Raw genomic sequence first — 137212 nt, forward strand, 5'->3', positions numbered from 1 at the left:
ATTTGTTCATCAGTCCTGAGGTAGGGATGATAGCATGGAATTGAATGATCTCTTTATTGCAGCAGCAACACCACTATTTGAGGGGTTCACATTTTGTGTTCTATGTGCCTCCCTTGAGTTACTAAACTTGCAGACCATGTATGGATGGAGTAATGCAAGTTTGGTGATATGGTGCGGGATTTATTTGTCCCCCTACTCCAAAATGCACGTTTCCATATTGCTCCATTTGGATCCTTCATGCCTCTATGTGTTGTAGACTAGGGTCCGCATTCACTGCCTTCATAGCTTTCTTCCACTCATGCTTATGAGCGGTGTGGGGCTGGCCCCTTGGTGGTTGACCTCCTTCTCTTCTGGCAATCTCGGCTACTGCCTACCTCTTAATCAAAGATATTTTATTGGCAAGTATAACAACAATCTTTGACATTCCCATTTCTTTGTGAACTCAACATTGGGGGGATTGGGATACCTAGAGTGTACAACATTGATGGTCTCATCAGCCAACCTTTTTGGATGCTCTTTGTATGGAATAAAGCAATCTTTGTAGTTGTTAGCAACTATAGAGTGCATGAAGGCCATGATGTCCTTTTGCCATGCATCCATCAAGATGCCTCCTCTCTAAGTGATGTCATAGAAGATCATACCATCACCCTCTGGCATGTCTACATCATCTGAATCCTCCTTGCCCCCACCATTACCCCCCCAAAGCATTGTGCCATGCATCCGCCAAAGCTCACCCTACTACTACGCCTAGTACCCTATCATGATGAGCTAGTATGCTAGGCACTCATCTCTTGAGAAGGGAATCCCGACCGCACAGGAGTATGCTGGCAGCTCTATGAGGTAGAAGGGCCTCCTGACCGTAGGGGAGAAGGGACTCCAGACCACCACAGTGGAGAAGTGAGTGCTGATGATCATGGAAAAGGGACTCCAGTCTATAAGGGAGAAGCCTGACTCCTAATGATCGAGGAGAAGGCTAGCGTCTCTATTGCCTACTGGGTTGTCTCTACTCCACAGGAGTAATCTCAGTTGGTGTGGGTATGGGGTGTTTTGGAGTGTATACTACCGACTCTTGGGGGGTGTTTTGAGTACTCGTCATGTATGTGTATAACTCTTGAGGAGTCATAGGGTGCCCAAAATGTTGTATAACTCCTGTAATATGGCATCCTAAAGATCAGGCGAGGCTCCTGAAGAGCTTCCTAGCCACATCATGAACTATAGAAAAGAAGAGAAGAATATTTCCATCATGCATGCCCTCTTTTCATCATGCATGCAATCCCGTGATTTCCATCATGCATGCCCTCTTTCTTTATCCACTCCTCATGCTGCAGTCTAATTCCCCTCATGCAATCACTTATTTCCATCATTCATGCAATCCCTTATTTCCTCACGAATGCTTAAGCCATTGAAAATTCGACTTAGACATGCATGCAACAGAAAGGAGAAAGGAAAGAGGAGGATGGGAGAATGGAAGGAGAAGGGGGAATGGATTAAGGAGAAGGGAGATGGGAAGGGGAAAGGGAAGGGGAAGGGGATTTCCATCATGCATGCCCTCCTTCTTTATCCTACCCTCATGCTGCAGTCCAATTTCCCTCATGCAATCACTTACTTCCATCATTCATGCAATCCCTTATTTCCTCACGAATGCTTATGGAATTGAAAATTCGACTTAAACATGCATGCAAGGGAAAGGAGAAAGGAAAGAGAAAGGAGAGTGGTAGAATGGAAGGAGGAGGGAGAACGAAAGTAGAAGGGGGAAGGGGAAGGGGAAGGGGAAGGGGAAAGGGAAGGGGAAGGGGATTTCCATCATGCATGCCCTCTTTCTTTATCCCACCCTCATGCTACAATCCAATTTCCCTCATGCAATCACTTATTTCCATCATTCATGCAATCCCTTATTTCCTCGTGAATGCTTATGGCATTGAAAATTTGACTTAAACATGCATGCAAGGGAAAGGAGAAAGGAAAGAGAAGGGAGGATGGGAGAATGGAAGGAGGAGGGAGAACGGAAGGAGAAGGGGGAAGGGGAAGGGGAAGGGGAAAGGAGAAGGGGAAGGGGAAAGGGAAGGGGAAGGGGAAGAGGAAAGGGGAAGGGGAAACAAATGGAGCGTCTGTCGGAGCGTGTCTATAGATGTGACAAATAGCGCGTCTATAGGCACAGCTACCCTATTTTCCACAAAGTTTGACGTGCTATTAGACGCGCCTATAGATGCACTCCGACAGATGCTTTTCAATAAAAATGTGAAAAGGACATACGACCAACCCCAAAAAGAACAACCGTACCAAAAACATATTTTCCTTGCATACGACAAAATATAAATCCAAAGAGAACAACTTCCAAAGAAGACCAACCACCAAGAGACTTACCTCAAATAGAGGTATGGAAGCTTCTTGTCTTTCTTCAAAGCTTCCTCTCCTTCTTCTTTGGTGGCTTCCCTGTTCACCCTCTTCTCTTGTATACTTGCGGATGAGTGTGGATGCCTGGAGATGAGTGTGGGTGCCTGGAGATGAGTGTGGGTGCCTGGATCTGTGTGTGTATGCTTGGAGACCTGTTATTGAAAGGAAAGCAAGCTGGTGCTAAAAGTAGGAAATGAGCTAAAAGTAGGTTTAAAAACCAGTCCGTGTGTCTATAAGCACATCTATAAACACGTCTACATTTTGTTTTAGATGCACCTATAGACGCGTTCCATTGTATAGACACACTTATAGATGTGATATAGAGTTTTCTCATTAAATACTCAAGAAAGAACACATTTTTTGGGTTGTTTATCTATAGGATGTCTTCATCTTCAACAAGTAGCTCCAGTAAGGAATCCCTCCATATCCACCATCGAGGAGCAAAAAATCAAATGTATGTGTGATCGATGTCAAGGAAACATGTATCGTGCACGTAGAATTACACTCAATCACATCTCAAAGTATGGAGAATGGGATGCGACCATATCCCGAGTAAGTGTTAAAGTATTGAGGTTGATTGAGATACCTATGGATGTTCATGTGTTTGATATATAATCCTATTTTACTTTGATACAGGATGCAGTGCTAGACCTGCATATGTTGCCCTATGCTCATTGTGAGGGGGTGAAGCATTGACGATATGAGGTGGGATCTTCAGGAGGGACCATTATGGATGCATGGAGTGATAGTGATAGTGGACCTCCACCATTACTTCATGAGGCTGTGGAGGAGGAGAAGTTTGATGATACGGTGCAGCAGTAGGGATGATAGCATGGAGTTGGACGATCTTTTTACTGCAGTATTGACACCACTATTTGAGGGGTGCACATTCTCTGTTCTACGTGCCTCCCTTGAGTTATTAAACTTGAAGACTGGAGCAATGCAAGTTTGAATGCATTACTCAAGTAAGCTTTAAAGTCTATTTTGCAAACATGGTGGATTATGCTAGTGGGTCAATTATTGGAATACTTTTTCTCATTTATGGTCTTCATGTGCAGGCTATTATGTAAAATGCTTCCAAGGGAGAATAAATTACTGACCTCAAAGAGTTATGGCAAGGCAACATGTGACCTCTCTTGGAGGATTGGATTACAAGCGCATCCATGCATGCGTCAATGATTGCGTTTTGTTTCGTGGACCACATAAGGAGGCAAGAGAGTGTCCTACTTGTGGAGAGGCAAGATATAGAGTAGATCTCAAAAGTTTGGATGTGCCTCATAAGGTAGTTTCCCATAATCCCTCACATCCAACATATGTTCAAGTGCAAATTCATTGCAAAGCTCATGTCATGGCATTCCTCCCATCGATCAAATGATGGCAAGTGGAGAACTCTCACAAACACTCCTACATGGAAGCATATTGAAGACACATGGCCAAGCTTCAAGGAAGAACCTAGGAGCTTGAGACTTAGATTGGGTATGGATGGTGTGAACCCATTTGGTCTCAAAAGCACCTCTTACAGTGTATGGCTAGTGATATTGGTGAATTATAATCTTCCACCATATATGGTGATTAAGAAAGGACATGTTATGTTATCCCTTCTAATTCCAGGGAAACATAAAGTCAAAAATTCTAATGTTTATCTGGAACCTTTGATTGATGAGCTAGAGGTACTTTGGAGAGGTATCGAGGTGCATGAAAACCTCTCTTGTCACGAGACTTTAACTGCAAAGTAGTCTTGATGTGGATGATGCATGACTTCCTAGGCTATGGTGAGTGTTCAAGTAAGCACTGAACCTTTAATTATGAGTAGGCAATCAATGTGGCACCCTGAACCCACCTTGCTTACGCAATTGCATCTATTGTTTAGGTCTCACTACATCGAGTTACCATGCATGTCCTGTTTAAGATAGCATGAAGGATGCTCAAGACGATGTTGATGATGCAACAATAATTCTTGATGCTATTGAGGAAATGCACACTTTCAACAATAATTCTCATGAAGGTAATCTCCACTAGAAGCATTTAGAGATGACAAGAGTCTTTCTTTTGTTAGAATTTTCATAAATAGGGTCAAAAAAATATTCTTCTGAAATTTTTCATTATCAAGTATGTTGCAGGAGCAAAGTTTAAGATAGTTGAAGCAACTTTAAATGACTACATCGATAAAAATGCTGTAAGAGTGGCATGTGGATATGATGGAAAATGGTTGTTTTTGTGCCCTTGAGGTTCAGATCTACAAACAATTTTATCAGAACATATCAAAGGAAAAGCTCACATCACTTCTTCTAGCAAGAAATCAATGGAGCCATGTCTAGTATTATCAAGGGTTGTTGGCTGACCTAGGAAGCATTTTGACAAAGATCCACGACAAACATCATTGGGAAGGTTCCTTGCACAAACAAAAAATTTTAAAGTGTTGCAACCTAAATGTGGTGAGACAGAATCTCTTTCTAATTCCTTGACTGAGTCATTCTTATCTTCATCATCAAATATAAATTTGTTATGTTGGGGATTATGGCAAGCTAATGTTCATGTCAATGGTTAAGAAATTATTATTAAGTGATTTTTTATGGATCTTTTAGGGCATGAATGGTTTTGTGAACCATATACAAAGGCCACTTTACATGATGGGAATATGGAATACAAGATAGATGGATGCTTCAGGCACATAAATTGTCTTTGTATATCAATCATTGGAGATCCATTTCAAGGTTTCTCATGTGAACACTGTAAGAAAATTTCAGGTTGTTCTGATTTTCTATGAGATTATATAGGGAGAATCTTGCCGTTTAGAAGAGAGGAACTAGGAAAAGAGGCAAAGGAAGGCGGGTAGACTACCTAACAATTGAAGAGCTAAAAAATGCCACTTTTGAGTGTAGGAAAAGTTTGAATGAAGAAAAAAGAAGGCTGTGGTGGGCAACATAAAAAATTATAATGCTATCAGTCAGAGTCAACTTTCAAAGAATCAAGTTTTGAATGTATAAATAGGAAAGATGTTCAACGCTTTTGTAACAACATAATTGAAGCTCATAGACAAGGAAAGTTTGGTGGAAAATCAGCCTTGTGGGAGTTTTTTCAAGAAGTGGCACAAAACATGTTATGGTCAAAGTAAGGACACAGGTTTAGTGACTCTACAAAAACCATATATGAAGTTATTAAGCTATGGGGTGGTCCATGTCTACATGACTTCTTGAGTATAAACCTTGGAGGTCCATCTTTGTCTACCACCAAAAGGCAAGGAAGAAAAGCAATTGAATTTATTTGTGGTGAGCACGAATACATATTTGATGCTATTGGGAAGATCTATATGGATGCAAAAAAAAGATATGGAGTCATTTCTATAGTTCCAATTATCATAGTGGAAGATGAGACAACCATTAAGCGTTGAATAAGGTAATTTTAGCTCTCTATGCATTCTACTTTTATCTATATCATCAAGATATTTATAATTGCTATGTTTGGAAATCTCTCAAAAAGATGAGAAAGTTATTGAACTCTATAATCGTGTTGTGTAGATGGAATGCAAAATATGACACTCTTATTGGGTTTTGTGGAAAGAAAGGAGAATATCATCAATGCTCATCAAATGACTCCATTTTTGTTGGTGAAGGCTCACAAGGATACTCGAATATTATAGATGCCTTTCAAAATCATATCATAGGTCATTATGCTAGACTTTTGATTGTTAATCCTCTTCATGATCTTCTTCCACAATTGGCTTTGATTGTGCATTGCACATGCAATCGTTTTGATAGTGATTTTGTAAGGAACCAATGGAATCTTTTGGAGACCATGTGGAATGCAAACCTGAAAGATAAAGTTGGACCCATAATTGGACATGCTTTAGATGGAGATAGTAGAAGACGAAAGTTGATGCTTGAAGACTATTTGGAGAAAAGCAAACAACCTTTTGCTATCAATTGGTGTGGATGGAATTTGAGAGCAAAAATTGTAGGAAGAAATGTGTATGGCCTTCATGATCAAGACTTTGTACACTGTGGAAAGAAGCTTACAAGCCCACTTGATAGTCCTACTTGACAACTAGCAATTGGATGTGTTTGGATCACACTAAATCATGTATCTATTATTTACAATTCTTTTTTAATTGAGGAGCACAAGCTACAAGATGGAGATATTCAAAGGAATGATCGACAAAATTGGGGAGCAACTCAAAGGATTGCAAGTAGACAAGTACAAAAATGTTTGAGAAAACTTAAAAAAAAAGAAAGAAGTATGAAGGGGACTGAGGGCTATTTGATGATTGTTGCTAATTATATTGATATTTTCTTGTCACCATATTTGATCTTGAAGGAGCGTGTGGTGCTTGCAGCCAAGGTAGTTTTCTTTTTCAAAATTTGGTAACTATGGATTCATCACCATCCAACCTACACCTTGAAGAAAAATTTCATTAGTAAGGAGGCTTATATGGACTACATACTTTCTTGTCATTTTGTTGTATTGCTCATAAAGATGCTTCGAGATTTTTATCCTAATCTGAAGTGTCCACTACATCTTACCAGTTCTGATGCTGCTGAAATCTATTTTAGTAAAGTTGGAGGCATGATTGGGCAAGAAAGAGCATTTGATCTTGGAGTTCTTCTACATAGCATTGTTAGCTTGAATAAAAGTGCCATGCATGAGTGTGCTCAAAATGGTCTAACTTTCTCTAGGGCTCATAAAAAGCAAGAGCATATATGGAAACATTTGAACAAACAAGAAGGGATGGTTGAAGAAAATCTAGGTGACTATGAGAGTGTTTCTTCTGATGAAAAGATGATTGATGCATTGAATGAGGGCTTACAACAAGCTCACATACTATGCGAGTCTTTGGATTTGAAACCTAGCAAGGCTAAAGTCTTGAAATGGTGGTTTCAACCTTGGCTAGATGCAGGGTCTACATGGTGTAAGCTAGATGCTGAAATGGGAGAAGCTGACGAGAATGATGACTTTGTGGAGCCATGTGGTGAAGAAGAATCTATGGATGAGAATAGCAATGAAAGCGAAGAGGTTATTGCACTTAGTGAAATTAGACATGAAATTGATGACATTTTGAAGGAAACAAGAAACACGCCCCCTAAGAAAAACATTAGCCCCATTGTAGAGGTGGACGGAAAGTTTATTTTCAAGTCAACATTGGTGAGCCAACTCAATGGATGTCCAACCTTGTCAAAAGATAGACTCACAAGGGTAAAGCAAGGTATTTACTTCAACTATGAAGCAAAAGCACAATCATCAAATGGAAATTTATTTGGCATAGTTTGTGACTGTGCTGTATACTTTCATGATAACACAAAAGGACAAGGAAATCAAGACATGAAAAGAAATGGCAAAGCTACAATCACGAGGAAGATGGATGCAACTCATGGTACATGGTACTTAGGAAGAGTTCAAAAGATGAGGAAGAAAGTCGGAGGGAGGTACGTGGATTATAAGCGTGGCTTTGATTTAGCAGATAGGCCCCAAGGTTTCGAAGTTCAGCTTGGATGGTATCAAAGGGCAAAAGGAGCACAAATGTTTACTTATGATTTGACAGACTTAAACATGGTGGACATTGAAACAATTATTACATTAGTAAATTTGACATATATTGTAAGAACAGACAAGTACCGGCTAGATGAGAATGACTACAAAGTTTTTAATGACTTCTTGAAAAGTGCTAGGTAAGTTTACTTTGCATTTTACATGCAAGGTGAAACTTTCCAAAATGTCTTATAATGAGCTAGATCATCTAAGGATCATCCTTGGCTAATTTTGGTTTCAAATAATGATACATCACATGTATCTCATAAGGAGTTAGGCTAGTTCTTGAGGCAAAATTCTACATTTTTTGTAAGTTAAATACCTTAAGATAAACTTGAATGCAAACTTTTCTTGAGATATAATAGTATATTTTTTGTAAATCAAGTAATTTAGATAAACTTGAGTGCAAATGTTTTCTAGCTTTATCTAACATTATTCATGCAAAATTCTTGATTCTTATTGGTGAATAAATAGGGAAATACTGGATGGAGGGTCAAATTTGCAAGCTAAGTGGCGTGTTTTGGGGCCCTCCCTTGGCTATAATCTTTACAGCATAAACAAGACAATTCCACATCCTCCATGTTATCTAGCTGAGGTCATTCAAGGATCCATCAATGAGGAGGAGAAGTCTGTGTAACAACCTTTAGTCTAGCTATCTCTAGCTGATTTTTTGCCATGTCTAAGTCTAAGGTTTTGATTAAACTCTTAATGACATGTCTTGGTTGTAACTCGTATCTATTTTTAGATATCAATATGCTTGCACTTTGGATTCAACTCTACCTTTTCATTTGGTACTTTTGATGAAATTTGGCTATAGCTTGTGACCCTCGGTTGTGTGCTAGAGTTTAAATATCAAATTGAATTTATCTACCAAATTGTGCAATCAATGCAAGTGTGATATGGATCTCATCGAAGCTTGAAACATCCCAAACCTCTAACTAAACCTTCATGTGAAATTCCATATTGTGCAGCAAAAGATGGATTATAAAACTCTAAAGGACTACTAAAGGAAGAATAGACTATATCCAAAAAACTATGCATCCAATGTACAGGTGGTCTATGGCTTCCCTTAAAGATCCATGCATTCCAATTCTATCTGCCAAAATAGCTCATTATTTTATTTACATATGGTCTCAAAATTGTGAGGGGAAGCATGGGTCCTTTAAAAGTTTGAATTAAAATATAATAGAAATGGAATAAAGGGTGTTTTCCAAACTAAAAAATTGTCAGATGCATTAATAATTAAGATCTAAATTCAATAAAGAAGCTATAATGTTTCGACAAATTTTTCTTTTATATCATATGCATCTAGCATATGGTTTGGAAGTTAGGATATTCAAAAATTAGAAAAAAGTGATGCAAATACATAAATATGAAAGCATCTAACTTAAAGAAAAGTAAAGCGACATAAATTGAGAAAAAGATACGGATTGAGTGATAATAAGCTTAATAACTTTGTGCACTTAACATGATTAAGTTGCATGCCTTTATGATGAGATGATAAACACTATCTTTTCATAATATAGAGAGTGGCATATAGGCAACATGATGCTAGTGCATGCATCATATTGAATATAAACACTTGCACTACATCAACATAATGCTACTAGATGCATCATATTTAATATAAAAACTCCCATTAGATTAACACAAGGTTCAAGTTTAAGCCATCTTCTTATAAGTTTGTGCCATTTTATTCATAGTTCAATTCAAGTTACTTCATGCAAATCTCTAGTAGGTAGTGATAGTTTGGGAGCATGCAAGGGAAACAAAATTGGATAAGGTGAAGTAAATACATGAGAATTTGAGAATTGCAAAGATCAAAAGTTGAAAATATGTTCTATTAGGTACTAGTATGGATGTAAAGCATGCATCTCGGCGACATACAATTTAAATGGTTTTATTCAATTATACAATACAATTTCTCAAAAGTAGCGTCTGTTTCAACTTACACTAAAATGTACAAGACGAGGGCAAAAAATATAGGCTTCTCAAATTTTTAATTTATTGAAGGGATATAATTATTGATCCAAAAATTTATAGTAGGGGTATATAAATAGATAAAATGTGGTTACAGAGGGGTTTTTTAAATACCATTCGAACGCACGTTGTATAGCTGGCTTATGTAAGGTGGACCCCCCGACAGAGAGAGAGAGAGAGAGAGAGAGAGCATTTGTTTGGCTAACTTATGTACTAGCTCAAAGTTTTGCAATCCTCGAAGAATTCCTTTAAGTAGCTTCCCAACTCTTTGGTTAATTATTCCAATAGTGTTTTTAGTTATGCTTGTTGTTTCTATATGTTTCCCAAGAAAAATATAGGGACATCAAGAGATTTTTTTCTCTAATCTTGGTTCTTGGCCACCTACCCCTCTCCACCTCTACATCATGTGAGTTGGTTCTTATTTTGTGTATTAAATGCATTTTGAACATTGATATATGCTCCTTGAGGTAGTTTTTCATTTCATAACTATCCATTGGATTAATTTCCTATTTGTAAAACATATACACTTTTGCTCCTAGGTCTTGCCACAAAGAGAGAGAGAGAGAGAGAGAGAGAGAGAGAGAGAGAGAGAGAGAGAGAGAGATAGGCAGATAGACAGACAGACAGAGATAGAGACACAGACAGAGAGAACCATTTCAAATTTTTGCTATGAACTTTACTATGTTCCCTCTAGATAAACAGATTATATTAAGGGGTCAAAGCATGATCAGTGTTGCCATTTTTGTGAGGTTTGTAGAATATATTGCATGTTGATAGTTTGTTCAATCCATAGCTTATTCATTACTCGATAAAATTTGACAAACTTGGTGTCTATACTATTGTATGCATTCTAAACTTGAATATGAGACAACACCTTCTAGAACAATATTATTGAAAGATATCATTAACCGAATGTTGTTTTGCTCATGAAGACCATATCTTAGAGTATATAGGACATTACATTTCATATGGAAACCTCAAAAATTTTCTATGCATACAAATGTAGCCAATTACTCAATTAAAAAATACATTATTGGAGCTTATTACAATCAAAGAAGACAATCTTTGATATGGTTTACAGGTGTGAAATGAGTGTCCAATATTGCTGCTCTAGGGCATGCCACCAAATTTTTTTCTCATTTTTTTAAAACTAAAATTCCAATCTTATTGAACTAATGCAATTTAAACACTAATACATTCATACCTTTACATACTAGAAAATATTCAATTTGTATATGTGCAATGCCCTCTAAATCAATGTAACATTATTTATCATTTTTCATTGCACTCTTTGTTATAAAGTTCCTTGCAATGAGACCCATAAAAATGTCAACACTTTAGTCTGCAATGATTCTTGTGCAAATTCATTACTAGAGGAGATAATATTGTCTCCAATGATGAATAGGAATGATGGCATGCTACTTGGTGGAGTCCTTTTGCCATCTGGTAGCATGTAGCTATTGTGACAGGACAGATTGTCCTTGAATTCATTTTGAAATGATGATTTACAATGTGCCTTTTCCTTGTAGCACGTGCATGTCTAAACGAAAGAGCGCACACATACATAGATTCACATGCATGCTGCATGCATGCATGCATGTATGTGCACACACATACACATGCGTGCATGCATTTTCCTCCCTTGGCATAGTGTTGGCCTAGATAAGGAGAGATAGGATGGAAACTAATACGAACAAGAAGGATTACCATTAGCCAGATACCCTTGACCACTAGGAAATATATTGACCTTAATGAGGATAGACTATGAAAAAGCAATGGCCCCTATGGATCTAACTCATCATAGGTCTACCTCATCCCTAGTATAGACACCATAGGGCTTATGTAAGTAATATATTGAAAGTTAACGAGGGTAGACTCTGAAAAAGCAATGACCCTAATGGATATAAGGCATCATAGGTTGACCTCATCCCTGGTATAGACCCCATAAGGCTTACTTAAGTAATAAGTTACAAGCCATAACCTAGAGGTGGGGAGCACAATCCTAATACCATGACCCCTATATTTATACATGCATCCACTACTATAACCTCTACACTAAGGAGGACTAGCCCCACACCTTGTAACAATAATCTTCCACTAAGGATTTACCACTAACCATAGAGCTTCTAGGGAGGGACTAGCCTCTCAGTTCAAAAAAAAAAGATGGATCCCTAAATTTATTAATTATGGAATAAGAATTGATCCTTTCATTGTATTAATTAATGGGATCTAATCCCTTGGGATAGCACCACAAAAAGGAGACCCACACTTTGTGATTCAAAAGAAAGTCAAATAATTACGGTCAGTGACACAACTTGGATAAGAATTGTGTTAGACTATATTCAAGGGCCTATCAACCTTAAGGCATGTATTTGCCACAAAATTTCTTCCTCAAAATGGGAGGATTGATAATAATAGAGAATAGATCAGTTTCTTGTACAAACAACTAAGCTTAATTGTGGTTGAAGGGTAATGGAATTAACAAAATGGCCCATGGTGGGAAATAAATTTTTTCTAGATTTAAAAGAGAGCCCTTATTTCTTGATGGGCCAAAAAAAGGAAAAACAAGTAAGAGGGTGAGAATTATAAAAGAAACATATATACGAAAGAGACCAATAAAGGGAGACATATACGATAGATCCGGAATGGGAAACGACCTAAGCACCTTTCAAGGAGGGGCATGGGAAAAATTACTTTCCTGCAACCTTGAGCCACCTTAAAATGGTTGCCATGAATAGGTAACCTTGAAACACCTTTTCCCACCCTTGGGAGGATTACCAAGATGATTGGAATCCAACATTTGAGGCAACATTGCTAACAAGTGAATTTGACACGCCAGACAACTTGAAGCGACCTACGATCTGATGCCTTAGGAAGAGAATCCTTCACAAAGCACAAGGAACGGACCATTGCTTCACACCCATGGAATCCACTCATTTGATAGCCTAAATAGTAGCTCATGAACATTTCCCTCACTGGTGACCATGCGGAGCCCCTTCGTCATGTTTCTCAACTCTCGGACAACATGAACTTCCCTTGAGTTGGAAGTAGGGAGGTTTGAGTACTCCATAGTCACAGGGAAGATCAGAGACATGGTGCAATGTAGCTCTATTTCAAACTCTATCTTAGAGCCTCCATGCTCTTTTTTTGCTTCTTTTATTGGTTTTGATGAAACATGGATGTTATAGGTCGATTTTTTATTGGGCCCAAGCTTTTGGTTTGCCTCCCTGCCTGAATGCAAAAAATACTCTATGGATGTGTACCCAATCTGTCTCATGGAGATTTGTTGAATATGTCTAGAAGCAGTGGCCTCCCCCTTTGGTATCTCGGCATCCCTTACCTCTAACGTAGTTTTGATGAGAGGAAATGCAAGCTCGAGGAGCTTTCCTAAAGTCCGAGTGCTCCCAGAGCATGAGGAGGACTTAGATGGAAACCAGCATGTAAAAAATCTCCTATAATATTGTGTCATGGCTCACCCTCCCCCCCCTCATCTATGCACTATGCCACGTATAGAACTAGATGACCGTAATGAAATGTTGAGACATTATTTACATTCATCATTTGGCATTTCCATTGTTTCCATTGTTACTGGTCGCATCTTTTTCTCTCAACACTCATGGTTGATGCTTCCTTTTGTTACCTTAGTTTCAAGAAGCTCTATGAGGTCCTCTTAGCTCTACACAACTAGCACTTTAGGATGTAGAGTATTGACCATTGCTACCTAGCTTATGCATGGTATTAGCAAGGATTCTTGCACCCTGACTCAAAAAACATTGCTGCCTATTTGCCACCATCAGCCCTCTGGAATCCCCTCATCTTCCAGTGGGATAAATTCTATGTGTATAGTGTGAACCCAGTTGGGTGGGTATGGTGCATATTGAGACAATTTTTAGACTTGATTTTCCCTTAAAAGATTTTGCACAAAATGTCACCATATATATTACTTTCAAAACTAGTCTTAATGGTTCCTGTAAACAACATCACATAAGCATCAATGATAGATATATCGATGTTTATACCACCTATTATAAGATATTTTTCTTGACACTTCATTAACAATGTTTACAGCCATATTTACTTTGACAATTTTATTCTAAACAAAATCCTTTGTAGTTTCTGTCAAAATAACTATCACAATTTATGCAAATGGTCATAGAGGTTGTTACAACCACCTCTTGAATTGGATCACATTTAGGAACTAACTTAATGGTTATAATAAAAATCTTGTTCTTATTTGGTTCCTAAACAAAAGAGCTAGCTACTCAAGGCCGACAAAGTTATTATTATCCAACAAGCTACCTAGGTTTGCTCGGTTACCTAGCTTGCTATTTCAGCTAGGATGGTTTTTTTGGAAAAGAATATGGCCTTGATGAATATTTCCTCTCTCTACCTAAGTTCACAAAGATGCAAATAAAAAAGTGATCGGCATAATGTTTTGGAATAAAGAAAGCAAGAGGTCTAATTGTGTACTTACCTACCTTATGTTAAGAATGTGTAGAATGTGCTCATTATATTTCTTAGGTCTAGATGAAACCTACAGATGTCCTTATTGTTTGGAGAAATCTCAATGTTAATGTGCTCTAAAACTTTCATTTTAGACATCAAAAGTGCCCCAAATTAGTATTTCCCAATCTATAGGAGCTAGGGGGGGATGTGAGGAAGATTGAGGGTGGACCACATGGAGTGCTCCTTTCTATGGTCCAATGCCATGTTGAGGTGGGTGGCACATAAGCATTCATGATGAAAGATCCCATTAGCTTCTCCTCTTACATAGAATTCCACCCAACCCCCCTCTCCCTCCCCTTTGCCTAAACCTTCCCAATCCTCTTGCGAGTTGCATCGAGCATGCACCTGCTGACCCAATCTTCATCAATTCCATGGTGGGCATATTGTTGAGATTATATGTAGGGTACTCTTGCTCTAGCCCACTTATCTTCTATCCACTCCTATGTTCCTCTACTCTAGTCCAACAGCTTCTTGTTTCATTTTTTGGTTTGAACTTGTAGGAGCCTAAAATACCTCCTGCACCTACTTTGCTACCCCCTCTCCCTCCAAAGAACACTTTGGATCATCCCCCCTTCTCTTTCTCTCTCCCTCTCTCTTATCTTGTGTTTCACCCTCAACACCCACCATCTTGCTCATTATGTGTCTCCTTCAGGTGTTGGAGTTTCATTCTTACTGGTTTAGAGTCTCTCCTTTTGTGTTGTGGTAGCTAGATTCTATTTTTTCTATCCTCCTTAGCTATATTATTCCATTGGCCTCTCTCTATTAGAAAAAAACTACATCCATCCCTTAGCTATTGATTCATTTCTATGCAAGCACATTGAGAAACATCTCCACACAATCATGTAATGCTACGTAGCTAGCACATGTTCCACAAGAAAAAAACTACAGTGGGTGAATGAATCCCTTGTATCTACAACTTGTGATGGCTAGATGGTCATGAGATGATCTTGTAAGGGGACATATAAGTTTCCCAAGAGAAAGAGAGGGATGTTCTACATGTGTAGAAGGGAAGCATCTTGAAGTTCAAGCTTAGAAAGAGGTTGCTTGCATGGGTGCAACTTGTCTATAAGGCAATTTAAGAACGTGTCCTTGCCTCCATCAATTAGTCAAGCTATGATGCCCTCACATTGTAAGATCTTATACTCTGTATCCACTCTTTAAAATGTGATTGTGTAATGAATCATTTGAAAATTCTATGTTGGTTTTACTAGAGGTCTCATTCATGGTAGATGTAAAGGTGTGGGTAGACAAATTCATGCTAGAGAGAGGTCTTATGTTTTGCAAAAGAGGAATGAGGATTGGTATAATGCAAACTACATTCTTTTAAGGGGGAGAGGACACTATGGCCATTTTTAAAGCATTCCATAGTTCAATAACTTTAAGACATATGTTATAACATGGTGGATGCAAGAACAATATAAATAAAATATTTAAAAGGATGTCAACATGGCCATGAAGTTCACATTTGACTCTAAATGATAAAGGTTGTCTTGGTTCATGCTACTTCATATTTTTGTTTATCGTTTTCAAATTATCTAGACACATAGAACAAAGACTATGTGGTCATGCAAGCACATAGATGAAAGTGCTCTTGATGCTTTGCTTGGCGAAAATTGGGGAAGCAAGAAAGGTGAAAAATGGATGATGTGTTTTGATGTCAAGTATTTAAGGACAATGTGGCTATTAGGTAGTACCACATTCATGGCAAACAAGAGGCAAAAGAAAACAAATGCCCATTGGCTTCCCCTGAACTCGAACTATGATGTCAACACAAGGGCATGTTTAACTATTGAGCTTGATGGCAGAGATATCAAGAATATGATGGCAGGACAAGTATGACCAAAGCAATTTCATCCCTCCTACAATGTTGTGATGGTAAACTATGGATTTGACTAGTGCGGGTATTAAATAAAGGATGAAGTTTTTTTTCATTTTCTTAGGAGGTTGAAATGTTAAAAAAGCTAGGCATATTTGACTTGGTATTTATTGTGTGGTTTCATGTCTTAATTGTTAAAAAATTTATGACCAAAGCATTTCATCCCTCCTACAATGTTGCGATGGTAAACTATGTGTTTGACTAGTGTGGGTATTAAATTAAGGATGAAGTTTTTTTGCATTTGCTTAGGAGGTTGAAATGTTAAAAAAGCTAGGCATATTTGACTTGATATTTATTGTCTAGTTTCACGTCCTAACTGTTAAAAAACTTTAAGCAAAGCATTTATGTATTTTAAGGGTGCTTTTAAACATATAAAGGTGTAAGAAGCATTTGTTATTCACTTTCACTCTTCTTTATCTAGAATTAGCCTAATCATGGCAATCTATCCATGATTGCTATAGCATCTCTACTATGTCACTACATTATCATGGATTTGGCATGAGTAGCGTTCTATGAGTTCATCTCACAAACCCTATTGCTAATACAAAGGATGAGCTTTTTTTCTTATTTTGCAAGACCCTAGATGTCCTCGGAACATACCATGAAGTGCAAGAGGATTTCCATGACCTCACCAACAAGTATATGCAGTTTATTAAAGGCATGGATCAATTTCTTATTACGACACTACCTACAACTTTGAAGTACATAGACCTTTGGCTTTCCACTAGATGTATCACATAGCAAAGAATCTTCAACATCTTGTAGAAGACGAGCTATAGTCAATTACATTGGAGAAGATAACATTGTAGAAGAGGATGATAATGTGATGGTAAGAAAAAAGAAATCCCTTCTTTATGTTCCTATTTTATTTTTCAAGAACTCTTACAATGTAATGTTGGAACTATTGCGGAATGACTTTGATCTGATGAATCATTTCCTCTCAAAGGGGACATATTCATATGAAATTTGGTTGGGATCACACACTGGCATATTGCATCAGCCATATACCTATTGGCATCATGGTGATGCTCCACAAGAGATTTTCACCATGTAGGAGAGCAAATCTGTTGAAGTATATGGCCCTGTCATGGGTGATTATGTGTTCTAACATTCCACAAAATATCAACAAAGAGGTTTTGATCCATCTCCTTGCTACCCTCAATGCATTTGACAAACATACATGGCTTGGAACTCACAGAAACAACCATGTCTTTTTTTGGCCTACTTAGGAATTCTAAAACCCCTACTCTAGAGGTTGTTGCATAACAATGTGTGGGTTTTAGGAACACTTGAATCTTGATGTGAAAGTAAATGAGAGCATCTATATGTGTTGCATAACAATGTGTAAGTCCCCTACTTGTTAGCATCACATTAGCATCACATGTGTGGGTCCCCTACTTGTTAGCATCACATTAGAATCACATTCTAGGGGACCCACACATTGTTATGCAACACATGTAGACACTCTCACATAGTTCACATCAAGATTCAAGTGTTCCTAGAACCTCAACACATAAGAGAAATTTCAAAAAATCTACAATTGAACAAAGGGAGAGTGATTGACAATCATTAGGTCCAAGGAAGTAGAAAAAAGAGAGGGAAGGCATTTACTGATAGCAATTGTTATTGTGCTACTCAAGGAGGCTAAGAGAAGATGCAAGGTTGTAATGGGAGGAAAGCCATGGATGCTGGTGAGGGTAGAGGGATTCCTAGATCTCCCAAGAACTTTCACTTCAATCGTGCAACTTCTTTGGTTTTTAAAACCGAGCGTCATGAAGATGAAATGTGTAAAACGAGAGCATCAAGTTCTAGTGAGAGAACAATGTCAATTGTATATGATATAGATATAGAACTAGCAAATCAAAAAATAAGGCTATGAAGCCTCCTTGTAGAAACTTTTCTAATAATAAATACATGGATCCCTTTTGGAAGATTTCTTTTGTCATTGCCAACTACCAAGTTTCAATTACTATTTTCATTGAGTTACAGCTCACAAGTGGAGATTTAATATTTCATCTAACTGAATTTTTATTAATTTTCTTACATTTAATGAAATCATTACATATTTTGATAGATCTAACACAGCTCTTGACCAGTTTCCACAACTCTGTAATTAATTTCTAGAAAATATAGAAGGAATTCAACTTTGGTGTAGAAGCCGAAGTTGATCAGGGTGAGACTTTATGCAAGGAAACACCATTTTCTACTATGGCACAAATTTGGGCATTTGGATACCTCCAAAGGCCCAAATTCATGATGTGCTACTCTCTTGCATGGAAAGAGGCAAATTCCTTAATCTTGGCCATTAAATTGGAATTTTGGATTTGAAATTGAAAAATGACATAGATAAACATTCGTAACCATCCATGGAGAGGCCAACATTGAGAAGTTGCATATAACACACACAAAATTCACACACACACACACACACACACACACACGCACACACACACACACATGCATGCATGCATGCATGCACGTAGGCACCCACATGCCCCCCTCCCCCCACACACATGTTTATTATATAAATGGGGTTATTGCACAATGTAATAGATTATATAATACACTTCTTGATTAATTTTAAAAGATTGTCTAATACACCTCCTGACTAATTTTTAACAAATGATCTAATACATATTGTCCATTACATAATACAATAGACTGTCTAATACAACTCTTGCCTTGTTTTTAGCACTTCAATGTTCTTTTCTACAAGATCTGGAAGGAATTTGACTTCAACACAGAAGGAAAAGTTGAGCGAGGTGACCTTCTTTAACCAAAAACAACATTTCTTCCTATGGATCAGATTCAAGCTTTTAGATAAGCCAATCAACTTTGCCTTTTGCACCGCAGTAAAATTCCTTATACATTTTAAAGAAATTCAATTCCTTCTTGGTTGAAGTTAGATTCCTTCATCTTAACCATGAAAATTGACTTTCGGATTTAAAAAGTACAAAATGAGCCAAGAAAGACATAAATGAAAACTTGGAACCAAATTTCTACAAATAGATTGAAAAACCGTGATATTTTTTTCTACTCCATGAAAGTTTACATCAAAATAGGTGTACAACCAAATAATTCTACAACCTAAGAGGGGTCTAATTGGAGGCACCAGACTAATGCTATGTTCCACTCCATGATAGTTAGTGTGTAACTCTCTTTTCATGAATGGCACACAAATTGTAGTCCTCTAAAGCTACAATTAGCATCTATTGTGAGGCTTCTTATATGGCCCCCAAAGCACATATATCAAAGTGCACATCAAATTTTTATTGTTTTGCAATCTCACAAACCACACAAATAGCAGGAGGCATGAGGGATGAGGTTCCTCATGGTAGTTTGGTACTTTCTAATCTCTTGGAGAGCTTCTATTCCTCAATCGTCTCCTCCTCTTCACCTTGGGAGTTCATCGGTGTACAAAAACTTTGTTCCATGGCCTACAATTTGGTTTGAGCATTTTCCTTTGGGTATCTTGTGCTTCCTCATTTGATGCATCATTATCCTCTTGAATCTGGTGCTTATTGGGCTAGGGTTTGCTCTATGTCTACTTTGTTTTAGTTCTTTTTTTGAATGAGTTGTGGTTGAACTGGCTCTAATATGTACTTAACTATGTCCACGCTAATGTTGGTTGGGCTTTTGCTATTGCTAAGGAACCACCACCAACTACTAGTACTAGGCTGGACTTGCAAGCCATTTGCTTGGTGGGATGGGATTTGTGGGTAGACTCTTGATATCATCCAACCCTAGAAAAGTGGAGTTATTAGGGGCTTCACTTGCACATCTAAGGTGGAGGGTGGGTTGGGCCAAGTACTACTTAGTTGCTTGCTATCCTTTGTTTCAAGGATAGGAGTATTTAGTGGATAGTTGGCATCACAAGATCCACCAGGGTTTCTTTTAGTCAAACATGGCAAATCTTTCAATACTCCCAACCTAGGACGCTATGAGATAAGGTATGTGTTTATTTATCATCATTGTGGTAGACAAGAATATCCTTTCCTTTCCTCCACCCATGGACACTCTAGCAGGAAGATTGTGTGTCTTGTTTGAAATTTTATTTCCCTCTTTAAGATTCACATGGCCTCCCTCCTCCATTCTCCTCTCTCTCCTTTTCCCCATGCTCTAACATCTTCTTCCTCTCCCACTCCTATGCTCCCCGTAAACCCTTAGTTCTTCAACCCTTAACCTCCATGATCTACAAGGGAGATGAGTTCTCCACCATGTACTCTACCCTGAACCTTGGACCCTCCTAACCCTTGAACCTCTTCTAAACTTGGAACCTCTCTCTGAACCTTGGAACCTCCTTCTAAGCCCTGAACCTCCCTCTAACACTTAAAATCCTCCTAAACCCTTCAACCCCCAATGAAGGCGAAAGCCTTAATTACCCCAATCATGATGATGCTATTGAGATATCGAGCTCCACTCGCGATATGCCAGGGTGACCGTTGTGCATTTATGTCACCGACTTGTTAGCTGGAGATGCGGTTGGTACACCGCCCACGAATAATAGCTGGATGACAGCTATCCTTATCTACTCTAGTTTGTGGCTCAGTTAGTATGCCACCTTAGTTAGTTGAGTTTGGTTTGAGACCCACATATAGGGTTCTTCTATTTCTTTGTACTTGAGTTCTTTTGGTTTTCACAACTAAGAAGAGGAAAACTGTTTTCAGCCTCCACCTTTGTGTGTATTCCCCCATTGTGTATGTGAGAAAGCTGCAAGTGAGACTCCTTCCCTCTCTCCCACTATCTTCAGATGGTATCAGAGCCTTGTTCATGGTAAGGAGCTCAAGAAAGCAAACCAAGTTCGTGGTGTCTTGGTAAGAGGACCAGTGTTGCTTTCCTATTTTGAGGTTGGGAGCAAATCTCTATAGGTAGCACAGCCAGAAGTGCAAGAGTGCATTGTCTCAGATAGAGACGCCCTTCGCGGTGTGGCGAGAGCACAGTATATGCTGCGGGAAAGGGCAAAGTCCTTAGTGACTTTATTTTTCTGATTCGAGGCCATTTTGGGGCCTGTTTTGAAGGCGGAAGTTCTTCGCAAGCACTCAGAAAAAGGCCTTGTTTTTGCTGTGCGACCACTGCTCGGCTAGTCGGTGAAAAGTTGCCGCAGAAATTGCATCGTATGCCTGTGTGCAGAGATATTGGGAGTTGCAAAATCATGCTTGTTGCCTGTTGATGCAAAATCGTCACTAGGAAGTGACTGTGTGGTCAAATACCACTTTCGTCAGTTTTGCAGATCTGCCCATGTGAGGCAAAAGTTGTGTTTTTTGCAGTGACAGAATATTTTGTAGTGTTCTGTAATGGCATCTGATTCTCTTTCACAGATTGTCACTGAAAAGCTTGACAAGAACAACTTCCAGGCATGGAAGTTTAGAATGACGAATTTCCTTATGGGAAAAGGCTATTGGGAGTTCATTACAAGAAATGAAGAAGAACCAGTTCTTCCTAATGTTCCCAATCAATAGGAAATGCAGGCATTAAAAGGATGCCATGAGAGAGCTAGAAAAGTTATGTACTGGCTGTCTATCAGTATTTCGGACTCTATGATTGTGCATATTCAGGATGCAAGTATGCCAAAGGAGGCATGGGATACTTTGGCAAAAATGTACAACACAAATACACAAGCCAGGAAAATGCAGCTCAAACAGGAGTTGCACAATGTGCAGAGAGAAAATTTGAGCATAAATGACTACCACATGAAGGTGAAGAAAATTGCAGATGCACTTGCTTCCATTGGGTCGCCAGTGGAAGATGATGATCTAGTTTCTGTGACCTTGAATGGTCTAAGAAATGATTATGCATAGTTCCGGACATCCATTGCCGTCCGTGAAAAATTTCCTGATTTTGAAGAGTTGTTTGCTCTTCTAATTTCTGAAGAGCAGAGAAATGGGGGTGCATCTTCTTCAGGAGGAACTTCAAAAGAAACTGTCTTCTACTCAAATGCTGGAAGAAGTAGAGGCAGAGGTAGAGGAGGCCGATCTGCAGGCCGTGGTAGAAATCAGAATATGTAGCAAACTCAAGAAAACCAGTCTTATGCAGGAGGACGTGGTAACTCTAGAGGCAGGGGGAGCCAAAGAGGCCGTGGTGGATGGCAGAGAGGCCAAAATGCAAACAGCAATGTCGAATGCTACTACAGTGGTAAAATGGGTCATATGGCTAAGGACTGCTACAAAAAGCAGAATGACATTATGAATGGAAAATTGCAGCAAGGCAATTATGCATCTTCCAGTAGACAGGGTGATAACAGAAATGAGCCTCTATTTATGGTGCAGCATATGACCAATTCTGTGACAAGTGCAGAAGAACGAAATGATGTGTGGTATGTTGACTCAGGTGCTTCAAACCACATGACAAGTCATGCAGAATGGATGCAGGATGCAAGGAAAATGGAAAAACCAGGATTTGTGGAGACTGGTGATGATACTGCACATCCTATTGTGCAGATTGGTAAAATTCCTTTGTCTATGCAGGATGGGAAAAAGAAATACCTGTCTGATGTATTTCATGTCCCAAACATCACCAAGAACCTGGTTTCTGTTGGTCAAATGGTTGAGCAGGGCTTGCAGGTCAGATTTAATCCTCATGGATGCTTTGTTGAGGATATGAAAAATAACGGTCGCTTGATAGCAAAAGGAAAGAAGAAAGGCAGGATGTTTACGTTGGATGCGGACATGCCTGAATTGAGTGCAGCAATGTTTGCACATGGGACCGGTGTAGTTACAGATATTGATATCTGGCATAAACGCATTGGTCATGTTAATATACAACGACTTAAATCAATGCAAGCCCAAAATATTGTTGCAGGATTGCCTAAATTCAAGGTTGCAGAAATGCATAAGGTTTGTGAAGCCTGTCAATTTGGAAAACAGGCAAGGAAATCATTTCCTAGGCATGTTCAAGAGAGTAAAAAACCATTGGAATTAATCCACTCTGATGTGTGGACTACTAAAGCCAGTGGAAGATGATGATCTAGTTTCTGTGACCTTGAATGGTCTAAGAAATGATTATGCATAGTTCCGGACATCCATTGCCGTCCGTGAAAAATTTCCTGATTTTGAAGAGTTGTTTGCTCTTCTAATTTCTGAAGAGCAGAGAAATGGGGGTGCATCTTCTTCAGGAGGAACTTCAAAAGAAACTGTCTTCTACTCAAATGCTGGAAGAAGTAGAGGCAGAGGTAGAGGAGGCCGATCTGCAGGCCGTGGTAGAAATCAGAATATGTAGCAAACTCAAGAAAACCAGTCTTATGCAGGAGGACGTGGTAACTCTAGAGGCAGGGGGAGCCAAAGAGGCCGTGGTGGATGGCAGAGAGGCCAAAATGCAAACAGCAATGTCGAATGCTACTACAGTGGTAAAATGGGTCATATGGCTAAGGACTGCTACAAAAAGCAGAATGACATTATGAATGGAAAATTGCAGCAAGGCAATTATGCATCTTCCAGTAGACAGGGTGATAACAGAAATGAGCCTCTATTTATGGTGCAGCATATGACCAATTCTGTGACAAGTGCAGAAGAACGAAATGATGTGTGGTATGTTGACTCAGGTGCTTCAAACCACATGACAAGTCATGCAGAATGGATGCAGGATGCAAGGAAAATGGAAAAACCAGGATTTGTGGAGACTGGTGATGATACTGCACATCCTATTGTGCAGATTGGTAAAATTCCTTTGTCTATGCAGGATGGGAAAAAGAAATACCTGTCTGATGTATTTCATGTCCCAAACATCACCAAGAACCTGGTTTCTGTTGGTCAAATGGTTGAGCAGGGCTTGCAGGTCAGATTTAATCCTCATGGATGCTTTGTTGAGGATATGAAAAATAACGGTCGCTTGATAGCAAAAGGAAAGAAGAAAGGCAGGATGTTTACGTTGGATGCGGACATGCCTGAATTGAGTGCAGCAATGTTTGCACATGGGACCGGTGTAGTTACAGATATTGATATCTGGCATAAACGCATTGGTCATGTTAATATACAACGACTTAAATCAATGCAAGCCCAAAATATTGTTGCAGGATTGCCTAAATTCAAGGTTGCAGAAATGCATAAGGTTTGTGAAGCCTGTCAATTTGGAAAACAGGCAAGGAAATCATTTCCTAGGCATGTTCAAGAGAGTAAAAAACCATTGGAATTAATCCACTCTGATGTGTGGACTACTAAAGCTGCATCTATTGGAGGCTGTCACTATTTTGTCACATTTATTGATGACTTCAGCAGAAAACTTTGGGTGTATTTTATGAAAAAGAAAAGTGAAGTGTTTGGGCACTTCAAAGCTTTTAAAGCTATGGTTGAAAAAGAAACAGGCCTGCAAATAAAATGCCTAAGGTCAAATGGAGGGGGAGAGTACCTCTCAAATGAGTTTGCAAGGTTCCTGCAGGAGCATGGCATAAAGTAGCAATATTCATGCAGTCATACCCACAGTAAAATGGACTTGCAGAAAGGAAAAACAGGCATATTGGAGAGGTATCTCGGGCCATGCTAAATGAGAAAGATCTACTAGATTATTATTGGGCTGAAGCAGTTGCTACAGTAGTTTACATAATGAACAGGACTCCCACTGCAGCAATACATGGCATGACACCAGAGGAGATGTATACTGGTAGGAAACCAGACATTTCTCATTTGAAAATTTTTTGTTGCATTGCCTATGTTCATGTGCTAGATGAGTTGAGGTCCAAGTTGGATCCAAAAGCTAAGAAGTGCATCTTTATTGGTTATTCTCTGTAGCAGAAAGGGTATAGATGCTATAACCCTTCCACATGTAAGTTTACAGTGAGCAGAGATGTTGTCTTTGATGAGATGAGCAGCTGGTATAAACCAGTAAATGTGATGATTGATGTAGATGCACAAAATGGTAATGCTGCACAGAATTCAGAGCAGCAATCACAAAATATCAGTGGACCTGCAGTGTCCTCTAGCAGTGGTTCACATACTTCGCCATGGACAGGCAGATTGAGATCAAGAGAATCTCCTCAAAGCAATGCAGATAGTGGTACGCAGGTATCACGAAAAGGAAAAGAGAAGGTAGATCAGCCCATGTTTGATGTGAATGCAGGTCACTCTTATGTGGATGGTGAATCCAGTGGCTCAGAACAGAGCATTGATGATGAGTTGGGTATTCCTTCTGTTGTTACACCTGGAGTAAGGAAGACTAGGGATGTTTTGAGAGCACCTAGAAGTGAGCCTATTTTGCGCAAGTCTACTAGGGTTAGGTATCCTGTGGATAGGCTGAAATATGATGGATTTATAGCCATTCACTATGCCTATATGGTCAAAGTGATACAGGAACCAGAACCCACTTCTTTTGAGCAAGCCATGGGAAATGAAAAATGGGAGAAAGCCATGGATGAAGAAATGGATGCCTTGGAAGCAAATGCTACATGGGAATTGGTGCCTTTGCCTAAAGACAAGAATGCAATTGGCTGTAAGTGGGTTTATAAGATCAAGCACAATGCAGATGGTTCTGTGAATAGATACAAGGCAAGATTAGTTGTCAAGGGGTATGCACAGACATATGGCATTGATTATGAAGAAACTTTCAGCTCGGTTGCAAGGATGGCAACTGTAAGAGCAGCCATTGCTATGGCTGCATCAAAGGGATGGTCTTTACATCAGATGGATGTAAAGAATGCCTTCTTGCATGGTGATTTGCAAGAAGAGGTCTTTATGGAGCAGCCACCAGGTTATGTTCATGCTCTTCATCCTGAGTTTGTTTGCAGGTTGAAGAAGGCCTTGTATGGCTTGAAGCAAGCACCTAGAGCATGGTCTGACAAGATAGGACAGTATCTTGTCACTATTGGCTTCCAGATTTCCAAGGCAGATTTCTCACTCTATGTGAGAAAAACAGAGAAAGGTATTATGCTGCTTGTCATTTATGTTGATGATTTGATCATCACATGTGATAGTGATGAAGATATCCTTCATGTGAAAATGCTATTCAGGTAGAAGTTTGAGATGAAGGATTTGGGAGAGCTGCGTTATTTCTTGGGCATTGAGGTGATTAGATCACCAAGTGGGATACGGCTCTTGCAGAGGCAGTATGGATTGGACATGCTGTCCAAATATGGGATGACAGGCTGTAAGCCTATTTCAGTTCCTTTGGAGCAGAATGTGAAGCTAAGCACAGATGCAGGTGAGCTTTTGGAAGACCCTACTATGTACAGACGCATAGTAGGAAGTTTGATTTATATGACTATCACCAGGCCAGATCTAAGCTATGCTCTTGGATTGGTAAGTCAGTTTATGCAAGCTCCAAGGAAACCGCATTTGGATGCGGCTAGATGCATACTCAGGTATGTGAACTCCACATTGCAGTATGGACTATTTTATGAGGCTGGGGTTCAGATACAGTTGCATGGACACACTGATGTTGATTCTGGTAGTATTTCTGATAGACGATCTACCAGTGGATATGTGTTCTCTTTTGGGAGTGCTACAATCACTTGGAGCAGCAAGAAACAGCCTACAATTGCCTTGTCGAGCATAGAGGCTGAGTACAGGGGTGCAGCAATCGTTGCATGTGAGGTAGCTTGGTTGCATAAGCTACTTTATGATATGCATCAGTCTACACATGGGCCAGTTGTCATTTATTGTGACATGAGCAGTATACACTTGGCAAATAATCCAGTCTTTCATGCTAGAACAAAGCACATTGAGGTGCATTATCACTATGTGCGGGAGAAGGTTTTACTAGGTCTTATTGATCTAGCTTATGTCAGCACAGAGGATCAGGTAGCTGACATATTCACAAAAGCATTGGGCGCAGAGAAGCTGCGCAAGTTCAGAGACTTACGTGGTGTGCAAGAATTGGGATTGAGCTCGAGGGGGAGTGTTGAGATATCGAGCTCCACTCGCGATATGCCAGGGTGACCGTTGTGCATTTATGTCACCGACTTGTTAGCTGGAGATGTGGTTGATACACCGCCCACGAATAATAGCTAGATGACAGCTATCCTTATCCACTCTAGTTTGTGGCTCAGTTAGTATGCCACCTTAGTTAGTTGAGTTTGGTTTGAGACCCACATATAGGGTTCTTCTATTTCTTTGTACTTGAGTTCTTTTGGTTTTCACAACTAAGAAGAGGAAAACTGTTTTCAGCCTCCACCTTTGTGTGTATTCCCCCATTGTGTATGTGAGAAAGCTGCAAGTGAGACTCCTTCCCTCTCTCCCACTATCTTCACAGATGCACGTTCCTTTTACACATTCTTGCACTATGTTTGCTTACCACACTTAAGCCCATGTCTCTCACTGGAATACAACCTGAGATCCTAAGCTACACTTATACTACCAATGACAGCACCGATATATTTATAGGTGACAAAAATCCTCAGAACCTTGCATACTAAGTAAATCATGCTCTTCCCGCGGAAGCCGTGGGAAAGAAGCAACACCAAGCCATTTTGGGTTTCTTTCATTAGAAAACCCCATGGCTAATGTCATTCTTTTTTTATCTAATTGGTTTAACTTATGCACTCATTTCACATTGCTCATATGGAAATTAAATTTTCTATATTACTTGCTGATGATATTATTTTATTTTATATGAAATTTAAGTTTCCTTCATTACCCCAATCATGTTGATAGTGGCAAAGTATTCAATAAGAGCACATGGATGCTTTGCATGGTTTAGTTGGGATGCCTAGCTAGACCTGTGTTTTGCCAAGCTACATGGTTATGTTAATACTAATGCCAATATTTTTATTGGTGTTATTGCAATTGGACGTAATGTGTGTATTTTGATGTTTGTGTATCAAGCATAATTGTGTTAGGATTAGTTGGTCTGATGATTCATCAAATTATTGTTGTAGCTAACATAGTTGCCAGTGGATTGAGTACAAATAATGAGGTGTATAACAAGGAATAGACATGGTGAAGATGATTTTGATTGAGTGAAGTATCAAATCCTAGGGACATTCTCACTCAACTCAACTTTATTCCTATTTGTTTTGGTCCATGGAGGCTAATTAACCTATGTTTGTCCCTGGTTTAATATATTTTATCTATACGATAATCTTTTAAACTTATATCTAAGAGAGGTGCACATTATATTTAAAATTCAAGAGGGGATTGAAACCCATAATTTTTTATTTCACACTTGAGCTCTACCACTAAGCTATAGAGTAGTATAGCATCCCTAAATATAAATATAATATTATAAATGGTCCCTCTCCCCCTCCATGTCGCTTCCTTTTTAATGCCCCCTTGATAAGTGGTCCCTTCCCCTAATCTCACCTTAGGTGGATCCTTCTTGAATGGCCCCTACCTCCATTATTCTTTAATTAAAACTCCTTCCCTCTCGGGCCTTTATCCCTTAGTTTAACAATGGCCTTTCCATCTTCCTTTTCACCCCTCTTCTTTTCCTCGGAACTAATTAATAGGAATTTTAATTTTTTCAACATCTTAGTGACATACTTTATCAATGTTATGGGGACATCCTTGCTCAACTTTATTTTATTCCTATTTGTTTTGTATTTTTTTAAGCCCATGGAGGCTAATCAACTATGTTTGTGCATGGATTATTTTATTTATGCATAGGTTAATATTTTAAGCCTATGTTTGAGAGGGGTGCACATTATATGTGGAATTCAAGAAGGGATTTGAACCCATAATCTTGTGTTTTACACAGGTGAGCTCTACCACTAAGCTATAGAGTAGTATAGATACTCTAAAGATAATTATAATATTATAAATGATCCCTCCTCCCTCTCCCCCTTTTGCATGTCTCTTTCTCTTTAATGCCTCCTTCAGAAGTGGTCCCTCTTTCCCCTCCCCAATCTCATGTAGCTTCCTCTTTAATGCCCCCCACCCTCTATTATTCTTCAATTAAAACTCCTCCCCTCCTCTTTATCCCTTAGTTTAGTTATGGCCTTGCCTTCTTCCTTTTCACCCTTCTTCTTTTCTCCACAATTAATTAATAGGAATTTCCCATTTTTCAATGTCAAGAGGGACATACTTGTAAATGATGATATAAATTAAGTCATGGCCTAATTTATTAATGTTGAATAAGGAATATAAAAGCCTTGAGATATTTTGAACTTGTATAGCTATAGTGAGAAATCCCTCCAATTTTGGAAAAGGGATACTTCTAGATGTACTAGCATTGGCTCTTTGCTCTTTTTGAAATATATAATTATAAATACTCTAGATGGGAAGCCACCATCTAGAGGGGGCACATTGGCCCCTCTTCTTTTTTACTAGTCTTCTTTTATTCTTTGTTCATGGCTTTGGTGGTTCATAAATTTGTAGTATCTTTAATATTTCTATTTTTGCTACAATGGTATCAAAGCATTGGTACTCTCCTTGACGTTAAGAGATCTACAATAAATTACAACTTCGTCCATGTCATGATTTTACTCACTATAAAAATTTGTTTGCACACTGCTCAGCTTCAACACTTCAGAAATCATCATTCAAGTCTTTGAAAAGTTGGGCAGCATATCAATAAATTTTCGTGATATAGAGATCTTAAGAAATTCCTCTTTAGTAGCATCTGCTCTTTGCAATCATGATTTCTTTTGAGTCTTCACAACTTGTTGTCCAAATCATCCATTACTACCCAAGCTCAACCAAGCACAAGCTTGATTCTCTCTTATCCCCCTTCATCTTTAAACCATCCAGGTCATCTTCACATACCCATGTAAATGGGCAGGTTGAGGTCCATACACAGCAACCATCACACCCCTCAAGTTTATTGAGAGTCTACCACTACTACAGATTGCACCCAAAGTGATACTGGCAAATGCCGGGAACATAAAAAATGAGCAAAGTTATTTAACAACTCAATCTTTTTTTTTGAAAAGACTGACGTCATTACTTGACTCAAAATAATGCTTTGACTTGTTAAATGACTTAAGGCATTCTTTCAGTCTTGCTACTAGTGTCGCTATAAGAGTCATCATTAGTTAGTCCCAAAATGACTCTGGTAAAGACGCAAAACAATTGTATTCTAGCCTAAACCCTAGAAATGACACTTCAAGTTCTTATCAATATTGCTTGATCTCCTATGTAGTTTATTATCACCTAATGTGGAGTCATTGTGTAGTTTATCCTCTTCTTATAGAGAGCAGTCTTTTTGTCAATGGATACGACAGCTATAGGGACCCCCAGCTGGTGAGATATGCTATTAGAGCATGAGAGATGGGGGGAAGGGGGGGAGGAGGGAGAAATGGGGGGAAGCATAATTTGCCACGTGTCCCTTATGGACTTCTATGCCATTTTGAAGAATAACACCTAGGACAGACCTTTCAAGAGGAAGGTGCTTGGAATTAAGTGGGTGTACAAGGACAAGTTGAAATCCGATGGGATTTAGGACAAATACAAAGTGAAGCTTGTCGTCAAAGTGTTCCCAACAAGAGGGTCTTAACTTCGTTGAGGCCTTGGCTTTGACAACACAAATGGTGACTATACAGACAGTTATAGACTTAGCTGCCCATCATGGGTGGTCCATTTTCCAAATGGACGTCAATTCTGCATTTATGAATAGCAACCTAGAGGAAGAAGTCTATGTGAACCAGTCACAAGGATTTCATGTTCAAGTAAAAGTTTGTAGGTTTTCAAATTCAAGAAAGCTCTATACCGCGGGCTTAGATAGGCCCCTAGAACATGGTACCAATTCATTGATGACTTCTTCAACAGAATCATATCGTGTCAAAAGTCCACCAAATGCTGACTGGTATCTCCTTTCAAAGGGGGACACGATTCTTATACGTGATCATAAGGAGAAGCTTCATCTTGCTAGTCAATGATAGCACAACATCTAGGAGAATTATTGTTGTGAGATACTGAAGCAGGTTCCAGATAGGGGACTATAAGGAGGCAACGGTGCCGATAGAAGGTTGGGCTGAAGTTGAGTGTCGCGCATACATGGCACTTCGTACCAGCAAGTATCGCAGGTTGGTAGAAAATTTGATTTATCTAACTAATACGCGGCCGAACATTTTGTCTGCCATTGGTGTAATTTGTGAGTTTTCTTTGAAACCCAAGGAAATTACTAGAAGGCAAGATTACGAGTATTGAGGTGCCTAAAGGGTACTAGCACATATGGCACAATTTTGGAGGTGGGCAATTTCAATAATTCGAATTGCGCGAGTGCTTGGGAAACAAAGTGCTCGATTTTAGGTTATTGTTTCATGCTTGCATCAAGTGCCATTTCATGGCTGGGCAAGAAACAACCAACCATTGCCTTTCTTCGACAGAGGCAAAGAACAAGGCTGCTTGCATTATAGCATCCGAGTTATCGTGGCTCATATGGATTTTGGAGGATATGGATTTCTTCAAGAGGATGCAATGGCGATCTTTTGTGACAATTAGAGTTGCTTAGCCATTGCGAAGAGCCTGTGTTTAATGCACAAATGAAGCACATCAAGGTTTATTCCCGGTTTATATCCCATTTAATCGTGGAGTTAATGTGTTGTCCAACCTCTGACAACATTTGAGATGTTTTCAAGAGGAGCATCTGATTTGATGCATGGGGATTGGCCCCTAGTTGAGTCATTGAGAGTGGGTGTTATAAGTCACTGACCCAACTATGAGCCCCAACATGAGGAGGACAAGAGGTCAATAGATTAGGGAGGGTAAGGGTTACCTGGGGTTAAGGATTGTGCAAATCTACAGTAGATTGTAAGATTGGCTACATGTGTGGCAGAGGATTGGGCAAACATCATGAAGACTATACTACTAGGGCCTATTTATAGGCCTAGCAATAGGTGCCTCCATGAACAATAGGCTCTAAGCTAACCAGAAGCAAAAGTTGGGTAGGAGCAATCAACTGATCTAGTAGACACACTCAAATTTTGGTATAGACTTAGTAGCCTATTTTGGGACAAGGTTCAACCCTCTACAATGCCTATAGATATCCTCCATTCTCTACAGCTGCCACTGAAGCCTTCACCAAGCAAGCAGGATAATCATCTTTGATTGTTGTTTTTGCCCATGCACCACACATGGGCTTGAGGTGTGTGAAGAACCATTTTTTTTGTAAGAACATAGCATTGCAATCATTGTTGATTGTTCTTTTTGCCCATGCGTCTTTATCGGATGTGTTCAGCTCTTCTCTGGACACATTTTTCCCCCATTCATGGATGAATAAAGTCTAAGTTCTCCCTCTCTTCTCTTTGCTACATCTTCCTAGAGTGAGGCTCTCAATCTATAGCATCTCTAAATGTTTGAAAATGATTTTCCTAGATCCATGCAATCAGTGAGAGGATCAAGGCACTTCGAACACTCCTAAGTGTATATAGCAATTAGCCTTAACAATTTTACTACAATAGCACTTTTACTCAAGTGAACAAAACCAAACCAACCACCTTCAATACTCATGAGCACATCTACTCCAAAAGAATACCACCTGTCTTGTCAATTTTAATCATCAGTAATTTTACCAGCCCACTTTTTGGCCTACCCTCTAGGTAGCTTGTTTGAAAGGGACCCTCAACTTACTATTCACGTTAAGCGGCTTTTTCTCTACACTCCCTCTCTTCCCGCCAAATTCCTCTGACAACCCTCTTGGCAAGCCTTAGGAATGACAAAGTCATTCATTTCCTTTCCTTGTTTGAAATCTTCCCTCTCCCAACCTTGCTTTTCTCGCAATGGGGCCGACCTCTACGTGCGTGTTTGCATGCGTGCATGTGTGTGTGTGTGTGTGTGTGTGTGTGTGAAAAGATTCCAATACACACACACACACACGTTACAAGTTTTTAACCCTGTGATTCAAAAATTTCGAGTGCCAGTCTATATCAAGAAGAATCACAAGGGCAAAAAACAGCTTGTTTTTATTAATGGTGTGGTTTCATCACTGCATCAATTTTTACAGGGCAATAATTTGAAGCTAGAGGATGCTGTGTTTGATCCTCCTCCAGCTTGATATGTAACTTTTTACTTGGTTGTCTCATGACTTATGCTCTAAGGCTTTACTTGCAAATTTCTTCCTTCTACTTATTGGTGGGTTTTTACCTCTTATGAGGTTTCCTACTTATAAATATAAGATTTCACTAAAAAAGAGTGTGCGTGTGCAACATTTAAGGTCTTCTCAAAAAAGTCATACCATGCGTACATATGGGGAGAGAGAGTTAATACACAAGGGAAAACAAAGGAGCACCCTTAGATCTAATTAAATTAGAGTACTCCTCTCCCAAAGTGTCACACCAAATGTGCATTCGATAAAATAGAAATTGCACAAGATTGAAAGCTTCAAAACCATACTCAGCAATAGTTACCTATGATAGACATAAATGGGCTGCCTTTATATACCTAGATGAATCCAAGAACATTCCCAAACTCATCCTCTAAAAACACAACATAGTGCAATTTCAATCTCACAATAGTCACTCATAAGATTGAAAACCGTAAACTCCATCATGCATAGCAGGGACTGACAGTGGGTGTAGACCATAGTATAAAAGCATGCTCTCACACATACAAATCCACACACCCCATACTTGAGCATCCATTTATACAAAGTCTTCGTACTGAGCTTCTGTCGGCACTCCGAAGGTGAAGGGCAAACTTAGCCATGACGAAGGCTAGCACTATAGGAGAAGGCTAATCAAAAAGCAGTCCAAATCTTTTCATTCAATCTACAACTGCTTGTTAAGTCTAAACAATTTCATTTTAGTCTCTCCCAAACGAGCATCTAAATCTAAATCTAAATCTAAATCTAGCTGATAGGGCCAAACCCCATTTAAGATGGAAAGAATTATCGCAATACAAGCAGGCCACAACTTGGACGAAAACTTCACAAGGTGAAATTTGCATGTCCACTAATACGGCAGAAGCATATACCTAGATGAATCCAAGAACATTCCCAAACTCATCCTCTTAAAACACAACATAGTGCAGTTTCAATCTCACGATAGTCACTCATAAGATTGAAAACCGTAAGCTCCATGATGCATAGCATGGACTAGTTACAATGACATCCCCTCTAACGTCATCAACGTCCAACAGTGGGTGCAGACCATAGTATAAAAGCATGCTCTCACACATACAAATCCACACACCCACACATACTTGAGCATCCATTTATACAAAGTCTTCATACTAAGTTTCTGTCGGCACTCATGAGGTGAAAGGCTGCCTTCCTCAACTCATTGATTTCATTTCCCCAAGCTAGAATAATCCGTCCCCTCAAGTTCTCAAATATATCCAATAAAGCAAACACTATTTCACAAGGGAACTGATTCATTGCAGCCACATGGATCCTACCTATTAACCCTGGCAAATAATATTTGCATACAGACATGAGAGGCAGGGTATATGATCTATGTGGAGGGAATTATGAAACCTGTTTTAGGGCAGACTACTATCCTGTTCTTTTCAAATTGAGAAACCCATATGCAGCCGCATGGCTCCTTACCCATTAACCCTGGCAACTAATATTTACTTACAGAAAATGAGAAGCAGACATGGTGGTTTTGAGAATGTTGGGGGTAGGAGAGACAGTTAGGTGGCCTCTCTGCATCACAGATTCAGCAGGGGAGGGAACATGCTTTGCAGGTCTCCCCCACATTGCAGATACCTTGCTCCCCTAGCCAAAGGTGCTGCATTTCAGCGACAAATGACCATTTCGCTGGTTTACAGTAGCAAACTGCTGGGCTGGAGCTTGTGAAATCGAGGCCGCCATGCTAGTAGCCCACTGCCACCAAAATTGCATCATGCAGCATTTGTGAACAATCGGGCTGCAAATCTATTCATCTAGTTAAGCTACCACTGCACCACAGGAAAGTCCTCTTCTCAACCATGGCGAGTACACTTAGTAAATCTCATGCTCACTCCGGTAGATTTCAAATTGAGCAACCCATATGCTAAAGGACGAAAGAGAGACATTGCACAAAATCTAGGGGAGGAGGCATAAACACAATTGAGCTTCGGACTATCTGAAGGAGAGCATGCTATCTTTGCATCTAAAAACCCAAGGAAACTCAAAAGTACTAATCTACAGTAGGGCTCTCACGACAATGTGCAAACAGAAAGTACAAAAGGAAAGGTCTGGAGTCGTGCCAGTGCTTGAAAATCAGACTGAAAACCTGGACAGAAGCTCACGAATTTGCAATGGTGTGCAAGCTTTCTGTCACTAATTTTGCAATGCTAACATACAAATGTGTGATAACAAACTCCAGACTGTGACAGCCATTGTAAAACTTCCACCCACACCTCAAGGTTTCTGAATACCAAAAAATTACACTGCTTGCTGCACAGGGATGCACAAGTAGATTTGACCTACTGCTGGCTGAGATGTAGCCCCTTCAGCCACTTGGGAAGTGCTGTCCATTTCAGACCTTTTCCAAACCCTTAGTTCTGCAGCTGGATGCCTTTACAGGAACGCTGCTCTTTCAAAAGGTTTCTGAATACCAAAAAATTACACTGCTCGCTGCACAGGGATGCACAAGTAGATTAGACGACCTACTGGCTGAGATGTAGCTCCATCGGCCACTTTGACCACAAGGGAAGTGTTGTTCATTTTAGACCTTTTCAAAACCCTTAGTTCCGCAGCTGGATGTCTTTACAAAAACGCTGCTCTTTCAAAATTCCGGTATCAAAGAATAGCTACCTAAATTAACTTGGCCTGATTCGGGGCCTCGTTCCTTAAGGATGTCGCTACATCCTTCCATAATCCATTTTTATCAAAGAGGGTGGTTCTCCAAACACTAAAAAGGATGTCATGATTTATATTGAAATAGAAATGCTTGCACTTCATTCTTTCATGTCAAATGGCACGACAAAGCTTAAACGGAGACACTATCAACATAACATGCTGTGTCATAGAATTGTGGCACCGAATGCACCCTTTGCCCGAGGATTGCGTCACAACTATCAAAAGCTTGATTTAGCCCCACATGCACATAAAGAAATGAAGGACACTCGAGCATAATGACCATGCGCCAGCAAATATCTCACATTAGCTTTACCCCCGGGTAAACGGTGTCCACATTTTTTTTATCGCAGAACAGCTCAATGTCCACTTAGCCGTGTCGGCAACAATAACAGACACAGCATGGAAAATTCAACTCATCATTGCCACCAGAAGATGCCACGCCAGATAACAAAAACGAAGAAATGGAACGTTTATGTTGTAAAATTCGAATGCACATTCTCAGGGAACAGGGCACCAGCCCATGGAATGAGAAAAGTGCAGCGTCAAACTCAATCCTCTCCATCCCCAGACTCTGAAGCGTTTCCGATCCTGTTATGCTTCTTCGCGTATCTTTGATTCCGAAGAAACTTCGGGTCCATCTGCAAACAGGGAATTACATGAGCAGCAGCCTCCAGCAGAGTAAAGAAACGCAAAATCCAAATGAGCAACGAACTTTGCTCACCCCTTTTGTCGATATGTACTTATGCCTCTTCGCCTTTTTTATGCCATTCTTGTGGGCCTTGTAAGATTGATTGTGAGCGGTATGGTTTTTCGACTTAGCCATCTCAACTGCAGGAATCCGATATAAAATCAAGAAGGGAAGGAGAGAGAGAGAGTCCGAAGGAGCAAACAGGCAAGAAGAAGGGTAAGGATTTCTCAAACATGTCAGTGATATGGGGAACTAAAGACAGGTAGGAAGGACAAGCGTTATGAGAAAAGAAAGACTAGAAAAACGGGAAAGAAATCAAGGAGACGAGATCTGAACAAAACAAAAAGATTGAAGGGGAAGCAGATACCATAACGAAAAAGATTGAAGGGGAAGCAGATGCCATACCTGGAAGCTCCGACCACAAGCGAAGCAGCAGCAGAGACAAAGAAACAGCGTGCCAGAAAAAACCCTAACACGTTTGTATAGTGTGTGTGTGTGTGTGTGCAAAGTTGCGTTAACTGCCCTAACCCAAGCTACCATGCAGTCAATCCACAACACTGTCTCTTATATGTATGTATGTATGTATGTGTGTATGTATATAAATATATGCATATCCATATACATATAGGCATGCTGAATTGTATATATATATATTATACAATTTAACATGCTTGCACTTGGTTTAGGCCACGTTTGGCCACTTTCTATTCTTGTGAGCTCTCTCTCTCTCTCTCTCTCTCTCACATCCTCTCTTCCCAAATCAACTCGTCCCTCTAAGGGTAGTGCTCACGAGTAAAGGGTAGAATATTCCTTGACAAATGTTCATTTATGTATCACTGATGGGTGTGGATTATCTGCCATATTGTCTGGTTCTATACTAACCCTATTCATGCTGGTTTTGGAAAAAAAAAATGGATGAGGACTACCCATTCCTTTATAAATAATAAATCATTTGTAGAATCCAGAAGGTTATTGTTGTTGCTCCTAGATAAAGCAATAACAAGCTAGGGAGCATAGGCATTACCTGTCTAGTCAAATCAAGCTATTTTTTAACATATGGTTTATTTGGATGGTGGCAGGTAAGTGAACCCTGACCTTAAAATCGGGACTACTAGATGTGGATTCGACACTTCTTTACTAATCTTGTGAGTTTTTTTGCAAACTCAATATTTGAAAATTTTTAAATTTTGTTGGAATATCTTGCAAACTCTTAATTTGTTACAATTTTATCAAATATTCAATTTACTTGTCTAAAATATTTTTGTCCTTCTCATATATAACTTTTTTATCCAAATGATGGAATTACTTGTATGTTTATTTAAATCTAAACACACACATCGATTTCCCAACTAGTCCTTGATCAAGGGCTATTTGGGACTATTAAATCTAAACACACACATCGATTTCCCTAGCCCTTGGTCGAGGGCTAGTACCATACAATTAATTCGTACTCATCAGATAATTCTTTGGTATGAATAATGCTTAGTTATTTTTTATTCCCCTTACTTTTGTATACTAACTATTAGATTTTGACATGCAAACTGATGGATTCCTTCTCTTATAAAGTATCCAGTATAGAATTTGCTTCCCCTCTCTTTAAACCATTGTGGACACTTATTCTAGCACTTATCTAAATGCTTGCATTTCACTTATAATTTTCTTGGTTTACATCAATTATTACACTATTAGGTGGGGAGTAAGTTCCACATGGTGGGCTTACTCGCTACCATGTGGTCTTACCCTTTGGGTTGGGTGTGGGCAACACACACACATGTATCCCCTTTTGTCTAGCAAAATTGGTTACACACACACACACACACTTACTTTCACTCTTGAGTTAAATAACCCCCCGTTTTTCCCCTTTTTAATGCCTTAATGTGGAGCATCTCATGATTTTATTCACATTTTCCCCTAGACTCTCCTCCTTAATGCTACCTAAAGCAAACCTTTTTTACTAAAGCGTCCCCTTAATGGACTACATTTTAGTTTTAGTCCCCGCTTCCCCTTAGAATGTTAACTTTATTAACCCTTGATGCACTTTTTCTTAATTTGCTAGTGCCTTTTTGTCCCCTTTTTGTAAAAGTAGTTTAATACTATACACTCAATAATGACTTAAATAGTTAATAGCATTCTTTCAAATTTTCAGATTTTTTTAAATTTTTGGCTTTAATTAGAGCATTCTATTTTAAACTCTACATTCTTAATGATGTAATTAAATCCCCTTTCCCTTACACTTTGTAATTAAATCCCTTTCCCTAAACCCCCTTATTCTTAGTAATTAAATCACCTTTATACCCCCATGACTACTCTCACGTAAACTATTCCTTCCATTGTACTCTCACATAAACTATTCCCCCCATTGTACTCTCACATAAACTATCCCTATTACGAGAATTGGAATTATTCCATTAATTTAATCCTTCAGTATTTAGTATAGTGAGATCCAACATTTTTGTCGCGCAGTTAATGCATGTGTGCTCGCTGTTCTGTAGTGATGCATGTGTGCTCCTACATGGTTGGATATATGGCTGCGGCTATATGAGTGTGTAGCATTGTGTGCACCACTTACTCGATGACAGTATGTGTAGCATGTGTGCACCATCCATACGATTTTATTCATGTGTAGCATCAGGTGCACCATGAGATGGTGTGTGTCGCATGTGTGCACCATTCATCTGTGATTTATTAATTTCGCGTTGCTATAATACTAAAAGGTTAATTGATTGTGGTGATTAATTCCAAGGTTACCTTATGCTTGAAATATTTCATTACTATTCATCGTGTGAATCCAAGGAAAGAGTAATTGATTGGGCAATGGCATCTAGCAAGCATGATCCGCCATATTTTGGGCACGTAGGTGCAACTCCAATGATGCGGGGATGAATAAGGCTTATGCCTAATTTTTGATATTACAAAAGCTTATGTACATATTTGAATTTTGGAATATTAGTGGCTTGGGTAAGTGAATAAACTAAAGTTAGAAAAAGCTTTATTTTTAGAAAAAGCCAGCTATTCTAGAAGGTGGATGGGCTTTTTATAAAAGGGTGCATGGAGGAAAGCACAGAGGCTTTTGTATAATTTTAGCTTTTTGGAGGAATATACATAAATACATAGGAGGTAGAAGGAGAGCACCACACCTATGGGGGGAGATTGTATCCAGCACACTTGTTCTATCTCTTTCGTTTGTAAGTTTTGAGAGTTTATGAGTATTTTCGAAGAGTGTTGTTGTGTTTTTTAAGGATTTACAGGTTTCGTGAGCGTTTCCCGTCGCAGTGGTATCAAAGCCAAGGTTTCATTGTCCATAGTACGAGAAGCACATGCATCCCACGTACTCAAACAAGAAACCATAGCACGCATCAGATTGCAAACACTATATACAAGGGCGCAATGAAGTTCGAAGCAGCAAAAGCGAACAGCGCAGAACGGCTCGCAGGCATGAAAATGTGCGACAAAGAAAAAAAAATCGCAGCAAAAGAAAAAAAAAATCGGCCATACGTAGACAAGTCGAAGCTTGTGAATGCAAAAAAAATCGTAGCGACTAAATCGTGAAGATCTACATCATGATGAGGATGTGGAAAACGATCACCATCGGTCAAGAAGAAGTTCAACACCGATGACACTTACTGAGGAAGAATGGCAAGAATGCTATCAGCATCAGAAGCAAGGATGTAAAGAGATTGAAGATGCTCTATGCCAAGTGACGACAACTTGGAAGCCACCTATATCGATTGAGGACGAGGAACCTATGCATGCATTAAATTCACTGGATGCATGGAAACATCATGCATGGGACCTTGAATAGGAACTTGAGTACATACGCAACATGTGCGACACATATAAAGCCAATGAAGAATGTGCAAATCGAGTGTTAAAAGAGATGACTGAAGTCACAAAGAAGCGTATGAAGGACAGAGATGATGAAAAAAGTGAAAGCAGCAAATCATCAAACACTAGTGATAGTGAGCATGGAAGAAGCAAGATGAGACATAAAAGGAAGAAGCAACGACATGTGAAGACTTCACTATGATGACATCATGACACTACTCCTTCACATGAGTCCAGCGATGAAGACAATGTGGGAAAGGCCATCTTGTAAGCATAAGAAGAAATTTGGTAAGATTAATCGCAAAACTTTTTCTTTTCCAAAATATGATGGCAAAAGAGATGGATAAGCTTTACTTGCATGGATTAGTTCTTTCAATCAATACTTTTGGGAGAACGGTACGAAGAGATCGAGAAGGTAAAACTTGCTGTGAGTCACATGACAAGTAGTGCACAATTATGGTGGAGTGTGGTTGTCGAAAGCACTCATGTTCCAAAGACGTGGGAAGCATTCGAAGATAAAATCAAGAAGCGCTTCCTACCTACACAGTTTGAAGAGGATACTCGTAGGCAATGGTGAAGATTAAGGCAGTTGGATAGTGAGAGTGTGGACACATACACCGAGAAATATCTTTCCTCTCTACTTCAATTGCAAACTATTGAGACAGTGCCCCGAAAGGAGCAATGCTGTACCTTTGTTAAGGGTTTACGCCCTACTATTTGTGCTAATGTATGTATGCTTCGACCATCTACAGCTTCTGGATTTGGCATTAGAGTCAGAAAGAAAGCAGGGAAGAAGCTTTGCTACTCGCACCCCTCGAGCAAAGAAGCATACTACATACTTCAAGCAGGAGGGTGGAAGTGGTAAAATTGGTAGATATGATGGTCAGTCTAATTGGAATCCTGCTAAGTCACGTATTAATCGAAGAACCAAAGAGCTTATCACATGTTACAAATGCAAAGAGAAGGGCACTACTCTCATGAATGTCCAAAGAATCCACTTGCTACACACAAGACATGAACCCAAGCAAAGAATGCTACCAACAACAATGGAGGCAATGGAGGGAGAACTAATGGATGTACCAACTGGGGACGTACCAACTGTAATAGTCAGCGCAAAAACTCTGCACAGATCAACTACATTGATGATGGATCCCATGATAAATCTTTCAATCAAGAGGGCGAGGATAAGGACAATGACACTGAAGATGTCGACTACACCCCTTTAGGTAAGTGTTATTCAGGTAAAAGTGCATCTTATTTTCATACTTCTTTGTTACATATGACTACACTATTGCACGAAAAAGAACATAGTGTCCTATTTGATGATGGAAGCACCCATGATTTCATTTTGCAACGTTTAGTTGAAAAGCTAGGGCTCACAACCATCAAAATGAAATATAAAGTCAAATCAGCTTTTCAAGGATCGAATTATAATTGTTTGCAAATGGTTAAGGATCTTAAGGTGACTTTAGGGCCATTAAATGAGAGCCATGATTTCTTAGTCGCTCTTTTGTGTGAGCAAGATCTCATTCTAGGGATGCCCTGGCGTGTTGATCATAATGCCAAACCTGATTATCTTGAACGCACCATTACTCTAACTCAAGGCACTGAGACTATGACTCTACAATGTGACAAGAATCTTCCCTCTTGGCCTATATTTTCACATACCAAAGCTAAAAGAGCTTTGCGCAAATGTGAGAAGACATATCTGGTTATGGTCAATAAGATTAAGGTTAGTCCTGAGACTAAGAAAACTAAGCAAGAACCTTTGGATCCTTTTCTAGCTACCTATGACGACTGCTTTATGGAAGACCTACCCCCTGGCCTACCTCAATCCAGACCTGAGGATCATAAGATTGACCTTATTCCAGGTAGCGCACCATCGCGTAAATCACTATATAGGCACAATCCTACTGAGCAGCAAGAGATTCAATCCCAAATAGAAGATCTTTTGGCTAGAGGCCTAATTCGACCTAGTAGCTCACCATTTGGGGCACCCGTTCTTGTCAAGAAGAAAAATGGAACTTTTTGAATGTGCATCGATTATCGTGCCTTAAATAAAATCACAGTGAAAAATCGATACCCCATACCAAGAGTTGATGATCTACTCGACAAGTTGAAAGGATCCACAATCTTTAGCAAGATCGATCTCAAGTCAGGATATCATCAAGTGAGAGTGATCGAGGCCGATATTTTCAAGACTGCTTTTAGAACCCAAACTGGTCACTATGAATTTCTTGTTATGCCTTTTGGATTGACCAATGCACCTGCCACATTTAGTCAGATGACGAATCGTATCTTTCTACCCTATCAAGACTTTGTGGTAGTTTTCTTTGATGATATCATGGTTTATAGCAAGAGTCGAGAGGAACATGAGAAACACTTGAATCTTTTTTTCTCTCTCTTACCTGAGAACCAACTGTATGCCAGCCCGGAGAAAAGTTCTTTTTTCCAGTCTGAAATTGAATATCTTGGACACATCATTTCAGCTGAAGGCATTCGAGTAGATCCCAAGAAGGTAGAAGTGATAGTAAACTGGATACAGCCTAAAGATACCCATGAGTTACGATCTTTTCTAGGTCTGTGTAGTTTCTATCACAAATTGTTAGAAATTTTGCACATAAGGCACATCCATTGACCGACTCCTGTGTAAGACTCGTGCTTTCTCTTGGGGTTAGCAGCACACTTTAGCTTTTCAACGACTTAAGGGTGCAATGACGCACACGCCAGTTTTGACCATGCCGAACTTTACAAGACCCTTCTTTGTCATGGTTACTAATGCTAGTGGACAGGGTTTTGGGGTTGTGCTCATGCAAGATAACCATCCAATTGCATTCGAGTCACCTAAATTGAAACTAGTAGAGCTAAACTATTCCACATATGATAAAGAATTAGCCGCTGTGGTGCATGCCCTTAAACTCTAGAAACACTATCTTATGCGTTCTGAGTTACTCATTAAGACTGATCACCAGAGTCTTAAACATCTCCTCGGTGATCTTGAATTGGCACATTAAATGGGCTACCTTTATTGACAGCTTTAAACCGATGATCCAATATCAACCAGGCAAAGATAATGTAGTTGCAGATGCATTGAGCTGTCGACCTAGCATAAATAATATCTCAGTCATCGAGGAAGACCCTTTCGAGCCTATGAAGGTAGACTATCCTACTGATCGAGACTTTTCAAAAATGTGGCATAAGATTAAGCAAGCTAATAGCACCCCTATGGCCTCGTATTCCATTCATAATGACTATCTACTCTACGAAAAGCGCTTGTGTCACTGCACCCTTTCGACGCTTGGTACTAGAAGAGGTACATCAGCCACCCTACATGGGACATAGAGGCATCGCTACTACGTATCAGACTGTAATTCAAGATTTTTTCTGGCCAAAGCTTAAAGTTACAATGTCTTATTTGTCAAAAATTCAAGAGCTACAAGGGCAAATATCAAGGTTTACTTTGCCTTTATCAATTCCTGATGGCCCATGGGAGCAGATTTCTATGGACTTTATTACTGGATTTCCTACAACTAGCTCAGGTTCTGATATGATTTGGACTATCATTGATAGATTTAGCAAGCATGCTTACTTTATTTCTTGTAAGAAGACCTTGACCGCAGTTCAGGCTGCTCATTTGTTCATCAAGCACATCTTTATACACCATGGCCTTCCAAAAGTAATCGTGTCAAACCGAGATAGTAAAATTTGTAGTAACTTCTGGACTGCACTCTTTGACAATCTTGGTACGAAGTTAGTTTTTCCACTTCTTTTCATCCCGAGTCTAATGGCCAAACCGAGGTCACACAAAATACTATTTGTGACATGTTACGTGCTTATGTGTCTGGTCAGCTAGGCAAATGGGACAAATTTATACACATATTACAATTTGCCTATAACAACACTAAGCACTCTGCTACATGCAAATCTCCATTCTAAATTGTCTATGGAAAGACCATTCCTACTCCATTGACCTACATTAAGCACCAAGTAGACTTACATGTCTGGTCAGCCAGGCAAATGGGACAAATTTATACAGATATTATAATTTGCCTACAACAACACTAAGCACTCTGCTATAGGCAAATCTCCATTCCAAATTGTCTATGGAAAGACCATTCCTACTCCATTGACCTGCCTTAAGCACCAAGTAGAGGCTGCTGATCGATTTACTGAAGATTTCTCTAGCACTTTGGCTACTGTCGAAAAGAATATCAAGCATGCTCAAGCTATGTATACTGCACGTGCAAACAAGGGTAGAAAGAAAGTTGTATTTACTGAAGGTGACCTAGTCATGTTATGTATTGAGAAGCGTAGACTTAAGAGTATTGAGACACACCCTGTAGTTAAGTTTGCTCCTAAATCCTATGGTCCCTTTAAAGTTTTGGAGCGCATTAATGACAATGCCTATTGGCTCGAAGTACCACCCGATTGAAAAATTCATAATTATTTTCATGTGCACCTCCTGAAACCTTTCCATGGAGACCCACGAGTTCGACCTATTTTAGATGATGCACCATTGCTTCAAGGAGAGACCCAGCTCTTAGAGCCAGAATAGATCATTGATCAACAAATCACTCAAACGAGATGTGGAAACTCGTATCCTATTTATCTTCTTACATTTAAGAACCACCCTGTTGAGGATGCTAAGTGGATGCCCGAGCGATATTTTTGCCAGTACCTTGATTTATTGACTACTTTTTTGTCACGCAATTGAGGGCAATTGCGATTTCAAGCAAGAGGGATGTTACGAGAATTGGAATTATCCCATTAATTTAATCCTTTAGTATTTCATTTAGTGAGATCCAGCATTTTTGTTGCGCAGCTGATGCATGTGTGCTTGCTATTCCGTAGTGATGCATGTGTGCTCCTACATGGTTGGATATACGGCTGCAGCTGTATGAGTGTGTAGCATTGTGTGCACCATCTGTACAATTTTATTCATGTGTAGCATCAAGTGCACCATGAGATGGTATGTGTCGCATGTGCACCATTCATCTGTGATTTATTAATTTTGCGTTGCTATAATACTGAAAGGTTGATTGATTGTGGTGATTAATTCCAAGGTTATCTTATGCTTGAAATATTGATCGTGTGAATCTAGGGGAAGAGTAATTGATCGGGCGATGGCATCTGGCAAGCATGATCCGCTATATTTTGGGCAAGTAGGCACAACTCCAGTGATGCGAGGATGAATAAGGCTTATGCCTAATTTTTAATATTACAAAAGCTTATGTACATATTTGAATTTTGGAATATTAGTGGCTTGGCTAAGTGTATAAACTAAAGTTAGAAAAAGCTTTATTTTTAGAAAAAGCCAGCTATTCTAGAAGGTGGATGGGATTTTTGTAAAAGGGTACATGGAGGAAAGCACAGAGGCTTTTGTATGATTTTTGCTTAGAAGCTTTTTGGAGGAATTAACATAAATACATAGAAGGTGGAAGGAGAGCACCACACCTATGGGGGGAGATTGTACCGAGCACGCTTGTTCTGTCTCTTTTGTTTGTGAGTTTTGAGAGTTTGTGTGTATTTTCAAAGAGTGTTGCTGTGTTTTCCAAGGATTTGCAGGTTCCGTGAGCGTTTCCTGTCGCAATCTCCCAAACCCCAACCTTAATTTACTTTGATTTCGCACTCTTAACTCAACCCCTTACTCCCTCTCAACCTAACTCACACACTTAAGAACGAATTCTTCCCTTGCCTATTTCCTCTTTGCATGCAATTATAGTTCCCTCCCTCCCCCCCGCACCCCCAACTTTTTTCTTCTCTCTCTTACACGCACTCACAATGTACATACGAACACCCCCCAGGTGTGATCATTTTTTATCAATATAGTTGTGAACCCTATAAACCCCCTCAGAGTTTGATCATTAACAAAGCCCCTAGCCCCCACAAGTAAACAAACCCCCTTCTTTCCCTCACACACACACACACACATGCACCTATGTTTCTCTGCCACCGCCCTTCCCATGCATGAGCCTTCTTGCTACATCGTCTATTTTTTTAAATGGCCCTTATTTAGGTGTCTGCCTCCCCACTTACTTCCACGCCTCCTATCCATTCACAGTAATACTACCTATTGAAGTCTCGGTTCCCTGGCTCCATCTTTATTGGTGAATATTTTCATGGCCTTTTAGCAAGCTGGAGTGCTTGCTCTCCTCCTTTCTTGAGTTGAATACTGTGAACCTTGCTTGGGTCCTTTCTCTGCCTTTGCCTCTTTTTAATTTTCCCACCACCTCCATGACAACCCTTATTTCCCTCCCCTTGCTCTCGTATCTTGATCATTACTATGCTCCTTTTTATGCACTATTCTCCTACAAAGACTGTCGCGAGTGGCAAACTGTCTTGCATTCCTACCCTTTGCTACCTTTAAAGCTCATCACTCTATAGATGTTCCTCTACTTCATTGCCTACTTTCCTCCCTCTACTTTATTGCCAATCACGTTGACCTTGATTCATAAGTGCTCGGCTATCTTTACATAGTTCCCTTCTCCAACTGACGTTTTGTCTCTCCTCACAAACACTCACATGCGCGTGCGCGCGCATACACTTTTTTTTGGGTGCTCAGAGACTCTTACACATGGTTCTTTTGGTATTCGGTTCACCAGACCAGCTCAAGGACTACTTATGTCTATATGTTGGTGCTCACACCTCGATCGAGTCAATTTTTGTGTAGTATTGTGTGGTGGTTGATCAAAATACTAGGCTTTTCCAAAACAAACTAATCAACTACAAGAGGCTACTTCTAAGGTTTCCTAACTATCCAATAAATTGCATGAGCTAGGTTAAATGGTTCTATGGATGGGCTATCCGAACTACTTCAAAATACTTTCCCTTACTTCCCTATAGGTCCACCATGGAGGTACAAGCTAGGGATCTCAGCTCAAACACAATTTCTCTAGCTTTTCTCTTTCTTACTCTCCATCCATCCAATAGGTTATGTATCTTCATTTACTTGCCCTCATAATGTCTCAATTAAACTTTTACATTAATAGATAAGAAACATGATTTGTTTAAGACATATTTTCCTTTCCAATAACAGCAGTATGAAAACACACTCTTAGCATTAGCTCCCTTTTGGGACAATATGATAGCCTGGGAATTTACACTACATTTGGTTTTAAAAATTGATGAGCCTTATCCTTTAGAAGGTGATTTTTATTTTCACTTCAACATTCACATGAATAGGTTACCATGACGTATTTATAGACCATTGCATTATTAAGGTAGTACGAAAATAGATTCACAATGCTATAACATTAGAACTTGCAACGAAACTAGCTTTTGAGAAAAGCTGAACCTTTTTTAACAAAAATGTTTTTTTTTTAAATGTTTCAATGTCATGTAAAAATTAGTAATCTACCTATGCATCTAGTCATTCTGCATCCTCACATTCCATCTTTTAAAGGGTTTAGCTCTGTGCCTCGAGGCGATGCCAAAAGATATGAGATATTGATTCCCTTGGAGCTAAATACCGACGATAGATAGCTAAAGCAATAAGTCAGCATGATAAAAGCTGTCTTGACGGAACAACCCCCAACAGAACACACCATAAAAAGACATGTTGGCGTAATGGAACCTTGGAGTGCCAAATCTGTTTCAATCTCTTTCTCCACCATTTGACTGGACGGTGCAATGCCCAAATCTAAGGTGGTGATAACATAACTTTATATAAAGAAGAGACTGTTATATGAGATAGCTTCAAAGGACAAATGGACGAGTATAAAGAAAGAAGAGTCCAATCCTGAAGCCTGTCTTGAATTTCTAAAGGCGGTACTGGTTGAAATGGTTGAAGCATTTGGGTAATGCCTTTCCATACCGAACGACAGTGCATGCCTACATTGGAAATCCCTTTTGTATTAAGAAACACACACACACACACACACACACACAAAATTAAAAAACCAAAAACACATATACCTAGACTAGCACGTGCGCGCGCACACACAAAACAAAAATCTAACGCTAACCCACCCAGATTTTTAAAAAAGTTTAGATTTTTTTTCCAGCTTTTAAAATAATATTTAGTTTGAAGTGCCACGTTTTGCACATTTCGTTGAGACGTTTCTGCTAAGAAACATTTCGTCACATTTCGACCCGACAGAACACGTTCTTGGTCCTATTAAGACTTTAAGAAAACCCTAGAAGACACCATGAACAGACAGACACAGATTCACACTGCATTTTATCAGAGCACAAGTAGTTTCAAATTAAGCTTTGATGCTGTAACTCAGGGAACCAACGTAACACTATTTATGTGTGGATCGAAATGATTGCCAAAGAAAAGATCACATAGATTAAGTGGCAGAAAACTTTAACTTTAGAAATTGACATATAAAACAGAAAGGTTGTTTACTCTTCCAGATGCAGGATGACAGCATAAAAGCCCTGTTCAGTGTTGTGCCACCAGAGTTGAAATAGTGCTGGACTCTGACTGCAAGTTCCCATCATTGGTGACTTGCCTTCTAAATGACAAGACCAATCAACGCAAAAGTACTTCCATGATCATAAAATACCAGGATATTTTTACATGAACCAATCTGCTGCATCCACCTTCTGGCAGAATGCAAATATTACAAGGAAAGGCTAAGACAGCACTCTCAAGGACTGCAATAATTAAAGAATGGAATAATCCAGATGCTGGTCTGCTAGCATAGCGTAAAGGCATCGTTCAGAATCAAGGGAAGACGGTCCCCTTCTATGCCAGGGTCACTTACCTCTCAAATCTTCCAGCTATGGCACAATAATTCTGGTCCTCTGAGCCCTTAGCAGATTTTTTCACATTGACAGACCCAAATGACTTCACTGCTCCAAATTCTGGCACAGAAAGATCTTTGAGAAGCCACCTCTGAAGCAGATGGAGATCAAGCTCACAGATATCATGCCCATACCTGAGTGAATAGTCTTCCCGTAAAAATTTTTAAGATAATAAGATCCAGTGGCCCAGATTGTCTGAGTGACCCAACCCTTACAGCAAATCCAATAAAGGAGGCTGGTTTGACTGAGTACCATTACCGGACTGAGAAGAACGTACTGGCCGTATTGGATTGCGTCCCCTACCTTTGCCCAGACCTGTAGGTGGAGGGGCAAGCTTTCGAGCATGCGACTCAGATTCTACTTTTGGTTGTGCTAAGAACGCTCCAATGTCAATCTCATTCTTTTGTTCTTTGCCAAATATAGAAACACTTCCAAAATCACTGCTATTTATCGAAGATGAAGTTGTTGATCTAGGTTGAATGGATGCCCGCATTGCATTCGGAGTGGATATTAGTGTACTTTTTCCAATGCTTCCAGTGCTGCCACTACGCGGAGGCCAATCAGCAAATGGATCAAATTCATCAGATGCAAAGACTGGCCCTGCATTACTAGGGTAGCCATTTTTCTCAGGTTTATTCCTGTTGCCCAGATCAAAATTTGATAAACTAGGACTGATAGCAGAGTTTGAGGACTGGGATACACTAGATGGAACAAGTGAGGACCTTGAGGTAGGTGGTGGCCACTCAAAGCTGGGGAATAATGACCCTGTCCCAGAAGTTTCTGAGACACTTTCAACTGAAGGAACAGAAGCAGTAGTATTCTTTGTGGGTCCATTCAACATAAGAGCATTATCCGCAGACACATTTTGCCCTGAAATTGTGGAGCTGCCACCAATCTTTACCACAGAAGCCCAGTCATCCACCTCCCATGAGCTTCTTTCCTTCACTGCAGAAGTTCCTACTCCATTCACTGCACCTTTGCTACCATCTACAGTTGTCCCAGCTACTCCGTAAGTTGCAGGATGAGCTTCATTGAGTGTCACACCACGCTTTTCTTCAATTTTCCTATCAATCAGAAAAATAGAGTTAGCGGATTTGCAGAAAGCACATTTTTCTATCCATTTCTATAGATTAACACTGCATATTGAAGCATGCACATTAACCTTTGCAATAAGCAGCAATAAATACGTACATACTCACTACAGCGGACAAGCAGTAAAGCTAGTACATCTAGTAGGATCCCCACATTTTCAAGCATGCCCATGAGAACTTGCGACAATGCTTTGCCTTTTTCTGAAGCAAAAAGAGTTCAATTGGGCTATTCACCAGCATTGCCTGCTATGAGCTCAAGTCATATGAAGACATTTTCCACTAGATTAAATCAACCATTCAACATGGCAGGATTCAAGGTATTTAGACATCGTCCCCTTGAGCATGTATAAATTGTGGTAGGGAGTAGTTGCACTCAGCATGTAGACTCAAATGTCAAGAAGCACACAGTTTGAACCAACTTGGAAACTTTTTGCACCAGTCCAGCGAAACCAAGGGAAAAAAGTTTGGCTTAGTTTTAAGTCTTATATAGCTTCATGTCACAGATAGGCAGTGGACCCAATTGAGCCAGAGCAGGCACTAGGTACCCTACAATGTCCATAACCACCCAATGCTGCCTGTAAATATTTGCATACTATATGCACACACATAGTTCTTATCAAAAGCTTGAAAGATGAAAAAATACTTGAATAGGATGAAAGATGTCAGTCGAGGAGAAGCCTGAGAACAAATTAGCATGCATAGCCTCATTTAAGATGATGCCTTTTCTAAGGAAAAATCCATTACTACTTTCCAAACAATCAGCCTCAGGCCACACCACCTGAGCCCATCCTGGCTGCCCCCTCCTGGCAGGGTTGGTGGAAGCCCGAGGGATGTGAACAGGTCGGAAGAAGGCACCTAGACATAGGCGAGTTGCAAATAGGGCGCCCAGACAGCAGCGAATGCAGTGGACGTGACTGCAAAATAGGTCTCCAAGAAGGCCGAAATCTGAGCACTGAAGCTTGCAAAGGGCAGGAAAGCAGGTTTGCGGGGAAGGCATCCTTGGCATTTCTTCCTGTTGGCTCCAATGGGCGTCCTAAGGGATGAAACCCCCGAAACCCCCCCTCCATGTGTGAATGCACCCTTAAACCGTGGTTTTTGGCTCATATAACAGGGGAAAAAGAAGCTCCCCGTTACACCAACTAGGAAAGGACTTTTGGAATGCCATTTGAAGGGCAAGTTGGGGTACTTGAGTACGATGTTTAAGTGCACCTAACGCCTAGATTGATGCATGGGAGGCACAGAACTGAGGTGTGAAGGGCTGTGTACTTTATATGTCCTCATCTCACATACTTTCAGCTATCAGCCCTTATATACCCTTCTTCCTTCCATAGCTTCAGTAAATAGGGGAAATTCAGCAAAGGATCAAAATAAAGAGGAAAGTGGAGAAACCAAACAACAATGGCAAAAGGGGACAAGGTTGAGAAGGCGGCAGAGAAGCCCAAGAAAGAAGAGAAGCAACAAAAGCAACTCAGGAATCGAGGAAATGAATAAACGGAGCACCGAAGTGGGCAACAGATTGACAGCACAGCCATCCTCAACCTCAGCTCCTATGTCGGCATCCCGACACACGCTATACCATCCTTGGAGGGGGCAGCACCACCATTGCCATCGGGGGCAACAATACCACCATTGATGTTAGGGTTAGGGACAGCTTTGGCATGTCATTCCAGCCCGACCAACACCGTACCACTCTACACTCCCTTGCAGTATGCCTCCTTCATGTCACATCTACCCCTCATCTAGCCACCTTTTCCCCTCTACATCCAGACTCTCCTCATCCACTTTCCAGGGGTCTCGTCACCATCTTCAGTCTCATACCACTATGCCCAACCTCCCATCACTCAACTATCTCTTTTCACTCAGCAGACCCTCCATCACTCAGCCCCCCTTTATGCCATATCCATACCCATCACATCAGGCACACATGATCCCACCCAAGGCATGGGAGAATAACATCATGGAGGTTCATTGTCTCCATCCACAAGAGATGGAACAGGATCGTTTCATACAGAAGCAACAGAGACAGATAGAGACCCTACGACAGGGTGTCCTCACAGTCCAGACAGTGGCAGCTAATCTCCGAAATGAGATGGATGACCTCCAACATCGTATAGAGGGGGCCAAGGGAGCAGTCCTGCCATGGAGGAGAGGAGACACTAGCATAATGCAGCGGTGTGGCATTAGCTGTATTGCAAAGCAGTATTGGTGGGCCGTTAGTGGTAATCCAACAGGCGGCTGTTAGGATTAATGTAATGTGGAGGGGCATTAGTGGTAACGGGATGGACAGGGCATTAGTGTTAATGCAACTTTTGGCAAATTTTGGAATTTTTGAGAGCGTTGATCGGCACCCTGCTCATCTAGTGCCCCTATGCTTACATTTGTTTAATGGCTAGTGTAGAAATGGACTCATTCCATGTTGAATGTCCTTTTGGCGGAGGGCCCATGTGTAGTTATGCATCTATGACATAACCCTCTGACGACTTACTTCTCAGTGAAGATAAAGGGTAGGCGATTTTATGACCTAACTTCGGCTTTTGAAATCTATTCACGTACTCAGTGCTCACCTAGTGTCACCTTCATGGAGTAGAGTTGGAAGCATTTTTGAAGGAACCTTGTGAGTGTCATCTATCTCTACACATAAGAATCCTGAATGCATGCGAATGTGTGTGACTGATTTGTATCAAGATTGATGTATTGCTACATAACTTCTTGACAGCCATGTCGAATAGGAGTTGATTGTATCGGATAGTCAGGCTGACAACAACAGCCTTTGGCATGGCCTTCCCCTCCCATGGGAGAAATGTTGTCAAATTTTGTGGTCTCCATTACTTCTATAGGTTCTTGTGTGGCTACTCCATTTTTTAGGAGTGGATCCTTGTGGGGCTATAGTCTTGTTTTGGGAATGGAATACAATAGTTTTTATTGGAAGTCGCCTATTGCTTGCAGCTCTGTGGTCGATTCTTGTGCTACTGCTCCACTGTTAGGAGCAAGTTATTGTGCTACTACCACATAGATGTTGCGTGATTGGCTTTGGGATGCAATACTCTTGCAATCCTATTGGAGCTTGTTTCAGAAGTTATAGCTCAGCAGGTTCTTGTGGTTCTAGCCATCTTTGTAAAGTCACTCCAAGACTACAGCTACTGCTGCTGCCGGTACCTCTGTAGTATGTTCCTCTACAATGAGGAGCGGGGATTGGGTTGGTGAGGCTTAGGTACCCAACTATAGGAATTGCGTTCATGTCTCCTTGGGACTTTTGCAAAATTTTAGGGACCCAGTGCGCAAATGACTTTTTTGCCTTGGAGGCCTTGGCACCTGTCTGCTTTTTTGGGGCATCCTCTACCTTGGAGACTAGTTTGGGCATTATGTTCAGAAGGGGAACATGATGCTGAGGCACTACTATTAGAATCCAAATATACTTTTTCCCTTTAGAGTAGTGTTTGTTGGTGCAGAGACGAGACACACGACGGGAGAGCAAGCACAAAAAGCAAAATGATTGATAGATTAGATGTGACTAAAGTCACATCATATACATGGATAGGGTTGTGCTTGCTAAGCACACCATGCAGGTCACATGGAAGTGTGCCTGCCAAGCTCGGGGGAAAAAACCTCCACTAGTTGGAGTAAAAAGTGCCTCGGGCCTACACCTAAGGTGTCACCCTACACTCCCAACACATAGGTGCTAACAAACCCCCCTGGAGTGAAGTGGTGACAGTGTACAAGGCAAATGTGATATCAATCACCAAAAGGAAGTAAGTTCAGAAGCTTGCGAAAGCCTTCGAACTTCTCACAAGACAATGCTTTGGTGAATATATCTGCCACATTGTCATGTGCAGGCACATAGATCATGCTGATTTTTGAGGCAGACAATCTCTCTCTGACATAATGATAATGAACCATCAAGCATAGAAAGAGTCTCCAATTTCCTCTTCAAGTATGCCACACGGGCTTCATTCCTGACTTGGCACAACTTTGCCAAACTTTCCCAAGCTGCCCTTGCTGTTTTGCATGACCGGATGTGAGGAATAATGCTTCTTTTAACAAATAATGCAATCAAGGCATGTGCATTGGCATCCCGGCCATCCCATCGACTCTGCTCTGGAGTAGGTGATTGTGATATCTCTATAATCCAAGATGACTCACCCTCTGAACTAGGTGAAGGAGCGGTTGTTGGTGCATGCGGATGCAACTGAGTGCCATCCACAATGCCCCAAAAGCCTTTGGCCACAAGCACATGTCGCATCATGTACTAGAGAAAATAGTTGGTCCCATCCAACTTATCTTCTGCAGAGAGCAATCCAAAAACATCCCTTTCTGCCATTGCAATTGCACAGAATTTTCCCAAAATGCAAAAATCCCTCTGATTCTGCCCTGAGTGACTGTGTACCTGAAAATACGAAAACACCCCGAGGCACGCTGGCTAAAGAAGAAACACCAGCACGTATCACACGGATAGAGAACTCCCCATACCAGAACAATCCCTCTGTGGTCGCCACGTAGGCAACTTGTCAACCGTGCAGGTCACGTGGCAATGGCGCTGAGTGGGCTGGAGCAGTTCAATGGCGGAGCTTCACGTGCAGACAGCTCCCCGCAACATGCCTGGCTAGACAACAGCAACACGATTAGGTATCCAAGCACAGCTCTAAGGCGATGAAGGGCAGCTGCAGGTCACACTTGAACAAAAGGGCGACGATGCATGTCACGGGGCGGGCGATGGCGCACAGCAGCGTGTGACGGCGCTTCCACGCAGGCAGCTACGACTGGAAGATGGGCGACAGCTTGTTCAGGCTAGAGCTACTATGCACAGGCGACGGCCAGGGGGTCGGCAAGGTAGCTGGAGCAGACGACGCTTTCACGGCGCAGGCCCGTCCGGTGCAGATGCGTAGTCGTCTGAGTCTCCACAGCCACGGGGCATCGACAGCGGCAGCTCCATGATAGGAGCTCCGGTTCATAGGCTGGGCAGATGCAGCAGCAACAGCAAGTGATGACGCAGGTCTCGATGGAGCGGCTACCTCCAAACGGGATGATACATGTCTCTACGACGTGCAGCTAGCAGCGTAGAGCTAGGCTGGAGCGACTATCACCACAGGCAGGGCAAAGCCGAGCATCAGGCTCCACGCTCAACAGCTTCACGAGCAGCAACAGCAAAGCTACAGGACTGCAAGATGATAGCGATGTCCACACGCTCACAAGTTGTGCTCTGATACCATTTGTTGGTGCAGAGACGAGACACACGAGGGGAGAGCAAGCACAAAAAGCAAAATGATTGATAGATTAGATGTGACTAAAGTCACATCATATACATGGATAGGGTTGTGCTTGCTAAGCACACCCTGCAGGTCACATGGAAGTGTGCCTGCCAAGCTTGGGGGAAAACACCTCCACTAGTTGGAGTAAAAAGTGCCCCGGGCCTACACCTAAGGTGTCACCCTACACTCCCAACACATAGGTGCTAACACTGTTAGACTTGAAGCATCTCTCTGTGTACCCAAGTCTTATGACTCCTCTTCTATCTTCTTCTAATCCTTGTCGTAGCCAAAGATTGAACCTTTGAGAGTGGGTTGGTAGGAGGACTAGTTTTCTTGGTAGGTTTCGTCATCGTAGACGTTGGCATGGCTTTTGCAGCACCTCCACAGAGGGCTACCACGGAGATATGACCCCCATGCTTTAGCATGGCTGCGCATTGTTGCCAATCGATTTGGCAATTGATATGCTAGCACCATATGACTACCCAAAATGATCTGTTTTTCAATTGTGCCTATTGGCATCACATAAAAGTGGCTTTCTACCCTATGTTTATTTGTAGTTGCATCAATATCCACATAACCAATTGCAAGCATGCCTTGAGCATTAATGGCTTCAACTATGGTAGAGAAAATTGCCACAATGGAGATGGTCTTGAGGAGACCTCGAAGTGGGTGGATGTTGTGAAATAGGGACCTATTGAAACGACAAACGAAATGACCCCAACCCTCCTGAGGATCCGGACCTGCACGCAAGCGCAAAGAAACAACCATAGAACAAGAAGATGGGTGCAGGCATGCTCACCACCTAACCGAGACATCCAGGACTGTGATGTCTCCTCTGAGCCACAAGTTGAGCTGCTGGCACACTGGCACATCTCCTAATTAGATCCCCCCATTCTTCCATAGCCTTGTACCACCAATTTCAGCTTCTTTACTATAATGAATCTTCAATTTCTCATCGGCGTCCCATGGCGCCCTCGAGGGCCCTGGATCTACTACTCGTCCTATACTACGAAGCAGATGCGCGTCTGCAACACGATCCAAGATCTAGACCAACAAGGAAGAGCTGAGCTTGCTCTGACTTGCCTGACTGAAAACTGAACCCAAGAATCGCCTGCCTAGCCCCAAGCCTCCCCAGGCTTCCTGATCTAGTCTGTTTGCGTAAAGCACACGTCAAATATGGTCTATGCACATGACATACTCCCCTTTCTCTAAGAACTCACTCATAAGAAAGTCTGGAAACTCTCTTTGAACGTTAGTCTATGTCTCCCATGTAGAATCTTCCTCACTTTCCACTTAATCTTGTATCCAGTGATCGTCTTATTTCTAACTTGACGTCCGTGAAATCCAATAATACTTTCTAGTTTGTGCGGTACAAAGGTCAAATCTTCAACCTCTGTAAGTTCTTGAGGAGTTACAACTCGATCCTCAGTACCCAGTACTTCTTTTAGTGTATTGACATGGAAAATTGAATGAACTCTTACATTAAGAGGCAATTCCAGTTCATATGCTTGTTCAATTCTTTTTATAATCTTGAATGGACCACAGTATGTCGAGGATAATTTTCTAACCTGTCTAGTACTTAGGCTCTTGGATTCCTTGGGAATGCGCAAATATACCATTGTTCCAACGGATAATGCCCTAGGTGAACAATGTCTATTAGCATAAAATCTCTCCCTATCTTGGACACTTCTAATAGACTCCTTGGCAAACTGCAACATCTCTTACATGTCTTGCAAGAATGTCTTCGCAGCTTCATTCTTGATTCCCTTGAATCCAACCATTATTGGTGATTTAGGTTAAAATCCGTACATAACCATAAAAGGACTGAAACTTGTACTTGAATGATTTGCACTATTGTAAGCAAATTCAACCATGGGTAAATATTCTTCCCATGAAGAATGCCTCTTGGAAACATATGCTCCTCCAAAAGTTGGTTTACTACTTTTGTCTGGCCATCAGTCTGGGTATGTTTAGAGGAACTCAAACTAAGAGTGGTATCCAACTTGCCAAAAAAAAGCATCCAGAATTCACTCGTAAACTTAGAATCCCTATCATTGACAAAGTTAGCAGGCAACCCATACAACCAAAATAATTGATCAATAAATTCCTAATTCAATTGACTTGACGTAACGGTTGATCTAGTAGGTAAAAATCTAGCCATCTTTGTCAGTCGATCCATTATAACCATATAGAATCACGACTCTTGCGCGCTCGTGGCAAACCTATGATAAAATACATGGAAATACTTTCTCATTTACTACCAAGGATTTCCAACAGCTGTAATAAATCTGCAATTCGAAGGCATTCAACCTTGGTCACCTAACAAGTCCGGCAACCTACTACAGAGTTTTGAACAAATTCTCTCAATCTTTGGCCAATAGAAAGTATGTTTCACGAGACGGTGTCATGTGTACTCTAGGATGTCCCGCACTAGGTGCATCATGATACTTCCGGAGATTCTTGGATCGAAGATCCGACATATCCGGTACACAAATTTTGTCATTTTGGAACAGCAACCCATTCCGAATCTTCCACTGACCTCTTGCTGCCCGTACAGTAGGTGGCATAATCCCTAAGTCTTGGTCAATCATTGAGGTCCCATCCTAGACCTTCTGCCAATATTGACTGAAATGACTATTAGTTGTGCAAAGCCCTCTCAAAGATTGAAATAGGTCAGAGGATATCTCAAAGCATTAACAAACTTGATCCGACTTAAAGCATCAGCCATGCTATTCAAAGAACCCTTACGATAACGTATTTCAAAGTCAAAGTCTTGCATGAGCGCAGCCCATCTAGCCTTTCTTTCCCTCAAGTCCAAACCATCACAGGCATACTTACCTGACTGATAATCAATCAATATAACAAACTTCGAACCATAGAGATAGTGTCCCTAAACCTTGAGAGCATACACTGAATAAAGTTCTTTTTTCATTGTATGCCAACGGTATTGAGTGTCATCCAACTTTTTACTCTCAAAAGCTACAGGCCTACCATCTTGGAACAATGTTTCGCCAATCGCAAAATTGCTTGATCGGCCTCTAAAATATAAGGACAGGTAGCATCAGGAAGTGCAAGAACAAGAGTTTCAATGTGTCAAAATCTTCGTTCAAATCGTCACTCCAAGAGATAGGCTGATTGAACTTACATCCACGACCTTTCAATACGTTGGTCAAAGGAACAATGATTTTAAACGGACTTCCTGCGAAAGACAGTAAACCCTAGGAAAGACCAAAGTTGTTTCACAGTCTGAGGTATCAGCCAATCAAAAACCTTTTGAATACGATCTAGATCAATACTAATATCTTCCCTGAAAATCTTGTGTCTTAAGTAAATGATCTACTTTATAAAGAAGTCACATTTACTCATCTTGGCATATAGCTTATGCTGTCTTAACAGAATCAAGATAATCATGAGGTAGCCAATATGGTCCTCTAACGTCCTACTATATATCAAGATGTCATCTAAGAACACAACAACGAACTTGCCCAATTAGTCTCTAAACAAGTCATTCATCACTTGTTGAAAAGTCACAAGAGCAATTGTCAGATCAAAAGGTAATACGAAAAACTCGTAATGGCCATACCTAGTGCTGAAAGCAGTTCTTTCTATGTCTCCACAATAGATGTGCATTCGGTGATAACAAGTACGCAAATCAATCTTTGTGAGATACCTTGCTCCTACTAATATGTATATCAGATCATCTGAGCAGGGAAGAGGATATTTCTTCTTCATTATCAATTTATTTAAACGTTTGTATTCAACACGCATTCTCCATGAACCATCTTTTTTCTTTCTCAAAAGGACAAGTGCACCCCAAGGTGACTTACTCGGGTGTACACAACCCATCTTCAGGTTGTCCTGCAGTTGACTAGCTAACTCATCCTCCTCAAACTGGCTCATCCTATATGGTGGCATGCTAATAGGTTGAGTGCAAGGGACTAAGTCAATGCAATGATCTACCGCCCTTTGGGGAGGTAAGTCCTCTAACAATTGAGCTGGAAATACATCAGAAAATTCATTTAACAACTTCTTTAATTCTTGGTGTACAAATACGCTAAAATCATTCTTGTCAATGACAGAAACAACAAATGAATAAAACATACTAATACACATCATAAGTAGAAGTTGATAGTATATTTCGAAGCTACAACACAGATACAATCGATTCCTAAGAGAGATTAATAACGTCACACTAAATACATATAGGGTTGCCTTTGTGCAAAAAAGAAAGAGTATGATCCTTCCAACCTATCTGAACGGCGTGGGTTTTAAACCAGTAACAAGTCTACATGGTCCGGGTGCATAACATAGCACGTCAAAAAGTCCGTGTAGCCTTGAATCTGGAGGACAAGATCTTCAACCTTGTGGTCCCAAAACTGCTTCCCAACAAGAAGTTGCACCTCATAGGTGTAATCGCTAGACATCGTGGGCAATTATCGCTTCTGCATAAGTTTGTAATTCGCAAAATTGTGAGACCCAGGTCAAAGAGAATGTGAACTTGTTTGTCCCTCACTTTCCCATAGGCTCGAAAAAGATCATGGGGTCCAAACAAAGAGTTAACTAAAGTGCAATTACAAGAAAGAGGAGAAATAACATTCACAGAAATACCTGCCATCATAGCTTCGGTGACCCCTCTAGCTTTGGTTTCGGGTTCCGAAGTCAGATTTGGTCCTGCTACTGGTGTGAGGTTCTTGCGCTTCAGACAATCTGACTTCGTGTGACCATGCTCCTCACAAAAAAAACAACATCCTTCCTTCAACAGTAAGCTGCGTGAGAAGCGGACTTTACCATTCTTAGTCGGATTCGGCTTCTTCTTGGAGGGATTTTTCGAGGACTTCCCCTCCCCGCTACCAGAGAATGCTAGGAAGAGCTTACACTTGTTCTTCCCGCTTGTATCTATGGTAGAGGTTCCCTTTGTAGCGGCCATTGTATCATCATAAATGCGCGCATAAATTCATGGCCTCGTGCAAAGTAGTACATTTGTTGTTCTTCATCTGTAGCTTGTACGAATTAGGCAAGCCATCAACAAAGAATCCCATCAAGATAATAGGATCCATTTTGGTGGCCCGTGTTTGCAGATCACGAATTTCTATAGGTAAGTTTTAAAATTGAGATTTTGCTTTGACACATCGAGAGCCTTGAATTTTTCCATTATGTCATAATCCTCCTCCTTCAAGAATTCCTTTCGGAAAGTTTCCTCAAATTCGCTCCAATTGGTGTGCTTCGGTGTTAATTCTTTCCACCAAAGCATTGCTTTGCAAGATAAATATCCCGCTGCGAGTTGTATATTCTCATCTTCTGAATAAGGATGGAACTGAAAGTGGACCTACCACTTGTCAACCACCTCCTTTGTACATGACTTCTGCTCTTCAGAATATGGTCATGAGAGTGAACCATGTAGAGCTGATCAACCAATTGAGTATGAGTCGAAGTGACTGTCTCAGACTGTGCATTCAACATATTCTAAAAATCCTGGAATGCATCCTTTGTGACCAAATCATTATACAATCCCAGATCATCCGCCCATGAAGATAAACTCCTGGAATGCATCCTTCGTGATCAAATCGTTATACAATCCCTGATCATCCGCCCATGAAGATCTAGATGCATGGTCCATATCCTGTACTTCATCTTGGGAGGAGTGATTCATATCAGCCATAGGGGATTGTGAGGCTTGAGATACAAGTAGTAGAGAGAGAGCTGAAAGGGGATGTCCAAAACAGCAAATCAGAAAATCCAGCAAGCAATAGAGCAGGTGAATTGACAAGGGAAGAGAAATGGCAAATCGCAAGAGAGTTCCAGCAAGACCAGCTGGTACAAAGGGCAAAATCCGAGATTGGGTGGACAGAAGAAGGGAGGGATGAACTGTGAATTTCAGCAATGAGGTGGAGTCGAAATTGACACGTGAGAGAGGGCTCTGGTTGAAACGTAAATCACCAGCAGGTATGCATAGGGGCTGAACAAGGGTGGGCACTGGGCAGGGGTATTTGCTGGTGGCCTGTGATTTTAGCTCCCAGAAATCATACAAAGCCTCCAAAAAAATCGCTAACCTAGCTCTCTCTCTAAAGCACTGCTTTTTAGTCCAAAAATGCTTGTTTTTTGGTCCAAAAGCACTTGTTTTTTTGTCAAAAAACAGGGCTTCGTTTTCTGGCCTTACAAGGCCAAATTTAAGGTCCTGCTTTTGGTAATGCAAGGCATCCCAAAAGCTAGATGCCCAAAAAGCAAATAGACCAGCCCTAATTGCACCTCTTCCTGCCCTAATTGTGCATCTTCCCAGCCTATTCTAGCCCCGTGCAAGTCACTTTCTCCCATGCAAATGGCCTAGCAACGCCCTGTGTCACAATTCACAGCACCTATTGTTAGAATTATTATTATATTCTAGGCAATGGCCAATGTAATGTAATAAGCGGGTTAGGGACACTTTTCCCTCTTAGAGGTTTTTCCCCCTAACCACAGTCTAATCCCTAACTACGGTTAGTAATTAGATAGGGTTTTGTCATTTAGACAAAACCCCTCATCTCTCTTTTGTACTTCACTCCATTTCAGTCCACTATTCAGTAGACCTACGTTTAGCTCACACTCTTGCTCTCCTTGTTTTTCACATTTGGTATCAGAGTAGTTGAAGCTCTTGGACCTGCCACCAGCTCTCGGATCTGCTCCTAGCTCCCAACTCCCTCACATGCAGCTCCTGTTCGTACAGCGCATTCCGCGCTCACAATCTGCACGCAGCCCAAGCTGCACATTCTGTACAAGTGCCGTACAGCTGCCGTACAAATCCATCCGCACACAGGCCCTCCGTACAAGCGTATGGCGCCGTACAACCTACAGTCCATCCGTACTTGCACGTGCAACGCTGCCATCTACCGTACTGCAAGCTCATGTGGCCATTCTGTACTAACCGTACCCGACAGCTCTCCACACGTGTGATGCTGCCATCCGTGCAACGTACGGTTCTGTACCTGCCTGCGCCGTCCGTCCATACAGTTGCACCATTATGTTCATACCGTGTACAAATTTCCGTACAAGCCTTCCGTGCAAGTTCCATTCTTGCACGCATTCTTGCAGGTGGTCTTTGGCAGGCATTTTTGCAAGTAGCCATTGTTTGGCTTGCATTCTTAGAGCGCAATTTGGGCATTTTATTCACTTGCAGACATTGTAATCAATTTGCAAAATCCACTCCAAAATTTGGGGCTTTGTGGTTTTGCTTGCAATTTTTGCAGAGAAATTGGGGCTTTTGCAGAAAGAGTGCAATTTTTGCAACATTTGGGACTTTCAATCTATTTGCCCTCTTTTGTATGCAATTTCCCACAAGAAATTGGGGCTTTTGCATTTGGGTTGCAATTTTGCAGTTGAAAGAGCATTTTGGAGGTTTGTAGGCAGTTTTGGACTCAGAGTGAGTCAATTTGCAGACTTTTGCCACTTTTTGCAGATTATATTTGCAGATTTTTGGTCAATTAGCAGAGCATTGTGGTGCATTTCAAGCCTGATAGGCTGTGATAGTATTTGTCACTGTGGTTAGATATTCTTTGGCAAATTTTACTTGTGCAGTTTGCATCCCAGGAAGGGATTTTACTTGTTTAGTTTGCTGTGTTTTTTAGTTTATTAGGCAAGAATGGCTCGGAACAACCCCAATGAGGTGTTTAAAGTCCTTACACAGAAGGATAAGTTGGATGGCACCAACTACTCCTTGTGGAGTTTCATGATTCGCAACATCTTGGTTGGCAGACATCTTTGGGATTATGTCAATGGAGATGAAGCAAGCCTAGATTCTGTGGCTAGACCTGTCACTCCTACAGTTGGAGGTAGGGGTAGAGGTCAAAATGCAGCACAAGTAATTGGAGCTGCTGATCCAGTGGCTCCCACATCAGGGCAAAAAAGATGGGATTCTAGGGATGCACAAGCTCTATCAGTGATTTCTCTCTCTGTCAAGAGGTTCATTATTCCTCACATTCAGTCATGCAAGACCTCAAAGGCAGCTTGGGAGATATTAGAGAGTATGTTTGCAGCAAGAAATGATGCCAGAGTTTCCTTCCTGAAGAGAGAGCTTTCTCATATGCATATGGATGAGGGAGATTCCATGAATACTCACCTCACAAAGCTTCAAGATTTGAGGGAGCAATTGCTGAATATTGATGAAGTTATTCCGGATTTAGAGATGTGGTAATTCAGAGATGATTACCACCACTCTGAATTCTCTTCCAAAGTCCTATCTTGGTTTCCACACCTCGCTGAACAATCCTCTCTCTTTTCAAGAGTTGGTAGGACTTCTGTTGTCATGGAGGGGGGGAACAATCCTCTCTCTTTTCAAGAGTTGGTAGGACTTCTGTTGCAGGAAGAGCAGACACGAAGTAATATGGCAACACGGGCTGGCGAGCATGCCATGCTTTCTAAGTTCAAGCCCAAGGGAAAAGGGTAGCAAAAAGCAACATGCCAATCAGCCCGCACATCAACATAAGCTGATTCAGGACAGCACTCTTATAAGCTAAGGGTGATGCAGATAAGCCTCGGAAGAAGGACATTTGTCACTACTGCAAGAAGCCAGGTCATTATATTGGTGAATGCAAGAAGCAAATAGCTAAAGAAAAGAAAAGGGATTCAGATGTCGCTTTGTCAAATGCATCAGCTCCTCATTCACATGATGGGGGAGATGTTACAGCCAACTTTGTGGAAGAGCACTATGCCTTTTTGTCTTGCATTTCAGATTTTTCAGTAAGTAGTTCAGATACTACAGCTACTATTGAGGATGATCCTTATGCTTTCTTAACTTACAGTTATGATCCTTCAAAGGATGCATGCTCTCTCAGTGTCAATGAGACACTGATTACTTGGAATTTTGATAGTGGTGCTTCTAAGCACATTACTTCTAAGAAGAGTCTTTTTGCATCTCTGCATCCTCCACCTACTAAAAAGAAGGTGACTAGTGCAAATAATTATTCTTATTCAGTGTGTGGAGTGGGGGACATTATTCTCATATGCACTGATGGCACAGATTTCATAATTTCATATGTTCTCTATGTACTAGGTATAAGAAGAATTTACTTTCAATGTCCTCTCTTAATAGAGAAGGATTTCATGTTGTATTCGGTGATGCTAAGTGTGCAGTTAGAAACAAAGAGAATGACTATGTTTTGATGTTGTCTAGCACTTTGTATCGGGGTGTTTTTCAGCTTGATATATATGAGAAAAGATCCGATCTTGCACTTTCAATGAGCACTCCCACTGCTGCAATGCAGAATCCGGAGTTATGGCATGCCAGGTATGGGCACATGAGCTATGGCAGCTTAATGACACTTCAGAAGCATGCTAATGGTTGAAGCATTGCTTCCTTTAGAGTCACCTCCTCCTCATGCATGTGAGAGTTGCATCCTTGGCAAGATGCATAGATTTCCTTTCAAGAAGGATGGTGCAGTGAGAGCTACACGCAAATTACAACTCATTCACAGTAAGTCTGCAGTCCCATGAGGACACCTCCTTTTAGGGGTTATCTCTATCATGTTACATTCATAGATGACTTCACCAACTACACTTGGGTCTATGGTCTTAAGGCAAAATCAGAAGTGTTTATGCAATTCAAAAACTTTGTGGCTATGGTTGAGAATGAGACAGGACTCAAGGTGCAGACACTTTGCACAAATCGAGGGGGGGAGTATATGTCGCATGAGTTTGAGGCATTTTTGAAGGAGAAAGGCATCACGCATCACCTTACAGTGAGGCTTACACCTCAGCAAAATGGTAAAGCTGAGCGCAAGAATCGCACTCTTATGGAGATGGATAGATGCATGCTTACAAGTAAAAAGTTGCCTCACAGGTTTTGGCTCGAAGGCCTCATGTGTGCAAACTATGTTTTGAATCGGGCTTCCACAAAGACTTTGAAGACAATCACTCCCTATGACGCATGGCATGGGAGAAAGCCTTCAGTGGATCACTTCAGAGTTTTTGGTTGTGTTGCATATGCCCACGTGCCTATGGAGTTTCGACATAAGTTGTCGGATAAGGACTTAAATGCATTTTGTTGGGTATAGTGCCCAAAGCAAAGGCTATCGTCTCTACAATCCTAGTATAGATGTTATATTTTCAAAGAATTCAGCACATACACATGCTGAATTTAATATTCCAGCTTCTTGAAATGATGCTTTTGAGGGGATGCTTCCTATAGCATTTGGTTCCCCAGCTGAGGTTCATGCTGAAAATCAGAATTTACAGGAACCTCCTCCTGATCCACATGCCCCAGTTCAGCCACCGGTTGCTTTTGTACCTCCACAGGGTGTGGATGAAGTTGTTAGGCAAGAGATTCAAGAGATATACGCAGCCAAAACAGTACCGAATGGGTTGCTACAGACTCTCAGAGAGAGTAGGCTTGAGGCCTCTTTGCCTGGCAGGACTCGTAGTGGAGTAAGGCATGCAGGGGAGGCTCTTTCGGTTGAGACAGCTTATGCAGGTACTCTTCTTGACGAAGAAGAACCTGACTCTTTTAAAGAAGCAAAGGATAAAGTCCATTGGATGCATTCCATGCACAATGAATTGCAATCCATTGAGAAAAATCAGACTTGGGATGTTGTGGTTTTGCCACAAGGTAATGCCATTGGTACCAAGTGGGTTTTCAAGGTGAAAAGGAAACCAGATGGGTCCATTGACAAGTACAAGGCAAGGCTGGCTGCCAAAGGCTATGCACAGAAGAAGGATATAGATTATGAGAAGACTTTTGCTCCTACATCCCAGATGACCACCATATGGTCAGTTATTGCAATGGCTGCAAATTTTGTTAGGAATGTCCATCAGTTGGACATTAAAACAACTTTCCTTAATCGTGACTCGTAGGAAGAGGTTTATGTTAAACAACCTCCTGGATTCGAACTTTCTGGCAATGCACTTCAAGTTTGCAAGCTTAAAAAATCTTTATATGGGCTGAAACAAGCCCCACGTGCATGGTATGCCAAGATAGATGCATTCCTAGCAAGTAAGGGGTTACATAATAGTCCCACGGAAAGTACCCTCTACATCAAGAAGCATGGGGGAGATATTTTGGTCATCATTCTTTATGTAGATGACATGCTGCTCACAGAGTCAAACGAGGAAATAATTGCAGATTTCAAAGCTGAGTTGAAAGCTGAATTTGGCATGAAAGATTTGGGCATGTTAAATTTTTACTTGGGGATCTAGTTTAATACAAGACAAGCGTGGCATCATTATGTCTCAATCCAAGTATGTGCAGAAGCTCTTGGATAGGTTCAACATGCATGATTGTAAGCCTATAGCCACTTCCATGGAGCCGGGGCTGAAGCTCACTATGTATGATGCAAGTTAATTAGTGGATGTCACACTTTACAGTCAGGTTGTTGGATGCCTTACCTATTTGTGCAATACACGACCGATATTCAATATGCCGTATCTCAGGTGAGCAAATATATGCACAGCCCAAAGACAACACATTGGCAGGCTGTAAAAAGCATCTTCCGTTATTTGCAAGGCACAAAGTCTTATGGCTTGATGTTTCCTAGGGGGGGTGACTTGCACATGCATGCTTACATTGATTCAGATTGGGCTGGAGACTATGATACCAGGTAGTCCACTAGTGGTAATTGTTTCTTTTTGGGCAAAGCTTGCATTTCTTGGCTGAGCAAGAAGCAATCTACAGTGGCTACTTCCTCATGTGAAACTGAGTACAGGGCAGCTTTCACAGCGACAGTTCAGTGTGTTTGGCTGCGACGTTTGTTTGCTGATCTTCGTCTCATATTGGAGGGTCCTTCTCCTATTCTCACTGATAGTTAGAGTGCTATAAAGAATCTTGTGTTTCATGCTCGCACGAAGCACATTGAGGTTCATTATCATTATGTCAGAGAGAAGTTGCATGCAGGGGAGATCAATATGATCTACGTGTCAACACATGACAATGTTGCATACATCTTCACCAAAGTACTCCCACGTAAGAAGTTTGAGGCATTTCGCAGTGCCCTAAACTTATCTCCTTTTGGTGATTGATCACTACCTTGTACACCACATTGGCAATGTAGGGGGGTGTTAGAATTGTTATTATATTATAGGCAGTGGCCAATGTAATGTAATAAGTGAGTTAAGGGCACTTTTCCCTCTTAGAGGTTTTTCCCCCTAAACCACAGTCTAATCCCTAACTAGGGTTAGTGATTAGATAGGGTTTTGTCACTCAGACAAAACCCCTCATCTCTCTTTTGTACTTCACTTCATTTTAGTCCACCATTGAGTAGACCTATGTTCAGCTCACACTCTTGCTCACTCTTGCTCTCCTTGTTTCTCACACCTATCCCCTCCTAGTCGTACTAGTGTTCATTGTTCCTGAGTAAGAAGTGATGGCAAATCTAGGATCCACCTTCCTGACACCACTAGACCTCCTCCTTGTAGTCATGCAAGTCAAACTTGCTCTGACTTGCGTGACTTAAAAGTGAACCCTTGGTCTCCTTATATAGGCTCGAGCCCAGTGCTGCTAAAAATAGCAAAACCCTAATTCGAACCCTAATCCACCCGTGCCCTTGCAACTCAACCCGAGAATCGCCTGCCTAGCCCCAAGCCTCCCCAGACTTCTTGAGCTAACCATGTGTGCGTAAAGCACACGTCACATATGGTCCATGCACATGACACCTACAAAGGCAGCTGTTTCTACCACTTTACTTGAGCAGCAGCGGAGAACTAGTAAGGCTCTCAACAACAGGTTTCGAAGCGTCACACGCACCAATTCAACTATTTCAGATGCTACCACCTTGTTACCTCCACCCTGGGGATACCTGAGCATGGTATTGAGAGTGCATGGCGGGATTCTACCAGAAATCAGCCTCTTGTGATACGCTTAGGCCCATCTAGTTGCACTGCACAGAAGTGCATCCCTACTAGTCTTCGGTATGGCCCTAAGATTCTTATCATTCCCATCTAGAGGCTTGACGGAGTTTCCCTTGAATTCTATGGATCCTATGTGCAAATGCATCAGGGCCTATGCAGCATCTTGCCAAATGTACCCTGCCATCATATGGCTGCAACGTGTGCACTGCTGTGTCATATGGCTGCCATGAGTCATGCGCAGCTTGCTGATATGGCAATCCCATGCCACATGTCAATTTGCTGATGTAGCTCTCCCATGCCACATGTCATTCTGGCCATGTGTCATACTACTACTATGTTTCAATCACGTCACAGGTCATGTAACGTGTCACTTACAGATTTTTGACATGTGCTTAAAAACATGGACAGAGGTTTTTCGACCCCTTTTCTTTATTAAAAATTAAAAGAGACTTCAAACAGTGTTTAAGTCTTAAATACTCTGATTTCAGCTCGGCTTTGACTATGATTTCCTCAAGATTAAAGCCATTCAATAATGCTGGCCAGAGACTAGGTTTTTCTAGAAATTGATTTTGCAAAATCATACCAAAGTTTGTGTATTTGCTCTGAGAGGTGACATCGCAGACTAATTCCTTGAGTGCACAGAACACTCACGAGTGATTTCTGTGTCAATCAATACTATGGGCTCCATTCTGAAATACTGTCCAATCATGAAATCATGGCATGTAGAAAAATGCTAGGAAGTAAAGGGAATGCTTAGTGGGCTCAATTTCTAGTTTGTTGCAACCTCTTCCAAAATTCATACCCGTCAAACAGAGTGTGCCTTAAATTAACTTATCTTGTAAATAGAGATAAACAGTATGAGACCTGGATATTAATTGAATTGTGTGAACACAACAAATCAACAGGTTCATAAAAATTCAGTTCACTATTTGCAAGGTCATAAGTTTATTCGTCAACTTCGAACTTCTTGTCTATTCTTCTTGTAGACTCACCCAATGAAAGTATTTAAAATCTCAGAGGAACAGAGAGAATGACCTTAGGATGTCCTTTACAAAGAGCATATACTTTGCAAACTGTTGAGAATTTAGTTGCTGGGCCACAAGCAATGGAGATAAAAGAGGAAGTAGGTGTTCTGCAGCAAACTCAATCCCATACTGTCAATGAACACAACAAACAATCAGCAGCTGCAAAAGCATTGAGTGACCACTTCACATCTTTCAAAGTCATCAGGATAAAGGCCTTTATCACACCTTTTCATTCCATCACATGCATCAATATCCCTAGCTGCTAAGTTAAGAAAGCTTCTTAAGCAAGAGAAAAGAAAATAGTACTTTTGAGACTGCACCTGGTTAAAAATAGCACTGGCAACACTAAGAGTGCACATGAGAGTTGGCGCAGAATGATCAACTGCAGTGCACCTCTGTAGTGTTTGGACAATTTCCAACACTAATGATTTATCTAGCCGTTGTACGAGTTCCCCTAGGCACAGAAGTGCATTCACACGCACCTAAACAAATTACGAAATAATCTCTATCAGCAGATAAATAGTATTGCTCCCACAATGTAATAGCAACAATCTTTTCCAAATATATCACAAATGTACATGTGGATTTTAATGGAGAAAAGAGGAGATCCAAGGTTTCATGTAAACTTTGCCAATGTCAGATTTACAAAGTGTGATCATAATCAAGTGTATCTCTGATAATCAGCAAGTGACCTTGGTAACTCGATTCCTAATTCGATTGAATAGATTCCATGATGACTAAGCATGAGGCTCAAAACAAACACATAATGACTAAGCAAGCAGATGAAAACAAAAGATATTCAAGGAAGGGAAAACAGACACAGAAATGGAGAAAATTGAAGTACAATACAGAAAGCTCTCGTTTCCACACCATTCCGGGAAAAGCTAAAAAGGGAATGATATGCGAAAATGTATCATACATCGCGATGTCCTATTACATAAACCATAAGCACTAGGACGAGTGGGATGAACACTCCTCTACTTCACCCCTCTCACTTCCCAACTCATTCTAATCATGTCATCTTCCTTTCATTGGAATGTAATGGGAAAGAGTTCAAAGACAGCAAGTTTATGTGAGGCAAAAAGACGGGAATGGCATGAAGTGAACAAAAACAATGAGAGATGAGGGTCGCAAGAAAGGAGAAGAAAGGCACATCTCAAGCAAAGGTTTGAGCCGTACACAGTTGGTCTGGTCATTCAATGCTTTGAAGGCGCTTCATCAAATATTATAGTAGAATGGACAACCAATATATATATATATATGCACTTGCAAATAAAAGACACAGCTAAGATATCATAAGCCCTTCTGATACTAGAAAATATGTCTATTTGATCTTTAATGCATAGAATAAAACTAGGCATTGCTAACATGCAATGAACACACAAGGCAGGCTTTTATGATATGTAAGTTTTCCTTTCAGGTGAGATTGAAAAATAAGGTAGAATAAAACTAGGCATTGCTAACATGCAATGAACACACAAGGCAGGCTTTTATGATATGTAAGTTTTCCTTTCAGGTGAGATTGAAAAATAAGGTAGAATCCAGGTTTTGTTTTCTACTTTACCCGCTTTTTCTATGGCTTGTCGCTCCATGCCTTAGTGGTAGGGACATTTCTTTAGAGGATAGAAAGATTCTTGCTTTGTCAGTGTTATACTCCACATGTTTTATGGGCTTGCACTCAGCCTAGGCATACTTTTGGAGGGGGGTAGGCTGCTTGATTTCAGTTGCTTCTTGCAGGAAGCAGTCCTCCAACCCTTACATGATAAGGAGCGCTGTGGAAAGCCTCAGCAAGACTTGCTTCACTTCATAAAATGGATCCATTTGATTGGCCTCAGGTGCTCAAAAACATTCATATAAGATCTCTTTTCTCTTCAGTAACACATTGGTTCCAATCTGCAGCTCCACAATACCTCTGTAGATGGTACCTTTGGGAGATTGGCCCTAACAGGAAGCCTATTCGCTGGAGAAAGTTGTGTTGTACTCCAATAGGTTAGCTCTCTCTTGGTTTTCACATGACCCCAATCAGAAGCATCGTCCTACGAGCCTGTAGGTTGTTACAAAGTATTTGCCCTTCCACCCAACACCATTCACTTGCCACTTGTTGGATGGGAAGCAATGAGCAGGAAACAAGCTGAAAAAGCAATGGACTGTACTTGCAAACGGATAATGAGGAGAGTAGAAGAGTGGCCAATATGGCCCAACCAATTTAGGACTAAATGTCCTAAGAGTGCTAACTAGGACTAGAACTAACTGTACTAATTGTTCCTGCCTAGCCTACAAGGCTCACAAATGGAATGTGGCAACAAATTCCCCTCGATGGGATGGCTGCCGTATCTGGGAAACGTTACAAGAATACCTAGAAGCTAAATCATGGTTGAATGTGTTCATCAGTGATAGATATTGCAACCAATGATAGCACAAGGAAAGAAAAATCATGTAACAAAAGGTACCAAGTGTAGACCTTGCCAAAACGCTTCCAAATTGGGTCAAGGTAGAGCCAACGGGAATATATTTGCTAAGTTATCCTCCGTCGGAACATAGGACAACTATATGTCTCCGACTGAAAGTTGCTCTCGAGCATATTGATAGTGAACCTCTATGTGCTCGGCACACGCATGAAACACAAGATTGCACACAATGGACGAAGTACTCTAGCTATTAGTGTAGATGGTAGTAGAAGATGTTTGGCCGGCATCAAGATCTGCAAGTAGCTTACGGAGCCAGACACACTCCAAGTAGCTGTAAATGCTGCCCTCTACTCAGCCTCACAACTAGAAGGAGCAACTATAGGCTGCTTCTTGCTGAACCAGGAAAGCAAGACGCGCCAAGCATGAAACAGTTGCCACTAAGTGATATCCTCGCGTCGTAACAACCAGCCCGGTCACCGTCCATAAAAGCATGCATGAACCGTGAAGATTTATCATCATAGAGAGGGCCCAATGCTGCACACCTTTCACATATCAGAAGACAAATTTCACTGCCTGCCAATGTTGTGTAGGGTTTGTGCATGAACCTGCTTAACTGGGAAACTGCATATCGTAGACCAGGCCTAGTCTGACACAAATAGATTAGGCAGCCAACAGCCTGCTGATAAAGAGTGGAATGAAATGCACTACTCCCATCGTCAGAGGAGAAAAGAAAGCCAGGCTCCAAAGGCGTCGAAACTGGCTTACAATCCTCGACCTGAAAGCGATGCAAGAGCTGTCCAATGTACTCAGACTCACTCATCATAATGCCCCCTCCTCTCCAAATGAGCAAACTAGATGCCAAGATAATAATGCAACTGGCCCATATGTGGCATGGCAAAAGACTTCTGCAAATCAGCCTTGAAGGCCGCAATTCGCTGAGTATCTGGCCCAATGATATGCATGTCATCCACATAAAGAATCAATAGGAGCAAATCTGCCCCACACTTCCGGACATAAACTGTTGCTTCTGTAGGGCTGTTCTGAAAACCAAGGCATATCAAATATGAGTGTATTATGGCATACCATGCCCAGGGGTGCCTACTTCAAACCATAAAGGGATTTACACAACCAGCATACCCTATTTTCAGACCCCTTAACCTCAAAACGGAGGTTGTCTGACATAGACTTTCTCAAGCAAATCACCTGAAGAAAGGCAATCTTAATGTCAAGTTGATGAACCTCCCAATGCCTGTGGGCTGCAAATAGTTATGACACACCTGAATGGTAGTGATGCGTGAAGTGGGGGCAAAAGTTTCCTCAAGTCAATGCCTTGTTGCTAAGCACAGCCCTTGCAACAAGACGGACTTTGTAGGTCTACGTTGCCATCACCTTTCGCTTTGAGTTGTAAACCCACTTTGTGCCAATGGCAAACTTGCCAAGAGCAAGTCAAACAACTCCCATATGCCGTTTTGGTGAATGGAATCCATTTCATCTTTTATAGCAGTCATCCACTCTTTGCTTTCAAATGCATCCTTATGGCATAAAGGTTCCCAATTGCAGGCTTCAGTAATCAATGCAACATCCAAAAAATTGCCATGCATCTGTCTTTGTGCACCTCTAGTACGGACAGCCAATGGTTCAGCTTGCTTGTTGTCCCTGCGGGTATCGAACATCCATCTGGGTACTATTTTATGCTGTCTAATGACAGCCCTCTCCTCTGCAACTGCATATTCAACAACATGATCATCAAGTGAGGCATATCAGGCTTGACATGGGCTTCGAGAGGAGGCTGAGAACTGCTTGCTGCTGCTCTTCAACACTTTCTGAGATTACACTTGTTCGTTTGCTTTCCCGAGAACATTGTTGAGCTGCCCCTGAAATCATTACGCATATGATTCCCTTGGACGAGAATGCCCAGCCTGTGCGTCAAAAAGCTTTCGACATGAATCCAAAATATGCCAAATTAGTCAGAGATGAGCTCGACAAGCTTGAGGACATTGCATTCATATATCTAATTGAGAACACGAATTTGGTATCCCCCATCATTGTCGCACAAAAGAAGAATGGAAAAATCCGAGTTTGTATGGATTTTAAAAACAAGGTGGTACATGTACTAACTACACCAACAGATCTAACTGACTGTAACTAGGCCTACAAGGCACATACCAAGGAATTAGCGGCACCTATGGATAGCCCATAGAATGGCCTACAAACCCCCCTCCATGGTTTGGGCAAGTATCCTGGACATGACTCAGGATACCTGAATATCTAATGTCACGGTTGCACATGTTCATCCTGTAGGGATATAGCAACCTATGATTGTACAGAGTACAACACATCAAGTCACAAAAGGTAGTAAGTTTAAAGCTTGCCGAAAGCTTAAAACTTAGGTCAAGGTAGAGCCTTCATAAAAAGATCTGCCAAGTTGTCTTCAGTGGGAACATAAGACAACTGAATATGACCTGTTGATAATCTCTCTCTGACATAGTGATAGTAAACCTCAATATGCTTTGTGCGAGCATGGAAAACAGGATTCCGTGCAACAGCCAAAGCACTCTGACTATCGCAGTCTGACATGCATAAAGTTTTGTAAGTAACTTCTGAAGCAAAACACACTCCATTGTAGAAGTAAAAGCTGCTCTATACTCGGCTTCACAGGTAGAAGTAGCAACTGTACTCTGCTTCTTGCAGAACCAAGAAATACATGAAGTACCAAGCATGAAACAGTTGCCACTATGTGACACACAGGTGTCCGAACAGCCAGCCCAGTCACTATAAGTGAATCCAGGCATAACAAGTGAAGAATCAGCCTCATAAAGGAGGTCCAAATGCTGAGTGCGTTGTTAGAATTATTGGCATATTCTAGGCACTGACCAATGTAATCCATAAGTGAGTTAGGGGCACTTTTCCCTCAGTAGAGGTTTCCCCCCCTAACCACAGTTAGTGCGTTAGTCTGGTTTTGTCACTTAGATAAAACCACCTCCTTTTTTTTTTTTGCCCCCAAAGAAAGGAACCTTCTATTAATGCTTGAAAGATTTCCATACAAGACAACAGCCCCGAAGAAGCTGAGTATGGAAAAAAACCGAAAAAGGCTGAAAGCAAAACCGCCCTGTTCCAGAGAAACCCAGCTCACTGCCTAGGGGATCTCTAGAACTGGGGCTAACAGCCAAGTGGGGGGACTATACAGCCAACGAATCCCTCGCGGAGTGAAGATGTAGAAAACACCTGCAGGCCAAGCCTTGCAGAAACGAGCGTGCCTCTTGATAATCGCCCTGGAGCCTAGAGTCCTGCGCTCCCAGGTGGACCGTAGACTGTAAATGATATCCTACCATGTGGCAACTAGGGTAGCCGTGGGTGGAACCGGGTGCTCACACATCACAAGACTGCAGCGAGCCACCCAAATGTTCCAAGCCATGATGCTGGCTACCACCTCCCAAACACTGTCCTCCTTAGGAGGAGGACGAGCTAGACTGTCAGGGGGGACTGCCTCGTGGAGTGCGATCCTCTGGATGCTCTGACCCTGTATCCGGTAGGCTAGGGAGATCTCATTAATCTGAAACGCGTGTCCTCCCTCTATCAACCAAGCCACCATCTCTAGGTGTAGTCTCTATGAAGACTCTGCATACGTGTCATGATCCTGAGGTCTCCCATCCAGATCCTCGCTGCACTACAACAGCTCCAGAGGCAATGCGGGATAGTCTCCAAGGCACCATCGGAGCAACAATGGCACTGCCCGTCCACTCGCATCTGCTCCAACCATGGTCCGATGGACAAGCCTTCGTGGGCGGCCAGCTAGAAGAAGTAAGAGATCTTCCTCGACCGCAAGCTGGACCACAACCGTGTCCAGAACCTAGAACGCACATCCCGGGGCACTCTCTAGGTCACCCAATGTCTCTCCCTCGAAGGGGTACACCTCAACGAGTCCATCTGAAGCCTCCTGCCAATCCGTGTGGTGTAGGAAAAGAAGGGCACCTCATCCACCTGCTCACCTAGGCCGCCCCTGGAGGGCCAGAACCACTCTCCCGGATCCCACTGGACCTCCCTCAGGGGTCTACCCTCCCACAGCCAAAGGCGCCATCTAGAGGCATCCTGCCCTGAAATACTGGAAGGGTCAATGTGCCACCCTCGACCCCCACAGCCGTTAAGGTTCTTATTTCGCCAGCTGACAAGCAACAGGTACAACAGGCAGTTCAGTCCCTCTAGGACAAGGCGCTTGTGGGCAGAATTGTGGACCTCACGCCTCCACGGAGACAGGTGCAGGAGTGGATCCAAGCGAGCTTGGCATTAGAGGGCGACCACATCCAGGAGGTCACCATCTATGGACGAGGCGTTTTCCTCATCCAGCTGAGCTCCCCTGATACCACCTCGCCACTTTTGGAGCAAAGCCCCATACTCCTTGGCCCGCACCTTGTCTACCTCTTTCCTTGGTATCATGGGTTCACAGTGGAGGACATGGATACGACACACCATGTTCCACGGTTTTCGGTTACACTCCGCTTCCCAGGGCTCCCCAAGGAGTATCGAGCCATCCTCCCTTCCATCGGGCATTTGGCACAGCGCTCGAGTCCCTGCCAGAGACGGCCGCCTCCATTCTAGCAGATGATGGAGTCCCCAGAATCAGACTGGTGGTGGAGAGCCCAGAGTCCCTTCCAGAGCTAATCCTTCTCGAGACCTTGGAAGGGGGCACACTTCGCCAGAGGGTGGAGATCTCCAGGTTACCAGGCCAGTGTCTTCGATGCAGACAGATGGGTCACCTCGCCAGAGATTGCCCCCGTGGCCTCCCTCGTGCGTCCCCCCCCACAGAGTAGGCAGAGTCGGCAGGCCCGAGTTCAGCGCCCTCTCAGGCAGGAGCAACAGGAGTCTCAGACCCCATGGGTTACCCCCTCGAAAGGGAGCTGGACACAGGTTAAAAAGAAAAAGAAATCAAGCAAGCAAGCCCGTAAATGCCGCAGACAGAAGGCCAACCGCAGGGAGAGGGACAGGGTTGACCGAGAGGCCTCGAAAGAGGAACAACAGGAGCCACCTCCCCCAGCAGCAAAGGCCACTGTCCCAGAAGCCGCAGACGCTAGCCCGACGAGGACCGTGGAGGAGCTGATCCAGAGCCCCGACGAGCCTGATCAGCAGGGGGGGCCTATGGTTGCCCTTTTCCCTCCTCCCCCCCCCTCCCCCTCCTCCTCTTCACTTCCCGGGTTCCCCCGCCCCCCCCCCCTACAACCCACTCTCACCACCCGCCCCCTGCCCTCCGTCCCCCGCGTCCCTACCTCTCACTCTCCCGCCGCCCCCCTCTCCGCTTTAGTAGCACCTTCTTCCGCTTCGACACCCCTGCCATCAGGCAAGGGAACGACGACACCTCCTTCTGCTTCCTCGTCGCAGTAGCAAGTCCGCTCAAAGAGGGATCCTGAGGGATGAGGCTTGTCTTCCCGGCCAGCAGCTCCCAACTTCCAACCTCGGCATCCCTTACCGCCGGACTTTTGGAGGTTAGGACCCTGGAACTATTTGGATATCCGGACTCATACCCTCTACCATTGGAGGTCACGCTCATGGTCCTTCAGCCCCAAAAGGGGTTTTTGATCAGTGCAGTGGGATCTATAACATTGAATCCCCCCAATGAGAGTCCATGAAACATCTCTTGCGATCAACAGAAACCATTAAAAGATTCCTATTATCCATGCCTATCAGATTTACATGGCAAACTCTAGGAGGGTACATCATTTTTAGACTACGGTCTTTGGATTTAGACTTGAAATCATGAATAAGTGCTTTGCCTCCCTGTAAACTGCCCACTTGCCATTCTTCCTGGCCTCTCACTTCATCAAGCTCCGTATTTTGTATGAGTTGGCTGTAAGCTCCTTTACTTTCCATATCCTAGTATCTTTGAGTTTGAGAACCCTTATCTTCTCCTCTTGGGCCTTCAAATCTTGGCTGAGAGTTCGTCTTTGCTACGCACCAGCTTACTCCCATGGCCAAATCAATATCTGCTGGCATTGCCTCCTAAATGCACTGCAAAGGCAAAGTAAAAGTCTCCTTCAAAAACTTCAATATTCTCTTCTTTGTCCTTGTGTTCTTGTATCTTGATGTTCATCTCTCCTCCTATCTTATCCGTCTTCGAGATAGGAGGAGATGAGTTGTGGTAAGCCTAAAGGGGTTTCTCAATACCTCCTCTTATACCTCATCCCTACCCCTGCCATCCAAATGGCTTATCAATGACTCCACCTTTAAAAGTATCGTTTTCAGTTCCGTGACTTCTTGTTGTAATTTAAAAATCTGCATATTCATTGGATATGTTTTGCAGAATGGTGTAGGCATAGGTGCTGATGTAACAAATTCATATGATCTCAGCTATGTGCCTAGACTAGCCAGCTATTTGTACAGTGATCCTTCTGTGCTGGTTGCAAGCATCATAATAGTGAAAACCTTCTTCTTGGAGCGTGCCATGTTTCCATCTTGTTGGCTGTTCGTTTTGCTTGTCTCATTGTTAACCGAAACAACAAAAAAACTTGCTAAGACAACAAAAAAACACAATGTCATTATAAAGCATGGGGAGACTTAAATGTAACAAAGAAGAACCTAGAAGTGCAGTACCATAAGAATCACTCCACCAAGTAGAGACAACCCAACTCTAAGAAATAGGGGAAATGCCAGTGTAGTGTGACAGACGATCTCTCCTCTCAAGGGCATCTAGGTGTCATGTATTGTCAATGAAACTGATCCTGGGGAGGGGAGGGCCGTGTAAAGCAAGATATAATGAATTCAGTGAAGACAGAACAAATCTATCAGAGCACACGAGCATCTCATGTCTGGCTCTATCTATGTGGATTGGAAACAATAAAGCTTGCCGCTTGTGTTGGATAAAACGATACTAAAATTATGGATAGGCCTAATCCTTCATGGAGAGACACTAACTGCAATTTGGGTGTGTCAATGACATTTTTCATGGTTTTTGGTACTGCTATAATTGCTCATCTCACTTACAGTAGAGATGAGTTGTGGTAAGCCTAAAGGGGTTTCTCAATACCTCCTCTAATACCTCATCCCTACCCCTGCCATCCAAATGGCTTATCAATGACTCCACCTTTAAAAGTATCGTTTTCAGTTCCTTGACTTCTTGTTGTAATTTAAAAATCTGCATATTCATTGGATATGTTTTGCAGAATGGTGTAGGCATAGGTGCTGATGTAACAAATTCATATGATCTCAGCTATGTGCCTAGACTAGCCAGCTATTTGTACAGTGATCCTTCTGTGCTGGTTGCAAGCATCATAATAGTGAAAACCTTCTTCTTGGAGCGTGCCATGTTTCCATCTTGTTGGCTGTTCGTTTTCCTTGTCTCACAAAAAAACTTGCTAAGACAACAAAAAAACACAATGTCATTATAAAGCATGGGGAGACTTAAATGTAACAAAGAAGAACCTAGAAGTGCAGTACCATAAGAATCACTCCACCAAGTAGAGACAACCCAACTCTAAGAAATAGGGGAAATGCCAGTGTAGTGTGACAGACGATCTCTCCTCTCAAGGGCATCTAGGTGTCATGTATTGTCAATGAAACTGATCCTGGGGAGGGGAGGGCCGTGTAAAGCAAGATATAATGAATTCAGTGAAGACAGAACAAATCTATCAGAGCACACGAGCATCTCATGTCTGGCTCTATCTATGTGGATTGGAAACAATAAAGCTTGTCGCTTGTGTTGGATAAAACGATACTAAAATTATGGATAGGCCTAATCCTTCATGGAGAGACACTAACTGCAATTTGGGTGTGTCAATGACATTTTTCATGGTTTTTGGTACTGCTATAATTGCTCATCTCACTTACAGTAGAGATGAGTTGTGGTAAGCCTAAAGGGGTTTCTCAATACCTCCTCTAATACCTCATCCCTACCCCTGCCATCCAAATGGCTTATCAATGACTCCACCTTTAAAAGTATCGTTTTCAGTTCCTTGACTTCTTGTTGTAATTTAAAAATCTGCATATTCATTGGATATGTTTTGCAGAATGGTGTAGGCATAGGTGCTGATATAACAAATTCATATGATCTCAGCTATGTGCCTAGACTAGCCAGCTATTTGTACAGTGATCCTTCTGTGCTGGTTGCAAGCATCATAATAGTGAAAACCTTCTTCTTGGAGCGTGCCATGTTTCCATCTTGTTGGCTGTTCGTTTTGCTTGTCTCATTGTTAACCGAAACAACAAAAAAACTTGCTAAGACAACAAAAAAACACAATGTCATTATAAAGCATGGGGAGACTTACATGTAACAAAGAAGAACCTAGAAGTGCAGTACCATAAGAATCACTCCACCAAGTAGAGACAACCCAACTCTAAGAAATAGGGGAAATGCCAGTGTAGTGTGACAGACGATCTCTCCTCTCAAGGGCATCTAGGTGTCACGTATTGTAAATGAAACTGATCCTGGGGAGGGGAGGGCCGTGTAAAGCAAGATATAATGAATTCAGTGAAGACAGAACAAATCTATCAGAGCACACGAGCATCTCATGTCTGGCTCTATCTATGTGGATTGGAAACAATAAAGCTTGTCGCTTGTGTTGGATAAAACGATACTAAAATTATGGATAGGCCTAATCCTTCATGGAGAGACACTAACTGCAATTTGGGTGTGTCGATGACATTTTTCATGGTTTTTGGTACTGCTATAATTGCTCATCTCACTTACAGTAGAGATGAGTTGTGGTAAGCCTAAAGGGGTTTCTCAATACCTCCTCTAATACCTCATCCCTACCCCTGCCATCCAAATGGCTTATCAATGACTCCACCTTTAAAAGTATCGTTTTCAGTTCCTTGACTTCTTGTTGTAATTTAAAAATCTGCATATTCATTGGATATGTTTTGCAGAATGGTGTAGGCATAGGTGCTGATGTAACAAATTCATATGATCTCAGCTATGTGCCTAGACTAGCCAGCTATTTGTACAGTGATCCTTCTGTGCTGGTTGCAAGCATCATAATAGTGAAAACCTTCTTCTTGGAGCGTGCCATGTTTCCATCTTGTTGGCTGTTCGTTTTCCTTGTCTCACAAAAAAACTTGCTAAGACAACAAAAAAATACAATGTCATTATAAAGCATGGGGAGACTTAAATGTAACAAAGAAGAACCTAGAAGTGCAGTACCATAAGAATCACTCCACCAAGTAGAGACAACCCAACTCTAAGAAATAGGGGAAATGCCAGTGTAGTGTGACAGACGATCTCTCCTCTCAAAGGCATCTAGGTGTCATGTATTGTCAATGAAACTGATCCTGGGGAGGGGAGGGCCGTGTAAAGCAAGATATAATGAATTCACTGAAGACATAACAAATCTATCAGAGCACACGAGCATCTCATGTCTGGCTCTATCTATGTGGATTGGAAACAATAAAGCTTGTCGCTTGTGTTGGATAAAACGATACTAAAATTATGGATAGGCCTAATCCTTCATGGAGAGACACTAACTGCAATTTGGGTGTGTCAATGACATTTTTCATGGTTTTTGGTACTGCTATAATTGCTCATCTCACTTACAGTAGAGATGAGTTGTGGTAAGCCTAAAGGGGTTTCTCAATACCTCCTCTAATACCTCATCCCTACCCCTGCCATCCAAATGGCTTATCAATGACTCCACCTTTAAAAGTATCGTTTTCAGTTCCCTGACTTCTTGTTGTAATTTAAAAATCTGCATATTCATTGGATATGTTTTGCAGAATGGTGTAGGCATAGGTGCTGATGTAACAAATTCATATGATCTCAGCTATGTGCCTAGACTAGCCAGCTATTTGTACAGTGATCCTTCTGTGCTGGTTGCAAGCATCATAATAGTGAAAACCTTCTTCTTGGAGCGTGCCATGTTTCCATCTTGTTGGCTGTTCGTTTTGCTTGTCTCATTGTTAACCGAAACAACAAAAAAACTTGCTAAGACAACAAAAAAACACAATGTCATTATAAAGCATGGGGAGACTTAAATGTAACAAAGAAGAACCTAGAAGTGCAGTACCATAAGAATCACTCCACCAAGTAGAGACAACCCAACTCTAAGAAATAGGGGAAATGCCAGTGTAGTGTGACAGACGATCTCTCCTCTCAAGGGCATCTAGGTGTCATGTATTGTCAATGAAACTGATCCTGGGGAGGGGAGGGCCGTGTAAAGCAAGATATAATGAATTCAGTGAAGACAGAACAAATCTATCAGAGCACACGAGCATCTCATGTCTGGCTCTATCTATGTGGATTGGAAACAATAAAGCTTGTCGCTTGTGTTGGATAAAACGATACTAAAATTATGGATAGGCCTAATCCTTCATGGAGAGACACTAACTGCAAATTGGGTGTGTCAATGACATTTTTCATGGTTTTTGGTACTGCTATAATTGCTCATCTCACTTACAGTAGAGATGAGTTGTGGTAAGCCTAAAGGGGTTTCTCAATACCTCCTCTAATACCTCATCCCTACCCCTGCCATCCAAATGGCTTATCAATGACTCCACCTTTAAAAGTATCGTTTTCAGTTCCTTGACTTCTTGTTGTAATTTAAAAATCTGCATATTCATTGGATATGTTTTGCAGAATGGTGTAGGCATAGGTGCTGATGTAACAAATTCATATGATCTCAGCTATGTGCCTAGACTAGCCAGCTATTTGTACAGTGATCCTTCTGTGCTGGTTGCAAGCATCATAATAGTGAAAACCTTCTTCTTGGAGCGTGCCATGTTTCCATCTTGTTGGCTGTTCGTTTTGCTTGTCTCATTGTTAACCGAAACAACAAAAAAACTTGCTAAGACAACAAAAAAACACAATGTCATTATAAAGCATGGGGAGACTTAAATGTAACAAAGAAGAACCTAGAAGTGCAGTACCATAAGAATCACTCCACCAAGTAGAGACAACCCAACTCTAAGAAATAGGGGAAATGCCAGTGTAGTGTGACAGACGATCTCTCCTCTCAAGGGCATCTAGGTGTCACGTATTGTCAATGAAACTGATCCTGGGGAGGGGAGGGCCGTGTAAAGCAAGATATAATGAATTCAGTGAAGACAGAACAAATCTATCAGAGCACACGAGCATCTCATGTCTAGCTCTATCTATGTGGATTGGAAACAATAAAGCTTGTCGCTTGTGTTGGATAAAACGATACTAAAATTATGGATAGGCCTAATCCTTCATGGAGAGACACTAACTGCAATTTGGGTGTGTCAATGACATTTTTCATGGTTTTTGGTACTGCTATAATTGCTCATCTCACTTACAGTAGAGATGAGTTGTGGTAAGCCTAAAGGGGTTTCTCAATACCTCCTCTAATACCTCATCCCTACCCCTGCCATCCAAATGGCTTATCAATGACTCCACCTTTAAAAGTATCATTTGCAGTTCCTTAACTTCTTGTTGTAATTTAAAAATCTGCATATTCATTGGATATGTTTTGCAGAATGGTGTAGGCATAGGTGCTGATGTAACAAATTCATATGATCTCAGCTATGTGCCTAGACTAGCCAGCTATTTGTACAGTGATCCTTCTGTGCTGGTTGCAAGCATCATAATAGTGAAAACCTTCTTCTTGGAGCGTGCCATGTTTCCATCTTGTTGGCTGTTCGTTTTGCTTGTCTCATTGTTAACCGAAACAACAAAAAAACTTGCTAAGACAACAAAAAAACACAATGTCATTATAAAGCATGGGGAGACTTAAATGTAACAAAGAAGAACCTAGAAGTGCAGTACCATAAGAATCACTCCACCAAGTAGAGACAACCCAACTCTAAGAAATAGGGGAAATGCCAGTGTAGTGTGACAGACGATCTCTCCTCTCAAGGGCATCTAGGTGTCATGTATTGTCAATGAAACTGATCCTGGGGAGGGGAGGGCCGTGTAAAGCAAGATATAATGAATTCAGTGAAGACAGAACAAATCTATCAGAGCACACGAGCATCTCATGTCTGGCTCTATCTATGTGGATTGGAAACAATAAAGCTTGTCGCTTGTGTTGGATAAAACGATACTAAAATTATGGATAGGCCTAATCCTTCATGGAGAGACACTAACTGCAATTTGGGTGTGTCAATGACATTTTTCATGGTTTTTGGTACTGCTATAATTGCTCATCACAATCAGATGAGGATTAATGCCATGCATTTTTTATTAAACTAATGCAAGACTACTTAATTTCAACATAGGATATACATTTCAGCCAAATTCACTCTTTTCTAGCCACCGGCGTATCAATTGAGCCTCTATTATATGCTGTATCATTCATGTTATCTTGCTGGGCAAATCATATGGTTTCTTAGTCATTTAATTCGCTTTGAAAAATTTGTCTCCCCATTCACACGATAAAAAGGATCTATTTTGCACAAAAAAGTGCTTCATGGTAATGTGCATATTGCATCAAGATGCAAGAAGTATACAGCTTACTAGGGGAGGCTGTGCTTTGAAGCAACGATTAAATCTTTCAAGATAGTTATTATTAAGTACAGATTTTCTTAAAGCTTTATATTTCATCCTTGAATTATGGTTTCACTTACCGCGGCAACTGTAGTTTTCAGAGCAAGGTTATGTAGACGAGGTAATATAGCCTGCCTTACAACCTGCAAATAAGTAAGCATTCAAAAAAGAGCTAGAAAAAAAAAAAAATTTGTTGTCCAGCAGCACAATGCATTAAAGGTCTCACAGATGCAAAAGTACAAAACATGCTATGCATATGCTGTATGCTTGACTAGCAGATAGAACATGAAACCTGGAAATCCAATTGCTTTGCTACTGTTAAAGTGCAACGTAAAACTTCCTCCTGCATCCGTGCGTCCATATCATCATACGCGCGAACAAGCATTGGAACTACATTGGCTACCAGCTGATCTGGACTCACCTGCAGACACAATAGCTCTTTAAGTTTTCATATGAGCTTATTAAAAAAGGGCACGAGGATTGGCGAGGAACCATACAAATTCTTCCAAACTTTGACGCTGTCAATTTGTGAAACACACATGTCACTCCCCTCTAGACACTAAAATGAGATTGAGAGAAACGTTGAAATGTAATCAAACGTGTTTGAGTCCTTGATGACTTAAGTAATCACCACACATCTTACGCATGTCTAAGCAGCACTTGCAAGTAAAACTTCAGAATTTGAAAAATGCTAGGAGCCGTTAGAAAAGCGGAAAACAGGTCAACAATATTCTAGGTACCTTATTGATGAGCAATGCAGCATGTTTTAAAAGTAGCAAAAGGCTATCTCCTGTGGCAGAACTCAAAACAGGGACAAGTGCAGGAAAGGTGGATGACTGAAAATCAGACTTTTCCTGCAAAAGGTAGTAAACGATCAATATTGAGGAAATCGCTACACTTTCATACTGTGAATCTTTGAGAGATGCAAAGTTTCCATACCTGTGCCTCTGCAATAGTCAGCACCATTGGTAAGACCATTGGTTGCATAACAACATTCCGAAGTTCAGCACACAGGGGTGGCAAGACCTACTTGATGACAGCAGAAATCACAATCAACAGCCAAGACAAGTTTATCATGCTAGAGTTCATCAGAATATGCATACTGCAAATGGCATGTATCTTCCTAAATAAAGGATATAAGATTTTAAGACAGTCACATCATAGACCTCTCCCCTCTACTTACCAATGGTGTCAAAAGGGTCTGTTAAGACTGGCGGTCATAGGGGTGCTAAATAAATCAGTGTTTCTTCAAGCAGCCGATAAAAGCAACACAAATATTTGATGCAGGAAACCAATTGCCATAAATGCCGCACTTTACCTTGTATCGAAGCACACGAGCATCAAAATTTTTCCACATTTCTGCCAATGCTTTCAGAAAGTCTGATTTCTGCATGTTGTCTCTTTCCTGGAAGAACCACACTCTGATAGTTAATCTTACCTTCATATATATACTTAAGGAGCCTGAAAAAAATTCAGGCTCTTAAATTGCCATGTCTGTAAATTGCAAACATTTACGGCCACTCAAGCATAGTATAGAACATAGTATAAATATATGCTCTCACACATACAAATCCACACACCCACACATACTCGAGCATCCATTTATAAAAGGTCTTCGTACCGGATTCTATCAGCACTCCAGACATGAAGGGCACACTTGAGCTTGGCAAAGGCTAGCACTAAAGGAGAAGGCTAATAAAACAATAGTCACATTCTCTTCATTCAAGCTACCATCACTTATGAGGCCTGAACATCCCCTAGAGGAATTAGCCTAACCTTCACTAACTTGGCCCAATGTTGGCCTTCACTACATTCAGACGGGTATAGGGTGGGTAGAGAAAATCATGAGCACCATTAGGGTCATATAGGGTTGTATGTTATCACTTTGTTTAGCCTTACATAGACGAGCTTGAGACTTTCATTCGAACGCTAGGGGAGGTGCATTGCTCTGTTACTGGCTCCTTGATTCAGCTCCTCCTGTATGCAAACGATATGGTTCTACTCTCATCCGGCTCCAACAACACATACCCCACATCCTGGAAGCATCTAATGAGGCGAGCTCTTAGTGATGTGTCAAAAGCCTTGCGCAACTCCACAAGGGAGTAATAAGCCCTCTATCTCTGTGCTCAGACCTCCTCAGTGACAACTCTGAGTGTATGTAATCTAGAGTCATGCAAACAGCCCGGAATCCTGCCTTTCCCTATGTCATGAGTCCCTGGAGCTTTGCAAACCAGCTAACCTCTATGTCAAGCACTGATGCATAAATCTTGGACATGACATGCACAACCATAATGGTCCTATAGTTTTTTAAGCTCATGGTATTCTCTGCCTTGTGGAATGGGAGCGGTGGCAGTAAGGGTCCACGTGTGAGGAAAATAAGTGCAAGCCGTTTCATTAAAAAGCTTTGCTAAGAGAGACGCCGTAGTATTTATTCCATATGCAATGAATACAAACCTAGTCCCTCATGATCTTTCACTCACCATTGTGGAGCTTCAAAGCTGCGTGTTTTTTTTCAGAAAAAAAAAGCTTTCTATTATGCTTGAAAACAAAAAAACCATACAAGTCAGCTGTCCCGAAGGCGCCGACCCAAAAGAGAAACACTCAAGCCTGGTGCAAGCCAGCCTGCATCCCAGAAACCCAGCTCAATGCCTAGGGTACTCTAGGGCAAGGGTTAGCAACCGCCGGGGGGGGGGGGGGGGGGGGGGTCTATACAACCAATGAATCCTTGACGGCATGACAATGTAGAAAACCCTACAGGCCATGCCTGGCAGAAACGCTCCTGCCTTTCGACGGTTGCTCTAGAGTCGGATGCATCGCGCTCCCAGATGGCATGCAAAGTGTAGATGATATCCTACCAAATAGAACCAGAGTGGCCGCCGATGGAACGCGACGACCTCCCATCACGAGGTTGCAGCATGCAACCCAGATGTTCCACACCATAATGCTCGCCACCACTGTCTCCCACACCCCATCCTTGGGAGTCGAGGGAGGACCGTGTCGGGAGGGAGGAGCCGCCTCATGCATCTCGATCCGATGAATGCTCCGTGTGTATCATGTGGAAGGAGAGACCTCATCAATGTGGAAGGCACAACCCCCTCCATCAAACAAGCCGCAGAAAGTCTCGATGAATACTATTCGTACGGGCCACAATCCAAAGGGAGCCTAGCCAAATACTCTACGCGCTCTAGCAGCTCCAAAGGCAGTGTGGGAATCATCTCCAAGACACCCTCCGTGCAACTATGACCGCCCATCCACCCTCATCTGCTCTAAGCAAGGGCCTATAGGCAATCCCCCGTGGTGAGCAGTGAACCACAAGAAATACGAGATCTTTGAGATTGAAGGCTGGACCACAATTGTGTCCAAAACCGAGATCGGACCTCTTGAGATACCTGATGCTCCCCCCAATACCTGAGCTTTGAAACCAGCTAACCTCTATGTCAAGCACTGTGTTCCTTGTGCCGTCCGAACCGGCCCAGAGGAAGTTGCACACCAGGCATTTGAGTTGTCCATGCACCCATATGAAAACGCCATAGGAAGTGATGTACCAAGCCGTGCCTAAAAGAACCTAGTTGGCCACAAGAACCCTTCTTGCTTCAGAGAGTTTCGCCAAGCTCCAATATAGAAGCTTCCACCATACGCTCTCCGAAACCGGTGCAATCTATTTCTCCCTTGTAATGTTGATCCCTACCTGACAACGCAAATATCACGTCGTCCGCTCCCATGGGATCCATTGAAAACCAAAAGCTGCACCCCAATCTTGAACCTCCTGCACCTCCTCCATCCCTCTGACGAAGCCGATCGATTTGGTCCAGTTGATCCGAGCCCCAAAGGCCTCACAATAGATGGCCAAAGCTCCTCTGCCTGCTTCTAAGCTCGATGCTAACCCCTCCACATAGTGTGCCCTGTCATCAGCGGACTCTAAATCCAAGAGCTCCTCCTCCTGCTGGATCGGAGGTCTCATCCCTCTCAATCGTGCAGCCTGGGATCATAGGAAACAACCAAGCACCTCGGCTACCAAGAGGAAGAGGAAGGGGGCAAGGGGACAGCCCTGTTGTACCAAACCACAAAGAGAGAAAGCCTTGCCAGTGTGGCCACCAATGAGCATCTGGCTAGAGCTCCCTGCATATAGTACTGAAGTCCCCCAGCTCCACCGATTTGAGAAACTCAATTGGCGCATAGTGCCCTCTAGAAAGGACCACTCCACCCTACCATAAGCCTTCTTAGAATCTAGAGAAGGCTGGCTAGGGGCTGTGACTCCTCCCTGGCCCAATCTATGGCCTCCCAAAAGATGAAGATATTGTCCAGGATGCTACGTTCCTGAACAAAGCATGTCTCAATATCACGGATGATGTCAGAGATATGAGAACGCAACAACAAGTTCAAGACCTTGGCTAAGATCAAGCATATCCAACCCCGGCTCAGAGAGTGAGGGGTGAGCTGGAGTCGAAGATCTCCTAACAGGCCTACCTCAACGGGGTGACAATAGGCTCCCAAAAACTCGAAAGAAGACGAGAGTCAAACCGTCCTCCCCAGGGCACTTCTGGGGAGGGGAAGGGGGAGGGGGAGGGGCTTAAGGGCCTCCCACAGCTCCTCATCCGTGAACGTTGTCTCTAATTGTCTACTCACACTCATCGGACCACTAAAGGAACTTGGTCCCAGATTGCCTCCCTAGCTAAGAGGACCGAGGGCGTCTCCACCTCTAACTGGAACAACTGTAGGTAGAAATCCGTGGTCATCTCAAGGATATCATGTGGGTCTGAGTGCATCCATCCATGCTCATCCCACAATCTTTGGAGCCGAGTCCCTGCTGGTCGAGGCCCCGCGGTCTGGAAGAATTGTCTAGGTATCCTATCCCCCTAGTGAACCCACCTGATGTGAGAGGAATGGTACAACTCTACTCTGCAGACCTGTGTGGCCTGAAGCTCCAACCTCGTACTCTCGTAGCGATCGCTAAGCCACTAAAAGCCTAGATCCTGCTCTCTTAGTCTCTCAACGGAAGCTAAGTTTCGTCGCAGGGCTCCTACTCCTAAAGAGCATGCCTATGTCTAAGGGTCTGTGATTGTAACTTTGTGCTACTTCTCTGAATCGCATCAGCCACCCAAGCAGCCCAACCCTCACTAGCCCCTCCTTCTGGCCGCTACTAGATCTCTACAACTTCCTGTTGCACCTCCTCGTCCTGAAGGAGCTCATATGGGATGCAAACCCCCCTTTGGGAGACCTCTACAGTGCTGATCTAAGTGCAGAACCGCAGGGGAGTGGCCCAATAAAGTGGTGCCTTCCAGGATCCCTGTAAAGCCTCCTCTATGCAACGCCCCGTCCCCAACATAGAAGCAGTCCAAGTGCTCCAACAGCCCATCATGTCTCCTCTATCCAAAGGAAAAGAGGAGGCTTCCAAGTGAACTCCGCCTCCCTCCACGGGTCTCCACCACTGACTGCGAAGATGAACTGCTCATAGATGCTCCTCTCTGCTGCCGGCATCTCTAAGTAAGAAGCACCTCCTTGCTTGTCCTCGGCGAACTCTAGATTGTTGCAATCACCCCCAACAATCCAAGAGTCTACATCCGGGAGGCACTCCGTCAAGCATCTCCAAAGGGCTAGTCGATGCTATCTGTAGGCTAGTGTGTAGACGTTGTGTAGACGTTCAAGATCCCAATCCAGGACTCATCCATGCGGAGGCCCATCCAAACTACTCGACCCGTGATAAGTTCCCCCTAATCATACACCTCGGGAGCTACTGCCTGGAACGCCGAAATATAGACACCTCTGTTGCGGTCTACTGCGGGAGACCACACCTCTGGGCCTCTCTCCATAAGCAAGTGATAACGGCAGCTCATATCTTCTGCTGAAAACATATGCTCCTGAACCAAAATGAAATCCACTGCTCGTCCCACCACTGCCCTCTGCAACTCCTTCCGGAGTAACAAGTATTGCGGTTGGCTCCCCACACACAGACGAGCCTTGTTCACTATGTCATCTTCCCCATGAGCTGGACCATGGTCACCTGGAATGTGCACAGTTTCCATGATCAGACCAGGAGTAGTTCATATTTGTGTGTTTGCGCACTAGGGGCATGACTGGTCCAATGCCCACCTTCCGTGCCCATTGCATCATGAAGGAAATATCTAGCCCAAACTTGTGGGCACACAGCTAAAGCGTCCAATAGGTCGGATGTGTGATCTCCACCTCTGAGGCAGATCACGGCTATTGCCAAGCCCTCTCCTGGCCACGATGTGGAAAAGCCAAGCTGATAAATGGCAGAGTCCCCATGGTTGAGCCACGAGTCGGATCACCTGTGGGCCCATCCATTCCTCCATTATGCGGTATATCTGCTCACTCACCATATAGTCAAACAGAGACAGGTCCATTGTTCCTCTCCAGTGGAGGTGAAGTGAACTCCCCAGAATGGACAGGTATGAGAGCCAAGCACACTGATAGAGCCCCCTTTGAGGGACTATAGAATCAGCACGGTCATCTCCAGTGATAGAGGATACGTGTCGGGACCTCAAGATAGTACCACGGTCCCAGTCTACAGAACTCCCTTGGGCCTCAGCAAAGGTGGTCCAAGGCACGGTCTCCAATCCAATGGCTGAAAGAAGTGGCCACCCGTTCCGTGCGTGGTTGAAGAGGTTGCGTCCTCGGTGGATCTGGTCAGCTGCTAGGGGTGGGGAGTCTCTGCCTGAGGGGGCAGGGTGGGGAGGGAGGCCTCGGATTTACTCCCGCTCGTAGGCTCAAGGGCAAGCTTCTTGACTTGGAGGAGCTGGGGGCCGAGGAGGCGGAGGAGGGGGGAGGGGCTGCTGTAGCAAAAGGGGGAGCGGGAGGGGGTGGGGAAGGGGAGAGGGAAAGGCTAGCAATGGCGGATGCTACAGCGGGAGGTGCGGACGGAGGGATTGAGGGGTGTGAGGGCAGGAGAGGAGTGGACGGAGGGGAAAGAACAGGCGGGGGAGGACGGCTAGCCGAGAAGAGACTGTCACTGAACCTAAGGCAACTCCAGTGTCCCTCTGTTGCACCGGCGGCTGTGGTCAGAGGGCCTCTACCTCGGGTGGTGTGGGGGTAGATGGGACAGCTAACACAGGAACCTTGGAGGATCTCGCATCCTGCCGCTGTCCTTGTGTATGTATGCCCTGGGCACCAGTCCCCTATGGGTCCTCCGGAAGGTTGAAGAAAGTCTCATCCTCTAATGTCTGAGGGCGTGCACAAGGGGCACACCCTACGCCTGGGAAGCAGCCTTACTCTCTGCCCGCACCTTCTCCTTCGCCTTTGCCTTTCTTCTGCGGTTCCGTTCGCCTTTGCCTTTCTTCTGCGGTTCCGTTCAACCTACTTTCTTCGTTTTTTCTTTCTCTTCCTAGCTTTGGTCCCCTTCCCTTCAGCTTGGGGAAAGGAGGAAGGAAGCGAGGGAAGAGAGAGGGCCAAAAGGGCTGGAAAGCTAGAGGTCTCATTCCAAAATGCCTGAACGCTTCGAATGGCACCTTACGTTAAAGTGTGCGAACCGAATTATATGCTCTCACACATACAAATTGACACACCAACACATACTTGAGCATCCATTTATAAAAAGGTCTTTGTACAAAATTTCTATCAGCACTCCAAAGGTGAAGGGCAGAGTCACCTATGCATGAACATGCACATGCACACACATGCGCGCGTACATGGAAGCACGTGCAAGCAAGGACACACACAAAGGTATATGCATACATGTATGCATGCACCGTTGTATGTGTGCACATGCATGTAGGTGTGTATGCGTGCACCAATGTTGCCCGTTTTGTGCTTTTCGTAAATCCAATAAAAAGTGAATGTGAAAGCCCTTTCTATTGTGCCCACCTTCTTTCGAACGCCTCTTTTGTATTGGCCACCCATAGACCACCATCAATCACCATTCTAGCATTCATAGCATAGCTCAAGAGCTCTTCATGTATGGCATCGCATACACCACACCCCCCAATAAAGGAAGATACGCTCATATTGGCAAATGAAATGTGGAAAAAGAGGTAACAAGATTCTAAAACATTGGACCATCCAACCGAACAAAGTATCACAACCTAGATCTTTGAGAAAAGGAGTACAAGATCACTCCCATAATCTCTGCACAGTACACACCCATGGACTTACAGAGGATAATAGAGTACCAAAGCGCTATATAAGGGCACTTCATTTACAAGGCACACACTGAGTTCAATCACCAGACCTTAGACTAGGAGGTAACATGTTATCCAACAATGTTTATGCATATCATTACTCCATAAGGAGAAGGAAATGTGACATATCTTTGCTAGAGTGACAATCTATATGCTTCTACTTTCAAGGTGTGAAGGCCAAACCCCTTATCTAAATTTACTTCACCACTAAGCACTATGCCATATTCATGCTTCTTCATAAATGCATAGGACTTGCTACTAGATAGAGTGTCGGCCGGTGATTTTGGTGCTGACTGGCCTATCCACAATTTTGAGACATTCTTGTTGAAAAATGAACCCACTTGAGGCAAATGAGTAACAGTATGTGAAATCTTGCATAGCCTACATTCAAAAAAGCAAGCCACGCCCAGTATGGGTATGGCAGCTCTAGATCGAGCCCCCACCAGTTTATGGAGTTATAGCGTGGTGAGTTGGAGGCCTAGGGATCGAAGGCAAGTCTCGCATGCCTGGTTCTGTCAAGGTCCTGGTATCTTCTCCTCTCTCTGAGTTTCATTTGGTTCAGAGGGTCCACACTTGAGGTGGTGCCGAATAAATAAGGTGGGGGGAAAGAGTTCTTAATGAGATGTTTGGTGGGTGTAAGTGCCTACACAGCAAAGCCGGCTCTCAAAACAAAACAAAAACACGAACGAAGGTAGCCAATGCAAAGGATGCCACATACATTGTAAACGAAGTGCAAAATCGAAGCATATAAACACCCACAAGTTCGTTCTAAAAAAAGAGCCCATGAAAAGAGGAAGGCAGGCTCACCTTGTTAATAAAACTACTTGTCTTGGGTAAGGAGATGTTCCTATCATGCTGCTAGATGGGCAGGCTCCATGAATAGGCTCCATCTCTCAGTCAATGCAATTGTCAAGCAAATGTCGAGGGGCAGTTTTATTGCAACAAGTGAACCATACAAGATCTATAACAAGAAGAACAAGGTGATGGCCAAGCTCATCAAACACATGCAGCTGTATAACCTAAATGCATCACAAGTAAAGCACCATACACTCGAATCTTTGGTACATCATACTCTTCACATAAAAAAACTAAAATCTTGAATATCAGCAGTTCATGCTATTTATAAAACATGACATGGTAGCCAGCCTCTACGTTTGCGAAGCTTGCTTATTTGGGGATTTCGCACAATGCTATTTCTGAAGAGCACAACCTACAAAGCTCACTTTCAATGTTCATCATCACGTGTTATAGATTCTCCGTAGTAAGTATGATTAACTTACAAAGCATTTTACCCCCACATCCAGCTAACAACCCACTCTAAATAGGATGTACTCTTTTTCCATTATTTGTGCTTAAATGTACTAAATTGCTATGAGAGAGAAAACAAGGCATACAAGCATGTGGTCCAAGAATCGAATAGCTCGCAGCCGCGTATCATCTCGAAAAAATGGAGAAGCTGCATATAGCATCAACATGTTATGAAATAGACATGTATAATGACCATAACATAGACCTAGACTAAAAGAAGATTAACAAAAAACACATTATAGATATGCAATTCCAGTCTAAAGCAAGATCTGAGTTCTGTTTTCACACATTAGCATTATCAGTCATTGTACCATTAACAGAAATGCATATCTACAATACATCCCGTCAATCCTACAGTCAAAGTAAAACTATTATTCAATCATATTTACAAACCCTTGCGCCTAGCTTTTCAGCTGTAAATGCTGGCTTTTACCAACACAGGCTCTGAAATAACACAGCACCAATGCCCAAAATCTCAACTCAAGTCTAACTGACTGCATTCACCATAAGGGTACTCTTGTTGCACCTATTTTAATGCATATTGTCATAAATAATTTGGTTTCTGGCAATTTGTAATGGATTAATCGGGTGATACAATGGTATCCTGGCTAAGCAACAGGCTTCCCAACAGTCCATAGTATCCAGGTGTGGTATTGACTACTCAAGGAACTAAGACTACACGCATTCATATGCCTCCTTGGAATGTCAGAATCCGCGCAGGAGTCAGGCTTCCACTACAATAGCCAATACAAACTCCCAACATAGCCGTACAGGCTTATCAAAAGGACGTGGGCAGTAAAGACCAACTACAGCATTCCAAGCCCGACAAAAACTATAATAAACTAAAAGGCCATTCTGTGTATATGTTAGGACAGCCAGCAAGAAGCAAATATACAATATGGTGACACCTTTCTCCGCCTCCCTGTGGTTGTTGGAAGCCATCGCTACACATGGAAAGTCACAGGTTGGCCCTTATTACTCTGATACGGATTGCTTCCCAACAAAGCCATGGCAAATTGTTTTGTCAATGTTTACAAATTACTGAATTCAATGCTGGAAGGAAACAAGACGAATTGTGTCACACAGAGTGAAAGACGCATAGAGATCAATCTGAAAGGAAGAGGTCACCTAGCTGTGGATAGTTTTACACAAAGTTTACACACTCAAATCACGTACAAGGCCACACAGTTCTTTTTCTGTTCGAATGCCTTCTTTACGCAGGATTTCATTATTATACCTTTGTACACCTGTGTCAAGTGCACCCCTGCCATGCCGTGTTTGAAAATCCAGTGGGGGCATGCAAGACCATCTACTGCAATGCGAAAGCATACTGTATGTGTGTACATAGATGTATGCAAATAGAGAACTGAAGTGCCAAGGAAACGTGAGAACTTTACTGTACACATGCTTTATTTATGATTTACAAATGCTGGCAAACATGCCTAAATGATTAACTGTATATGATTGCAAGACTGGACATACAAATCAATGTATCATGCTGTTGCTATCTGCTGTAAAACTAAGCTGGAAACTCCCCTATCTGATGCAGAAAATTGTATGCTGAACGAGGAAGGACGATGATGGGTTGCTTTTGCTGTGTTCATGGCTGCGGGATATGCTGTATCTGATGTGCCTTGCTGCTGTCTGTGAATTAATGCTGCTGCAGGCTGAGATGGATGAAGACTGAATGCCCAAAATGGGGGGGCTGAGGCCCCTTATATAGGGCCTGGTCAGCTGACTGTGTCAACCGACCAGCCGACCTGTGTGGTCAGCCAACTGGATGGCTGATTGGCCCTTTTCTGGCCCTACTTTTAGCCTTCCAGTTGCCCTTCTCTGGCATGTTCACATGGCCCCGTGTGGCCTCCATTTCATGCTCTTTCTTGATGTCATTTTCCATTTTCTGGCCGCAGCAGCATCAGTTCACAGACAGTGGAAAGCACATCAGCTTGAGCATATCTCGCAGCCATGGATGCAGCAAAAGCAGCCCATCATCGTCCTCCCTCAGTCGTCTAGTTCAGCATACAGTTTTCCACATCAGACGGTCATGTTGCCAGCTCAGTTTTATGGCAGTATAGCAGCAGCATGATACATTGATTTGCATCCAGTTTCGTAGTCATGTACAGTCAGTCATTTAGACATTTTTGCCAGCATTTGTAAATCATAAATAAAGCACGTGGACAGTAAAGATCTCATGTGTCCTTGGTGCTTGAGCTCTATGTACACACATACAGTACGCTTCCGCACAGCTCACTAGATAGTACCGCATGCCCCATTGGATTTTTGAACACGGCACAGCAGTAAGTCCCCGCATGTTACATTGGTATAAGGTTCCTGTACATCTGAAGAAGGTTCGAGGGAGTCCTGGCAGTTACAATGAGACTTGAGCATTCTTCACGGATCTCGAATTCTACAACAATCACAAGGGGGATGCAGTTGGCAACGGAGGGAGCATGGCCGGGATATTTTCCAAAGTCGTATTTTGTCCCTACGAGGGACTAGTGGTAGCACTGTATTCCATTAGCCTCTCCCTCCCTCCCTCCATCGCACATCGTATCGGCTCCTGTCTTCACCCGTGTGAATTTTTGTTAAGAGGCAAAATAAGGTGAAATTTTTTCTATGGTGGTTATTATCGAAGCAGTTGATGGGTCTAATTGTCACCCACCATGGCCCATCCAATATTGCATCCCTCATGCAAGCGTTCAAGGAGCCTAATCAGCTCCATAAGCAAAATCCCCTCCTTTCGAAGCAGATCCAGATCCATATCTAGCACAATCAATTCCATCATCCACTCAAGAGTCTTCCATCTCATAGCACAGTTCAATGGCCTAGCCTATACCAATTCATAGATTGTGGAGCCTCTTGGGTCTCCCACCCAAGGGGATCTTGCTATTTCTACACTTGCTCTCAAGGGTCTTCCATCCCCTAGGAGATAGAACTCTCCCCTAGGCATCACTACGAACTCACAGTGAGCAAGTTACAATGATAATGAGGACTGGGAAATGTGGGCTAAGTGGCAAGTCAATGTGGGTCGAGGGGCGGGCTTAGGGGGCGGGAAAGCAGGCAAGCAGGACGGGTGAGAGTTGTGGTAAGGGGAAGTGGGGCAAACAAGCAGAGGGGGTAGGGGGCAGAAGTGAGGGGAGAAGGGGAGGGGAGCTAAGGCGTGAGGGGAAGATCAGGCAAGGTGGGGGGAGCAGGGCAAGTATGATAGGGGACGCAGTTGAGCAAGGCTGGGGAGTGCAGCGAGTAGGATGGGGGCAGCAAGGGCAAGCACGGCAAGAGGGAGCAAAATTGGTGAGGCAGGGGGAGCAAGGAGAACACAGCGAGCACGAAGGGGGGGAGAGTTCTTTCTAAAGGGAAGCGAAGAGAGGGACGAGGGTAGGCAGGCAGGAGGGAGGAAGGGGACTTATTAACATCTTTTAATAACCAAAATAGGATATGAAGACCTACAAGTAGATGTCGCAAGTTGAGAAAATTCAGCACATAGCTTGTAGAAATCTACCATCCGCAATATAGTAAAGATTACACGCCAACTCACGATGCATCTGGGAATAACCACATTGCATAGCGCTTGAACAATTTCCATCTTGCCATAACGTCGCTGCCTGAGTAACCAAGGTACAACACACACTTAACATTGGTGATGTACAATCATTGCCCCAAGGAGCAAAATTTTGCATGGCCCATGTCCCAAGGGGCAAGTGTACATGTAGTCTATCCTAAAGAGGATGAAGTACCACTCTCACAAGGACTAATTATTCTAACCATTTCTATCATTCTAACCAAGGCATTTATATTCTAAGATGAAAATGTCTACCAAAGAGCCATCTCTCATTTCGCTTCATTTCATTTACCCCAAACTAAATCCCCCTAAAGTCCCTACATATAGTCAAAACTATGGGCGTGCACAAATGTGGGGCCTTATCCCTCCGCTAATTTCCACCCATAGGCATCCTAAAATTGGCATGGGCATTGCTATTTTCCAAATATAGGAAAACAACGGGTAGTATAAGGAGAGCTAAGGCTTCCGTACAAAGTTCGGTGACTACACCTTCTTCTAGGAGCAAAAATGAAATCAATTCAAAGCATGCTTCTTCATGAAAAGCCAATCTTCAATAGCCACATCGTAAAGAAACAACAATGGAAAAGAAATCAATAACCCTTTAAGAGCTGCTTGATAAAGCAATGCAACCAAACTACGGGGGATGGTTGAATACTTTATCAGCATGTTTTTCATTGAAGTTTTCTTAGTGGCGAGGGGAGATCCTAGCCAAGAATTGCATTGAGACAGCCACAAAACAAGTAAATTTTCTATCACCTCTAATGGTTTATAAAATACAAGCCTAAAAGTGGTGGTAACTTTTTGGGAGGTGAATAAAGAATATGTGTTGACTATTTTTGACAAGAAGCTTGGAGGATGTAAAGATGAATGGGAATATCAAGTCAAGGTCAAAATTTATCAATTTTCCTGATATATTTTAGCTAACATCTTGTTCCATATGCTTCAAGGAGAGCCATTCCCCTTTTCCTTTTAAGAATGAGATTTTGAGTAATAGCAAGCCACAAGAAAAATATCACTTGCAATTATATTTAAGACAACTTTTGGATATTGATCCAAGAGAACTAACCATAAACAGCATCCAATAGGAGCACACAACAAGAATTGATCCATGATTATCATGCGGACATCTTTGAAACTATTTTCTTTTCTTTAAAAAGTAACTTGCCCCCACAAAACAATATTAAACATGCTAAAATATGTGACTGGAGTGCTGTTGACATGAGCACATGGAGTGCTGTTGACATGAGCACATCAATTGGTTGATAAGTGTGATATAACTTGCAATTCAGAGCGAGGCAATGCAGCATTGCAAGGACAAGGTGAAACTATGCACTAACCGGTAAAATCCAAGGCACTTGGCCGAAAGAGTTCATCCAAGCTCAGCATCCGTTGCAAATCGTTCACTAACTCTGGCGGTACATCCCAAATATTTTCATTTTTCAAGTACATAACCTTACTGGTGTACTGCCATCCAAACACCGCATGGTGCTATTAAAACAAGGACACATTTTGGCTTTCATTTCAAAGCTCTAGACAACAAATTTGCAAGCATGACAGAAAAGAAACCATGTTGGCCTTGTAATCATTTGTTAGATGCTACCTTCCTATGAATAACACAGCCAATTTCAGCAATTAAAAATTCTTTGAAACAAAATCCCAAACATTAAAGCAAAAGAAAGGAGGAAGACAAGAGAGATTAACTGATTGAAATTTTTAATCATCCACAAAGAGATATACAGTCATAGGATTGAGATTGTGATAATAAAGCAACTTCAGCCACAAACCCCACACAAATCCTTACTCCCATGACCGGAAGGATTCGAAACCAAGGTACACGATACAAAGAAAAGTTAGATATACATCACCACCCTTGCGCATGCAACCTTTCTCTTCCATGCAAGCTCTTCCTCTAACCTCGCAGCCGTGCCCCCTTGGACAATTTTGCTCTCCAATGCTCCAAGTCTATTTCTGTTTGCAGTCAGGACCATTGATTCCTACCAATGGATCCATTCTACACACATTGTATCCTTTCATGTGTGCCATGAGCACGTAGGTTTTCTAGGTAATGCAACGTTCAAATGTCTTAGCTATCACTTTGTATCTTCTTATGTTGGAAATAAAAGTATAAACACACCAACTATATTGGGTGGAGGATGTGGGCCTCGACTTGATGTACTATCTTGTTTTTAAACCCTATATACTATGGTTCATGTGTGTTTATGTTTGCTTTATACAAACTTCCTTTCAAATTGCTGAAGGCAAGGCTCTCAACTTTGTTTCATAAGTCAAAATTTACCATAGTGATAACATGGGACCTAAAGTGCTAACACCTCGCCTTTGGCAATGGCACCAAAGCATAACTACACTCTCCTTATCCACAATTGAGCTTTGAACTGAGCCTTAGGTGAGCCTAGTATTTCCCTTGTGCCTGTATTGTACTTGCTTTCATTAATACTCTCAATTACACTTTGGTGAAACTATTTGTGTGAGCCTTGTGTGAATTCTGTATGACTCATCAAAAATCAAAGCATCAAATTAGACTCATAAAAATCCATATCGGAGCCATCAACCAGCTTAACACTAGTCTTAGATGACAATCGCTTTTGCAGAAATAGTCACTTTTGTGATCCATACGTACCCTACATCTCTGATACACACCCTGGTATGACTATTTAGACACAAATGACATTTTCAGTAGATATGGAATTCTTCCGCACGCTTTTGAGGTCACAAATGTGATTGACATTGGGCTGAGGCCAGTAGAGGAAAGACCAGCCACGTCACATTGTAAAAGAAGCTTACTCAAACAAAAGTTGAAGCTCAGCAACCTCTTGTTGAGAAAACAATGTATGGAGATAAGAATGCCACAAAGAAAATCACCACACAAGACGACACCGAAGATCACAAATCTTTAACACTTATAGGCAATATAGAGCTTCAAACTCTTGTTGAGAAAACAATGTATGGAGATAAGAATGCCACAAAGAAAAGAGAGATCACCACACAAGACGACACCGAAGATCACAAATCTTTGACACTTATAGGCAATATATGTAAATAATAATACTAATAACAAAGAGATGAGTGTGTGTTCTACAGAAAATTACACATTCATGAAATGCTTTAAGAAGAAACTAGAAAGTAGAAAAAAAGGATCAACAGGTAACCATAGATAGTGTGAAGAGAGAGGGTGAAGAAGAGGAGACACCATGAGTCTTCACTTTCCTCTTCCTGCAACTCTTCATTAATGTTAGCACCATGGGAAGATCTAGCTTGGGGAGAAACATGTAAGTATCTTTTTTGCCGAAAAAACAGTGCTAATTATATTACTTCGAGAACAAGATACAAAAGGTCAGCTTGTAGCTGACGGGCTGCGTTCACAAATCGGACACAGCCCTAAAAGGTAACAGAATAAATCATACTCACGGAGGGATAAGACGAGTGTGAATGAACAGCCATCGGGGTGGTAAGTAGTGCCACCGAAGGCCCTGCGAAGTCTGCTCAAAGAAGAGGCCCTGTGTGTCCCAAGCCCGGAGGAAGCGTCTCCGCTTCTCCTGACCGGCCCGGGAATCTCCTTGAATCTGGTCCCACTGGCCTCTGAGGGTATGAATAATCTCGCTCCAAATCTCCGTCATGATCTGGGCAGTCGATAAGGAGGTGCCACCGAGGATCTGCGCGCAGCGCGAGGTCCAGATGTGCCACCCTGCAATGCTGCTAATAATCTCCCAGACTGGCTGTCTCTCCCGAACTCCTGTATCAGCCTCTGCTAGGTGCTGCGGGATACCCTCAAGCGGCCCCCATGTCCCCTGTGTGATAAGGAAAGTGGGGTCCTGCTGGCATGCCTCGAATAAGTGATGAAGACCAGGTGCGGTGCTGCACCAACAGAACGCGCCCCAAGTGATCAATCCTAGCTCTGGTGCTGCGCGAGTAAGAATCCCGAAAGTCCACCTCCACACTTCCTGGGCGCGAGTGCAGCTCCACAGGCAGTGTTTTGGTGACTCCTCATCCTCATGGCAAATCTGGCAGCATCCGTCCTGGCCTATCTGCCGCAACCAGCTCCCCACTGGAAGACCTTTGTGGGCAAGAAGCCACAGGAAGTATGAGATCTTCCGCGGCCGCCAGCTCTCCCATAAGGCCTTCCAGAATGCCTGCAAAAAGAACCTGGAAATACCCTGTGCATACCAGCTGGGCCGCTGGGTGGGGGGACGGCTCTGCATCCTCCCAAGAACTCCTGCCCAGAGTCGTGCTGTAGGCGAAGAAGGAAGTCGGCCCCTGTCCTGTCACAATCTCTGGCCACCACCACTCTCCTGGGTCCCAATCAAGCTCTGACAAGGCCCGCCCCTCCCAGAGCCAGAGACGCCAAAGCTGCATCTGGTCCTGCTCGATGCTAGGATCGGTACGCCAGACCTTCCCCAAAAGGCCTACGACCCGAACCCTCTGCCATGGGAGTAGGGGGTCGCTGAGCGCATCCTCTCTCCTGAGTCGTCCATCCCCAACAACCGCGAAGAAGGAGATAGAGGAGTCATCCATACGTCCTGCGATCACCAGTGGGATGCCACGGGGGGTGAACTGTCCCAGCCAACGGGCGTCACCAGGCATGAGGGCCTGAGGCTCAGGTGAAACCAACCAATCAGCTCGGATCGCGCCGTCGATCTCCGTGCGTCTCGCCTGGGCTCCACGTGCACCTCCAGCTGCGTCTGCAAGATCAGCCGTCTCCAGATATCTGTACGTATCCCTCCAAACTCGAAGGGACCGGGCTGGCCCCCTCATCCAGCCATCCCACCTGATATGTGATCTCTCCCCCAACTGAAGGCCCTCGGCATCTCTTACCTGACCGTTCCAGATAAGCGGCTGGCGATCGATCTCCTCCTGACAGCTAGGAGGGGACTGAATGAGACTGAGGCGGAGCCGCCTCCAAACCATGAGGAGGCTACGAACGAGTGGGGAACGGGGCTGAGTGAGCGGGGCGGAAGTGAAGATCCACCTGAGGGACGGTAGCCACTCTCCACCTCGACGCGGGACACAAGAACCGGCTCCCTGCTGAAATAACATCTTCCACGTCTGCCCCCCCGGGGTCAAACCGCGGATGACAAGCTTGCCTAACAAGGCCTGACTCTGAAGCTCTGGATCGATGACCCCAGGCCACCCTCAGCCTGCGGAAGAATGACTGTCTGCCAAGCAACCCTGGCTCTGGTATCTCTGAGACCATCCTCCCCGGACCAAAGGAAGTTCCGAACCAGTCTCCTGAGCTGTGCCACGCTGGATCTCGAGAAACACCAGCAGGAAGCCACATACCAAGCCGTGGCTAGGAGGACCTGGTTAACTACCAGGGCACGACCTGCAAGGGAAAGCTTAGCAGTGCTCCAGAAAGCCAGCTTCCGTCGGATGGAGTCTAGCACCGGGAGAAACTGCTGAGCTGGCGTGATGTCTAGGCCAACCTGAAAACCAAGGTATCTAGCTGTCTGTCCCCGTGGAATCCATCTGAAACCCAAAAACCTCCCCCACTGAGAACACGCCCCGGGGTCTGTGAGAAAACCAACTGATTTGTTCCAATTGATTTTCGCACCAGCGGCCGAGCAGAAGACCTCCAGGGCCATCCGCACTCTCTAGCATCCTCTCATCGTCCTGGACATACAGGGCTGTATCATCTGCGTACTCCGAGTCCAAAAGCTCCGTGTCCTCTCGGAGTGGAAGGCGAACACCCCTGTACCCTGTAGACCTCGCCCGAAGGTAGTAAGTCATAGCCTCGGCGAAGAAGAGAAACAGGTAAGGAGCAAGGGGGCAGCCCTGACGCACTGATCTCTCCAAGCTAAAGCGCTCACCCATCCTGCCTCCAATGATGACCCTGCTAGAAGTTGTCCTGTACAAAGTTGAGATACCCTGAATCCAACCTGCTGGGAAACCTAGCCGCTCCAGAGTCCCCTCCAAAAAGGACCAGTCCACTCGATCGTAGGCCTTCTCAAAGTCGAGAAGTAGAATGGCAAGGTGTGATCCGCTGTGCTGAGCCCACTCCGCCGCCTCTGAGAAGGTGAAGACATTATCCAGGATACTGCGATCCTGGACAAAGCCTGTCTGAGTGTCATGGATGAGGTCTGGGAGTAGAGGCCGAACTCTGGCGCTGATCATCTTGGCGAGGATTTTGTAGGCAGTGGTAAGTAGAGTGATCGGGCGCCACTGACGGATCTCCTGTCTATCTCCTCCCTTCGGGATGAGGCAAATCAGTCCCGAGGAAAGGCTCTCTGGCATCTGACCGCTACTGAAAATCCTCTGCAGAGCTGCAAGGAGGGGCTGATGGATCTGGTCCCAGAAGGAGGTGAAGAATGCCCGGGATAGCCCATCCTCACCTGGGCATTTCTGTCCGTCGATGGCCATCAAGGCCTCCAACATCTCGTCCATGGTGAACGATGCCAACAACGTCGCCTGCATGCTACGCTGGACCAGGGATGGAATGTGCCTCCACACCTCCTCACGGTCACGTCGAGTACGAGGGGCAAGCAGCTCCTGCTGGAAGAGGGTCCTGTAGAAGTCAGTGCCCAACTCCAAGACCTCCCCCGGATCCGTAACGATGTGACCATCCGCTGTCCTGAGACTCCGAAGCTGATCACCTGCAGCTCTCTGGCCATGCGTCCTGAAGAACTCCCTGCACATCCGGTCACCCTTCCGGGCCCAGAAGGAGAGAGAGGCGTGATAGGAAAACTCTGAGCGACGCTGGAGTGTCTCCTCCAGAAGGGCTCTGGCTCGAAGGGCCTGGATCCGAAGCTCCTCCGAGCCCGGGAAAGCCTGCTGGAGTCGCTGAATGGAGGCGAGGTCCCTCCGAAGAGCTCTCTCTGCCCCACCAATCCTGTCGAACCTGTAGGGCTGCGAGCTGGCAGATCTGGCTGGACTCCTGCAAAGCCTGCGCCACCGAGCCAACCAGATCCACGCACTCGCCCCAGTCTCTGTCCCAAAGACTGCAAATACTGCTGCGCACATCCTCCCTCGAGAAAATGGAGTCAGGAATCCGGCATGAGCGGGGGGGAAGGGACTGAGCTGCCGAATCTAATGATAAGAACACAGGCGCATGGTCGGACAGTGTCGTCCCTGGAACTATACCTGCCTGACCGCCTCTGCCGATGGCCCAATCACTAACATAAAATCTATCCAGCCTCTCCAGGAGTCTGCCTCCTTCCCTGCGGAAGCCCCACGAAAAGTCCAAGCTCCCGTGCCAGCGTCGGAAGGACGGGTCTCGCCAATTGTCCCTTCCTCCTGTCGCAAAGATAAAAGAGTCCCAAGCTGACTGCTCTGCCTGAGACATACCTATAAACTCCGGTCCTCTGCCCTGCTGGTCCTCCAAGGTCTCCAGATTGTTGAAGTCACCTCCAACAATCCAGGAATCCATGTCTGGGAGAATCCCTATAAGTGTCCTCCAGAAGGTGGCTCTACAACGGAGATCTGTGGGAGCATAAATGTTGAGGACTCCAACTCTGGATCCCTCCAGTTCCAGGCCTACCCAAAGGGCACGGCCTGGAATCAGCGTGCCATGACCGAAAACTCCCTGGGCTAGCTGCTCGCCCACGGAGGTACAAACACCACCACTCCTCCCCAGTGCGCCGATCGAGGGCTCCCAATAAGTGTGAGAACGTCCAGGGAGAATCTTCCCGCATCTGCGGGAGTGAGCCGCAGAAAGCTTGTGCTCCTGGAGCAGAAGTACATCCAAACGACCTATCACTGCTGGCTGAAGTTCCTGTCTCAAAATGAGCTTCCTAGGACCACGGGTTCCAGAAGAGTGAAACCCATTCACATTCCAGGAAACGAGGTGTAGGCTCATGGTGAGGGCTGGGAGGCTGCGAACAGCTGTCTGCTCGCGGTCGAAGTCGAAGAAGAAGCTGACATCTCGGAGTGGAGACGCTGACGCTTATGGGAAGGTTTGAAGGGGGAGGCGGGGTCATCCTGCCCGTCCTTCAACACCTTCAGCAAAGGGGAGAGGCCTTTGGTACCATGAACGAAAGCTTTCTCGAGCCAGCTCGAGATCTCTGAGGTGGTCATACCGTAGAAAGCGCGGAGTTTCTGAGGGGTCCAGGCTCTGACATCTTGGGGGAGGGGCCAAGATAGGGGGGGCCTGAGGATCACAATCAGTCTGAAGCGTTTGGCGGCGCAACGCCACCGCAGGCGCACGTCACCCTCGGACCACTGAGTCTCGAGAAGCTGCCCACCGGACGGGCCTATCCAGGAGCAAACCTGAGCATGTGTCTGCTCCCTGAGAGCCTCCCATACCGAGTCGTCTGTCCAGGTCTCGGTGCCGTCGCTAAGAAACGTGAAAGCAAAGCTAGGGCCATCCCTGGGGGCCAAGGCGGCTATCTTCCCATCCGCCCCTTTGCGGAGCAGGAAGATACTGATGTCGAGGCAAGCAGGGAAAGTCCCGAGGTCGGCCACATCCAAGTAGTCCCAGGGGCCAGATCTGTAAAAGTCGCGGGGGAGCTCTCTCTCCTGAAGCTGAGGCCCGTCGGAGTCTGCTACTGAGGGGCTAGCGAACAGAGAAGCCTGCTCCGGTGAAGGTGTAGACTCAGGGTGTCCTGCCAGCGGAGGGGGAGGGGGAGGGGGAGGAGGCTGGGGAATAGGCAACACAGACTCCTCAGGGGCGACTAGTGGAGGAGGAGGAGGAGGGGGATCGGGGGCTGCCCTCGGCTGAGGAATCGTCGGTGCAACTAGATCTGCGGGAGAGCTGAAAGAGGCGGGGGGGGGAGGGATGGGGATGCATCTGGAACTGGGGCTGAGAAGGAGGGGGAGAAGACTGAGGAGGACGAGGGGGGGGCTGAAGCTGCGGGTCGGGAGAAGTGGGGTGCAGAGGGGGGATGGCCTGGGGCTGAATGGGAAGAGGCTGGGGAGAGGAGGAGAGGGGGACCTGAGTCTGTGGAGGGCGGGCTACCGTCGAAGAAGATGCTCTCCCAGGTCCCTGGGGCGGCTGCCTGTCAGGTCTCTGAGGTGCAACTGCAGGTTGGGTAACCTCAGCCTCTTTGCCTTTATCAGAAATCTTCTTGTTCTTTCCCCTTTTTCTTCTAACCTCAGTCCAGCCGCCAGCTAACTCTGGTCCGGGCTCCGGCTGCCTCTGCTCCTCCTGGCGTGGCTGCCCGGAGGGGAGGGGAGGGGGCGGAGAGGGGGGGCGGGGGGGGTCGAGAAGAGCTGGCGAAGCGTGGACAAACAGCCGCGAGGTGCCCGAAGCCGTGACACCTCAAACACTGCCCTGGCTGTCCGGTGACTACCATGCTCTGGGTGATGCTGCCGGCATCTGTCACGATCTCGATCACTGTCGGGAGAGTCGCAGGATCCGCCACAGCCACACGGACTCGCGGGGCTCCTGCCGTAGTCACCGCATCGGCGAAAGTATCGTGCATAACCCAGCCAAAGTGGGAGCCCAGGTCCCTGACAATCGGCCGTAGCTCAGCAGCAAGACCTGGAAAAACTAGCGTCACTGGATGACGAGGTATACGGAACCAAGCATCAAAATCCGTCGCGCTAAATCCGCGGTACCACGGGACTATCATGACAATCTTTCCATCCACAGTCGTGGGGGAGCCAGCAATCAGGTTGCTCGCCGCTTTCGCATTGGAGAGTTTGAGCCAGAAGATGCCCCTTCCCATAAGGGCCACCTCCTCAATATGGCCGTCCTCTAGCATGAGGGTGGACTGGAGCCAGTCCCTGATGGCTGATCTGGAGGGGGAATGTCCAATGACTCTGCCATAAACAGAGGTAAGGGCAAAGTCATTGGCAACCTCCTGAACCCGAGATGATTGTTGCTCTGTCAGGATGACGCGGTAGGCATCTGGAGAGGGAGGGTCCGTCTGGGCCTCCGGTTCCGGGCAAGGGGCCGCCATACCGCCAAGACAAACTGCGAGGCTTCCGATGAGGAAAAGGCTGCCACCCAAAAAGGGAGGGGGGTAGATGCGGGAGGGTGGAGCCTGGGTGTGGCGGGAAGGATGGAGGGCGGGGGGCGGAGGAAGCGGGATGGGGGGGCAGGAAGCGGAGATGGCGCGGGGTGGAGGAGTGGGGGCGGGGATCGGGGGCGGTGGAGAAGAGGCGGGGACGGAAGCGGGGGCGAAAAAAAAAAAAAAAAAAAGGGACGGACGGAGAGCGGGAGACGGGAGTAAATGGAGGGGGGGGCGGTGAGGCGAAAGGGGGCGAGGGCGGGGGGCGAGGGGTGGGTGGGCGGAGTGGGAGGCGGGGGGGGGTGTGTGAGTGGAGCGGAAGCGGGGAGGGATGGAGCGGAGGTGCAAGGGGAGAGACGGGGGGGGGGGGTGCCTGGCGAGGGGGGGCGGAGTGAGGCGGGGAGGGTGAGGCGGGGTGAGCGTGGAGGGGGGGTGAGCGTGGAGGGGGTGAGCGTGGACGGAGCGGGGAGGGGGGGTGAGCGTGGACGGAGCGGGGAGGGGGGGGTGAGCGTGGAGGGGGGGTGAGCGTGGACGGAGCGGGGAGGAGGAGTGAGCGTGGCGAGGGTGAGCGGAGGAGCGAGGGGGGGTGAGACGGAGGTGAGCGGGGATGGCGAGGGAGGGGGAGGGGGAGGTACGGAGGGGGAGGGGGAAGCTCGCAGGAGCTTACGGGGGACCGTACGCAGGTTCGCTTTAACATGTAAGTATCTGTATAGACAATGGTAATCATCAGCACCAAGTGCTTTCGAGTCGAATTCAAATTCAAATTCTAACATGTACTTGGAGACACCTTTCAAAGAAGCAAGATAAATTTTATGGTTTTGCTACTTGACAACTGAACCACCCTTGATGCCAAGTCATAGAAGCAAGCCAAGAAGGAGCAAAGACAAGACATGACTTCAAAGGTCACCTTCAAAAGCATTTCCTTCTGCACGACTTCGAAAGAGACATGCTCATGGTTTGGGGCATGATGTCATGGGGGTGTGAAATTCTAAGTACTTTAATGTACTACAAGACCGTCACAACTTTGGTTTTAAAAGTCCAAGCGTGGGCTTAATAATGTGTAATTAAATGTGACGTGGTGCCTAGCACATAAGCGTAATCAATCCCTAGGCCCAAAGGCATTCCAAGGAAATAAAAGAGTGGTTGTTGGAAAATGATGACGTGGCATTTTTAATGGGCCCCCTAGAGGGCCATGTACCTTCAGTGGCCCCCCTAGAGTTCCAGGTGGCTCTAGTGCCTTCTACATGCTCCTTTGCCATTCCTGGACCTTCTTGGGCCTTCTAAACTTCACATGTGTGGTTTTCTCTCTCATCTTCTCCCTTTGTTGAGATTTTGGATTGGTTTTTCAGCCTCCTTCAGCTGAATTCCGTTTTTCTTCATAACTCCTCACCCGTTTGGATTCCTCGACTTCTGTTTGGCCCGATGGCTTCCCCTCTGCCTCCCCGTCGCAGTGATATGCTTTTCCCTCCGTGTGTTTGGGAGAACGGGCAAAGCTGAGCACTTCTTTTGGTGGTGGAATTTGCAAAAATGGCTTTTTCTGGACCTTTTTGCTTCTACAGCCTCCTGGGCCTCTCTTCTTGCAAAGCTACAGCTTTCTGTTGAATTTCGAGTGATCCCACGTGCTGGTTGACTGGTTTTCTCAGTTTTGGAGAACTTTCCGGCGATGAAACTTCTCCAAAACCTTCTCAATGCATTCCTCTCTGAAGCACGCTTCTTTTGAGTCCAAGAACTCTCATTTCCTCACGACAGAAGTGCTTCTTTTGACATTTTTCAATGGAATTCTTGCTGGTCGGCTCTTGTAAATGCTCTTTCTTCATGCCTTTGCACTCCTCTTTGGCTGAGAATGCAATTGGGCCTTGGCTACTATGTCCTCTTGGCGATTGAAGACTTGGTTCGAGTTTTCAAGGCTTGGTGAGTTGTGATTTTGCTGCTGCAATTTCTTTTTGCCATAAGCTATTGGTTGGCCTCGTGTGCCACCTCTTTCTTGGTTCACAGGTGCCCAGGCAGGGCTACATGAGTCATTCTTTGGTTGGGCACTTTGCTGATTTTATTTTGGATCTTTGAAAATCTTTGTGAATGCCATCTGGAAACCACTCAAAGAGAGTGCAGCTGGGGTGCAGTGTGATTGCATCTAGACAGCCAATGGAATTGCACTCGGAAAAGAGAATGCCTTTGGGTTGAGCCTATGGGTTATGTGCACTCATGTGATGGTGTTCTATGCTTGAAAGCCTTGCGAAGGCTCAATGAATTGGGGCTGCGTGCTCAGTTGCAGGGAAGGTCTCCTAGATGCAACTTGTAATCATTTCACTGTGAAATATAAAGAAATACCAAAAGGGGTGCCACGGTGTTTGGGACCAATCGGGTGCACTTGTCTATGTTTGTTGAGCAAGGGCATTCTAGCCTCCATCCCTTTTTCAATGGTTTTGTTTGTGAACAAATGGGTAAATGCCAAATGGTGATCATGCAATGGTTAGTGGTTGTGATATATGCTTTGTGAGCTGTAAATAAGTGCTGAAGCGATTAAAGGTTTAGTTCCACTGTCCTGTGAGTGATTAGAGGCCGGTTTCATTGGTTCCATTGCCGGGACACCACACACTCTTCCTCAAGAGGTGGGCCTCCGTAGTTTGGTGGAAGGATATCTTTGCTGTACTTTTTGACAGCTGAATATTAGAACCATAAACATGGTGAGTACCGATGAGCAAGAGAGCTCCACAACTCCTCAAAGGAGAAGGCACGAAAGCCTTAATGATCCAGCTAGTGTACAGCTGCAGGGAGCACAACAAATGCCTTTTGAGCAGGCCACACATGAAGCTACAACTCAGCTCAATGGTGATACTAGTTCTAGTAGTGAGTTAGATGATGCTACTATGTTGAATGCACAGCTTGCAAGTGCAGTGACTGCTTTGACTCAGCTGACTCAAAATTTGGCTCAAATTGTGCAAACAAATGCCAAGAAGAAGAAGAAATCAAGAAAGCACAAGCACGGAAAGAGTGAGTACACACATGCATCAGCTTCTCATGGCGGACCACACACTCATGCATCAGTTTCCCATGAGGGACAGCCATCAAAAATGACTCAGAAAGTGACTTCCAAGAGAGAGGAATCCCCCAAAAGAGCACTTGAGAAAGAGGTACAAAAAGTACAGCCAGTGCAACAGTATGAGCAGCCAGCACAAGGCCTTGGTTTGGGTACTCCTACTCCTCAAAATAATAATGTGCAGTCCATAAATGTGGCTCAGCCACCTCAGCCATATTTGAGGCAGCAACCTGAATATTTTGGTACAAATTCTATCTTTGATGCTATGTTGATTTCACCGCCAACTGGGCATAGAAAGCAAGCCATGTATGACAATGTGGGAATGCAACCATGCATGCAAGCCACAGCATATGCTCCCATGCCTAATGTTCAGCCAAGCATGGCTCTCCCTAGTGAAGGGAATGCTGCAAAAATACAGCCATCTTTGGGACATCCAATATCAAATGTATATAAAGAATTTAACGATGGTAGTTCTCATGTCAAGTTTGAGACATATAATGGAGTACACGACAGGTACAAAGCCCTCACATTCCTTCAACTGTTTGATGCTGCATTTCTTGGGGGTTTGTTTACAGAAGCATCCAAGATGAGGAAGGTTGCCACATTTTTGAAAGGCAATGCACTTAGGTGGTACACCAACCTTATGCTTCATGGAGATGCACCTGCTACTTGGCTGGAATTTAAGCAAGTGTTCTCTTCTACTTGGCTTACTCCAACTTTTGAAGTTGAAGTACTTTCACATTGGCATGACTTGTCATACAAACTTTGCAAGAATCTTGATGATTATACCAAGAGGTTTTGGGATGTTTTGCTGCCATTGAGCTCTTATAGGCATGTTTCTTTGAAAGAGCAAATAGAGAGGTACTGTTGTGGATTGCCTAGTGAGCTACGTGATTATTGCATCAAAACCAAAGTGGGTTCTATGACTCAATTAGTTGAGAATGCAAGGACAGCATATGCATGGATGCAAGAGAAGAATTTGGGCTTTATGGACAGCAAGAAAGAAGACAACAAACGGGCTGCCAAACACGAGGATAAGGACATCAAATCTGAAAATAATAATTATGGCAAACGACCGTTTCAAAAGGGAGGAAAAGCCCAATTCAAAGCTGGTCAAAGGCGTGGACAGCCTAAAAAACAGCCCCGTACCAAGTTATCTGATGAAGAGAAAAAGTCGCTCATGGAGCAAAACAAATGTTTTATATGCAAAGGAGAGGAACACCGCTCTTATGATTGCCCATCCAAGAAAAGAGACAGGTCAAATGATGATAAGAATGGTGATAAGCATGTCGATCGGAAGGGCAAAAGGCCTAAACCTTCCGCAAGACTTCTTCCAGATGTGATTGGGAGTTTGCCACATGCACATGATGAAGAGAAAATGCAAAAGATTGAGATGTGTAGAGCATGGGGGAAAATCAGAAATTGGAATTGTTTGTTTTTCTTTGATTCTAGGGCAAAGGCAAATTTCATAACTCCAAATATGGCAGGAAGGCTTGGCATCAAGCCTGAGGAAATGGGGCCATCCGGCATGTGTGATATGGCCAACCCTGAACTCAACACACCTCTCACTCCTATCATTAGCAAGTTGAGGATGCATATCCAGGGATATCAGGATGCAGAGGACTTCTACATTATGCCTTTGCCAGAGTGTGATGCTTTGCTTGGGATGCCTTGGATGTACAGAGTGGGGGCTGATATACAGATGAGAAACAAGAAGATTTCTTTAACTCATAGAGGCAAAAATCATGTACTTGATGTAAAGTTGAAAGGGGAGTCCATCCATGTAGTTTCAGCTTCTTGTATTTCCAATGTAATAAAGCATCATATTTCAACGTACTTGATTTTTGTCAAAGAGAACAGCCAACTAGTTCAAGAAGGCTCTACTCTTTCTGCTTTAGATAGAGAAAGGGCTGCTGCTTTTATTTCAGATTTTCAGGATTGTTTCTCAGATGCACTTCCTCAAGAATTACCTCCCAAGAGGCCCAAGGATCATCAAATTGACATAATTCCAGGAAGCTCACCGCCTAATATACCTCCCTATCATGTCAGTAAGGCACAACAGGAAGAGATAATGTCACAAACAAGTGAAGGAACTCTTGGAAAAGGAATTAATACAACCAAGAATGTGTATTGATTATAGGGCTTTGAATAAAGTCACAATTAAGAACCGTTTTCCAATTCCACGCATTGATGATATATTGGATCAGTTGGAAGGTTCCTCAATGTTTAGTCGTATTGACCTTAAAAGTGGATACCATCAGATAAGGATACGGCCTGAAGATGTCTACAAGACTGCCTTCCGCACTTCATTTGGCTTATATGAGTTCCTTGTTATGCCTTTTGGTTTGACTAATGCACCTGCTTCTTTCAGTAGAATGATAGACATAATTTTTAGAGCACACAGAAAGTTTGTGGGCACTTTCTTCGATGACATCATTGTGTTCTCTAAAAATGAGCAGGAGCACAGGAAACACCTCACTATTGTGTTTCAAGAGTTGAAAAGACACAAGCTGTTAATAAACACCAAGAAAAGTGAGTTATTTATGCATGAGATTCATTTTCTCGGTCATATAGTGTCAAAGGATGGAGTCAAGATGGATCCTGCAAAAGTTGAGGCCATAAGGAGTTGGCCAATTCTGAAAAATCTACATGAAGTCAAAAGCTTCCTTGGGTTGTGTTCATACTATCGGAGGTTTATAAAGTACTTTGTAGAAATTGCTTCTCCCTTGCATGCTTTACAGAAGAAAACTGTATCATTTCGGTGGGGACCAAAGAAAAATGCAGCTTTTGAAGAGCCGAAGCAAAAGTTGTGTTCTGAACCCGTTATTATCTTGCCAAATCTTGCGAAACCCTTTGCTGTAACTTGTGATGCATGTGGGAACAGCATAGGAGGCACTTTGATGCAGGATGGCAGAGTGGTTGCATATGAGAGTAGAGTTCTCAAAGATGCTGAATTGTACTTGCAGACATACGAGAAGGAAATGTTGGCAGTGATACATGCTTTGACCACATGGAAACATTACCTTCTTGGAGCTGATTTTTATGTGCAGACAAAGCATCAGTCACTTAGATATTTTCTCACGCAGACAAAATTATCTAAAAAGCACATGAGATGGGCTAACTTCCTCTCAATGTTTCATTTTCAAATTGTACATGTGCCGGGTAACAAATATGTCGTGGCTGATGCACTTTCCAGGAAACCACAGCCTGAAGCAGTCTCCAAGAAACCCAGTGTTTCAGCAGTGAGCATTGCTTACAACAATGTGTTAGATGTGATGAAAGATCAGTATGTAAATGATGCTGATTTTTCAACTATTTATGATCACGTTTCTGATGGTCAAAGGCACGATCACTATATGTTGAAAGAGGGTTTCATTTTGATGCATGGACGACTCTGTGTCACTGATCAAATGCGACAAAAAGTCATAATGGAAAGTCATGCTCCTCCATATGCAGGACATCGGGGAATTACAGCAACAATTACAGCAGTGGAGCAATACTTTTACTGGCCATCTTTGAGGAAAGATGTAGAAGAATATGTGAGAACGTGCATGGTTTGTCAGAAAGTAAAGTTTGACAGGCAGAAGGCACCTGGGTTGTTACACCCTTTGTCAATTCCGGATAGACCATGGCAAAGCATAGCTATGGATTTTGTGTTTGATCTTCCACGTACTCCTACTGGACATGATGGATTGTGGAAAATAATTTGCAGGTTTAGCAAAAAAGCCCACTTTGTGCCAGTAAGAAAGAAAATTACAGCAGATCAAATGGCCAAATTGTTTCTGCAGCATGTCTTCAAGTATCATGGGATGCCTGAATCCATAATCAGTGATAGAGATCCGAGGATGACCAGCCTCTCTTGGAGAGGGCTGTTTGAAAATATGGGCACTACGCTGAATTTTTCGTCATCTTTTCACCCTCAGTCTGATGGACAATTGGAGCAGGAAAACTCTACCATCCTGGATATGTTTAAATGCTATGTCTCAGACCACAAAAGCAAATGGGAGCATTATTTGCCTTTGCCGGAATATGCTAACAATAATACAGTGCACACATCCACAGGTAAAGCACCTTTTGAAATAGTGGAAGGTGCCAGGAAGATACCTCCCATTTTGCATACAAAAGAGAAAATCTTCGAAGCTGATCGTTTTGGGAAAAGCCTTGAAGAGGCTTACAAGAAGATCAAATATGCCTTGCAAAGAAGTCAGGACGAGCAGAAAAGAGCAGCAGATAAGCACCGCAGGGAATTGGTATTCACAGAAGGTGATTGGGTTTTGCTGCGTTTTCAGAAGGCAAGGCTGAAAAATAAGAAAGGCAAGGAAAGGTTGTACACAAAGCTGAACATGCGTTACTATGGTCCTTTCGAGGTTTCTGAAAAGATAAACGAGGTAGCTTACAGGCTGAAGTTGCCTCCGCATTGGAAGATACATAATGCCTTTCATGTGAGCTTGTTAAAGCAATATCATGGAGATATTCCCGAGGATTTACTTGATGAGGTGCAACCTGAAGTGGAAGAACAAGACGAACTTCTGGTCCCAGAGCAGATTCTAACACACAAAGATAGAAAGCTCAAGGGTAAAGTTATCCATCGCTACTTGGTAAAATTTCAAAATTACCCATCACTTGATGCGAAATGGATGGAGAAAGGTGAACTGGCAGATTCACCTGGGATAATGCAGCTTTACCTTGATGCTTTCCATTTAGAGCCAACTGCGGTCAGGCTCCTATAGGTAGTTCAGCAAAGCGAGTGTCTAGAGCATTACCTGGTGTTCGAGAGGGGGGTAGTACCTCCACTCCCTCAGTACAGACGAGCTCACCGTGATTTCATGAGGTCGCTTGATGACACTATATGTTTCATCCGAAATATTGAGCTGACAGTATTTCTGCTGTGAGACTTCATGATATTGATGCATCTTAACTATTGATTGCCAAGGATCACATAGATTTTGAGCAGTGTATATGGATGGATGCATGCCTCTCCTAGCCATATTTTCACTGTCTTTGTATACTATAGCTGCGGCTTTCTTGTATACTCTTTCATGGTATATTTCATGCTCGCTCCTGTGGTTTGGGGCAGCAAACTGTGGTTTGTTGTTTCAAGAGAGAGGTATGTCACAGGGGCGTGAAATTCTAAGTACTTTAATGTACTATAAAATCAGACGAAATCCCACACGCTCTGTTACGGACAACAATTTCTCTTTGATTCACTACGAATCTCCTCCGTAAAAGACAGCAAGCACACTTCCCCTTTTTCTCTCCCTCTCTCCCTCTCTCTACAAAGACAATAGGGCCCAGGACAACATGTCGGGCTGGACCCCCCCGAAGGTATTTTATTACGTGAAGAGAATCTGTTACAAAAGTTCAGCGTAAAGCTGTCTCGTACCCTCCTTTTTTCAAAACGTGAAAAATCCCCTTTATTACAAGAGCTTCAAGCTCATTTCAAATTGGCAACATGCCACTTGTCTAAAATCTAGACTAAGTCCTATTACATGCCACTAAGGGCCATTCTGCAGTCTTCAAAGCACTTGGTCACAAGAACCGCCTCCTAGATGCTTGTCAGGCTCCCGTAGCGCTTAGGAAAAATAACTCTTCCTAGTACCTGCAACAATTAATTAAAGCGCACCACCATGGCACCCATTAATTGTTAGCGCTTTGCATGCAAATAACACACTGTGGACTAATTCTAGTCACGGTGGGCGTCCCCACTGAACACATGTGCACACCTAACAAATATAAAAATATATATTTATTCTCTCGTTGACCGGAGTCAACACTCTTGATTATAATTAAGGAGCTTTGACCAAGGGTCGAGGCGCCTTAAGTATAGCCAAGTCTCTCCAACCGAAGTTGGCACATCTTGGTTAACCGGGGTTAACCATCTTGGCGCATGCCAAGTCTTGTTGACCGAAGTCAACACTCTCTGACCGTAGTTAGCTCTGTAGTTCTCTGGTTAACCGCAGTTAACCCTCTTGGTAATAAACCAAGTCTCCTTGACCGAAGTCAGGTTTACTTGACTAGAGTCAAGTATCTTTGACCGTAGTCAATCCTTTGACCATTAAAATAACTCTTTGATCATAATTAACACATATAAAACTCTTTAATTATGATCAAATAAATTGTCAACTATGCTTTGACCTACAAGATACCTGTAAAACTCCTTACCCTGAGGGCCTTTACGTACAGTATGGTACACAATTTGCTCTGGCTGAAGGACTTCCTCCAACTCATCCACTTCTGGTGGATCCTCTGATACTGGTTCTGTAGGCTCTAGTCCCTGGAATTTCTTTAGAAGACTCACATGGAATGCATTGTGAATCCTCCAATGCTCTGGTAATGCTAATCTGTATGCAACCTCATTTATTCTTTCTGTAATCCTGAAAGGGCCATAGTATCTGGGAGATAACTTTGCATACACTTTCTGTTTGCCTTTAAACTTGCGGAGCCTAGCTTTTTCAAACCTCAAAAAGTACCCAATCCCCTTCCTTGAGATCTAATTGTCTCCTATGCTTATCTGCAGCTCTTTTATGTTTCTCTTGAGACCTTTCAATTGCTGTCCGGACTTGGCTGTAAGCTGTCTGGAGGTCTCTCACAAACTAATCAGCTGCAAATATTTCATCTTTGGTCCTCAATATAGGTGGCAAAATCACCTTCCCATATATGACCTCAAAAGGGACTTTCCCTGTAGAGCTATGTACTGTATTATTGTAAGCAAACTCTACTAACGGTAGGTACTTTTCCCAGTCTGAACTTTGGTCACCCACGTAGCATTTCAGCATATCCAAAACTGTAGAATTTGCTACTTCACTTTGACCATCTGTCTGGGGATGGAAAGAAGAAGAAAAAGTCAGATTCGTCCCCATGTTATCAAATAAAACTCTCCAAAATAGACTGGTCATTCTGGGATCTCGATCACTAACAATGGACTTAGGCATACCATGATGTTTAAAAATTTGTGCCATGAAAAGCTTAGCCATATGATCTGCCTTTATGGTTTTGCGAACCGGAATGAAATGAGCTTGCTTGCTGACTCTATCAATGATAGTCCAAATCCCATCATTCCCTGACTTTGATCTTAGCAAATCAAAAATAAAGTCCATTGTAATACTTTCCCATGGAGCCTGAGGCACGGGAAGAGGCATAAGTAGACCAAGTACCTTCCGTCTATCATACTTCACTTTTTGACACGTAAGGCATTCAGTAACAAACTGATGTATATCTTTCCGTATCCCTGGCCAAAAGAAATACGTCTCTAGTGCTAGAGTTGTTGCTGTAATTCCTCTATGTCCAGCATAGGGAGGTGCATGGCATTCCTCCAAAATCTTTTTCCTCATCTCCTAGGTGATGCATAGGCAATCATCTTTCATTAGATACCCATCTTTCAGGGAATAGTGACTGGTGGACTGCCCCTCTTGCATTTGCTGTAAAATTTCACCAAAATCTGGATCACGAGCATATTGCTCCCTCATGCCTTCCAGGTCCTGGTGATAAGCAATAGTCACGTTATTGACCTGGGGTCTCCGGGATAAGGCATCTGCCACTCTGTTCCGAATTCTTGGGGTATGGACAATCTGAAAATGATACATTGACAGCATGTTTGCCCATTTCATATGCTTCTCGGAAAGCTTGGTCTGAGTCAAAAAGTATCTCAGACTTTGGTGATCTGTCTTAACAGTAAAATCTGCACCCAAAAGATAGTGCTTCCATGTATGGATGGCATGAATTACAGCCAATAACTCTTTCTCATAGATTCCTAGATATCTTTCTGCATCCCGAAGTCTCCTGCTTTCATAGGCCACTGCATGACCATTCTGATGCAATGCAGCCCCAACACATTCTCCACAAGCATCGCAATCAACATCAAAAGATTGATAAGGATCCGGGACTACAAGAATAGGCTCTGTAGTCAACTTCTCCTTGAGTGTATTGAATGCTTGCTTCTGTGATATTCCCCATGTGAAGGCTGCATTTTTCTTAGTAAGGTCATGTAATGGAGCTGCGATATCAGCAAAATGTCTGATAAACCTTCTGTAGTAAGAACACAGGCCTAGGAAACTTCGAACTTCATGCACAGTTTTCAGCTCTGGCCATTCTTGAATGGCACGGATCTTCGCTGGATCCATTTGTATCCCATTCTTGGATATTATATGCCCCAGATAGTGGATTTCTTCCAAGAAGAATTCACTTTTCTTGCTGTTTGCGTAGAGCTGATGATTTCTCAGCTCTTGAAACACTATAGCAAGATGTTCTCTGTGCTCTTCTTCTGTCTTAGAAAAGACTAAGATATCATCAAAGAAAGTACCCATAAAATGCATGTACTTTCGGAAGATGCGATCCATCATTCTATTGAATGTGGCTGGAGCATTTGTCAACCCAAAAGGCATTACTAAGTATTCATACAACCCGAATGTAGTGCGGAATGCTGTCTTGTGCACATCCTGAGGCTGTATCCTCACTTGGTGATAGCCACTCTTTAAGTCTATCCTGCTGAAAACTGAAGCTCCATTTAACTGATCCAGGACATCATCAATGCGCGGAATAGGGAATCTATTCTTGATGGTCATTTTGTTCAGTGCGCGATAATCGACGCACATACGGAATGAACCATCTTTCTTCTGTACTAACAGTACAGGGGAACAAAAAGGAGACGAGCTGGGTTGAATCAACCCTTTGGACAGCAAATCCTATACCTGAGCCATAATCTCCTCTCTCTGAGTCGCACTGACTCTATAAGGTGGTCTGTTTGGTGGCTCACTACCAGGCATTAACTCTATCTGATGATCTTCTGGTCTCTCTGGGGGTAACTCCCCTGGCAAAGCATCAGCAAAGAAACCTTTAAGTTTACAAGAAATTGAAACTTATCTTTCTCTACATCATTTATTTCAGCATGCATATCATTCTCTTTTTCTTTTACAAAACAATGTACGCAGTAATTGCAGACTTATTGCTTTACCACATGTAACATCAGATACAATGGGGATAGTCTCCCCTTTATTCCTGGCAATTAAACGCTGATTTTTCCCCCTATGCACAAACTCCAGTACTCTTTCAGGAAGAGTCAACTTCACTGCCTTGCGATGAAACCAAGGCATTCCCAAGACTACATCATGATGTTTCAGTGGAGAAATGAAGAAGTCTTCCTGATCCACATCAAGGGAGTAACTGGCACAGGATTCCCACAGAACATCTGATCGGCATCCAAAGCCCTGCCTAACTCCTCCGTCTTTATTCCCAGCCTCAGGGCTAGATCCTCTGATATGAAATTATCAGTAGCCCCTAGATCAAATAAAATTAGCGCTTGCTGGTCTCTAACTTTGCCCCATGATAGCAGCAATTCTCGTTCTTCTGGGTTTGAAGCATGACCCAGTATGTCAGGAATTCCCCCCGCCATTGGCTTTTGCGGTCCTCGTGGTTTCTCTGCCTCTTTTCCCTTCGAAGTTGAAGGCTTTTCTGGGCACTGGGCAGCCACATGCCCCTCTTTGCTGCACCTGAAGCATTTCCCATCTCTACGGAATTCCGCTATCTGTTCAGGGGTGAATAGACATTTGCCCTTATAAGTCTTTGAAAACTGAGTACCCCTCAACTTCTGAGGCTGAAACCCTTTCTTTTCAGCCTTGGGGTACTCTTTCTTTTCTGATTTTGAAAAATCAGTTTTCTTTTTATCAGCACGTCCTGCATGCAAGGATGGCACCGTAGATGGATCTTGTAACAGCACAAGACTAGCTACTGAAGCTGAATGCATAAGGTCTTGAATGTTCTTTGCCCCCAAAGCATTCACTACTGCCTGAGTTTTTGGAGTGAGACCTGCTCTGTACTTTCTCATTTGGGTCCCTTTGGAGATCTTTTTAAAAGGTGCAACCTGTAAATAAGCATCCCAAAACTTTTGGTTGTACACATCCACTGTATCTCCTGCATCCATATGCAAGGTGTCCCAATCTTGAAGAACATGGTCTCTAAACTGTTTAGGCATAAACTGCTAGTAGAAAGCTTTCTTGAAGTCCTTCCATTTCCTTGGGGCTGACCCATCTGTGGTCTGTGCACTCCACCATGCACTAGCTGTTGCTGTCAAGTGCAAACTGACCATTCTTAACTTGGAGGATTCTGAAAATTTTTCTGTACCGAATGCAGCATCAAACTGCCTGATGAGCTGCAATGCTTTGTCTGTATGACCATACTGTCCATTGTAGGTCATAAACTTGACAGATTTTCCTCCCTCTTTAAATTCCTTGGTCTCTTTGGAAGACTTTCTCTTCCCAGACTTCTTGTGTTTTCTTCTTTTCCTGGATGGTTTATCTGATAAGGAAGAAGAAGACACAAAAGTCGAACTCGAGGTAGACGGTGATGGACTAGGAGATCGGTGATGATGCCTCGATCTCTTTTTGCTATGGGACCGTCCCCTATGAGATCTCTCTTTCTCAGGCTGTACACGAGAGTGTGCCTCTGGCATTGGCACGTCATATACTGCATTAGGCATAGCTTCTGCTTGAAACAAATGCTGAGCCCTTGGATCCCTTTTGAGATTTTCCATCTCTTGTATACGAGTGCGTACCATCTGTTCAAATTCTTGTTGAGTTTGCGGCACACTTCTCTGTCTTGGATATACATCCCTATCTTGTGAATCCCACTGGATAGGTGATTGATCCATATTCTGAGATCTGCAAATTACACACACCGTGTAGGTAACTGATGCACAACTACCTTTGCTTTTCCAACAAAAACTTACCTCAACAAGAGGTGTTTTGCATTCACAACTTGTGCCAGTAATTGGGCTATCAGTTCAAAGCATAAACCCACAAAATTGCTAAAGCATCAACAATTGTATTTCCCCTTTTTTCTGGCTACTGCAAAAAGCACTCAGAAGCATCTGATTCATCTTCCCAGTGTACAAAGGCATGCATTTTCTTTTTCTGCAAATCTCTGATTTCTCTGCTTTTCTGCTGCTTTTCTGACAGTAGAAGTCTGACAGGCAGGTGAAATCTGCTAGCAGAAATAGTCTCTGCAACTGTCTTTTTTTTTTTTTGAAAGAACGGTAACCAGATGGAGTGGCTAGTTACTCTAACCAGACTGACTGGTTCTGGTCTGGTTAGTCTGCAACTAGACTAACTGGACTAGTCATAGTCTGGTTACAGTGACCAAACTAGTCTGGTTGGGTGAAGTTAGCTAGACCTCTGACCAGGGTTAACTAACCAGAGTTAAACTTAACCACTGGTTAGCCACATCAGCCTGCCACGTGTCTTGCCACGTCATCTGCTGAGCTGGCTGCCACATGTACTGCCACGTCAGCACCTGCACATGCATGCCACTAGGCTGCCACGTCACCTCGCACGTGTGGTTGCCACGTCAGCTGGACCTGCTGGCTGCCACGTCATCTGTCTGTTAGGCCTGCCACGTCAGCGCCACGTGTCCTGCGCCGTCAACGTAACATGAGATTTCTTCTCTCTACGCAGGAATTTCTGTCATAATCAGCATACTCTTGCTCAAGGCTATTCACACGAATCTTTACGCCTCTTTCTATGCTCTTCTGAGTCAAAACAGCTGCGCCTTAGTCTTTGAGGACAAGCTCCAAATCCTTGGGTAATTTAAGCATTACGGAATTCTCTTTGGGCATAAAGAGCTGCGTATCAAATCTTTGACGTTCACACGGCTGCTGGTCTCTTTCGTGAGGCTTCACACTCCTGCCTATCACAGGCCGTAGCACACAACAGCCCACCTATCTTTTATTACCTCCGAATCCCCAATTACAAGCGGGTATAACAGGAGCGATGCAATTCTGGGCAATTCTGGAATTCTGCCTCGCTTTGTTCTTCTTCCCCCAAACTAACAAACAAATGATAGAAGCGGCGTAATTTCTTTAGGTGATACTGATTCCGCCTTCAATTCAGGACTGAAAAAAATATGGCCAACTTAATTGATGCATAGGATCTTTATTTTATCACGCTGCTGCCCCAATTCAATTCTGCCAACGAATAACTCCACAGCTGCATCTATGTCGCCCATCTTGTTGACGTTGTACCAGCGGCTGCATATCTTTGCTTATCCCAGCTTTGAACAGGCCGCCATCTTGTTCCTTCCTTTTGAGCAAATTCCCAAGCACCACAGGCATGTGCATCAGTAATTTTCCCTTTGGCTGCAGGCATCTTCTCAGACCGTCATAGCTTCAGAAAGCTACGAAGCTGCGCTCTGATACCAATAAAATCACACGAAATCCCACACGCTCTGTTACGGACAACAATTTCTCTTTGATTCACTACGAATCTCCTCCGTAAAAGACAGCAAGCACACTTCCCCTTTTTCTCTCCCTCTCTCCCTCTCTCCCTCTCTCTACAAAGACAATAGGGCCCAGGACAACATGTCGGGCTGGACCCCCCCGAAGGTATTTTATTACTTGAAGATCTGTTACAAAAGTTCAGCGTAGACCTGTCTCGTACCCTCCTTTTTTCAAAACGTGAAAAATCCCCTTTATTACAAGAGCTTCAAGCTCATTTCAAATTGGCAACATGCCACTTGTCTAAAATCTAGACTAAGTCCTATTACATGCCACTAAGGGCCATTCTGCAGTCTTCAAAGCACTTGGTCACACGAACCGCCTCCTAGATGCTTGTCAGGCTCCCGTAGCGCTTAGGAAAAATAACTCTTCCTAGTACCTGCAACAATTAATTAAAGCGCACCACCATGGCACCCATTAATTGTTAGCGCTTTGCATGCAAATAACACACTGTGGACTAATTCTAGTCACGGTGGGCGTCCCCACTGAACACATGTGCACACCTAACAAATATAAAAATATATATTTATTCTCTCGTTGACCGGAGTCAACACTCTTGATTATAATTAAGGAGCTTTGACCAAGGGTCGAGGCGCCTTAATTATAGCCAAGTCTCTCCAACCGAAGTTGGCACATCTTGGTTAACCGGGGTTAACCCTCTTGGCGCATGCCAAGTCTTGTTGACCGAAGTCAACACTCTCTTACCGTAGTCAGCTCTGTAGTTCTCTGGTTAACCGCAGTTAACCCTCTTGGTAATAAACCAAGTCTCCTTGACCGAAGTCAGGTTTACTTGACTAGAGTCAAGTATCTTTGACCGTAGTCAATCCTTTGACCATTAAAATAACTCTTTGACCATAATTAACACATATAAAACTCTTTAATTATGATCAAATAAATGGTCAACTATGCTTTGACTTAGGATATTTACATTGTGGTGACATACTACAAGACCGTGACAACTTTGGTTTTAAAAGTCCAAGCGTGGGCTTAATAATGTGTAATTGAACGCGGCATGGTGCCTAGCACATAAGCGTAATTAATCCTTAGGCCCAAAGGCATTCCAAGGAATTAAAAGAGTGGTTGTTGAAAAATGATGACGTGGCATTTTTAATGGGCCCCCTAGAGAGCCATGTACCTTCAGTGGCCACCCTAGAGTTCCAAGTGACTCTACTGCCTACTACATGCTCCTTTGCCATTCCTGGACCTTCCTGGGCCTTCTAAACTTCACATGTGTGGTTTTCTCTCTCATCTTCTCCCTTTGTTGAGATTCTGGATTGGTTTTTCAGCCTCCTTCAGCTGAATTCCGTTTTTCTTCATAACTCGTCACCCGTTTGGATTCCTCGACTTCCGTTTGGCCCGATGGCTTCCCCTCTGCCTCCCCTTCGCAGTGATATGCTTTTCCCTCCGTGCGTTTGGTAGAACGGGCAAAGCTGAGCACTTCTTTTGGTGGTGGAATTTGCAAAAGTGACTTTTTCTAGACCTTTTTGCTCCTGGGCCTCTCCTCTTGCAAAGTTACAGCTTTCTCTTAAATTTAAAGTGGTCCCACGTGCTGGTTGACTGCTTTTTCTCAGTTTTGGAGGACTTTCCGGCGATGAAACCTCTCCAAAACCTTCTCAACGCATTCCTCTCCGAAGCACGCTTCTTTTGAGCCCAAGAACTCTCATTTCTTCGCGACAGAAGTGCTTCTTTTCACATTTTTCAGTGAAATTCTTATTGGTCGGCTCTTGTAAATGCTCTTTCTTCATGCCTTTGCAGTCCTCTTTGGCTGAGAATGCAATTGGGCATTGGCTACTATGTCCTCTTGGCGATTGAGGACTTGGTTTGAGTTTTCAAGGCTTGGTGAGTTGTGATTTTGCTGCTGCAACTTCTTTTTTCCATAAGCTATTGGTTGGCCTCGTGTGCCGCCTCTTTCTTAGTTCACAGGTGCCCAGGTAGTGCTACATGAGTCATTCTTTGGTTGCACTTTGCTGATTTTATTTTGGAGCTTTGAAAAGCTTTGTGAATGCCATCTGGAAACCACTCAAAGAGAGTGCAGCTGGGGTGCAGTGTGATTGCATATGGACAGCCAATGGAATTGCACTCGGAAAAGAGAATGCCTTTGGGTTGAGCCTATGGGTTATGTGCACCTATGTGATGGTGTTCTATGCTTGAAAACCTTGCGAAGGCTCAATGAATTGGAACTGCATGCTCAATTGCAGGGAAGGTCTCCCAGATGCAACTTGTAATCATTTCACTGTGAAATATAAAGAAATACCGAAAGGGGTGCCACGGTGTTTGGGGCCAATCGGGTGCACTTGTCTATGTTTGTTGAGGAGGGGCATTCTAGCCTCCATCTCTTTTTCAGTGGTTTTGTTTGTGAACAAATGGGTAAATGCCAAATGGTGATCATGCAATGGTTAATGGTTGTGATATATGCTTTGTAAGCTATAAATAAGTGCTGAAGTGATTAAAGCTTTAGTTCCACTACCCTCTGAGTGATTTCACATGATCTAAGTCAGATTGCTATTACCACGTATACCAATCATTTGTAATATATTTGCTCAACATCAAGACCTTTGAGTAAGGACAAACAAGCTCAGAAGTAGTTGGTGAGCCTTAATGCTCAACTCGCAGCTCGCCAATGGCATAGATCTCTCCGAAATGATCCATCAAAGAAGAAGTTGGAATCTTCTAGAAAGTAACACCAACGTACTAGGAAATTATGTAGAAACGAATCACCCAGCTTTTGAGAGTCATCTAGAACAATATTGGGACAACCTTGCCAAAACAATGCACTCCAAGAGAACCACGCAGCTGGAAATGGCTTGATATGGGATCACAATTTGCATGAGCTGCTCCTCCCCGTGAGCTACTGCCCCCCCTCTCCCTCTCTCAGCCAGCACCCTCTCCCTCTCCCTCTCCCTCGCTGGCCCCCCTCTCCCTCCTTCGCTGCTCCTCCTCTCCCTTCGCCAACCCCCTCTCCCTCCTCCCTCACCCTCCCTCTCCCCTTCCTCCTCCCCACCCTCCCTCTCCCCCCCCCCCCGCTGCCCCCTACCTCTCCCTCCCTGCTGCCCCTACCTCTCCCTCCCTGCCCTACCTCTCCCCCACCCGTCAGCCCCCCCGCCCCCCTTCTCCTCCCCCACCCCCTCCCCCGTCATCCCTCTCCCCCCCCCCGCTGCCCCCCTCCCTGCTGCCCCCTTCTCCTCGCCCTCCCTCTCCCCCGCCAGCCCCCCCGCCCCCTTCTCCTCCCCCGCCCCCTCCCTCGCCCTCCCTCTCCCCCCCCCCCCGCTGCTCTCCCCCTCCCCCATCCTTTCCTCTCCCCCGCCCTTCCTTTCCCTCCCTCCTAACCCACCGTCCTTTCCTCTCGCCCTCCCCCTCCTTTCCCTCCCTCCTATCCCCCCCCCCCAGGAGACCCCAAAAAATATATATATAAAAACCTCCCCCCTCTCCCTCCCCGCTCCCTTCCTAACTCAGCTCCCCACGCCTCCCCCTCAGCCTACCTCCGTCTCCCCCTTCAGTCTATCCTCTCCTTCCCTTCCCCTCTCTTCTACCCTCTCTTTCTCCTTCTTCCTGCGCCCGCATTCAGGGCGTCCTGGGCAGTAGATTCACGGACGGAGATTTTTCAGTGTTGGAATCGGCCTTCTCACATCGATTGGCGAATGGATCCCCATTCAGCCAATCTCCGTCCACCTCCACCGGCCGTGAGAACCGTCATTTTGTCAGAAGACGAGTTGCAGCAGCTCAAGAAAGATGTGGAATTAGAGGGCTCCACATCACTTTTCGCTCGATCTTTGGGTCACACCCTTCCAGATCACAGGCTAGAGACTGGATGCTGGCGGCGTTACCAGGAGACCTCGCCCCACACCTCAGGGATATTCGACTTTTGGGACGTGGATTCTTCCAAGTGGTTTTCGACTCCCACGAGTCCACAGCCCTTGTTCTCAAAGCTAATCCCCCGGCTTTGGGTTCGAGGAGGATCTTTCTTTTACCCTACACCTTGGGCTTCGATCCGATCGAGGAGGACAGGTAGGTCACATCACTCTTCATTAGATTTCCTGGTCTTCCTCAGGTCTACCATCGACTGCTTGCCATTATCGAAGCCACATTCGGAGTGGTCACGGAGATCCCCTCCCTTCCTAGCATGCCTTCTTCCTCGGCAGAGGCAGTCAGTGCAGACGGGGTGCCTCGTGTTAGGGTCATTGTCTCTGACCCTAACATATCAGATGACCACATTATGCTTCAGCGTCCAGATGGCTCTCTCTTTCGACAGAGAGTCGAGATTTCAGGTAGACAGAACCAGTGTAGGATTTGCAGGACCCTTGGGGACTTTGCTATAGACTGCCCAAGGAAGAGAAAAAGACCCTTGGGGACTTTGCTCTAAGTCTGGCAAACTGCTTTCAGGACATACCTTCTGGTCGCCTGCTATGGGCACAAGGGGAGGTACTTGCATTTCGGTCTCTCTTTCTATTCTCCCCTTGGTTGCTGGTCATGGTATTATCTCCCCTTCTAGAGCTCAATGGATCATTATCTTGATTGGAGGGCGTTAAATTGGTCTTCTCAATCTTTATGCTCCCAACAACAGAGGGGAGCGGATCTCCTTTTGGAAGGAGTTACTCTCTTGGGCCCCCATTGCAGATTCTTGGATCATTGGTGGCGACTTTAACATGGTTGAGTTGCCTTCAGACAAAAAGGGAGGCAGAGAGGGTGGAATTCATTTTTTGGAGAGGGCAGCCTGGGATGCCTTCCTCTTTCAGTTCAGTGGCAGGGACACTTGGCTGGATGATGCCTTTCATATTATGCCACAGTCACCACTGTACTCTTGGTCGAACGGGAGAATACACATGCCCATTCATGCACGGATTGATAGATTTTATGTAGACGATTGGGCACTTGACAGAGGAGGATCTGTATGCATTTCTACTAGGGTTTCCACCTCAGATCATTTTTCAGTGGTGTTGCAGATTCTTGAGCCTCATCGGAGAGGACACTCTGCCAGTGTCAGGATTCCAGGTGCTTTTTATGCAGGAGGACATTTTACAGATTTGGGTTTCTCACATACAGGGTGGAGCTGTCCACCCATCTCAGGTAGCTGTAGCCTTATCCGGAATTAGTGACTATTATCATACGGTCGCTGATTCTAGGAGACGTGAGATTCTTAGATGTGAGATTGGTATACGCCAGCAGTTAGCGTCCCTTCAGAGGGAAGAGCAGAAGAGGCCCACAGATGCTTGGATTCAGGAGCGACTTGCTGTAGCAAGGGCTCATTTGCAGACATTGTTGGATCAGAGAGTAGAATAAGCCTTTCATGCACGGGAATCCTTTGGATTCAGATGGGTGGCAGGGTCAACAAACACTTCTTCTCTACTCATGGGCCGCCGAGACATAGTAGAGATAGTGTTTCGCAGCTTGTTGACTCAGACGGGGTGTTACAGTCAGATCCTAATGCTGTCATGCGTGTAGCTTCAGATTTTTTTGCATCCCTTCTTACTGCAGATCCAGGCACATAGGCCATTGATGATGCCAGAGCGGTTATTTGGCAGTGTATCCCTGTATTGGTGAAGGATGAGATGTATGTTTCTCTGGATGCACCTTTCACCAATGCAGAATTCAAGACTGCATTACGAGCCCTTCATAAGGGCAAGTGTCCAGGTTCAGATGGTTCAGATGGCCTTACCCCCTCCTTTTTTATTATTTTTTGGGAGCAGATTGGTGATCACATTACATCAGCCCTGCAGGGCGTGTGGGACTCTGATGGGATGCCGGACTCACTTGAAGATGGTCTCATTCATCTCATCCCAAAGGGGGGTAATAGAAATCTTGTGTCTCAATGGAGACCCATCACTCTATTGGGCACTTTTTACAAGATTCTGGCGAAAGCCATCAGTCTGCGGCTACAGGTTTTTCTTCCAGATTTGATTCATGACACGAAGACAGGGTTTGTGCATGGCAGAAGTATTTTTGATAATATTTTCTTTTTCTTTTTTTTTTCAAAAAAGAGACTTCTATTAAGTAAGAAAGAAACCCGCTAGAGCAAGCTCTGTGTGGAAATATATCATGCTAAGCATGTAATAAAAACACCTCAGAGAAATGAGGTAGAAAGAAACCAAGGCTGAGGCTGAAAATGCCATCTCAACCCTGTAGAAGTCTCAGCAAGAAGGGAGAGTCTCTCCAATCTCTGAGAAAAGTAACTCTCCTGGAGGAGGCTGCTCGAGATGATCCTTGCATGGTCGCCCGAATGGCCATCAGAGTGTGTATCATATCTGTCCAAGTACTCGCCAAGATCTGAGAAGGGTGAACCTGAGAACCCTCCAAAGCCTCAAAGCACCTGGCTCCCCAAATGTGCCATGCTGCAATGCTAGCTAGGATCTCTCATGGAGAGTTGACCGAGGAGTGAGCAGCCCTGAAAAGAGTGGCCGGAACATCCTCTAGAGAGCACGACTCCACAAGGTGTCGTCGGATGTGAAGAGCCCAAGAGGAGTCAAGTCTCTCAAAAAATACATGCGGCCCTGAAAGAGTAAGCCAAGCCACTGATCCCCAGGTCATATAGAAAGGTAGACGAACAAAAGCGCTGAAAAGTCTTGCAATCCCCTTCCATATGATTCTCACCTGTCTGCAATCCCATAGGCAGTGCTGTATTGTCTCCAAAGCAGAAAGGCAGTGAGGGCAAGAAGGGTCAGCTCCGAACCTGGACCTCCAATGGTTCACTGCTATCCCACCATGAATAAAAAGCCAAAAGAAGACAGTGATTTTTCTATTCCGGTGGGATTTCCAGAGCCTCTGCCAAAAAATTCTCTGCAAGTCAACAGAAATCTGAAAGTTCTCCCAATGAGGACCTCTGGTAGGCTTCCAACCCCTAGAGCTGAGCTCGAATTTCCTAGCATTACTGACCGTGTAACGAAAGAAGGGGATGCCCTTCATCTATCCATTCCCATTCCCCAGGGTCCCATTGCAAAAACTTAATTGCGACACCTCCATAGAGCCACAGCCTCCATGAGCCAAGGGCGAGGAGAAGCGGGTCAGGATCCAAGTACCGCTGTGAAAGAGAGCCATGCTCCATGAAGCCCACTATCCTGACTCGTTGAAACGGTACCTCCAACAAGATATCGTCTGTGGATTTGGACAGCCTGCCCCCCGAAGAAAGATCAAATACTAAGGCATCCTCATGTGGGTCAAGAAAAGCAATCACCTGTAAAGGAACTCCCTATCTGGAAAATGCCCCCATCCAGGTGGAGCAAGTAATAGGCATGTCACCTGTGTCCACCCAATCCAAGGGCAAGGCTGCATCAATCTGTTGGACGCTCCCTGCACTCCCTCTGAGATTAAGAACCATCTGGGCCTGTTGGTCTGCAGGAGGCTTCCTCAAGGCTTTCCATGCTCCCACTGTAGATGCAGGGCCCCTCTCCCATCTTGGCCACTGCATGTAAGGAGAAGCTCCAAGTGGTCTGCCAAGCTCATCCAAAATCCTATCATTCCACATGATAGGCTGCCTTTCAATCTCTTCACGAGTGGATGGGGGAATCCTACGAAGAGTACTCCTGAAGCTGGCCCATGCTTTCACGATAGCAACCATAAGAGGGGAAGAGGGAGACCCGAGGTGGGCTGTGGTGAAAACCCATCTAGTACTGTGTGTCCAATCCTCTCCTGACGTGGGCCTGCGAGACTGTATGCATCTGATAAAAAAATCCTTCCAAGGCTCTTGTCCTGGCATAAGCCCTCTCACAACGAACTTGCAGAGTAAAGCTCTGCACTGTAGATCTGGGTCGATGATATTCAAACCCCCTTCTCTTGTAGGAAGAATCAAGGTCTCCCAAGCCACCCTGGCTGTAACATCAGTTGTGCCATCTAGACCACTCCATAAAAAGTTTCGCACAGGCCTCTTAAGCTGAGTGATACAATCCCTTGAGTGGCACCAACAAGAGCATACAAACCATGCTGTGGCTAGAAGAACCTGGTTAACCACCACGACCCTGGAGGCCAAGTCAAGTTTGGCTGAGCTCCAGAAAAGGAGCTTTCTTCTTATGCTTTCCAACACCGGAGCAAACTGTTGTGAGGGAGAGATGCCCACCCCAACCTGGCAGCCCAAATATCTGACGGAGACGCCCCTCTGTACCCAAGTGAAGCCAATATCATTACCCCAATCCGGGGTGTCATCCTTTAATGTGTGCACTTGCAGCCGTGCATAACAAATCCAAGGCTGTCTGGAAGGAAGTGAGTGTCCTAGGGGAGGCATCCAAAAAAACAATTGTGTCATCTGCCAACTCACTATCCATGAGCTCTTCTTCCCGGCGGATAGGAAGCCTCAGCCCATAAATATCAGCTTGAGATCTAATGTAGATACTCATAGCTTCAGCCACAAACAGAAAAAGAAACGGGGCAAGAGGACATCCCTGGCGGACAGATCTGGAAATCTGAAACCTGTCCCCTCTTACCCCCCCAATGAGCAACTGGCTATGGGCTGATCTGTAGAGAGAGGATACTCCTCTAATCCATGCAACTGAAAAACCAAAGCGAGATAGAGTACCCTCTAAGAAATCCCAGTCTACTATGTCGTAAGCTTTCTCAAAGTCCAAGAGTAAAATGGCCAATCTCTGGCGGCTCTGCATGGCCCATTCTGAGGCCTCCCAAAATGAGAAAATATTATCAAAAATACTTCTGCCATGCACAAACCCTCTCTGCGTGTCATGAATCAAATCTGAAAGAAAAACCTGTAGCCACAAACTAATGGCTTTCGCCAGAATCTTGTAAAAAGTGCCCAAAAGAGTGATGGGTCTCCATTGAGACACAAGATTCCTATTACCCCCCTTTGGGATGAGATGAATGAGACCATCTGTAAGTGAGTCCGGCATCTCACCAGAGTCCAACACGCCCTGCAGGGCTGATGTAATGTGATCACCAATCTGCTCCCAAACAGTAATAAAAAAGGAGGGGGTAAGTCCATCTGAACCTGGGCACTTACCCTTGTGAAGGGCAAGTAATGCAGTCTTGAATTCTGCATTAGTGAAAGGTGCATCCAGAGAAACATACATCTCATCCTTCACCAATACAGGGATACACTGCCAAATAACCTCTCTGGCATCATCAATGGCCTGTGTGCCTGGATCTGCAGTAAGAAGGGATGCAAAAAAAATCTGAAGCTACACGCATGACATCATCAGGATCTAACTGTAACACCCCGTCTGAGTCAACAAGCTGCGAAACACTCTCTCTACTATGTCTGGGCCCATGAGTAGAGAAAAAGTGTTTGTTGACCCTGCCACCCATCTGAATCCCAAAGGATTCCCGTGCATGAAAGGCATACTGTGCTCTCTGATCCAACAATGTCTGCAAATGAGCCCTTGCAGTAGCAAGGCGCTCCTGAATCCAAGCATCTGTGGGCCTCTTCTGCTCTTCCCTCTGAAGGGACGCTAACTGTTGGCGTATACCAATCTCACATCTGAGAATCTCATGTCTCCTAGAATCAGCGACTGAATGATAATAGTCACTAATTCCGGATAAGGCTGCAGCTACCTAAGATGGATGGACAGCTCCATCCTATATGTGAGAAACCCAAATCTGTAAAATATCCTCCGTGAGGCCCTCCTCTGCATAAAAAGCATCCGGAATCCTGACACTGGCAGAGCGTCCTCTCCGATGAGGCTCAAGAATCTGCAACACCACTGAAAAATGATCTGAGGTGGAAACCCTAGTAGAAATGCATACAGATCCTCCTCTATCAAGTGCCCAATCGTCTACATAAAATCTGTCAATCCGTGCATGAATGGGCATGTGCATTCTCCTGTTCGACAAAGAGTACAGGAGTGACTGTGGCATAATATGAAAGGCATCATCCAACCAAGTGTCTCTGCCACTGAACTGAAAGAGAAAGGCATTCCAGGCTGCCCTCTCCAAAGAATGAATTCCACCCTATCTGCCTCCCTTTTTGTCTGAAGGCAACTCAACCATGTTGAAGTCGCCACCAATGATCCAAGAATCTGCAATGGGGGCCCAAGAGAGTAACTCCTTCCAGAAGGAAATCCACTCCCCTCTGTTGTTGGGAGCATAAAGATTGAGAAGACCAATCTTACGCCCTCCAATCAAAATAATGATCCATTGAGCTCTAGAAGGGGAGATAATACCATGACCAACAACCAAGGGGAGAATAGAAAGAGAGACCTAAATGCAAGTACCTCCCCTTGTGCCCATAGCAGGCGACCAAAAGGTATGTCCTGAAAGCAGTTTGCCAGACTTAGAGTAATCACTGGCATCCAGCTTGTGTTCCTGGATAAAAAGCATATCAATAGCACCTCCAGTGATGCCCGGATGAAGCTGGTTCCGGATCAGCTGCCTACGGCGACGGTGTGGAACTCCACCTAGGCCCTGTATGTTCCAGCTGACTATCCTCATCGACAGGAGGATGCTGGATGGAAAGGCTTACCCGACCTAGTAGAGGAGACCAGCTTCCCTTGGGCCGAACACTCCTGCTGAGGGCAGGAAACTCAACAGGTGAAAGGATCCCCACACCTGCTGAAAGGGAGGCCCTGTCAGAAGAAATCCCAATGACCGGGACCCCTAAGGTGGAGGGCACAAACTCCTCATCATCCATGAAAGTCGCCGAATCTGCCAGTGCCGAGAAAGAATTCCTAATAAGCAAGTCTGGCCGAGGAGTGCGAAGAAGACCTGCACTCGTGGAAGATGGAGGAGAAGGATCTGCCAGGCCTCTATCAGCAGAACTGGAGCTAGGGGTTGAGGAGGCCTGTGGCTGGGGTGAAGAGGAATCAAAAGCCCTCATCTGCGCCTGCACTTTCTCGGTTGTCCTGACTGTGGCAGGAACAGTCTGCGGGGAAGAAGTAGCTGTAGTCCCCTCGTGGTCAGAAACCAAGGGGTCAGAGACCAAAGTGACTAGTGCTGGTGGATCTAAAGACCCCTCCTTATGTGGAACTGTAGTGTCTGGGGCTGCAGCAACATCCACCTCTGGAGTCTGGAAGTCGTCTGTTTGAACAGGATCAAAAGTCTCCATCGTGGTACTAGGTGTGCTGCGGGCATTGGGCGCCCTGCTGCCCCTGGTGGTCCTGGGGTGCGCGAAGCAGGGTGCCCTGTTGCTCTTGGTGGTCTTGGAGTGCGTGGTACAGAGTGCTGGGGAGGTGCAGTCGTGGTAGTACGTGAAGGAGCCGCATCAGAAGACCTCTTGAGTCTTTTTCTCTTCCTTGGGCAGTCTCTAGCAAAGTGCCCAAGGGTCCTGCAAATCCTACACTGGTCCTGTCTACCTGAAATCTCGACTCTCTGTCGAAAGAGAGAGCCATCTGGACGCTGAAGCATAATGTGGTCATCTGAGATGTTAGGGTCAAAAACAATGACCCTAACACAAGGCACCCCATCTGCACTGACTGCCTCTGCCAAGGAAGAAGGCATGCCAGGAAGGGAGGGGATCTCCGTGACCACTCCGAATGTGGCTCCGATAGTGGCAAGCAGTCAATGGTAGACCTGAGGAAAACCAGGAAACCTAATGAACAGTGATGTGACCTACCTGTCCTCCTCGACCGGATCGAAGCCCAAGGTGTAGGGCAAAAGAAAGATCCTCCTCAAACCCAAAGCCAGGGGATTAGCTTTGACAACAAGGGCTGTGGACTCGTGGGAGTCGAAAACCACTTGGAAGAATCCATGTCCCAAAAGTCCAATATCCTTGAGGTGAGGGGCGAGGTCTCCTGGTAACGCCGCCAGCATCCAGTCTCTAGCCTGTGATCTGGAAGGGTGTGACCCAAAGATCCCGGCGAAAAGTGATGTGGAGCCCTCTAATTCCACATCTTTCTTGAGCTGCTGCAGCTCGTCTTCTGAAAAAATGACGGTTCTCGCGGCCAGTGGAGGTGGACGGAGATTGGCTAAATGGGAATCCATTCGCCAATCGATGTGAAAAGGCCGATTCCAACACTGAAATAGCTCCGTCTGTGAGACTACTGCCCAGGATGCCCTGAACGCGGGCGCAAGAAGAAGGAGAGGGAGAGGGATGACGGGGGAGGGGACGGGGGAGGAGAAGGGGGGCGGGGGGGCTGACGGGTGGGGAGAGGTTGGGCGAGGAGGGAGAGGTAGGGGGTAGGGGGGGGGGGGGGGGGGGGGGGAGAAGGAGGGCAGAGAGGAGAAAGGGGAGAGGGAGGGTGAGGGAGGAGGGAGAGGGGGCTGGCGAGAGGGGAGGGAGAGGAGGAGCAGCGAGGGGGGGGAGGGGGGGGCAGCGAGGGAGAGCGAGAGGGAGAGGGGGCTGGCTAAGAGAGGGAGAGGGAGAGGGAGAGGGGGCTGGCTGAGAGAGGGAGAGGGGAGGGCAGTAGCTCACGGGGAGGAGCAAGAGCTCAGGCCTCCGATAATATTTTCTCATTTTGGGAGGCCTCAGAATGGGTCATGCAGAGCCGCCAGAGATTGGCCATTCTACTCTTGGACTTTGAAAAAGCTTACGACAGAGTAGACTCGGATTTCTTACAGAGTACTCTATCTCGCTTTGGTTTTTCAGATGCATGGATTAGAGTATCCTCTCTCTACAGATCAGCCCATAGCTAGTTGCTCATTGGGGGGGGTAAGAGCGGACAGGTTTCAGATTTCCAGATCAGTCCACCAGGGATGTCCTCTTGCCCCGTTTCTTTTTCTGTTTGTGGCGGAAGCTATGAGTATCTACATTAGATCTCAAGCTGATATTTATGGGTAGAGGCTTCCTATCCGCCGGGAAGAAGAGCTCCTGGATAGTGAGTTGGCAGATGACACGGCTGTTTTTTGGGATGCCTCCCCCAGGACACTCACTTCCTTCCGGACAGCCTTGGATTTGTTTTGCACGGCTGCAGGTGCACACATTAATTGGCATAAATACAGTGGTTTTCGGATTTGCGAGGATGACACCCCGGATTGGGGTAATGATATTGGCTTCACTTGGGTACAGAGGGGCATCTCCGTCAGATATTTGGGCCGCCAGGTTGGGGTGGGCATCTCTCCTTCACAACAGTTTGCTCCGATGTTGGAAAGCATCAGAAGAAAGCTCCTTTTCTGGAGCTCAGCCAAACTTGACTTGGCCTCCAGGGTGGTGGTGGTTAACAAGGTTCTTCTAGTCACAGCATGCTCTGTATGCTCTTGTTGGTGCCACTCTAGGGATTGTTTCACTCAGCTTAAGAGGCCTGTGCGAAACTTTTTATGGAGTGGTCTAGATGGCACAACTGATGTTACAGCCAGGGTAGCTTGGGAGACCTTGATTCTTCCTACAAGAGAAGGGGGTTTGAATATCATCGACCCAGATCTACAGTGCAGAGCTTTACTCTGCAAGTTCATTGTGAGAGGGCTTATGCCAGGACAAGAGCCTTGGAAGGATTTTTTTATCAGATGCATACAGTCTCGCACGCCCACTTCAGGAGAGGATTGGACACACAGTACTAGATGGGTTTTCACCACAGCCCACCTCAGGTCTCCCTCTTCCCCTCTTATGGTTGCTATCCTGAAAGCATGGGCCAGCTTCAGGGGTACTCTTCGCAGGATTCCCCCATCCACCCGTGAAGAGATTGAAAGGCAGCCTATCATGTGGAATGATAGGATTTTGGATGAGCTTGGCAGACCACTTGGAGCTTCTCCTTACATGCAGTGGCCAAGATGGGAGAGGGGCCCTGCATCTACAGTGGGAGCATGGAAAGCCTTCAGGAAGCTTCCTGCAGACCGACAGGCCCAGATGGTTCTTAATCTTAGAGGGAATGCAGGGAGAGGGAGTGCAGGGAGAGTCCAACAGATTGATGCAGCCTTGCCCTTGGATTGGGTGGACACAGATGACATGCCTATTACTTACTCCACCAGGATGGGGGGCATTTTCTGGATTGGGAGTTCCTTTACAGGTGATTGCTTTTCTTGACACACATGAGGATGCCTTAGTTTTTTATGTTTCTTCGGGGGGCAGGCTGTCCAGATCCACAGACGATATCTTGTTGGAGGTACCGTTTCAGCCAGTCAGGATAGTGGGCTTCATGGAGCATGGCTCTCTTTCACAGTGGTACTTCGATCCTGACCCGCTTCTCCTTGCCCTTGGCTCATGGAGGCTGTGGCTCTATGGAGGTGTCCCAATTAAGTTTTTGCAGTGGGACCCTGGGGAATGGGAATGGATAGATGAAGGGCACCGAGAGAAGGGCATCCCCTTCTTTCATTACACGGTCAGTAATGCCAAGAAATTCCAGCTCAGCTGTAGGGCTGGAGGCCCACCAGAGCTCATCATTGGGAGAACTTTCAGATTCCTGCTGACTTGCAGAAATTTTTTTGGCAGAGACTCTGGAAATCCCACCGGAACAAAAAAATCACTCTCTTCTTTTGGCTTTCTATTCATGGTGGGATAGCAGTAAACCATTGGAGATCCAGGTTCGGATCTGACCCTTCTTGCCCTCGCTGCCTTTCTGCTTTGGAGACAATACAGCACTGCCTTTGGGATTGCAGACAGGCGAGAATCATATGGAAGGGGATTGCAAGACTTTTCAGCACTTTTGTTTGCCTACCTTTCTATATGACCTGGGGATCAGTGGCTTGGCTTACTCTTTCAGGGCCGCAGGTATTTTTTGAGAGACTTGATTCCTCTTGGGCTCTTCACATCCGACGACACCTTGTGGAGTCATGCTCTCTAGAAGATGTTCGGGCCACTCTTTTCAGGGCTGCTCACTCCTCGGTCGACTCTCCATGGGAGATCCTAGCTAGCATTGTAGCATGGCACATTTGGAGAGCCAGATGCACTGAGGCTTTGGAGGGTTCTTAGGTTCACCCTTCTCAGATCTTGGCCAGTACTTGGACAAATACAATACACACTCTGATGGCCATTTGGGCGACCATGCACGGATCATCTCGAGCAGCCTCCTCCAGGAGAGTTACTTTTCTCAGAGATTGGAGAGACTCCCTTCTTTGCTGAGACTTCTACAGAGTTGAGATA

General features: G+C 43.9%; 2 protein-coding genes and 2 pseudogenes across 2 annotated transcripts; 2 read left to right on the forward strand and 2 right to left on the reverse strand.

Moving 5' to 3' along the window:
* Positions 1-4621, forward strand: part of LOC147896853 (uncharacterized) — a 5076-nt pseudogene extending 455 nt beyond the window's left edge.
* Positions 4622-6270: 1649 nt separating this feature from the next.
* On the forward strand, positions 6271-8061 carry LOC147896854 (uncharacterized; annotated as a pseudogene).
* Positions 8062-36131: 28070 nt separating this feature from the next.
* On the reverse strand, positions 36132-37110 carry LOC147896855 (large ribosomal subunit protein eL29z-like). The gene is made up of 3 exons (XM_087381673.1): positions 36957-37110; positions 36585-36691; positions 36132-36501 (listed from the first exon to the last, which is right to left on the reverse strand). The coding sequence occupies exons 2-3, from the start codon at positions 36684-36686 to the stop codon at positions 36412-36414; spliced, it is 192 nt and encodes a 63-aa protein (XP_087237799.1). The 5' UTR covers positions 36687-36691; positions 36957-37110; the 3' UTR covers positions 36132-36411.
* An 11613-nt stretch (positions 37111-48723) lies between these two features.
* On the reverse strand, positions 48724-98589 carry LOC147896856 (SCY1-like protein 2 A). The gene is made up of 10 exons (XM_087381060.1): positions 98468-98589; positions 93658-93719; positions 85447-85533; positions 85068-85154; positions 84869-84982; positions 84421-84549; positions 84209-84271; positions 69617-69778; positions 69307-69425; positions 48724-50191 (listed from the first exon to the last, which is right to left on the reverse strand). Exons 1-10 carry the CDS (start codon positions 98577-98579, stop codon positions 49339-49341), a joined length of 1788 nt encoding a protein of 595 aa, XP_087237186.1. The 5' UTR covers positions 98580-98589; the 3' UTR covers positions 48724-49338.
* Positions 98590-137212: the final 38623 nt, after the last annotated feature.

The sequence above is a fragment of the Dipteris shenzhenensis genome, chromosome 11 (genome assembly GCF_047967505.1).
Source record: "Dipteris shenzhenensis isolate YYH24624 ecotype China chromosome 11, Dip_SZ_1.0, whole genome shotgun sequence".
NCBI classification, from domain to species: Eukaryota; Viridiplantae; Streptophyta; class Polypodiopsida; order Gleicheniales; family Dipteridaceae; genus Dipteris; species Dipteris shenzhenensis.

Excerpts from the sequence above, each read along its gene's own strand:
- LOC147896855 (XM_087381673.1), bottom strand. The coding sequence starts at position 36,686 with ATGGCTAAGTCGAAAAACCATACCGCTCACAATCAATCTTACAAGGCC. Across the intron at positions 36,502-36,584 it reads AGTACATATCGACAAAAGGG|ATGGACCCGAAGTTTCTTCG; the intron begins GTGAGCAAAGTT and ends CCCTGTTTGCAG.
- LOC147896856 (XM_087381060.1), bottom strand. The coding sequence starts at position 98,579 with ATGTACTTGAAAAATGAAAATATTTGGGATGTACCGCCAGAGTTAGTG. Across the intron at positions 84,550-84,868 it reads CTGCATTGCTCATCAATAAG|GTGAGTCCAGATCAGCTGGT; the intron begins GTACCTAGAATA and ends TTGTGTCTGCAG. Across the intron at positions 84,272-84,420 it reads CAAAGCAATTGGATTTCCAG|GTTGTAAGGCAGGCTATATT; the intron begins GTTTCATGTTCT and ends ACTTATTTGCAG.